Source organism: Arachis stenosperma, chromosome 5, assembly GCF_014773155.1.
Source record: "Arachis stenosperma cultivar V10309 chromosome 5, arast.V10309.gnm1.PFL2, whole genome shotgun sequence".
NCBI classification, from domain to species: domain Eukaryota; kingdom Viridiplantae; phylum Streptophyta; class Magnoliopsida; order Fabales; family Fabaceae; genus Arachis; species Arachis stenosperma.
Genome location: NC_080381.1, coordinates 138,034,224 through 138,167,554, shown reverse-complemented (window position 1 = coordinate 138,167,554; position 133,331 = coordinate 138,034,224). Strand labels below are relative to the sequence as shown.

The 133,331-nt window shown below is 33.6% G+C and overlaps 12 protein-coding genes and 2 pseudogenes across 18 annotated transcripts; 5 read left to right on the top strand and 9 right to left on the bottom strand.

Annotated features, from left to right (window-relative positions):
• Window positions 1-6,650: 6,650 nt before the first annotated feature.
• On the bottom strand, window positions 6,651-13,418 carry LOC130979746 (F-box/kelch-repeat protein At3g23880-like). 3 transcript variants are annotated; one of them, XM_057903276.1, is made up of 5 exons: window positions 13,198-13,418; window positions 12,933-13,017; window positions 12,628-12,728; window positions 10,349-11,708; window positions 8,661-9,094 (listed from the first exon to the last, which is right to left on the bottom strand). In XM_057903276.1, the coding sequence occupies exon 4, from the start codon at window positions 11,666-11,668 to the stop codon at window positions 10,517-10,519; it is 1,152 nt and encodes a 383-aa protein (XP_057759259.1). In that variant the 5' UTR covers window positions 11,669-11,708; window positions 12,628-12,728; window positions 12,933-13,017; window positions 13,198-13,418; the 3' UTR covers window positions 8,661-9,094; window positions 10,349-10,516. The 3 variants fall into 3 exon arrangements, with proteins under 3 accessions (XP_057759261.1, XP_057759260.1, XP_057759259.1); XM_057903278.1 differs by lacking the exons at window positions 12,628-12,728; window positions 12,933-13,017; window positions 13,198-13,418 and adding an exon at window positions 6,651-6,812 and having other exon boundaries at window positions 9,008-9,094; window positions 10,349-11,935; XM_057903277.1 differs by lacking the exons at window positions 12,628-12,728; window positions 12,933-13,017; window positions 13,198-13,418 and adding an exon at window positions 7,820-7,960 and having other exon boundaries at window positions 9,008-9,094; window positions 10,349-11,935.
• Window positions 13,419-18,223: 4,805 nt separating this feature from the next.
• LOC130981512 (uncharacterized) lies at window positions 18,224-19,589 on the top strand. Its single transcript, XM_057905103.1, has 3 exons — window positions 18,224-18,353; window positions 18,610-18,774; window positions 19,375-19,589. Exons 1-3 carry the CDS (start codon window positions 18,224-18,226, stop codon window positions 19,587-19,589), a joined length of 510 nt encoding a protein of 169 aa, XP_057761086.1.
• A 1,850-nt stretch (window positions 19,590-21,439) lies between these two features.
• LOC130981511 (probable apyrase 7) lies at window positions 21,440-24,843 on the top strand. Its single transcript, XM_057905102.1, has 5 exons — window positions 21,440-21,514; window positions 22,209-22,522; window positions 22,723-23,225; window positions 23,723-24,066; window positions 24,215-24,843. The coding sequence occupies exons 1-4, from the start codon at window positions 21,440-21,442 to the stop codon at window positions 24,031-24,033; spliced, it is 1,203 nt and encodes a 400-aa protein (XP_057761085.1). The 3' UTR covers window positions 24,034-24,066; window positions 24,215-24,843.
• Window positions 24,844-25,823: 980 nt separating this feature from the next.
• Window positions 25,824-32,436, bottom strand: LOC130981510 (methylthioribose kinase-like; annotated as a pseudogene).
• A 9,801-nt stretch (window positions 32,437-42,237) lies between these two features.
• LOC130979575 (50S ribosomal protein L6, chloroplastic) lies at window positions 42,238-44,159 on the bottom strand. Its single transcript, XM_057903036.1, has 3 exons — window positions 44,063-44,159; window positions 43,027-43,335; window positions 42,238-42,744 (listed from the first exon to the last, which is right to left on the bottom strand). The coding sequence occupies exons 1-3, from the start codon at window positions 44,095-44,097 to the stop codon at window positions 42,408-42,410; spliced, it is 681 nt and encodes a 226-aa protein (XP_057759019.1). The 5' UTR covers window positions 44,098-44,159; the 3' UTR covers window positions 42,238-42,407.
• Window positions 44,160-47,478: 3,319 nt separating this feature from the next.
• On the top strand, window positions 47,479-49,420 carry LOC130983227 (heavy metal-associated isoprenylated plant protein 31). 2 transcript variants are annotated; one of them, XM_057907425.1, is made up of 4 exons: window positions 47,479-47,527; window positions 47,676-47,864; window positions 47,958-48,039; window positions 49,045-49,420. In XM_057907425.1, the coding sequence occupies exons 2-4, from the start codon at window positions 47,859-47,861 to the stop codon at window positions 49,377-49,379; spliced, it is 423 nt and encodes a 140-aa protein (XP_057763408.1). In that variant the 5' UTR covers window positions 47,479-47,527; window positions 47,676-47,858; the 3' UTR covers window positions 49,380-49,420. The 2 variants fall into 2 exon arrangements, with proteins under 2 accessions (XP_057763408.1, XP_057763409.1); XM_057907426.1 differs by lacking the exon at window positions 47,479-47,527 and having other exon boundaries at window positions 47,656-47,864.
• Window positions 49,421-55,837: 6,417 nt separating this feature from the next.
• On the bottom strand, window positions 55,838-59,347 carry LOC130983148 (pentatricopeptide repeat-containing protein At3g60050-like). 2 transcript variants are annotated; one of them, XM_057907332.1, is made up of 3 exons: window positions 57,135-59,347; window positions 56,975-57,042; window positions 55,838-56,880 (listed from the first exon to the last, which is right to left on the bottom strand). In XM_057907332.1, the coding sequence occupies exon 1, from the start codon at window positions 58,688-58,690 to the stop codon at window positions 57,227-57,229; it is 1,464 nt and encodes a 487-aa protein (XP_057763315.1). In that variant the 5' UTR covers window positions 58,691-59,347; the 3' UTR covers window positions 55,838-56,880; window positions 56,975-57,042; window positions 57,135-57,226. The 2 variants fall into 2 exon arrangements, with proteins under 2 accessions (XP_057763315.1, XP_057763316.1); XM_057907333.1 differs by having other exon boundaries at window positions 56,988-57,042.
• A 4,058-nt stretch (window positions 59,348-63,405) lies between these two features.
• LOC130982125 (pentatricopeptide repeat-containing protein At1g55630-like) lies at window positions 63,406-66,642 on the bottom strand. Of its 3 annotated transcripts, none has more exons than XR_009087086.1 (2): window positions 66,203-66,642; window positions 63,406-65,132 (listed from the first exon to the last, which is right to left on the bottom strand). XR_009087086.1 is itself a non-coding variant. In XM_057905995.1 (2 exons), the coding sequence occupies exon 1, from the start codon at window positions 66,006-66,008 to the stop codon at window positions 65,178-65,180; it is 831 nt and encodes a 276-aa protein (XP_057761978.1). In that variant the 5' UTR covers window positions 66,009-66,642; the 3' UTR covers window positions 63,406-63,697; window positions 63,766-65,177. The 3 variants fall into 3 exon arrangements, 2 of the variants coding, with proteins under 2 accessions (XP_057761978.1, XP_057761979.1); XM_057905995.1 differs by having other exon boundaries at window positions 63,406-63,697; window positions 63,766-66,642; XM_057905996.1 differs by having other exon boundaries at window positions 63,406-65,940.
• A 28,427-nt stretch (window positions 66,643-95,069) lies between these two features.
• LOC130981509 (low-temperature-induced 65 kDa protein-like) lies at window positions 95,070-96,628 on the bottom strand. Its single transcript, XM_057905100.1, has 3 exons — window positions 96,467-96,628; window positions 95,319-96,048; window positions 95,070-95,247 (listed from the first exon to the last, which is right to left on the bottom strand). Exons 1-3 carry the CDS (start codon window positions 96,626-96,628, stop codon window positions 95,162-95,164), a joined length of 978 nt encoding a protein of 325 aa, XP_057761083.1. The 3' UTR covers window positions 95,070-95,161.
• Window positions 96,047-98,547, bottom strand: LOC130982126 (pentatricopeptide repeat-containing protein At3g60050-like; annotated as a pseudogene).
• A 10,366-nt stretch (window positions 98,548-108,913) lies between these two features.
• On the bottom strand, window positions 108,914-111,879 carry LOC130981508 (low-temperature-induced 65 kDa protein-like). The gene is made up of 5 exons (XM_057905099.1): window positions 111,792-111,879; window positions 111,451-111,675; window positions 110,877-111,215; window positions 109,318-110,664; window positions 108,914-109,121 (listed from the first exon to the last, which is right to left on the bottom strand). The coding sequence occupies exons 1-5, from the start codon at window positions 111,877-111,879 to the stop codon at window positions 109,024-109,026; spliced, it is 2,097 nt and encodes a 698-aa protein (XP_057761082.1). The 3' UTR covers window positions 108,914-109,023.
• A 1,350-nt stretch (window positions 111,880-113,229) lies between these two features.
• On the top strand, window positions 113,230-118,835 carry LOC130981507 (protein SHORTAGE IN CHIASMATA 1). The gene is made up of 7 exons (XM_057905098.1): window positions 113,230-113,556; window positions 113,731-113,814; window positions 113,899-113,985; window positions 114,080-114,151; window positions 114,461-116,110; window positions 116,590-118,218; window positions 118,643-118,835. The coding sequence occupies exons 1-7, from the start codon at window positions 113,230-113,232 to the stop codon at window positions 118,727-118,729; spliced, it is 3,936 nt and encodes a 1,311-aa protein (XP_057761081.1). The 3' UTR covers window positions 118,730-118,835.
• Window positions 118,836-119,067: 232 nt separating this feature from the next.
• On the bottom strand, window positions 119,068-123,893 carry LOC130982444 (uncharacterized). Its single transcript, XM_057906453.1, has 8 exons — window positions 123,501-123,893; window positions 123,072-123,272; window positions 122,862-122,984; window positions 122,635-122,672; window positions 122,443-122,530; window positions 120,313-122,190; window positions 120,088-120,179; window positions 119,068-119,894 (listed from the first exon to the last, which is right to left on the bottom strand). Exons 1-8 carry the CDS (start codon window positions 123,567-123,569, stop codon window positions 119,642-119,644), a joined length of 2,742 nt encoding a protein of 913 aa, XP_057762436.1. The 5' UTR covers window positions 123,570-123,893; the 3' UTR covers window positions 119,068-119,641.
• Window positions 123,894-128,797: 4,904 nt separating this feature from the next.
• On the top strand, window positions 128,798-132,474 carry LOC130982327 (transmembrane ascorbate ferrireductase 1-like). Its single transcript, XM_057906294.1, has 6 exons — window positions 128,798-129,042; window positions 129,926-129,974; window positions 130,113-130,312; window positions 130,624-130,924; window positions 131,943-132,011; window positions 132,162-132,474. Exons 1-4 carry the CDS (start codon window positions 128,899-128,901, stop codon window positions 130,918-130,920), a joined length of 690 nt encoding a protein of 229 aa, XP_057762277.1. The 5' UTR covers window positions 128,798-128,898; the 3' UTR covers window positions 130,921-130,924; window positions 131,943-132,011; window positions 132,162-132,474.
• Window positions 132,475-133,331: the final 857 nt, after the last annotated feature.

Below are 133,331 nucleotides of genomic sequence, written 5' to 3'. Positions count from 1 at the left end.
TAAATTGTACAATTACGATTTAATTTATTATGTGTTAAATAATTTATTATTATTATTTAATTAAAAATTTAATATAATAAATTTTTTTATGATATTTAAAGATTTATCATTATGACAAAAATTATAATATTGAGAAATAAATAATTTTTTATAATTTAATTTAAATTATTTTTTATTATAAAATTATTAAAAAAATTAATAATTCAAATAGATTAATATATATAATGATTTTTATTGGATGAAAATTAATAAATTTTATTTAATAAATTATATATATTATATATAAAGATATGATAATTGAATTACATATTTTAAAAATTTTTAATTGTTATATACTGCATATTTGTCAATAGAATATTTTTAAAATAAATTTTGTAATAGAATTTTTTTTATCTGTGAATATCATGATAATTAACAATGTATTTATAATAATTTGATTCGGAATAACTAATACTCTAGATGTTAGTTGAATGGATATTGTGTATGATTCAAATATTTTTTAAATTAATTACTAGTCAATAAAAAATTCGTTAACTTTTCGTAATGAATTGAGTTTGTGATTATAGTGACTAAAATAAGTAAAGTATTGACCAAGGAGATGGAAGAATGAAGAAATGAGTTTCTTATATCATTTATGGTTTATTATAATAATAATAGTAACAAGTTAATTTTTTTTTTTGTGACTGGTAACAAGTTAAAATTTGATAATTAAACTATACTCTAAGGGTTAACTAAGAGTGAAAAAGATAAAATGAATCATATATACTTTGTTCTTCTTGGATTCTTAAAAAAAAATATATTACTTCATATTATCGGATCGTTAAAAAGTGTTAATTGATGCCAACCTTAATTAATAAATTTAGTATGACTAATTTACTATATATTTAATATTATACCAATAGGTCACACAGCAACAAATATTGTAATCTTTACTAAAAAATTATTTAATTATTATTTTAATTTGATCAAGTAAATAATTATATTAATTCAAATAGAATATTATTAAAATTTTTTGATAATACCAAAATATAATTAATAATAATATGATAATTAATAATATTAAATTAGAATTGAAAACAATTAGTTATTTCATTTCTAAATGTGAATTATAAATTTGTCTGAGATTCTAATTGATTTTGTTTCAAATTGAATTGTGATGTAATTCATAAGCTTTAAATGATTTAAGTTTAAAATAATAAGATATAATCTCATAATTTTTTTTTCCTTACATACATATATATATGTATAATTCTTGAAAAAAAAATTTAGTGATATGCAAAGAGTTACAAAAATATTTTTTTAATTTAAATAAAAAATTTATTAATAAAAAAGTTGACAGCAAAAATTAATCTTAATAATATAAATAGGCATAAAATCATCATAAAACCAATTTTTTTTATTCAAACACATCAAAATCTTTGTATTTAATATATATTATTTAAATAAAATTTTAAATACAAAATAGATATTAAAATTATTTTATTATTGCTACTCGTGTTACAAACACATTATAATCTTTCACATTATTTATAAGAACTATCGGCCAGTGAATAATAAGAATATAAAATGTAAGTATTTGTACGTACAACAAAAAAATAACATGTAAGTATTTATTGTTAAAAAAATGAGACGAATTAATGGTTAGATAGTTTATCAAAATTTTAAGATATTTTTATCAACATATTTTAAAATTTATGGTTTATTTATTCCGAATTTTTTTTAATTTTTTTGTATATATTTATTATTCTTACAATCACATGATACGACACGGGCAATACTTATTTAGTTCAAATACTCAGATACTATTTGCCTTTAACATGTCTTCAAATTTGAAGACTAGCAATAATTTTAATGTTCATATTCATATATCAGCTCGCATTTCATTCTTAGGGCAAGTTTGATACACATCCTAATAAAAAAAATATACATTAAAATTAGTTATTAAAATTAATTATTAATATAAAATATATATATATATATATATATATATTGTGACTAATTATAATATGTAAATAATATTTTTGTTAGAAAAAATAAATTTTGGAGATAAGTTTTTTGCACAAATCTCATAAATAAATTAAAGAATAAATATCTTTTCAAATTCTGAATATTTGTCCGAAAAATGAAGTATCTTCCATAATTAAAAATTTTTTAATCAATATTTAATTATTTAAGTAAATAGTTTAAACAATATTTATTATTGGTCTAAACATCTCTTGACACATTAGTAACTTACTATTTATATAGACTGCTTAAATTAGTTACCTGGATAATTAGGGACCTATTATAAATTTTCATATTGTCAACAAATAATTTATCTTTTAAACAAGAAAAGATATTATTTACTGTGAATTAAAAAAACCTTGTCCGTTTGTTTATCTATCGCTAGCCTTAACTTCAATACTAATACACAAAGAAAATCGTGTCTAAATACTATATTTTATGATGCTCTTTGTATGGATTATAGACTAGTCAAGAGTGACATATAGCGTTAGGGTGAAGTGAAGAAACAATGAATTCAAATATCCCCAAGTTGGATTTAAAATAAATGTCGAGTAAAAAATACTTAACAACCCAACTCTAGCCAGTTCACTTTGGATTTGACTTTGTTGGATCATAGTAGTGTGATTCTAAAAAGTTATCCTAGCTTGGGCTCTAATAAATCCTAGATAAAATTATTACAATTTGATAATATTGTAGAAAAGTCAAAGTTTGGTATTTTAAATTATTGCTAATATTTTATTCCGGTGGTTTTTAACTTACTCTAAGAATAACATACAAGAGTTTTAACTTAATGAGATTGATTATTTTGTATCCTAATATCATCTTTTATTTATACAGCAGTGTGACAGGTTCAATAATATTATTATTTTAAATTAATATTTAATTAACAATAATTTATACTAATAGTTATAAATATTTATACACAAAATATATAATTTATATTTATTAAATTTTATACACATAAATTAATATAATTTATATTTATATTTATCAAAATTTACTCACATAAATTATTATTTAAAATAATTCAACATATATTGACCAAATTTAATAAAAAATACCGAACTCCTAAAATTTTCTGTAATTTATATAGCAGTATTAATATGGGAACAAAATCCCTTTCAACGTATATGATCAAAATGAGAATATAGATTTATTCATATAATTTCGACATTGAGAAATGTAATAACAAAAAAAATTAACATAATTAAGAATCTCAATCAACATATTTATTTAAATTCAAAATGTATGTGCAAAAGTTTCTTCCCTAGACCTAACTCTTAAGCAAGCGATTTACCAAACTTATAATTAGTGTTGCAGTTTTTGGTAACTAAACAAATCTTATATTTTTATTATGTATTATATTTCATATTAATAGTTTAAATTTAAGATTAATAATTTAAAATTTAAATTTTAAAATTTTTATATTTTATTTCTTTTATTATTTTTAATAATAAATTAATTTTCAAAGAATATTACACTTTTTATTTTTTCTGAAATGCATTAATATTTGCCAATATAATGTGCATTTGTGCAATAATAACTCTTGCACGAAATATATTACAGCATTTTCCTAACAAAGAAAAAAAAAAATCTTACTGAAAAAATTGTCTAACGAAATTTGTCAAGAAGTCATAGAAGTCTGCACTCTTCATCTAGTTTTATGTGAACGTTGGATGTCAACTCTCCTTTGATAAAACTCTGTTGATTGAAATATTACAAAAAATGCAGGTTTAATGTTTTTAAAAAATAAAATTTACTAAAAGTTATGTAATTTTTTTATATGGAAAATTTTATAACTTTTCTGTTCTAATTATCTTATTTAGAGAATTAATATAATTATTACAGGTTATTTGACCAAAGTATATATTTTCTAAAACAAAATATATGGTACCCTTAAATAAATGTAATCAACCCACACATGACACACCATCTTTATTTTTATCTTTTGAAATATTTTTTTCAATTTTTTTGTTGGTATAATTTTTTTTGTAATATAGATGGAAGACCGAACCAACTCAGTTTTCCTTAATTAAAAATAATATGAGCAGATCAGTATTACACTTTGCATTCAATAACTTTGTACTTTAAAATAAAGTTCACGGAAAAGAAAATTCTATTAGCATAAAGAATTATATAGTAGCATTATTTTTAAAGTACTTTAATATAAAGTCCATCAATTGATAATTATAGATAAAGTATCTTTGTGGTTGGAGCTTCAATTATTAATCATGGGGTTCACCACTTATTGAAAAGGCTAGAGTCTTTTCAGATCTAAAGAAAAATATTGTAATTGTAATAATAATAAGAACCTTATTTTTTCATGCATGTGATTCACAAGTCACAACTTTCATGTATATTATTTTTATATTCATTTTAAAAATATAAATCAATAAAATTAAATGTGTGATGTTATTTAAATACTTTTAAATATGTTTTAAAAAATATTTTTTATTTTTTATTAAAATATAATTAAATACAAAAAATATATATGTCAGATGAATATCAAATAAATATTTATTTAAAATATGTTTGACGTTTAGACAAACAACTCAATAAAGTATTCATATTTTCATATGATAAAATATGAAAACTTTTGGTGAAAAATAAAACCAAATAAAAGAAATTATAATTAATTTTTAGGGTGCATATATTTCATATGATGTCTTATTTTTTATTGTAAAAATAATAGTATTTATTTTTTATTAAAAAATAGTATTCACCGAATATTAAAATTTTTTTTTTTGTATACCAAAATATTATACCTAAATCGCTATCTTAGGAAGAGGACCGTGGTGGCCCTGCAATATAGGTCCTTTTTTTCTGACAAAAAATAATTAAAAGATTGGTTTGATAGAACACAAGTTGTAGTACCCTGGCCCATAGAAAGAAAGAAAAAACAAAAATAGAAGTAAAGTACAGGTTGAGATCAAAGAAAGCTGAGATCAATTTGTCGGTGCGAGTTAAATTTCTAAAGCTCCATTTAGAAGGATACTAAGATTGAAATATTAAAATTGAGTGATAGAAATTAAAATACAAAGACTAAATTAAGTTTAAAATTAAAATATAAATTTAAAATTTACAAAACTAAATAAGAGTATTTAAAAAATTATTAAAATTTTAATTTCTATTCTTAAAATTTTTAATCTCATGTCTTTATTTTTTAAAAATACTAAAGAGACTAAAATTTTATATTTTGTAACTAAAATCTTAATTCTAATTTTAAATTACCAAATACAATATTCATTTTTATTTCTAGAAAATAAATAAAGTCTAATAGTTGAACTTTTTTTTTATCATAGTAGTACTCTACTTTTATTTTATTTATTTATTTTTGGTTTTGTAGTTTGTACTCTGCTTGTATTTAATTAATAATTACACACTTTAATAGTTAATAGATACCTTATGCTCTGTGAAAGAGTTATATTAGTACTTCCATTGATACTATGATAAATTGTCTTAATCACTGTAAGAAATAAATTGTGTTGGCATGGTATTAGAAAGTAGAAACCATCATATCAAATTATCAACATAGAAATTAATGTGTTGGCATGGTATTAGAAAGTAGAACCCATTTTTTATTAATATGAAATTCATGAATAACTAATACAAGAAGTAATAAATAAATAACGTGCTCTATAATTTGAGTTATAGTATTTATAATCATACAGAATTATGAAAGTACTACATGTTAACATTTTTCAAGCACCAATTTTTAATTAGGTATGACTTATACAATAAGGAACTTGATGAGGAGTAAATCAGACGAATGATCATGTCTAATGTATAACATAAAGATGCTAATGTGTTTAGGAGAATAATTTCCTCAAAAAACCTTTACGTCATAAATTGGACAATAAGTTTGATTTAAAATATTATAATTTGAGCTTAAATTATAAAAAGAATAAACAAATATGTCATGTATATACTAAAAATTAACTATTAAATCAATTATTTATATAGAATATATATTAAAAAATATAAAACAATATATATAAATATACACCAATACATAATGAAAGATTTGGTAGTTGGCTTTTACTTGCATATAACATTTTTTAAGAACAAAATACATATGAATGGGAATATGTAAAACTATACTCATGTCCTATTAGATCACTTTTCTAAAAGAATTGATAAGAGGCAAACCTTCTAGCCTAAGTTATTCACAAAGTTTGATCTTTTACTCATATTGTCATAATTTGAATTCAATATACAAGTTTTCTGGTAGTGTAGATGATTTATAAATACTTCTATAAATTTCTTATGAGCTCAAAGGTATACCTTAAGAACAATTTGAAGCAATTCATCCCATGAAAATAAACTTGGCAATTTGGCTTGTTAATACTAAAATTTAATCTCTTTTTTTTTTCTTCTTAACTACAACACTCAAACCCATTACCTTTCACCAGAAGAACTTGTATAGTAGTTTCCTTTTTCCTAATCACACTATTGACATTGACATTATAATAATGTTGGCTATGATTAAAAGATCATAGGGAGAGATGTGATTCTAGCTTAATAATCGATATCAATTTTTTGGCTTGGAACTTTAGTATTTTCCATTACTAACAAACAAGAAAATCAACGGGAGATAAATGAAAAAAAATGAAAAGTGAAGCCAAAGTTACTTCTTCTTTCCTGCTTTTCCTTCTTTTCTCCTTATAATTTCATCAGCATATTTGATACCCTTACCTTTGTATGGTTCCGGGGTCTCCATCTACGAATTGAAGCAGTAAACTGGCCAATATCAGATTCATTCATTCATTCATTCATTTCATTCATTCATTCTGGGGTCTGTAAGCGTCCTGATCATATTCATTCATTTATTTGTGAAACATGTAAGAGTTAATATATGTGTATGTATATGCATCTGGAAATGTATGTAGTTAAATAGTATAGATTAGAAGCAATTCAAAGATACAAGCATTGATCTAAATCAAAGCTTTTAGGATGCTACTACATCTGAAGCTCCATGACAAAAACAACAAATTCCTGAAACTACCAATGGGAAGTTAAATTCACCTACGAAAAAGCATATCCTAAATTCCTAATTACTAGGTTGTCTAGTCAACACCTAATTACAAAGCATACTCTTAAGTCTTAACAATGTTTTCCTGTCAAAGTTCATAAGAATTTAACATCTACATATGAGTAAAATTTTATAAATTTAACACCATAAGGCGCAAGCATAGTAAAAAAAAACATTTGTTTACTAATTACTGCTAATAGATCAAATCTTGTGGCAAGAGGTCTTGAGTCCCAAATAAAAGAGGGATCAGTAGAATGAAGTACCTAAAACATTAAAACAAAAAACTCTTATCTATTATTATTCAATTGAATCATCAAGTACTAGTTAAATGCAATAAACATAAATTAAAAGTGTCGTAATAATAATTATTATAAAAAATTTTAGTTACAAATATTCAAATTCTACAACTTATACATACAACTTATACATATTAATTTATCGCGCGGGTCTCATTCTAGTTCTGATTAAATTCTACTTCTAAGGTAAGAATTCAGCTCTCTCTCTCTCTCTCTTTCTCTCTTCCAAAATTAGAAGGAGAGACAGGAATAACATCTGCTGATAGAATCAATAAACCAAATTTTGGTCCTCATGGCTCTCTATTTTATCCTATTCTTTTGTTCTAACTTGTTACTAATTACTTAAGAATAATCATCATTAACCGATTAAAGTATAATTGTTAATCCATCAAATACTAAGAAACTTGTTTGTGAAAAATTTGTGTGCTATTAATCCTTACTTACACACTACTTCTCTTGTAAACTAATACTGTAATTTACTGGTAACTGTAGGGTCTTATTTAAACCAAAGAAAATATGGCTGCTGCTATTGTGGGAGGGGCATTACTCTCTGCTTCTGTTCAGGTGTTGTTGGATAAGATCATTTCCACTAGTGTATATAAAAAGTTTTACCCATAATTAAAGTGATCTGCGTGCAAATTAATAAATAAGATTACTTCAAACATTACAGAACAAAATGAGGAAACACCCAAAATTGAAGTAATCTGTGATCCAACAATAATAAGGAAACACCCAAAATAATCACAATGACCTGAACTTTTTCCTACGCCTACATGACATGGCAAGCATTTAAAATAACTTAAAGAACAAAAAACTGCAGAAGCATAACTCTGAAGAGGAATTGAATTTTAACAGGGTTGAAATTTTAAAAAGTTAAATCATACTCTACTATCTACCACAATAATGCAATAAACCCTAAACAGATAAACATATTGGGTGTTAATATTGCAATTCACATCAAAAACAGATTCAGTGTCAATATCCTAACTTACAACTAACTTCATTATATTATAATTTGCAAATACTAGCTCACTTTTTCATGACATTATCTTGAATAAATTCAAAATAAATTCACCAAATAACATATTTAGAACCAAAATTAGCATGATGAATAAACAGGAACAACAGTTAGTCAAACTAAGGGAACACCAAAAGTATTTAGGGCACCCTGATCTTCTGTATGCATAAATGAAATGCAGGGGTTTAAAACCACTTGCATGATTTCAGAAGAATTCATAGAAGTCAACCGTTGACAAGCAACTTAATTGCAAGCCAGAACCAAGGATTGACCATAATCTTTTGCACACACGACACTGGATATCTCGTCATACAGAAACATCATTACTAAGATTGAAAATATTGCTCTTGGTCTTCAATATAACAAGATATTGTCATAAAATGTCTAGTTGACCATAAGATGTGACAGCACCCATGGAAATCATGAAAACAAGTAAATATTTTAAAGGAACTAATAACATTGGCAAAGGAATTACCACACATATATATCACCTAATAACTGCTTCTAGTTCTATAAAATTTTGGTTCTTAATCTTCACTGCTTACATTCCTATGCTTGCAATAACATGCTACAAATGTTGTATCATCTAAAGTTCTCAACATTACGGTTGCAACATGCTAAGATCTAATCACTATAACTACTACTAGTAGGAATTACCATTCTTGTACCCAAGCCATATGATTCAAGCTCTATTGCACTCTTCTGGTCTATCTTTGTAATCATTGGTGTCATATTTTCCAGACCCTGCAGATAGAAATTGTTGTTTATATTTCCATTGACAACTAAGTCCGTAATTTAGTAACTTGCATATACGCGCTTATTTTTCCATTCACTTATTCCACAATGAAAGTTTTGCAAGCTATTAATAAATAAATATTGATCCAAATTTGTTGGAATAAAGTTTAAACAAAGAGAGAGAAAGAAGGATTTTAAAAAAAGACATAATGTCAATTGACTTTTAGCATTGAAACTTATTGTGACATAATGCATCAAACTTATCATTTTACAGTTCAATGTCAATTGTGACTTTTAGCAGTATATTTTCTAGTGCATTGAAACAAATTTTCAGCTGCTAATGTGATATGTAATTCTTGGACTTGATAATTTTGTTGACAAAACAGCAATAGAACACTAAAAGCAGCTCCCTCATTAAGTTTTTGTTATGATACCCCTCCCCTCCCAACAATCCCTCTACAACATCATTTTAAGATCTTAAGTACATCTAACTTTTCTAGTGGCAAAAAATTCTCTCATTAGTCAATACTTCATCATCTTTTCTTCGTATTAACTATCTCACAGCAACAAAATTCAGAATACACATAGTTACCATCCTATTAGACATGTATGTAACAATCTAAGAAAGCAATCTTATTTTAGTTGCTATCCTATTAGACATGTATCTAAAGATCCAAAAAATCATATGCTGCATGACAAATTTACTCCGAAGAAAAAAAGAACTAGAAACAATACTCTGCAGGTAAGTTTTTTGGTTCCAACACTATTGGAAATGGAGATACACAGGATCAAAACCACCTTCACATAGCCACATAATTTCCACGGAAAAAAAACTAATGAAGGTATATACATCATAAATAGAGCATCTACATCATAGATAGGGCATACTTAGGGTACTTTTGGCAGGGTAATAGGATGTCATAATTTATTTCCATCTTTATATTATTCATTCCTATTAGTACAATCCAATCCCATGACTACTATAAATAAGATTTCAGCTTGCCATCAAGCTAGTTCACCATACAAAACATATGTCATGAAAAGATAAAGTAACCACTAACTAAATAAAGTGAAAATTTCATTACTTTTACGATGGGATGGTCGCGAAAATCATTCTTCACTCCAGAAAATCATGTTCTAGATTCTTACTAATGAAAAAATCAACGCAACTTCATTTGTCTTTAAACTTCATCTAACAATTAGCAAAAATTAATAAACTTATGCAACAAGTAGTCATGATAAGGATGTTAGAATTTTATGCACCTGTATATATAAAGTTTGCAGCCAAAATAAAAGTGATCCGTCTACAAATTTGGATCCAACAACAAGAAGTAGCCAAAGTAAGGAATCACCCAAAATAATCACAATGACCTGAACTTTGCTGACAGAACAAAATGCTGCAGAAGCAAAACTTTGAATAGGAACCAAATTTTAACAAAGCTGAACCAGGCTCTCAACATAATCAAATGCAACGATGTAACGAGGGTTGTACGAGAATTTAACGCGTTTAACACTATTATCTCTTCGGTCATAAAAAACTTCCTCAGAACTATGGCAGCCGCTCAACATGAAGACATTTCCATTCTCAAATACAAATCGTGGAGATAGCCATTCAACACCGAGATGGTGAAAACTAATCTTTAGCAATTGAGTCCAAGAATTTTCATCTCCAAACTCCTTCATTTGCCATGCAATAAAATGAGTGTTCTGGTAATCATGAAGAAGATACAGGCTATTTCCCCAAACTCCCAGAGTTGGCTCTTCACTGGGGATCTCATCGATACCCTTTGGAAGCGGAATCTCTTTACTTGTATCCGATTTCAGGTCAAAAGAAACAAGCGTTAACATATCAAGTGTAACAGCATCCCAATCATAATCACTTCCATGCGGGGTACGGAGAGCTATCCAATTAAGAGTGCCACCGATGAAGTAGCCATTAACTTCAGAAGAAAACGGAAAAGCAGGAAAACTTTTGATCCTCTTCCATGAACTGCCACCAAAGCTATAAACTTGCGTAATCAATGTTCCAGAAGAATCCCAAATGATAGCCAGTACCTTGTAACTATCACTTGACTCATCATACCCAAATCCAAGAACATTGTGCATATCGACACGTAAGCACGGCGAGTTCTCTGAAATACCCCCTGTGAGAGGGTTCAATAAACGCACCCAGATATCACTAATATCGGTCTTGGGGTGGTCAAGAGCATGGGCCACACAAACCAACCCGTTGCATGAAGCCACAACCCAGTCTTCTACGTATAGGGAGTAGCGATTCTCTTGAGCAACAAGAGTGGATGATGGATTCTGGATGAAGGATTCAACGCTACTAAACACTAAGTCCCATTTTTTTCCTTCGCCGAGGGTGAGCGGTTTTGTTCGCGTAAGGAGGAGGATGCCATTTTTGGGTGAACGGTGGAGGTGAAGTTTGACGAAGTGAGGGTTGGAGATGATGGAGTTCCATGACTTGGACACAAGCTTCAGGCGCGTCAGAGGCTTTGCAGGAAGCCAAGAGAGGATCTCCATCACCACCACTTCACACAAGAGGACCGCCGCTGTTGGGTCTTCAGGCTCCATCTGCATTCCCGTGTGTCTGGTAATCTGGAGATTATTAACGCCGTTTCTGAAAACCAAAAATTTGTGATCGCGCACAAATTTGAAACTTGATCAAAATAGTGTCTTACAGTAGAGAAACTGAGAAAGTATTCTTTCAATTTACTTAGTACTTAGTAGTGGAATTTTAAGAAAAACCTATCCGATCCAATTTTATATTAGTAGTTCGGTTTGGTTCGGTCTTTTTACTGAGACCATCCGAACCAAACTAAACCAATTAAAATCGACTTGGTTTGATTCGGTTTATTCAGTTTTCAACTCAAAAAATGAATTCAGTCTCAGTTATTTCCCATGCACTAAAACTGTCCTATATTATTTTCAACAAAAACATATGCAACAAAATAACAAGTTTAATTTCACAAAATCATAAATACAGTCGTACAACATAATAACTAACAAAAATCTTGATACAAGAAGTTCAACAACAAAAGAAATTATAATACAATAATCCAAAAACATGAAAAGTTCAACACAATAAAAAGAAAAAAAAGTTGCTTCCGTTAATTTGTACAGCAAAGCAGCCATATTTTGATGTTTCCTAGCAAGATCTCAAAAAATTGTTCAGCAAACAAAGAACCTGAAATCAGAAATTGAGTTATAACAAATAATACCAAATAGGGTTGTATATTCAGGAAAAAATGAATGTTAAACAGTAGTATGAATGCTTAACTAAACTAAAAATGTGCCTCTAAAAGGTATTCTCGATTCTCAATCTTCAAATTAGGGGAACAGGGCCAAAATTAGAATCATAACAAGTTTTAGCAAATAAACACAGTTTACAAACAAAATCATTGAATACAACCAAACTGATTCCAAACAAGTAATCAACATGACTCAAATCATTAACAAAGTAGTAAAAACATAACAAAATTAAAATCATCAACAATTTTGTAAAAATAAGGGAAGCAGAAGATGGAACAATAATCAACCTCACTCAGAAAAATCAAGAAGCAAAAAAAAAAAGGCAAGAGACTGAAATTTTCATGTTGTGCACTAATTCCACATTCTTCCTCTTTCACCTTCTCCTTTCCTGCATTAGCATTGAATAAACAAGAAAATCAGAATCAACCCTAAATCACATAGAACAAAAAAATTCAGAATTAAAAAATAAAATCAGAATCAACAACTCAGCCATAGAATCAAGAACAAGCCAACCAAGTGTTCATCCCAAATTAGAATCAATAAGAATACTAAACCAGATTTAAAAAAATAGAATCAGAACAAAAAAATAAACCTGAGGCTTAGGCTCCATTACAGAGGACGACAGAGATGCTGCGACAGAGGGAGATGCTGCGACGGAGGCGACGAGGCTAGAAGAACTGGAAAACAAATTAAAATGAAGAATAAATTAAAAAAAATTAATAATAGCAGTGAACCAAGAAAACAAAATTAAAATAAAAAACACCAATCAATAATCAAGAAGAAAATTATAACAAAAATAGAAAAGGAAAAAATGGCAGATAGAGAATGAAAACTCAGAAAGAAAGTCAAGAATAAACCTGTGTGACGGAAGACACGGCGGCTGGACTGCGCTGCGCTGTGCTTCACGGAGGGCGATGGTGCGTGCTGCACTACTACTGCTGTTTCACTGCGTGGGAGACGATGGAGAGAGAGCGGGTACGAGAAAGGGAGAGGGAGAAGGAGGGGAGAAGGGGGAGAGAGGCTCCTTCGCGGCTGCTTCAGTCTGGACTCCGGAGGATGGCAGAGGAGAGTGGAAGACGAGGGTTGAGAGTGCAGAGTAGGGCAATAAATGTTTTATTTATATACCGGTTCGGTTTGGTTTGGTTCAGGTTTTCTTAACCAAAATTGAAAACCGAACCGAACCAAACAAAAAACTGCAAAAACATAATTTTTCGGTTATTTCGGTTTCAGATATTTTGATTTTCGGTTTTCTTGATTCGGTTAATCAATTTTGTTTGGTTTAGATTGATTTTGAACACCCCTAAAATAAAGTATTCTTTCAATTTACTTAGTAGTGGAATTTTATTTTTTATTTACCTTTTTTCTGTACAGGGGTACTAATTTTTTTATTTAAATATTAGGTTATCAAACAAAAAATAATATTTAAAATTTAATTTGAAAGATAATCAATTTATAGGGCAATTTACGTTATTAAATTGTTTCATCCTCAATATTACACAAATGCATTGTTTCAAAATCCAATACGCAAATACGTTGTTTTACAATTCTATATAAACCGCTACTACCAGTAGCGGTTTATAGGTGTGCATAAACCGCTATAACCAGCCGCGGATTATGTGTGTGCGTGTGAGAGGGTAAACCGCTGCTGGCAGCAGCGGTTTACGTGTATGCGTGTGTGAGTGTAAACCGCTATAGGCTATAGCGGTTTACGTGTAATGTGCTGCCTATATAGTCAAATTATACAAAATTAAATAAAAATTAACTAAGTTCCATACAAAACTAAATTCCATACAAAAGAATATGTATTAATAGAAATAATTAAAAATTTTATATGAATAATGAGTATTAAAAATTCCGTTATAAAAATATAACAATATGTATTAGAGAATATAAAAAAAAATCTAAAAAAACATATTACTATCAACAAACAAAATAAATGAAAAAATGATTAAAAAAATCAAAACTTATAAAAGAATACTAAAAATAATAGTACAAAAAATTATTTATTTATAAAACATGGCTATTAAAAAAATACAAAAATTCTGATAATTATTCTTGATTTTTTTATGACAAATAAAATCGAATAGCAAAATTAGCAAAACAATAATATTTTTTTAAATTATTTTTCAATTTAATAATTGAACAGAACGTAAAAACTACACTTAGTTATTTCCAGTGAACAAGAGTTAAAATATAGAAGTCATATTTGTTTTTAAGGAAAAAAACAGACAAACAAAAAATTCTGATATTTAACAAGAAAAGTCTAATTAAGATGTTACAGCGAGTACATAAAATCGACCATGATACATACGTCTATATAATTTATTTTAATATATAAATAATATTTTTAATCAAACATATACAAAATAAAAAGATACGTGAGTACATAAAAATAGGGAGATATATAGGTGTATTATACACATAATATATTAAAACAGTATTTTTTGTTCTTGTTTTTGGTGTAATTTATTCTCTAACTGAATTATACATGACCTCCATTAATTCTTAAAAGATAGTACAATTTACATTATTTTTTGAAAAATATATACATGTGACTTTTGTTTATTTAATTTTCAATAAAATTATTTGGTATAACATTTATATTTTAATTACAATATAAGGAGACGAAACTATATATATGTATTGACTATATAGGCACACTACACGTAAACCGCCTATAGCGGTTTACACTCACACATGCACACACGTAAACCGCTGCTGCCAGCAGCGGTTTACCCTCACACACGCACACACATAATCCGCGGCTGGTTATAGCGGTTTATGCACATCTGTAAACCGCTACTACCAGTAGCGGTTTATATAGAATGGTAAAATAACGTATTTGCGTATTGGATTTTGAAACAATGCATTTGCGTAATATTGAGGGTGTAACAATTTAATAACGTAAATTGCCCCAATTTATAATATATAAAAGTTGATACCAACTCTCTCCACAATGAATTTAAGCCATCTTTTCTTTGCTAACGATGTTACATCAGCAGTTCTAATGACTTGGCAAAAGATGAAAATCAACCAATCACTATTTAGTAAAATATTTTAAAAAAATTAAAACAAAAAAACACTTATCTATTATTATTCAATTGAAACATCAAGTACTAATTAAATATAACAAACATACATTAAAAGTGTCATAATAATAATAATTATAAAAAATTTCAGTTACAAATATTCAAATTCTACAACTTATACATATTAAGACTTTTACTACTCTTCATTTATTAATCTCTCATACTAATTGTAAAAAATTTCTTAAATTTAATTAACATTTTTATATGTGTTGAGTTAAGAAATTAACTAAATTAATTAGTGATGACAAATATTATTTTTTGCAAAATAAATAATTAGAGTTGTTTAATTAATAAGTATATATTGTTAATTATTTATGTTATGTTGCAGGCCAAAATTCAATTTAAGCAGCCCAAATGGTATGAAAATAATATGGCAAGGCTGGTGGGCTGGTAAATCAAGCAAAGCCCAAAAAGAAGCAAGCTATGAAATCAAAATGGGCCAAGCAAACCATATCAATACTCAAGCCCGATTTGCACTCAGCAAGCAATTCCCTCTCACTTGCTTTCCTCAACTTAACGTACACTTTCTCCATTTGGTCAGAGAAACACAGAGGAAGAGAGAGAGCTTCCTCCACACGCTACTCACCGAAGAAGAAAGAAAGAGAGAGATTAAGCTTGAAAGGCAAGAGTCTAATCAGAAAATCCAAACCAAATCCAGCTTAGGTTAAAGGTAACCCATTTTCTCTTACATGCATCAGATCTTCATCCCTTCTTTCCAACTCTCTGCTCTATCCGAAAATGGCATTCAAGGGAAAAGTTGATCTCTGTTCTTCACTGCTACAAATTTACGGTCACAAGAGATTCTTGGGGACCAAGTTGCATCTCTATGGTTCAGATTTGGTTGACCATTGGAAAACAATTTCGGTCACTCCTTCATGGCTTTTGGTCAAGTTGGAAAAGTCAGAAGCAAATGTTCTACTTTGATGTTTGAGAAGGAAAAGTGAGCTTGTGGGTTGGTGAAACTCAAGGCTCAAGGTGTTGACCTTGGAAGAAGAACCAAGGAACATGCAAGGAGATAAAAAGAAGCTGGCTGTTCACTCAGAAGCAAGGAGAGAAAACCAGAGTGTGAGAACAGTGTTCTGTGAAGAAGTTCCTCTACTTGGATAATGCTTACTTTCAAAGAAGTATTTGGCCAATACTGAAGAACTGTATCTGAGGTTTGCGAATCTGGTTTTGCACATAGCAAAGAGGCTGCTGATAAAGTCAATCTCCTTCATGTTTTACTGAATGTAATGAACTTTTCTAAGCTTATCTTTCTGTAATTTCTTGAGAGAAAAGGCATTGTGAGAAAGCTTGAGAAAAAGCCAAGAGTTGAAAAAGGCTGAGAGATACACTTGAGAACAAAGCCTAGAGTTGTTTACTGATTTCTTTAGGTTGGTTAAGTGTCTTGTATCTTGTACTTGTAAGGTATCCCTTTCTTAGTTGGGTTAGCACTAAGAGGTATAGTTAGGTATTAGCATAACCAATGTCAAGTTAGGTTAGAACTTGAGTGTGAAAGGATTGGGTCAATCCTGTGTTATTGGTGTATGTAATACTGTTAACTATAGTGAAATTCTTCCATAGTTGTGGAGGAGACTGGATGTAGGTTGCATAGCACAAGGCAACCGAACCAGGATACTTGCTAGTGTTAGCTTTTCTCTTCTCTGCTGCGTTCTGTTTTTTGATATTCATGAGACAAAAATAAATTGTCTCATAAATTTCTGCTGCTGAGTTCAAACAGAATCAAATCTGCAAAGTTATTTAAAAAGGGTAATAACAGCAACTTAAAAATAAGGCATAGATTTAACCCCTCCTTCTCTAAGCCTACCACAACCTTCAATATGTTTTTCATTCTCATTTATTTATTTTTTTAATTATTTACAAACAAAAAAACCACAAGAAAAGACAAAGTGTAGCCATTAATACAAATCAAAAAATGAAAAAAAAAATGCAGTTTTGTATAATTCTAATATAAATAACCTATGTCTTTTTAAAAAATAAATAAATTTAAAATCTATTTATAATATGTTCTCTAAAATATTTTTAATATAACATTTATTAAAATATACTATATAGTATAAATAATCTATCTCTCCGCGCATTGCGCGGGTCTCATTCTAGTTTTACTCAATTTTCGAAACTTGATATTCAATTTGAGAATTTCATATTGAATGTGTTATAATGATCAATTTTTAAATTTAAATGGATTAATATTCTTTTTTAGAAATCAACTTGAAAAAATATTATTGATCCATCGATGTTTCTTCTTTCGAAGCTAGTTTTAGTTTTTCTATGACAACTGCATTAATTGAAAGAATTTTTTGAACTATGAATATCATCAAGACCTAATTGTATGGGATATAAATTTTTAAATGATCATTTAGTGATATATGTAGATAAAAAGATATTTCAATTGTATTGTTAAGAAAAAGATTATTCAATTTTTTTAAAATATAAAACTTAAAAAAAATAGAATTTTAAATTATATGTTATTATTTAAATTAGTGTTTTAGTATTTTAATTTGATAAATAAATATTTTAAAGATTGATCATATTCTATAATAATAATAATAATAATAACAATAATAATAGTTATAGTTATGCTACACGTGTATAAAAAATAATCATTCGTAAGAATATATATTTAAATACAAAATATATATTAAAAATGAGTTAAAAAACACATACATTTATACATAAGTAATTTGGTAGCTAATTTTTTATGTACATATAATATTTTTTATAAAAATTATTATCGTATTATATATATTTTGTCCTACTATCAAAATTTTCTGGATCCCTCACTAAATTCACCATGGTTGACATGTATGTTGAAATTGAAACTTCAGCTTATATTTCTGAGATTCTAGGCAAAGATAAGCTACAGAGGAACTCGGTGATGGTCATCCGTTTTGATATAGTATTAAGAAAAGTAGTATTACACAGTACTTTGTTATATTTCCTTAAACCAAGTTTCATATGGGGTGAGGTAAGATTGATGAAATGCGCTCCACTCTTACTCAATGTGAATGGTCATTTTCTTTCTATTTGTACTTGATGAAACGTAACTTACTGGTGTGGTTTTGAGAACCAAATAACTGGTGCATTTTCATAAATTTATCGTTTAATTTTTTTATTATTATTTTTATACAAACTGTACTTATAATTTAACTGTTTCTGTATCTTGGACTCTTGGTGCAGGAGGCGGAGTGGTGCTTCTTTATGCTTCTAAATATGACGATGTTAAATTAGTTGTCAACATCTCTGGACGCTGTGATCTGAAGATAGGAGTTGAAGAAAGACTTGGAAAAGGTTATATGAAAAGAATTAAGAAGGACGGTTTCATTGATGTGAAGAATAGGTCAGGTAACTTGTCAATTGATCATGCTGTTTCAATTCCTCTAAGATTGGATGAGGTAGTGAGAGATATTTAACAAAAAAATTCAGTGTCCATAAATTTCTCATTATCCTACGTAGGTACATGATTATGTTTTATCTTTATGATTATATGAATATGAGGGAATTTGCTATTGCAGTAAGTTTTAATCACCCTTCTGCCACTTGTTGCACATTCTTTGGTTCATAAATTTGTGTGTTGAATTTACATGGTCTCTGTTTAAAAAATAAAAAAATTATAAAGCAGAGGCAATGAAATGTAGGATAATGACTAAAAATCAGAGAGGCAGCTTGCAAGGTTAAATATCTTATGTGACAAATAAAAAATTGTTTCATTTTGATTCCCCCTAATCAAGTGGTGAATTCATTGCAGAATGTAACAAAAACATAATCTACCGTGCAAAGAACATAGAGGAGTTATTTCGAGTAGACAAATTATGAATGAGTGTGATATATATAATTCCGTACGTGAAAGATGATTTTGCTTGGAAGGTTATACTGCAAATAAAAATTAGTAGTAATGGTATGAAATTAACCCTAACACATAGATGTAGCTAATCTGAAATCACATAATGTATGATAGGGTCCTTACAGTTCATGGTTCTTCAGACACTGTTATTCCTGTTCAAGATGCATTGGAGTTTGCCAAGATTATACCAAACCACAAGTTACATATCATAGAAGGTGCTAATCATTTATACACTAATCATCAAGATGAGTTGACCTCAGTTGTCGTGAACTTCATAAAGGAAAACTTGCACCAAGATAGTGGTGCTGATAGCTAGGTATGCTCGCCCCAAGGTATGGATCTTTTCATAGATCTGTATAAGGTACTTAACACGCTTCCTTCTCTCTTACATTTACATCTATCTTTCTGTAATCTTGGAAAGGTATCATCACTTGTTTCTGATCCTATTGTTCCTCTCACAAATCTCACACGTCTCAAACTCCTCAGTCTTGTATGGAATGATCTTAATCAACATTCATCAGTCCTACATGCTTTTCAGAACACCACTTCCATCCAAGTCCTTAACATCTCAGGCAACCATCTAAATTTTGTGCTGCCAATCGTTAGCCAAGTTTCACAATTTTTTAAGCCGAGTTTGTTTTAGAGTAATATTACAGTACTTGATCCTTTGAGAAACCTGACGTCCATTAAAGACCTCTATCTTTTTTATAATCCCAATTTAACTTGGTTGTCATAATGGTTTGCTCATTTTGATGAAGGTTATAAAAAAGATGGAGGTCTTTAATGGAGGTCAGGTTTCTCAAAAGATCAAGGACTGTAATATTACCCTCTGAAACAAACTCAGCTTAAAAAGATTGTAAAACTAAACTAACTATTGACAGCACAGAGTTTAGATGGTTGCCTGAGATGTCAAAGACTTTGATGAAAGTAGTGCTCTGAAAAGCATGTAGGACTGATGAATGTTGATTTAAGCTCATTCCATGCAAGACTGAGGGGTTGGAGACGAGCGAGATTTGTGAGAGGAACAATAGGATTAGACAGTGATGACACATTTCCAAGATTACAGAAAAGTAGATGTAAATGTAAGAGAAAAGGAAGCGTGTTAAGTACCTTCTACAGATCTATGGAAAGATTCATACCTTGGGGCGAGCCAGTAACGTTGGTGGAAGTAAGATCTGCGACGCAACGCAAGTTGGTGAGGTTGCTAATACTGCGGCTAGGAATAGCCGTTGCATAGGCAGTCCCGTTTTATTCGTTATGTTTGCACAAGACCTGAAGAAAATAAATGAGATATGTTCTTAATCACAATTCACAAAGTTCTAAAACTGAAGAAAATAAAGAAGCATTTAGTTAGTGATCTTCCAAATACAATTAAAGATTGTAAGTCAGCACTTCTACATTACTGAAACAACCTTTTAAAACCAATACTTTGAACTTGGAAAGACCAAAAGAGCAACACATATGTGACATTCAACCAATATTTCACCAAAACACAAATGTATAAACATGAGTGCATTCTATCACTCACTAGACCAGATCCATCGTTATTTGGAAGCTTAAATGTGACATTTCATTTGTAAGAAGAAGAAGGTCAGTATTCTAACTTGTAAGAAGCAAATTACCTCTGCAACACCGCCAATGGCAGGATCTCAGATCTCTGCGTTCTTTTCACCGGTATCGTCAACTTGCCGCCACAGCAGCAGCACAACTCACAACTCACCTCCGCCGCTGCATCAACAACCATTATCACCTTTCGCATATTGTTCTTCATCTCTGCTGCTCGATGGAAGCAGATCCGGAGCCTCTGCCACCATCTTCTGTTTTTTTGCTAGACGCTCTCCCAACTGGAACACCGACCACCGCCATTCTTTATCTTCTCTACGGATTACTGCTTCCAACACCAATGAGCTCCTTTTACTTCTGCCTCAATCACAGAAGGAGAGAATATAAAGAAGAGAGAGAGAGATAAAAGAAATCAAGTCAACTCAAATCTGCTACGTTATTTCATAGAAAGCAACATAGCATGTGCGAGGAAATTTCACGGAAATTTCTTGCATGATAACAATAGACTTTCACGGAAATTGTAAATAATATTCTCTAATTGCTCCTTCTCCCTATGGTTTGGTCTTATCTTTCTTCATTTGGTGGCGGCATCCTTTCATTATTATGCAGGATTGGCTTCTCCATTTCCGGTGGAAGAATCATTACTTGTTGGCATCTTATTCTTTTTTCCCGCGTGAGGTACTAGCTAGCGGAAGTAAAATAAAATTAAGTAAAATAAAATTAATTCTTTATACTTTCTAGTAAGTACTTCTTTTCATTACAAGATGAAATTCATACAATTTTCCGGAGAAATTTTTGGGTGATTGCTACGGTACGACGATAAATTAATACGTATCGATACGTTTAAGATATGGACAAATAACAATAAAACATATGGAATTTATTTTCTACGTCAACATTTAATTTTTTCTTTTTTAAATATATAGTATATCACCACTTTTACTAAAACACCCTTTTAATTAAATAAAAATAAAAGTCATTTATTTATTTAATTTTATAAAAAAACTTAAATATTTTTTTTTATTTGATTAAATAAAAATATCCTTTTAAATTAATCAAATTTTAAAATTCAATTAATCTTAATTTTATAATTTTAAATAATTAAAACAATAAAATAAAGATATATTAAAAAAACAAAAATCAAAATTGTTCTTCTATATTAAAAAACAAAAAACCAAAATTGTTCTTCATTTGGGTTAAAAAACCTTTATGCCTCTCAAAGTTTCGGTCTTCTTGGTCTTCTTCTCTCCTCTTCCTATCCTCTCTCTCTATCTCTCTCTGTTCCTCGATCTCTCTCATCTGTCTCTGCGTACGCAAGACGCCATTGTTTTGCTGGGATGCCCTAGCCAATTACCCAACCCAGCAACCTTAGCTCCACACAACGGCTAAACGAGAACCCATCCCTTCCATCACCCTCGAGCTCCTCCTTCCTCTCTCCGTCATCTATCTCACTCCCTCACCTCCGTCCATCTCCCGCCGCCGTCGCCGAAACGAGCTTCGAAGCCACCGTCGGTATCGTGCAGCTCTGTTCCATCATCGTGCAGCTACTGTTTCAGCTTTGAAAGCACCGTCGCGCAGCTCGGTTCCATCGTCGCCGGGCTCGCCACCTTTTTCTGTCGAGCAGCTCTGTTCCATCGTCGCCGGCGCTATATCTGTTCCACCTGTCATCCCTTCTGTCGTGCCCTTGTTCTCCTCTTGCTCAGGATCTGCTATGCTCTGTTCTAGGGCTTATAGCTTCTAGGTAATTTTTTTATAACAATTATTGAATAATTGTTGTTAGTTAATTTGTGAACTTGTTATGGGTTGAATAATTGTTGAATAAGTGTTAATTAATCTGTGAATCTTACTGGATTTTATGTGATTTCTGGATTTTATGTGGTGTATAGATTTTTCAACTTGAGTTCTGAGGCCACACTTGATGATGTAGTTGAAAAAGGCAGGACTTTTTGCGGGAAGAAATGGGATGTTGCAAAGAAAAGTGTTGCCCCTCAACCCTTTATCGAGCAATACTGCTTTAGAGCGCCATACATTGCATCACTGCTGAGAGAAGGTTTGCGCATTACTGATGACCAAATACCTATTGGCTCTGGAAGTATCACTTGGACTCTTGGTGTTGCCTTGTTGGAAGCAGGGAAAGCATATTCCACCGGATTCGGGTTTCGTGGTTTGGAATTGCTTCCAATGAAGATAAATCCCCTTATTCTTTTTCTCATTTTGTTGCTTTCCTTGATTATCCTACTCTGTGCTTTATCATGTGTTGGCAATTCGATACCAAGGTTCTTCCGGAGGAAATATCTTCCCATTTTCAGACATAGCAATGTCTTCAGTGCTTCTGTTTTGAATATCCCATCTCCTTTTCAGTTCCAGCGATGGAGTCCAATCAACTCTAGTAAGCTATTTAAATACGTGTTGATTTTGATTAACAAATAACTTTAGCTGATGAACTATTTCTTCAACACCTGTTTGAGATGCATATCGAGTTGTCAATTGTTATCTTTTAGATTTAGTTTTGACTTTTACTACTAGATATGGTATAAGTGGTAGACTCTTAATATTATATTACAAGAACAACAACAACAAAGTCTTATCCAACTAGATAGGATCAGCTACATAGATCAAACAATACTATTGATCATGTTTGCACTAAATTTTTACTATTATAACTTAGTCACTATGTAGTGTCTGCTCATTATGCATCCCAGCTGCAGTTGTTGCAACTGTTGATCATTAACTCTTTTTTCAACTGTTTTAGGCATGATTTTAGCTCTGTAGAGTCATTTATAACCAAAACTGCTATCATGGGCTGATTTGTGCACCCTATTTGCATTGTTCACGATGTCCTTGTATAATTGAGCTTTAGAGTTGTTTATGCCTATGAGTCTTCAGGGGATGGAAGAATAAAGATGCCACTCAGCCCAACTGTCGCATGCTCACAAGGTAGCCCTTTTGGCGTTGGTCATGGTCTTGGTGATGAAGGTGGTGGCATCCAGCTTATGGAATCTTCCTTGTACCCCTCAGCCAGTAGCTTTTCACATAGTTTTTCATCGACAAGTTTAGGGCAGATGCAGTTTGACAGCAATACTATGGGCGCATTCTGGTCTCCCCATAGAACTCAGATGCGGCTGCAGAGTAGGAAGTCACAATCTCGCGAAGACCTGGATTCCTCGGTGGCTGAAGCACATCTCGTGAAGGTTTAGGGAATCATTTTCTGTAGACATTAACATTGATTGGTATGAATAATTACATTAACATATTTCTCTATACTTACTTATAGTGGAACATAAGTTAGTCAAGCAAGCAAACAATCTTTTCTGGTGATTTTTCTATGGGTAAAAGAATTTATATTTGTCTCATATTTTATAGATTTTTGGCTTGCAGAAAAGTGGAGCTAAAGATGCAGCAGCAGCCAGAAGAACTGATTCCAAATGAAAAATTGAGTTGATCATGCCAAGTAAGCAATTGCGGAAATTTACACTACATGGTCAATTCGGATTTTCCAGATTATAAAGGATCCATTTCCATTAAGCACTCGAACCGGGAACGATTTATAGCTGTTTGATATCTCCATTTCTGCCTCAGCATTGTAGCTTTTGTGGTGCTACTCAAGCATCAATGGCTAACATAGTTTACTAGATCCATATTAATTCATGGCTGTTTTCTGTAGTTAATACCATTCTTTAGACTAATTAGGTGCCATTACTATAGAGATTAGAGAATCTCCCCTTGTTTCATAGATGAGTATTGACTTAGAAAGATGAACCACAGAGAGGAGTTATAAGTACACAAACATGTTATACATCAAACAAGCCATTGGATATGATTTCTATTACACCATACAACATTAGTGCTGTGTATAAGTACAGTGTTTTTGGTCTAAATGGAGCCAATTATTGGTGAATGAACATGGCGTGGAAGAGTGGATTTGCTTCTGGTTTTGGCAATTATAGATCAAGACAACAAAATAATAAAACGTAAAGACAACAAAACGGGTCATTATTGAACGATAAGGATGAAGTCACCAAAATTTGATTAAGAAAGAACTACATCTTTGTCTCTACCATCAACAGCAATGTGTTGCACTCTTTTTTTTTTTTTTTTTTTTTTTACCTTTACCGATTGTTCTTTTAGTATATAATTGAGCAGAAAATATTGCTTATAGAAATTCTCAATCAAATGTTGCCTTCATTTAAGCATTTTACGCAACCAGCTAATAATCCAACTGTTGCTATACAACAAATAAAACAGGTAATACAATAAAAATTTTATTTATTTAAAACATTATTTATATTTTTCATTGATTATAGGATCAAATTTTACAAACACTAATATCATCAAACCTAGATGACATAATAATCAAGAGATTAAAGAAAAAGAAAAATAAACGAATCTAAGACACATTTTCAAATGAAGAAGATATACACAAAGATGCACTCCCTAAATATTTTATAAAAACATGAATAGTATGTAGACAGAAGGTGAAATTAGTTCAATTGGTTAACATTATATTCTTCTAGCAACAATGACTTGTGTTCAACACTTCAACTTTCATATTTACCATTCATTCAACATATTTTTATTTTAAACTTAATATGTATGTTAGACTAATAATGGGCAATTGCTAGAATGGGCTTAATAACTTAACAAATTTATATTTAAAAAAGAAAACATTTCTATTCACCAAAACATTAATGATAACAAAAGATAAAAGTAAACCGAGATAACAGATAACTTGGGACTAAGCAACAAACTCAGCTGCTATACTTAATATATGGCACATCAATTGTCAAATAAGTAAAATAAAAACTACTTTTATTTTCCTTACACCAAACAGAAATCAAAGGTAGAGAAAAATCTACAAAGTTTGCTGATTCTATGTCTTGGAGTCAAAATCACAAACCGATTTTTGCTTGCTTCTTAAGTTAGCCAACACCCTTCCTGTGTATTAATGATCAATTGATCATAATGGAAGTGTTAGCCATGCCTCCTAAGAATTTTTCATGTTGCTCAAATCATAAATACAAGCCATTGCTTCAGAATCATACTGTTCAAGTTCAACAAATATATATCTTACTGAATATAAAATCAGAACATGGCATGCACAATGGAGATAGTTCTAGGGCTGGGATGACCTCAACTAAACATCATTGTAAATGATTATATACACATTAGAAAGTAGAGAGCAATTCCAACATTGTCACTGAATTTTATACCTAATATGTTACCTCACACGAGCACTTTAGACTAGAGTCATGCAAAAGACACATTCTAATATTACCATTCCATATTTTTTATAGGAAGAATGCAAACTACAATCAAAATTGTCGCCATTTTGTTCAAAAAGTGTCTGAACCTCAGGATTGTTATATATAGCTGGAAGATATGCCTCACCCGCACCATGTCTGTGCTCATCCCAAAGAGCAGTGAATTTGTGATGGAAAAGATTCCAGGTATCTTCAATTGTCTTAAGAATCCACTCCTTGTACGCCTGCATAATGTAAATATCAGTATATATCAGACAGGAAACAACACACTTTAGCCCCAGCAATCAACGGTCTTCACAATTATTACTAAATGCACAACTATAACAAATCCCAGCTTGTCATTGATGCTGCAGTCCTAAGCAATAACATTACCAGAGCCACAAGTCCAGCAAAATGAAGAGAAAAAATACAGCAAAAGAAAATGGTAGTTATAATTGGCATCCTACCAAGTCTTGTTTTATAACTACAGCTCATATTTCTGTAAACTATCTCTACGACTTCTTGGATTTCACATGCTATAAATTTGATAGCTCACCAATGTGCACATGCACACCAGGAAATTCTTCTCTTCATTAGTATAATAAGGCAAAGTCACTAGCACTACACAAACAAGACAAGGCAGGACAAAACAACAGAATAGTCCAAGGTATTTCAAAACTGTAAAAATGCACAGATTTGGCCTCCGAAAAGAACCAAAGAGAATCAAAAGTGTTTAAATCAGATTATGCAGAATAGGGGTGTGTGTGCCTGTGTGTTTTTCTGTTTCATTCCTTCTTCTTTTTTTTCCGATAAAAAACTTTGGACTATGCTAAGTGCAGAAGCCACAAAGAGCGACAAGAGTACACAACCAATATACATAAAGAAGGAAACCTACTTTTCGAACATTTGCTTGATCTGCATGTCCATCTTGAGAAAAGTAAGCCAGAATCAAATTTTCCAGGAATGCTCCAATATCAAAACCCATTGGTCCATAAAATGCAAATTCTGGATCAATAACTTGTGTTGACTCACGAGTAACCATAACAGAACCAGTGTGCAGATCTCCATGTATTAGAGCCTGGGCCCTCTCACAGAACCTACAAAAATGTACATTCTTATAAAGTATAAAAATCCTAACATCACAATTGCTACACATAATGCAGTAAAAGAAGTGTGCTGGTCATAATACTTGGATTTCAGCTCAGCAACTTCAAGCTTCAGCAGATTGTCTTCCCGAACAGCCTCAGCATCACGATCGAGATAAGGGGAAGTCCAACGATTATATTGAGAAACTTTATAAGGGTCAGAGAACACGACCTGCTTGGTCAGTCTGCATAACTCCACATTACCACAATATTCGGCAACTGCATGGAGCCAGCATGAATTCAGCTTAAGGCAACATCAATATGCAACAACGTTCCTCATACTCACAAGTAGAATATCAGTTTATCACTTATCACTCATTTTCAAATGGAGAATAAACTACATAGGTAAACTTCCACAAGCACAAATAACTGAATAAGCAAAGCACAAGCAACCAAACAAGGGAAGGGAAACATTTTTTCTAATGCAAAACTTAAATAAAATAACCAGTTTCAGCTCAATCAACTTTGAAGCAGAGTAATAGATTGATAAAGGTGATACTATCAATCAGTGAAGACAAATAAACAATCTTCTTAGTTCTCCAATTAACAAATATATCGAATTGTCCAAAAAATGAGTTTGAGGAGTGTGAATCAATCAACAACAATTGCTAAAGAAAAGAGTAACAACGGGAAAGCTCACACATACCGTCCTTTTTGTGCTCGGAAGTTGTACGGAAAAGGAGAGAAGTGAAAAAGAGTGTCTTGGCCATGAAATCAGCCATGTGCTCTGCAAGCAAAGGGTACTCAATTCCAGCTATCGACCCTTTTCTTAATATTATATGTGGCGGTTCCAAGTAACGCATGCCGATCAATAACATTGTACGGTCAAAGTGGTAAACTTCAGGAACATGCTCAGGGCTCAAGCGACCCTCTTCTTTCAGCCCCAAGTATTCAAAATATGCTCTCTCCTTCATCATCGGCCATGACTCCCCAATGCAGCGAATATAAGGCAAAGCCTTAAAATAAAAAAAATCGAACTTTGAATCGAAAGCTACCAAATAAACTAAATTTGCGAGTTCCCACGATTTTTGGATCAGTGGGGAGAAGTTTTTTTCTCCATCTATATATATATATATAAAAATGTTACCTGCTTGATGACAAAGAACCTATGGAATTGAGAACGATGAAGACGAAGCTAAGGTTGCCATCTCCAACTTCTTTGACGGACAAGGTGTCGAAGTCGTTGCCGATCTTAGAGGATAGGGCCGGCACTGATTTTATGTATTCATTGGGGGTGAACGAGAACGAGAAGGTTTCTGAATTAGATGTTGAAAAATTTTGGTTTTTTGTCTTTTTAATATGTTTAACACAGATGAAACAATTTTGATTTTTTATTTTTTTAATATGTTTTTGTTTTGTTATTTTAATTATTTAAAATTGTAAAATTAGAATTAATTGAATTTTAAAATTTGATTAATTTAAAAGGGTATTTTTGTCTAATCAAATAAAAGAAGGATATTTAAGTATTTTTATAAAATTAAATAAATAAATATTTTTTATTTTTATTTAGTTAAAAGGGTGTTTTAGTAAAAGTAGTGATATACTATATATTTTAAAAAAAAAATTAAATGCTGACGTAAAAAATAAATTTCACATGTCTTATTATTATTTGTCCATATCTTAAACGTATCGATACGTATTAATTTATCATCGTACCGTAGCAATCACCAAATTTTTGACATGAGCGTATGTTTTGCCAATGAATTGCTTTTCAAAAGAAACGAGACGATAAAAATGTATTGGTTATTAATATATATTACATGCTATATTATACCTTCAATAATGTATTTTATTATGTAACTAAATATATTAATTTTGCTTTAATTTCTTCCTTTAGAAGAAAAACAACTTTAACCAATTTGGGTTGTATCGATTCAGTAATTAGTTAAGTCATGTTTAAATAAATGTTAAAAATTTGAATTTTATATTATACATACAATAATTTATTAGAGAAAGACAATTTCTTAAATAATTTTTAAATTAGTAACGAATAAATCTAAATCTAAATATTTAATTAGTATAATATTTATAAAATGATAATTTAATTAGTATAATATTTTAATTATTTTATAAATTATATATAATATAAATATAATTAATCATTTTATATTATATAATTATCTGTTATTTTATATTTAAAAAAATTAAATTTTAACTCTTATGTCATTTTAAAAGATTATATTTTATTATAATTTTTTTAAGTGAATTTTACTCTACTCTTTTTAAAATAAAGGGTAAATTATCCCTTGTGATATATATAGTGATTATTCATAAATTATTCTTCTACCAAAGCTTCAAGATTTACGTTATCTTCTCTTTTCTTTTCAATTGACGCGATGTTTTTCTTGAAACTTGATAGCAGTGTCATTTTCATAATCCCCACCAAATGCACCTAGTCTTATCCAATATTAAAACCATAATTCCTCTCAAATTCAATCGCCATTTCCAATCAATTAGGTTAGGATTTTAAACTATTCATATGCTTTCAATCTCCAATTTCAATGAGCACATCTATTAATTTTTCAACTCTCTCCTTTCTAATATTTTTTTCCTAATATTTTTCTTAAAGTTCAGTCGGATCAACAATGATACTCCTCTTCAGATAACTAACCCTCATAGTTTTGTATAACTATATAACAAACACAAATCAAAATATTAGTTAGTCATAAAAACAATGAGTCATAATTACCATTTTAAGATTTTTATTATCTGAATAATGATTGAAAAATAATTTAAGAGCAATTAAAGAGAAAAAATAAAAAATAAAATACCTTGGTGTCTTCTTTCACGCACTAATTACCATCATTTTTAACTAATATATCACAAATTTCTATAAATTTTTTAGCGATCGTATTAGAGATAGCAATTAATTTTGACGATCTTATTCAAACTTTAGAACTCTGGTTGAAAGATAATTTATCAATAATCAATGTATATGCCACAAGGGGTAATTTACCATTTATTTTAGAGAGGACATGGTAGAGTTCACCTTATTTAAAGTTCCAGTAATGATTCTTTAGATGTTAATGAGTCAAAGGATGATTTTTAACAAATTTAAAAATTATTTATTATTCTGTTTTGAATTTATAAATTTGTAAAAATGTAGATTTTCTAAAATTTGAACTAAAACACAAAATTTGAATTTCTGTTCTTATTCGTTTTAATTTTTTTATATTTTATTTGAATCTAAATAGAAGATATTTTTTTATTGACATTTATGTTTTAAAATTAAACCCTAAACTCTATATTCTATACCTTAAACAAGAATAAATAAACAATTAACTTAAAAGTAAAAAATGTCAATAAACTGTATAAGTAATAAATCGAATCAAGCTGGTTTAATTTACTATATGTATATTATTACTCTATAATAGTAAATCAATTTGATTTTATTTACTACTCAACATGATGTATCCGATTCATTTAATTTAATTTACATGTAAATATCGTAAATTCAATCAAATTGATTCGATTTACATCATAGTGTTTGAAACAGAAGTGTAATAGAAATTGGTTTAGGCGCAATTTTAAACCTTAAACTACTTTTTCACGTAAATTATCCTAAAATTTTCATCCAAAATTTATTAAGAGCCTGGTTTCAATAACCAATGAATATTTTTCAATAAAATCAAGACTACGTCATATACAATTTCAATGAAAAGAGACAAAAGAAAAAAGGAAAAAAGGTGTACATCTTGCAAAACTTTTGTTCTTCAACCAAATGCACATTTCCGTGACATGATTCGCAATGGATCAAACTCTGGTAATCAAATTTTAATAATAATAATTGCACTAATAAGCATTTATACATAAGAAAAAATCTTGCAAAATTGTGAATTTGTTTATCACATGTGTGTGGTGTATGTGATGGTGTCAGCAAGATCAAGCAAGAAGAATTAATAAACAAGTCTTGCTTAGCTTGGTGTCCAACATTTCAAATCTAAAGAAAAATAAAAAATAAAAAATAAAAATCGAAGTGTATGTTTAGCTGGAATAAATGCATCACAGTTTACTACATTATAAGGCTGAACATCATAATTACTCAAAAATTTTCAAACTAGGGTTGGTGATGGTATGAATCAAACTGTCAATTTAATTGTTTCGATTCATTCTTTTTTTCTAATATAGGAGGAGTAGTTATTGTGTAATGGTACACAATTAATAAAGATCTGATGAAAAAATTCATCATCAATGCATGGCCCTAGTCTCTCTCATAATTCTCTATCTTCCCATTAATGCACTGGCATGATTTTATGTTGAACTTTAGTTAAGTATGGCTAAACCGATTGAGTCATCACAATTTTTTATTTTTAACAAATAGAGAATAATTACCCAAATGGAGCTCGCAAACAATTTCTTTAGATACTTGAACCCTTCCTATTCAAATGAATGTCATTTACTTTGTAAGATATACATAGTAATAATTAATTAGTTATTATTTTATTATTGTACCCAGAGCCCCTTAAATAAAGTGAGTTGGTTTTATTGGTAGGAAAACTTAGTAGAGATTTCGAGAATATATGGTCCCCTCAATTTTATTTTATTTTGTTTAAAAAAATAACTTCCATATGTATAAAAAAATAAACTAACAAAATATTTATAAGATTTTCAGTCCATTTATAATACGCACATAAATATTTTAGTGGATATCTTATTCTCTTGTATGCGTTGGGTATCATACATAAAATAAATGACCATTTGTATTCATGAGAGATGAAAACGCTGACATTTGTATCTATGAAAGCTCGAAACTAATCTTGTACCCATGATAGATGCTGTCCGTGTGACAAAAGTGCCCTGACTTGGATCTGAGCTTGGTTTGTGGGTTTCCGAACCTACGTGACACTCCCAACCTCCCCCCCCCAAATCTGAGCCAACCATTCATCTTCATCTTCATCTTCTTCACCATCACCATCACCATCACCATAACCTCCATCACCATCACCTCAGCACCGCCACAGCCACCTCCCTTCACCACAACCTCCGGTGACAAAAACACATGACATACACACTAACAGAAGAAATAAGAGAGCAAGGAGGAAGAGAGCAGAGAAACGAGAGATTCAGAGAGTGAGGAGAGAGCACGAGAAGAGATCCGAGAGAGGGGGGTATCGCGCCGTCACCAGCCACCGTCGCGAGCCAGAGACGCCGCAAGGGGGAAGAGGAGCCGTCGTGCTCCGCCACTGTCCAGCCACCATCGAGCTAGGGCCGCCATCGCGCCTCACTATGCGTCACTGTCGAGCTTCGAAAAGGGAGAGAAAGTGCGCGAAGATGAGAGAGAGAGGGAAAGCCGATCCTGTCACCACCGCCACACCCAGTCGCCGTCATCATCACGGGAGCTCGTTGCCGTCACTAGCGGGAGTCGCCGCCGCTGTCGCCGAAACCACTGTCTCCGTTTGTTGCTCAGCCTTGTCTCTATTTCTGATTCCTCTCTTGTGTGCTGAAATCGCTGCTGCTGTGGTGGTGGCCGTGGGGTTGTTTGTGTTTAAACGAAGCTAATACTACTACCGCTCCATTCCTCTGTTCTTTTCAAGTTTTAGTAAGTTATCCTTGTTCCAAAACCCTCATTGTTACCGTTCTATTTTCATGGTTGATTGAGAATTTTGAGACATTATTGCATTAGGGTTATGTCAATACCTTTGCAAGTTGTTCGATGGCATTGTTGTTGCGGGAAGCTGTTGGTGCGGCTAATGCCGCTACTGCTGCTGGTTCGATTTAAAGTCGTTGTCGCCGGAGGTTGTGGTGAAGGGAGGTGGCTGTGGCGGTGCTGAGGTGATGGTGATGGAGGTTATGGAGGTTATGGTGATGGTGATGGTGAAGAAGATGAAGATGAAGATGATGATAGTGAATGGTTGGCTCAGATTGGGGGAGGGGGGAGGTTGGGAGTGCCACGTAGGTTCGGAAACCCACGAACCAAGCTCAGATCCAAGCCAGGGCACTTTTGTCACACGGACAGCATCTATCATGAGTATAAGATTAGTTTCTAGCTTTCATGGATACAAATGTCAGCGTTTTCATCTCTTATGGGTACAAATGGTCATTTATTCATTATACATATTATTAGTAGATAGTATCTCATTGGTGCTGTCACCATCATCTATATTTATTGGCTCTCGAGTCTTTTGATTTGAAGCATTTTTAGAGATAAATGCTTATTTCATACTTAGACATAGTTGACAGTCTTGTTCACACGTATATATACGTACACAATTGAACATATTATTAAAAAAAAGGCGATCAATTTTTTGTTTGAAACAAAAAAAAATTCAATACACTAAAGTAAAGCAACAAAATAAACAGATACAATAAAAAAACGGGTCCATCTACTATAAAGATGCATTTTTGTACAGATTTACAGATTTTTGTGTGTTGATTTAAAAGCGTATCACTAAAAGTATTGTTTAAAAAGAAAGTGTTACCTTTAATCGATAACTTGGCTCTGATACCAATTTTTTAAGCCGACTTTTCTTTTAATTTCTTTTTCGAAATTTCTATTAACTCTTCATATTTTACTTTGAATAAGTTTATAATTTGTATAAATTCAATTGGTGGTGCTTTATTTAAAGGATTTTGATAAAAATAATTTGCAAATTCATAATCTAAAGTATTGACTATTTCTACTATTTCTCTTGTATTTGTTATATGATCATTTATTACTAGTCCTTGATGTATATTTATAATTTTGATTTATAGTTTTTCAATCTTGTTTTAGTTTATAATATTCTTTTTTACATGAATTATTGTATATAAAATCTTTTATCTGTTTGTCTTTTTCTTTAATATAATTTCTTAAATCCTCAATAACTTCTTTTATTTCTACATTTTCTCTTGTTTCTAAATATCTTTTTAATTTTTCAACTTCATTCTCCATTTTTTCTTTCAACAGCTTTAATTCTTTTAAGTCATAATATGGTTTTCCAGGCATTTATAAATTTTTTAAGTTTAATTCCAACTTGTTTATATTTATTCTTATTTCTATCCTTTTTATTATAAGATCATTAATTTCAATCTGAAGATTATTTAATTCCCTTTTATACTCCTTTATTTTACTTTTTAATTTTCTCGTCCTTTTTTTTTATTTTATTTTCTGGTTTTTCAATCTTTTTATGCTTCATTATTTATTTTAAAATTTCTGCAAACTCTATCATTGATTCATCACTATTTTCTAAGGATTCTATTAATTTTTCTAACTCTTCAACTTCTCTTTTCAACTTGTCATAGATTATTTTTAGAGCTTCAAATGCTCTTTGATTTATTTCAGAGAACTGTAAATAATTCAAACGATTTTCTCTTTCAAAGAGCTCTTGTTTCTTGTCTTGATAAGTTACATATATTTCTTCTTTATTTATTGTCATAATTTAGTGTTTAGGGTTTCATTTAATTTTTCGACCTTTTTTGTTAGTTCTTTTATTTCAGAATTTTCTTCTTTAATTTTTAACTTAGATAAACTTAAAGGGCTATTAATTTTAGATTCTCTTATTTGAAAATTCGATGAAACTAATTTTTCTGATGGTTCTTTTAATAATAGAACTGGGTTTTCAATAGCTTTATATTTTGGTATTTTTGTTTTTACAATTTTCTGAAATAATTCATCAACATAAATTCTTTCTCTGTTTTTAAATATTATACTATGATGGCTATTTGCTAAAGCATAATTTATTGCATATGTAATTGAAAATGGTTAATCATCTTGTTCCATTAGATTATTTCTGTGAAATTTATAAGCCAAACTTATAGATCTTCCAAGATTTTCAGTTGATAAAGGTATAGCGTATCCAAGATGGGCATTGAATTTAACATTTACGTTTGCCAAGTTTCCATGAACAATTCCAATTATTTGATCTATTGGGTCATCAGTAATTCTTTTGTCACAGATTGCTAAGCTTATTGGTAAATTAATTCCTTTCATATATGTAGATTTGATTAAGACTTGTATAGTACTAATATGAATCCATCCAATTTTAGATCTTTTTTGTTGATCTTTAATTTTTTCAATCTGTTTACTTAATTCTTCATCATTTATCAAAGCTATTTCAAGTTCTCCATTAGCAGATTTTATTTTTACAAGGCTTCAAGTTGAATTTTTCCATAGTATATTATATTTTTTCTATTAAAAACTTCTTTTAAAATACTATGTTTATTAAAATTTTCATTTGATTTGAAATTTAGTTATGTTTTTAGAACAGCCTGTTTTTCATTATCTAATAAAGCAGTTAATCTATAATAATCAGATTCTTCCGTTAATTCTAAACTTTCTAAATAATTCATAACTAAGAGATTAGGACAAAGACGTACCTTTCTGGAGAAAAACTTTCTTTATTTAGTATATTTTACATAAGGTGTTTTTATCTCCAAAGGGGAGATTGTACATATTAACTCCAGAAGGGAGTTTAAAACTATTTTTTCCTAAGGGAATTCTTTTGTCAGACTACAGAATCGCCTCGGCAGCTTCCTCCTTGCTCTCCTAGCATATGAGTACTCTTAGCCTCCTGCTTTCTATTTTCTAATCCCCTCTACAATTGCCTATGCAATCTATTTATAATGGTTGGGTCTGATGGACAATTCCCATCCTTACCCTTCTTATGACGTCATTGCTTACGTCATTGTTCATTATCTTGCACCAGCTACATTGTTGGTGCTCTAAGACCTAAGCGCTTACGTCATTATGCAATAATGTTGAGGGATGCTTCAGATGCGCTGTCCTCTTCTTTTATCATGTGGGTGGATGCGCTGTCTTCTTCTTTTATCATGTGGGTGGATCCCATTTCATTATTGCTTTCTTCAGATATTTCTGAGACACACAGCTGGCATTTGTGGTCTTCTTTATCTTTTATCAAATAGCAGAAATTCCTTTTTATCCCTTCAGGGAGTTTCTTTAAGAGTCCGGATAGATTGTAGAATGCAGATTCAAATTCTACCAAGAGTCTCATATCTCTTTCTTCAATTTCATTTCTTTTGCTGGACACAAGCAGAGTATTTCTGCTTTTATAATTAATTCTTGTGTGAGATTCCCTTGTTATCTTTTGAGTTCTTTCAAAAACCCTTGCTAATGTGCTGGCTAGTCTTCCTTCATGACTGTAGATTGTTAAATCTTGAACTTGATCAATTGGTTGAAAATTTTCTGGGAAGACGGACATAAATATTACTTGGTGTGTTGGAACCAAGCATTCTTCTTCTTCATTAAAAATAGGTTGACTGTTTGTAAATTTTAGAGATATATCCCTTGGATTTACATGTCAATCATATTTTTAAATCTCTTTACTGCATCAACGAATCCTGCAGGAAACTCACTAATAATTTTTAGATCATTAAAAATTAAAATTGTATCAATTAATCCATATTGAAAAAACTGATAGGTGTCAGATGGGGAAGCATCTGGAAATATAACCAGCTTTGTTAGCTGTTCTTTGGCAATAGGATAATATCCCAAAATTTTCCTTTTTTCTTTAGTCCAATTCAGGACTATGTTAAGGGTTTCTCTGATATTTGATCTACAGACCCTTTTCTTTTCCTTAATTTCAGCCCTTGTAGGAATGTTTCTTATTATCCCTGTTCTCTGGGTTTGAATTGGAGATTTATCTGCTCTTTTTAGGGTTTGCTCTGGATGAAGAGCTTCATATTCCCTGAAGGATTCCTTTGCTTCTTCCAGTGTTAAAAATCCTCCTTTATGAATTATCCTTGATTGATGTGTAAATGGTACTGCTTTTTCCCAGGCATCATATACTCCTTTCATGGGGCCATTATAAATTACATAATATTTTTTATCTTGGGTGGATTTTTTAATAATTTCAGCAATTGTTTTATTTTCTGAAATTTTTTCTTCACCTAATTTGTCCACCATGCTTAGCTGGTTGAACTCTTATGGTTTTGGTTGTTGTGTTGATTTCATTGCGTCGATGGCTTTCTTGAGGAATTGGATCTGTGTCCTTATTTGCTGACAATGCTTGCATTTTTCGAGCTCTTGTTCATATTTTTGAATTTCTTGATCTAATGCGTTGTAGACGAACTCCATTCTCTTGTTAATGTATCTGCAATAACATTTTTGTCACCCTTAATATATTCAATTTTTATTGGATATTGTAACAAAAGTAATTGCCATCTTACCAATCATCCATGATTATAATCAACTTTTAAATTATATCGTATGAAACCTGTTAGGTAACTTGAATCTGTCCTTAATGTAAATTCTCTGGGTAGTAAATCAATTTTCCATTTCTTAAGAGATTTAATTGCTGCTAGAGTTTCCTTTTCATGAGTGGTATATCTCTGTTCTGTTGGAGTAAAAGTCCCTGAAATATACCTGCAAAGTAATTCCTTTGAGGAATATTTAGAATCTAGTGATTCTTTTTCTTGTTCCAAACTTTTTATAGCTTTCTTAGCTTTTAGACATCCTGACCAGGTTATGTCTGAAGCATCTGCTTCTACTATTAAGTAGTCGTTTTCTCCTGGAATATAAAGTTCTGGAAGTTTTTCACATAATTCTTTAACTCTTTGAATTTGCATACTATCTTTTTCATCCCATTTTCATTCTTTTTAATACTTATTTTTGGAAATAAGCTTTTAGTGTATTCTGTTATATTCTTTAAAAATCCTTGATCAGAAATATAATTTATATACCCTAAAAATCTTTGTAATTGTTTTCTATCTTCTATTTTATTAGAAAATAAATTTACCTTTTCTAAAACATTTGGTTGAAGTTTTAGCTTTCCTTGAGTTGATAGAATTAATCCAAAAAACTCTATTTCTTGTTTTGCTATTCTTGCTTTCTTTTTGCTAAGAACTAATCCTTTTTCTTTACATCTTTCTAAAACTATTAATAATTTTTGAAGATGATCTTCTTTATCCTGTTTTGTAAAAATTAGTATATCATCAATGTACACTAAAACAAATTCATTTAACTCTTTTAGATTTTCTTCCATAAATCTTTGATAAATACCTGGGGCTTGTTTTAATCCGAATGGTAATACATTCCATTCATAGAGCAACACACTTGTTGATTCTTTTGTTGGGCAAGTAAAAGCAGTTAATTTCTTTGTTTCTTCGTCTAAACGAAGTTGCCAATATCCTGATTTTGCATTAAGAGATGAAAACCAAGTTGCTCATTTGATTTTTTCTAAAATAGAATCTTTTCTTGGAAGTTTATGAGCATCACCAATAGTTGCTTCATTCATCTTCTTATAGTTAATAACCATTCTTCGTTTTCCCCTTTTAATTTCATTATTGTTTTCGACATAAAAGGCTGGAGGCGCATGAGGACTTCTACTTAATCTTATAATTCCTTTTTCCAAAAGATCTTTACATTCTAATGAGAACTCTTCTCTATCTCTTGCGGAATAAGGAATTTTATTTGGAATATTTATCTCTTTTATAGGATCTTTTAATTTAATGCTTACTAATTCGTTATTTGTATTTTTAATATCTAAAGGATTTTCAGCACAAATTTCATCCAAAAGTTCTTCTATCTTTATTTCAAGATTATTTTTTGGAATATTTATCTGAAAGTATAAATTTAAATAACATGTTTCTAATATAGAAAATATTTTGAATTTTAAGATCTTATCTATAGTAGTAGTTGGTATTTTTATACGTTTTAATTTTTGATTTACTGAAGAATCGTGTGGAGCTTTTAAAATTATATATGTTAATTCTTGAATGAAAGGATGATATAGCTTTAAAAAGTTATTTCCTATGATAAAATCCATTCCAGAATCTAACATATATATAGATGGAACAATGAACCTATAATTTTGAATAAAAATTTTAGTCATCTCTGCTTTTTGGTCAATTTTATGTATTGATTTGTCAGCTATTCTAACTCTTAATGGTTTTTTTAATTTTTTCCAATCAAGTTTTATATTTGTACTAGCAAAGCATTGTGTTGCTCCAGTATCTATGAAAGCATTTATAAACTTTTCTGTTATTTTTATAGTAATAAACGTGGCATTATTACTCAGTCTCTGAGTCTGTTTCTGAGACATATTCAAAAATATAGTATAAGTTATCATCAGATTCTTCTAATGGTTCCATGAAACAAGACTTAGCAATTTCTATTTGTTTGGTAAGATCCTTTTTATCCTTCTTTTTTGGACATTCATTTGCATAGTGTCATTCTTCTTGGCAATACCAACACTTACAATTTTCTTTTTTATTTGGGCAATAGTCATTTTTTTGTCTTTTGTTTTTATTGTTATTTCTTTTTCTAAAATACCTCTTTTTTCTCCAGTTTGGATAGTATTTTCTTTTTCTAAATTGATATTTTCTTTTTCTTTGAAAATTTTTATTAAGACCATATTTTTGGGGTATCTCTTCATTATCCTGACAGCAAATTCTAATTATATTTGCAAATCTTTTTTGAGTCGCTTCTTGCATACAACGTTCTTTTATCTCCTCTCTTATTGCAGAGGTTGCTCCACCAAAATTATTTTCAATTGTCCCTCTATTTATTTCTCTTATAAATCTTCCCATTATAAATTCATTAGCAGGATATGGAAGTTTTGTTATATACATACTAAGATAATGATTTTTATCTTCTTCTTTTAATTTGTAATAATGTATTTTATATTCACATATATAAGATTCTACATTACATAAATCATATATCTGAATATTGGCTAAATGGTTTTGCTTCTTGATATTCTTTATTATAGACTTCTTGTCTATGATCTATAATATTTTTTCCAAAAAATTTTTTATATAGAGTCATCATTATATGTAATATCTTATCATAAGCTGTTGTTTTTGCTGCTAATTCTTCTATTATTTGGTTTTCTATTGATGTCATATAATCTCTTATAGTTCCTTTAGTATGAAACCCTATGTAATTCCAAATATCTCTTCCAGACAATTCACTAAGTTTTGGATTAGTAAAGGCTTCTAATAAGAAGGAGTTCAACCAATTTTCGAAAATTTTTTTTTCATTCTTTTTACAGTCTAAGTCGAGCATTCTTTCTCCTTCCATTTCCTGGATTTTAGGAACGTATTTTGATGGTATTTTTGTATATTTTGAATCTTTATTTATAAACCCTTTTTTAAAAGCATAATTCTCAAAACCTGTTTCCCATTTAAATTAAGATTGATTATCCTTAGATGTTCCAGCTTCATTTTTTACTTGTATTGGAATTGCTGGTTCTTCGTCACTTGAGTAATCTAGGATGTGTTCTTCATTTTCTATATTTTCAGAATTTACTAATTCTTCTTCTATTTGAAATCCCTGTTCCATAATATTATTTTCTTGAGCCATTTTTAATTATTTAAAAAGCATTGTAACTTCTTCTAATTTTTCTTCAATATTCATAATTTTAGTAGTGGTTTTACTTTTAAATCTGTTATGTTGATTATGTTTTGAAAATTTTCTTCTTTGAAATTTTCTTTTTCCTTATTTCTTTGAAATTTTATGGATACTAATATTTCTTCAAGCATATCTACTATAGAATTTAATTGTGGGTTAAAAGTATGATAAAGATGTGGAGAATCATTTCCATGGTAACATTTTTTAGAAATTCTGTGTGAAAAATAAGTTTTTTTAGGTTTTTGAAGTCCTTCAATAAAACTTATAGTAAAATAAAGATTTTGAAAAAAATCATTTTGTATTGATTTTAAGAATTCGGTGTCATTACAGTTAACATTAGTTAAAATCATTAATTTTTGATCTATTAATTTTGATAACTTAATTATTTCTTCTCTTAAATCTTCTAATTTACTTTTTTTTTCCATTAGGTGACGCTTTTCTTTGTGAAAAGTTATAGTTTTTAGTGAAAAGTGTGACTTTAGAATGTGTGGTTTAGATTTTGCCATGTAAACATATCTTTAAATCTGTATAGCTTTTTACTCTGTACACTATATTTCACCTAAAAAAACAAAACAAAACATAAAAATTATCAATTTACTGTTATTTTTGACAATGCTATCAACAATAAAAAAAGATTACCATTTTATTTTTGTAATTCAAAAACGTCTTTTTTTTATATGATCTCAACATCTATTTTTTTATTATTAAAAAATCTGTCATTGTATTCTAACCGAATATATAAATCACTGCAAAAAAATCCAATCCCATATCTTCCTGCTCATCTTTTTTATTAGATATATTAGTCCAACTCTCAATAAATTCTTCCATGATTCTCAAGATAGTCCAAACTCCATTAAAACACTTCAACCAAACGTACCACACTTACTATATAAACTCACATAAGAAATAAATAATAATAAGTTCTATCTTCTTTTTACACGAGACATATATTGTCACGCTGATAAAAAACGCTTAATTTACTCAACCTCTCTTTAATTTTCACCCTGCTCACTAAATCTCCTGTTTTCTATGTTTTTGTTGGCCTAGTACACAGCCCACATCATAAGGTTCAATTTTTGGTGCTCAAATTTCTATTTTGCCCTAACGAGTTACGGCATCTTTATCATTCTCACTACTAATTAATTAAGCAAGTTTCCTTTCATAATCTTTTGGCCAAGTATCACACATCTATTGGTGAGTCAACAATTAGCCACCACTTCTTGTGCCACCATAGACCTGGCCATATAAATATACACCAATGCATAATGAAATATTTGGTAGTTGGCTTTTACTGTGCATATAACATTTTTTAAGAACAAAATACATACGAATGGGCAAGACGTAAACCTATGCTCATGTCCTTTTAGATCACTTTTCCAAAAGAATTGATAAAAGGCAAACCTTCTAGCCTAAGTTATTCACAATGTTTGATCTTTTACTCATATTGTCATAATTTGAATTCAATTTACAAGTTTTCTGGTAGTGTAGATGATTTATAAATACTTCTATAAATTTCTTATGAGCTCAAAGGTATACCTTAATAACAATTTGAAGCAATTCATCCCATTAAAATAAACCTTTAAGATACCCAACTAAAAGGCAATTCGGCTTGGCAATCCAAAATTTAATCTCTTTTTTTTTTTTTTTTAACAACACTACTCAAACCCATTACCTTTCACCAGAAGAACTTGTATCGTAGTTTTCTTTTTCCTAACCACACTATTGACATTGACGTTATAATAATGTTGGCTATGATTAAAAGACCATAGGGAGAGATGTGATTCTAGCTTATGATAATCGATATGAATTTCTTGGCTTGGAACTTTAGTATTTTCCATTACTAACAAACAAGAAAATCAACGGGAGATAAATGAAAAAATGAAAAAGTGAAGCCAAAGTTACTTCTTCTTTCCTGCTTTTCCTTCTTTTCTCCTTATAATTTCATCAGCATATTTGATACCCTTACCTTTGTATGGTTCCGGGGGTCTCCATCTACGAATTGAAGCAGCAAACTGGCCAATATCAGATTTGTCATATCCGCTGATCGTGATTCTGGTGTTGTCTTCTACCTTCACTTTTAGGCCATCAGGAATTGTCATCTTAACAGGATGAGAGAATCCAAGATTCAGCACTATCTCTTTTCCTTCTACCGTGGCACGATACCCAACACCGACCAGTTGAAGTTTCTTTTCGAAGCCTTTAGAAACTCCAACAACCAGGTTGTCTGTTAGCGTCCTGATCACATTCATTCATTTAGTTAAATTCTCCTAAGAAAAGCATATCCTAATTACTAGGTCGTCTAGTCAACACTTAATTACAAAGCATACCCTACCAATGTTTTCTTGTCATAGTTCATAAGAATTTAACATGTACATATGAGTAAAAAATTTTATAAATTTACCACCATAAGGCGCAAGCATAGAAAACAAAACATTTGTTTACTACTAATAGATTAAATCTTGTAGCAAGGGGTGTTCCTAAGTCCCAAATACAAGAGGGATCAGTAAAATGAAGTACCTAAAAAGTCCATGCATTTGATTGGCCCTTCTAGTTTCGACTGCCTTCCTAACCCTTAGAGCGCCTGATTCCTGCTTCTCAACGATCACTTCGCGAGGATAAGTTAATCCAAGTTCTCCCAGGGGACCTTTTACCCGTATATCCTTCCCTTCTAATTTGATTGTAACATTGGATGGCACTTCGATTGGTTGCTTCCCAATTCGTGACTCCTTACATTCTGTAGTCATTTTACGGAAGCCAACATTTCTCGCAGTAAGAGTTGAAACTCTGAGCTTATTTTGCTCACCAAAAACGGTAGTCTTCAAATTGCTGAAATAGGATAGCACATGACCAGTGAGGTTTTTCGAGATGTGCAAATTTCAAACAGAAGTAAAGTGCAATGTCCTACTAGAAGACAACACAAGCTTCACATAATAACAATAACAGGAAGAATCTATTAACCATGTAAAACTTTTTGGAGGATTTCATGTTGAACTCCTCTTCAAGCTTTCACATGTAGCTCTAACAATACAAAAAACATATTCAGATATGTACCGACATTCCTCAAATGCTACCCTTCTCCTCACAAGCATTTCACCGAATACCAAGAATGCATCTTTCTTTCATTGACATCCAACAACATGAATTATCACAGTATTGTCTACAATTATGGTCATCTTGATAACCAAACTCAGTTAACTCAAAACCCATTAATTTCCCCAAGTATGAACATAATTCGTTGACCCAAGCTTGTACAAGAAGTAAAAGCAAAACTATATCTACATGTTGAAGCAATGAGAGAGAGTTCAGAAAAATTGGGCAGAGTCAAAGTTTGAGACTGTGTGCTCCTATGATAAGAGAAGCTGAATTTCCAGAATGGATGAGTTTTGAATTCATTGTAATTCAACATTTCAAACCATATAATCAGCATCATTGAACAACAGTAGAAATGCAAAATTGCAGCACAGCAAATTATTATTTGCTTGAAGAGGAACTGAATTCGCAAAGAGGAAACAAGAAATAGTAATAGTAAGAGATAAAGGTAATTTTTTTTTACATGATTTGAAGAGAAGAGGTAACCGAGGACGCCATTGTTAGGACTCAGAAGCTTGTGCTTCTTCTTCCAGCAAGTGAAAAGCCTTATCCAAATAGCTAGCGACTGTTATTTGCTATGACGGATGGGTAATTTAGTAATTACACCTTCCGTACCAGAATTGAAATGGGTTCCATTAAACAGGCCACAAAAGAAGCCCAACTTCAATGAATTTTTTGGTCCTAGGCCCAAAATAATCTGAGTTTTTTAAATTTTTTAAAATTGAATTAGATTTATTTTTATTTTTTAAAACTTATTGCTATTGGTTTCTAATTAACTTAGTGTTGTTATTATTATTTTTTCTTCTCCGTTTACAACCATTGAATTTGAGACTTGAGTCAAGGAAAAGTTTGGCAATGAATCATGTGTGTAAGCTTTATCTATTTTAGTTAAGAGAGCATGGAAAAATGAAAATATTTTCCTAGCGAGATATTTTAGGATAAAAATTAAAAAATATGGAATATCTTAGTAAACTAACTTAGTGTCAGAGATCCGTAAAAAGAGAAAGGAAACATGGCATCACCAAACCAAAGGATGTGGATACATCAAGCAGTCTTAAAAAAATAATAATTACATAGAAATAGAAAATTAGTGGGGTTTTTTTATTTAAATAAATATTAAAAAATATTTTTAAAAAACATATGAATTTAAAATTGTGTCAAAATATGTGTCAAAATATGTTGGATTTATTTTATATGAATCGCCTGTGAAATAAATTTTAACATCCAAAAAATAAAAATTGAAATGCATTTTACAGACGGTCTATACGAAATAGACTTAGTAAATTTTGTTATTGCTTTAAATTTATGTGTATTTTAAAAAATTAATTTTTGAGAAAAGAACAAATAGATATTTGACTTTTTGATCCGCAGACATTTAAGTTCTCGAGGATTTGAAAATATATTTAAGTTTTTTATCTTTTCAAAACCTAGACATATTGATCCCTCATGTTCACTTGAGTCTGTCAGACTCAACCGAAAAAATCAAACGTGACTCCCATTGTATTGACCTACTTGATACGGATGTACACATGGGAGAGTTTTTAAAACTGAACAAATTAGACTCAGGAATTGATATGTCAAGATTTTGAAGAGGTCAGAGACTTAAATGTATTTTTAAATCTTCAAAAACTTAAATGTACGCAGACCAAAAAATCGAGATCGATTTGTCATTTTTTCTTAATTTTTTTATATTTATTTAAATAAAAAAGCTAAACTAGTGGTTTACCATTAAATAAATAAAGTTTGAAGAAGCTCTTCCACCACATTGACCACTCATAAGTTGAGGCAAGTTTTTGTAGCTCAAATGGCAAACACTCTTTCTTTTGCATATGGAGTCTTGTCAAACTGTTCTGCTTTTTCTACCAAGTCACTTTCCTTTGTTGTTGTTGTAGTTATTATATTTGCTAACTTTCTGAGGTTATTCTATTTTATTAGAGATTATTTCCTCAGTTAAATCAACTAATTATAGAAATTATTTCAGTTAGAACACTCTAGTGATTCATTGATAATTCACTTAAATACCAATGTTCTATTAGACTTGCATTGTCCACATCATTCTTGTATATATGAACTTATATAAATATACTAAATTAATATATTAGTACATGCATGTTCATATTCTTTAATCTAATTAACAAAGTCTATAATGTGTTAACTAACTAGAGAGATCCTATTAATATAGATGCACTTAGATACATGCCATAGCCTTATAGGTTTCTCATGATAAAATCTTATGATATAAAGGGTTATATAAAATTGGGTAAGTTATGATAACTTTCCCTAATGGTAGATGATTAGATTTTCAATGCTATATGAGGTCCATGTTTCAAGAGTATCAAAGTGTGTATTATATATATGGAAGATTTTCAAGTGTACCTTAACACCAGTGTATCAGTGATAAATTAAGATCAACGATTAAAAATGACTGAAACACCGATACAACGGTAGACTTGAAAATTTAATTTTCCTATATATATATATATGGCTCTGGAAACAGCAACCTTTATGCTATAAAGCATGTCAAGTCCTTCTATCTTCACATTTTTTTCTGATTTTCTTTCTTTGACTTCTCTCCATCTGCTGATAAATTGGTGTCAAAGTGATGATGATGATGATGTGTGTACTTTGCTCTTTTTCATCACATGCATGCCAGAATATATTGTTGCTGCTGCACACTGATGAATGAGGATATTATGAAGAATATATATATAGTTTGAGTTGTTCACCATTTTCTATACACAATCCTTCTTCATTATTGTGTCACATATTTTTGTTAAAAGTTTTAATTTATTTAGTTTGCAAGAATTGCCTTTTCTTTCTGGAAAGATGCTTTGTTGAGAGAGATATTATCTGCTTTAATTCTTTTGTTTCTAAAGAACATATCATAGTTGGTCAAAGCTTTATTAGAAAAGAATATATATCTAGATTAGTTTAATTAGTCTTAGCTAGATCCATATTAAATTTATGTAGTTAAAAGATCAGGCTTCTTTTGGATTAACTTTTTGATAAGGACTGCAGCAACAAGCATAAACCAAACTTTAAGGGGCAATAATGAAAAGGATTTTGAATTTTTGGTGCATTTGCCAATATAAAATTATGCTGATGACTATCCTTAAAATTGTGCAGTGATGTTGATAGCAGCAGAAATTATGCAATGTATGTCATAAGCACAAACATCCGCTCTTAAACATAATCATAATACCTTTTTCTAATTCAAGAAAGATCATGTTTTTCTTTTTGTTTTTCAAATATAAGTATACCCTTTGACACATTAAAAGAACTAAAATTTTAACAAGAATTTTATTGTCAAAATAACCTGGCAATAATATTATCATTTAGATTAACTATCTCCTCTTTTCGTTTCAAAATCATTATCATTTTAACTTTTTTGACATGCTAAAACACTAATGTATCTAAATCTATTTAACATTTAGTAGCATTGACTTTTAAATGCATAAAAAAGTTAAAGCTACAATTATTTATATAAAATTTAATTTGAATGTATTATTAGTGTAAAGTAAAAATAACTACTTTTCACATTAACCGTGTGAATGATCATCTAAAAGAACGACGACTGTCAGTGCATCAAAATTAAATTTTTATTTTAAAATAGATGAAATATATGGTTTAACCACCACTGTATTTTGGACAAAAATTCTAGTTAAAATTTTCTAATTTTGTATGATTGGTCTGCATTAGAAACTCTACATAGAATGCTTGGAAGTACATGATTGCAGATTTTAAATTGAAGATGATATCTATAAATTAAGTGGAGACACCCACCCCATGCAGCATCCTTAGAGAATGTCCTACACAACAACATATGCAGGTAGTTATCATTTTGTGTTGTGTCACAAACAAAAGAGAGAAAGCTGAAAAGCAAAATACATGGTGGTCCAGTTTCAATGAAGAGAGAAGCAGACACAAAGTGAGGGACTGTGCCTCAAAATTGGGATCCACTTCCCACGCCTCAAATATTATTATTAACTATTTTATTATTGTTACTTCTGCATGCTATCTTTTTTTTTTTAATTCCAAGACCTTAATAACACTTTTCTTTTTATTTTTTTTTTCAGCCTATAACTGTTTAAAAGAGACCCTTCATACATCAACTTTGATGCTATATTCCATTCACTTCTTTATCATTCTCTCTCACAAACCGGTTTGAATTTGGTGCTACTTCAAACTCCAAACTTCAAAAAACAAAGGGATTGAATTGCTTGTTCATATTTTTTGTCTAAGACTTAAAAATACTAACAATGTCTGTAAGTAACTATTCTCTATTGTTTCTCTTTTGTGACACATATAAACACAGAATGGTTAGCATTTGTGACTGAGATTGTTGCATGGATCTGCAGAATATGGTAGAGGTGAGAGTTCCAAATCTTGATTGTGAGGGATGTGCTTCAAAATTGAAGAGAGCTCTCTACAAGCTCAAAGGTACATTATATTTTTTTTCTCAACCTACTTTTTTGTTTATATCTTTTATTTTTATATATATGTAGACATATATATATGTGCCAGAGGAACAGTTTTTATGTTAAGTTATTCTAAAAAAAATCCCATGTGGAATGTTTGTGTTACAAGTTGGCAAGTGCACAAGTACAAGCAAGTATTAGAAAGCCAAGATTTTAGGCTTCTGCATATGCACTGAACTATTATCATCTGACACATACAATTTCCCCATTCTTTTTTGTCCATGCCATAAAGATTTAATAAACTTTTTAACAAATTCATTTTATGTTGGTTGTAATATGCTGAAAAATTTAAATATGGTAATGTTATTAGTGTATATACTAAAAAAACGAGTCTGATGGTGTAAAACACCTGAATATAAAACACCTGAATATTGAAGAAAGTGATCTACCAACAAACATATTTCTATATAAATATTTTTTGATCTAAAGATTTATCTGTTTATAACTGCATATTTCACCAGTGAAATTCATCTAGATTTTGTTTTTGATATTGGAATAGTAACTGTGTTTTTTTAAAATGTGGGTTGATAGGGTGTTATTCTCAAATGTGAAACCGTTTAATTAGATAAACAAAAATCAGACCGTCCAATTTGTAAGAATTACAGAAATTGGATCGTCCAATCTGTGAGGATACAGAGATCGGATCGAGGGATTTGTGAGAAAACAGCAATCGGATCGAGAGATTTGTGAAATCGGACCAAAAGATTTGTGAGAGAACAGAAATCGGAGGGATTTCTGTTAAAAAAAATAAAAAAATTTGAAGTATAGAAATCGGACCATCTGATTTGTGTATTTTCCACACTTTTGAAAAACACCAAAAATTACAATGTTAAAGTATATCACTACTTCATCACTCTGTGAAACATCATTTTTGCCTCCATATAGAAAATAAAAAGTGATGTAATGCTTTAGTACATTTGTTTTTAGAATGCTGAATTTTGAAATGTGGTACATTTGCACATAATAGGAGTAGATGAGGTAGAGGTGGAAATGGAGGCACAAAAGATAACAGTTAAAGGGTATGGCTTAGAAGAGAAGAAGGTTTTGAAGGCAATAAAACGTGCAGGGAAGGTAGCAGAACCATGGCCATTCCTAGCAGGGCATTCTCATTTTGCATCATTCTATAAGTACCCTACTTACATTGTTAACCATTACTACAATGATGCATACAAGAGTGAAGCTACAAATGGAGTTCACACTTTCTTCCATACACCTTCTCTTTATTCTGTTGCTGTGGCCTCTGATGAGGCCTTTGCTTCACTCTTCAGTGATGATAATCCCCATGCATGCTCCATTATGTAAGACATGTTCATATATCATATGATATGAGTCATGTTTTTCCACAATCATCAAGGTTTTTTTTTGTCTGTTTTTAATTATTATTTGCTTCATGTTTTTCCACAATTCGAATTTATATTTTTTTTTTAAAGTATCTTTTTAATATTTTTTTTACAAACGCAATGATGTGTCATAATATATCAAACACATTTTAGATGATTAACATAATTAATTGAGTTTTTATATTTTAAATGACGACTACTCGTATTAGAACAATAATAAATAGTTGTGTTAGAGTAATAATAAGTCGTTGAGAGTTAGTAGTTGGTAGCTAAATATTTATGAGGTTAGCTTAAAAAATTTTTATAAATAGCATGATTCTTTATCATGTAAACAACAATTTTAATACATATCCTTTATTTTCTTATCTCTATTTTTCTGGTTAAATCGAAGAAAAATATCTTTATATAAAAATGATAATTAAGATGTGCAAAGTACTACATTAGATATGTCAAATTATAGGTTTATATTAAAGGATACTTGCTTACAAAAATGGTATATAAGGGTTAATAAACAATTGATACCTCATTTAGTAAATTCAAATTTTCCCACCTAGTTATGTACTTATGTTCAATACTGATTACTGATACATCATATATTTTAATATTTCATAGATTACATTATTTTTCTTGAATCCCTGTCATACTGCCACTGACACAAAGCAAAATTGACACATCATTATGTCAATTGAAATTCCATTATTGACCATGGCATTGGCAAATTGATAATAAAAAATCTTGGTATCTGACTCAGTTACTGGGGGCCTGTACATTTTTTAACTGTTTTTTTTTTTTTTTCACATTTGGAAACATAGGAAATGTTAAAGTTACAGGATGATTTATGAGAATTTAGAAATGTCCAACATAACTTTGGTTTCCTATTTCTTGCTGAGACAAATTCCACCTACTTTGTTTGAGTGATGACTGCTATTCAAAGTTGAACATCACATGTGGGGAAAGCCACATGAATTTGAAGCAAAATAAGAAAGAACATCACATATGGGCCCTGCTTTCTTCTATGCAACTGTAGATTTGATCTTATTCTTATATCACCCTTGTTGACCACCATTATAGTCAGATATCCATCATGCTCATACAGAAAATATCATTTCATTTTTCTCAATAAATTTGTTAAACCACTAAACTCTTTGACAAACTAATCTTTATATATTTAAAAATCAATATAATATATTTTTTGAAATATATAAATAAAAAGTCTTCAATTACAAAAATATTGATGTTAGATTTCAGTGGAATTTAAAGTAAATAATTCTTATTATATGTTATTATGATTTAATGGTTTGGTCAATAAAATATACTATATATCTTATACATATAATTTGTATCTATATTTACTAGAATTTATACACATGAATTAATATAGTTTATATTTATATTTTTTGAGTTTACACACATAAATTAATAAAATTTATTTATTAAAAATAATTTAATATTTATACTAATAAAATAAAAAAAAGGTGACTGTTATGGTGCCTATCACTTTCTACCTAAGTTACTATAAAAGGTAAATAAATAATATTTAATACATTTTATATGATTTATTTTTTATTTTAAATATTTTACTTTTTACTTTTAAACAATTTAGACACCATAACAAAAGCACCATAGAACTCACCTAAAAAAAATACTGAAAATGATTGGTCTCCATGAATTTCTGAAAACATTTTTCTTGCATTTGATTATGAAATTTATTATTACCACCAATTGGATTGGTAGTTACTGTTGTACTTTAGATGTAGGGTAGTAGAAGTGTCTTTTACATAAATAATTCCATTTCGACTTTTTGAGTAAAGAGAATATTGATTTAGAAAAGGAGCAGCAGAAAAATTAAATAATGGTACCTTCCAATTGTTGCCCTAAATAACTTGACCCACCAATACACTGTAATTTCAACTTCGAACCATTGAATTTGAATGAACCATTAATTTATTCAACCACTTTTCTCTACACAAACAATATATATGAACCACTTTTCTTATTTTTATTATATTACTATCATTTAATTAAATATTTTCGTTTCTTCATGTTGTAAAAGTTGTAATTTGAACAAGTAAATAAAAGTTCAACAGACATATAACTCATAAGATTTATAATTCCATAACAAATTTATATATGAATATTCATTGATTATATATAGATAGTGAAGTTACAAAAAGATATTATCTCAAATTCCTTTTTCATATTAGAAAGATAAGAGAAAGCCATAAAAAAAATGTTTGTGTATATTTAAGTTGTATAGAATGATATAATATAAAAAAGTTTGTGCTAAGAGAATCGAAATAATAAAGATATAATATCTTATAATAAATATTTAGATATTGTTTTACTCGATTTTTGGTACTGTTCGATAGGGTGTCGAATTGACCTTATATCAAGACCTTAATTTGAGGAGCAAATACGACTATTCTAAAAAAGAATGAACTTAATCCAAAAATTATTTGTCGAAGTGACTTGCGTTAAAATTACTAGTGACAAATTTATAATGAACAAGGCAAAATAAATAAATAAATAAGCAGAGAAAAAGCTTTAAATCAATAAATATAAAATTGAATTGGAAAGGAAATAGAATAATAATAAAATATAAAGAGATGAAAGAAAAATAAATCAAACATAAACAAACTAAAATAAAGTAAACTTTTAACACTCACATGTATTTATATTTTATGTTTTTCTATTGCTTCACTAAAACTGAGAAGCGTTTATAAATTTGAGTGATAATTTAGTATTGTTGATTGGAGCCCTTTTTTCTTTTAAATTCCTTCTATTTATAAATTTTCAAGGTGAATCTGCTCTTAAAAAATCTTGATTATTATCTTAGTTTTTCTTTTTTCTCAGACCATGATTTTACTTTAATTCTGAAAAATTTTCATATGGTATTCTTACGTTTTCTTTCTTTATTCTTCAAGTTTTACATTCTTTGTACCGTGTCTGTTTTTGACCATGTAGTGTTGATACAACTTTTTGACTTATTCTGAGCTATTAGCCTTTCGACTTTGATCTCAAATGCCCTTTGTTTTCTTAGTCGAAAGAGGTTTTTTTTATAACCAAGGAACGCTTATCATCATTTTGATTTTTCTGTGTCGATTATTTATAGGTCAAAATTTATATCACTAAATATACTAAATGATTCTAATAAAAACTAGTTGATGTTAATATATTCTAACCTTTCAAAGTTTAATTTTGCGGTGCCATTATTAAGATATAGTTTTGTGCAACATTGAGAAAATATTCTGATGAAAGCATATAGCATATATTAGAACAGACAACAATCTAAAACCAACATTATAAATGTAAGCCGTGCCCATGTCTGCTGTTAAGTCACAATGCTTTTCTTCATATTATTTTATATTGAATGATTCTTTGTCTTGATAGAGAAATTTGGGTTGGTGCCTCATTGGCACTGTAAAGAAAGCATAAATTTTGAAATGACTTATCATGGGTTTTTAATATTATTAATTAACTAATAATTAATATTTATCTGCCACCAAGTTGAGTATTGCATTTTGTTTTTATTTTGAAACACCATAGACTTCTGAGCTTGATCTTGTTACATAATTATTAAAAATTCAATAGATATTTTCAAACTTTCCTGCTACAAAAGAAAAAAATAAGAAACATTCCCTAGAAATTAAATTACCTTCTCCAATATACTAGCTTTTTTTTCTTTATTGAAAAAATTCATTTTAGAGAACATTCATTTATTTATATAAAGTAAAAAAAAATGATCATGATGCCCAAATTTTCTTAAACTTTTGAATTTCTTTTGATGAAACAAACAAATGTCTAACCAAAATCCATATAGCAATTTTGCTATTTTATATTTATTTTGATCCTTTTCAATTCTCTTACGTATGAATATTATCATCATTATTATAATAAGTACAAGTGTACAACCCTGGCGTGACCAATTTTTTTTCCCACAAGGGATGATAACAATAACGGATGAAATGAAAATTATTTAATTGGAAGTGAACTGATTCATATAGATAGATGACTACTCTTAGTAAAGTTAAAATTCTAAGTTCTTATAAATTGCATTATTAATATAAAAATATTATATATGCACAAAAAATAAACTGTTGAATTAATTATTATTAACTTATTTTCAATATATATTTTATATTTTTAATATATTTTCTATATACATAATTTAGTGATTAATTTTAATATATATGTAATATAATTGAATATTTCTCTTTTTAATCTTTTTAAAGAATTTTGTATTAATTAAAGACCTTAAAATAAAAAAATTTGTTATCCAATAAAATTAAAATAAAATTAAAATTTTAATTTTTAATATATAAAATTTATCAAAAACCTAAAATAAAATAAAATTATATACATTAAAAAAAAAAGATTGAAGATGGCATCACCATGTCAAAGATTTGTCGCATGTGGGATAGAATTGCACCATGCGGCAAGAAATTTGCATTTAAAGGGCTCCATCTGTTTGATATGACTCTCTCACAGTCACACCCCATAACCATTCACCTAACATATAGTATTAGTAACATAAATATATATATATATATAAGTATAAATAATTAACTTACCCTCTTAGTCTTAGTACATATTTAAGGCCTCAACACTCTACTCCCAAGTTTGTTTCACACCATTATTCTAGCCTAGCTAGATCCTCTTCAAATGGCTCAGGTACATTCACTTCTCTCTCTTTCTTCCTCTTGGATCCAATACCATATCTATGATTAATTAATTTAAAATTATATGTCTTTACTAATTTTCTTAACACCCTTTTGTGTATTCTTTCTATGGATCCATATAGCAGAAGGTTGTGTTAAAGGTTTTGACTATGACTGATGATAAAACAAAGCTATTGAAAGCAAACCTTGCACTTAATAAGGTTGTGATCTGATTAATTTTGATGAACACATATATATATAGGAGTTGATTCAATAGCAGCAGATATAAAGGAGCAGAAGCTAACAGTGATTGGACAAATGGACACAGTGGCAATTGTGAAGAAGCTCAAGAAAGTTGGCAAGGTTGATATCATATCTGTTGGACCTGCAAGGAAGAAAAGAAATGAAAAAAAAAAATCCCCAATACTTATCTCATTGGTCTTATCACAATTCTTCACCCTTTTATTTTTATTTTTTATTTTTAATTGGTTTGCATATTTTTCTTATATTCAGAAGCCATTATAAGATGCATAGTTGTCTATAGTTTTTTTTTCCCCTTCTTCTTCTCAAATCTGCTGTTTCCTGCATAAATCAATTGCCAAGATGCAAATGAGTTTTTTAATAGAGTATTCCCAAAATTTGACTAACAGAGAATAAATATTAGACAATGTTTTTCAATTCTCTCCATTTATTTTTTCTATTTTCCTTTTAGCATTTTTCCAATATAAGAGAAGCTTTGGTAATTGACAAGCTGCAAATTTCAGATAGCTATAGTTTTCTACTTATTAATTGTTGCATGATATTTTATTTTAGTTTTATTATGCAAATGGCTATTAGGGTATTGTTATTCTGACTATGACAACATCTATATCTTTTTTATTCATAATTTCATATCATACGGTTATGAATTGTGGTAAAGTTTGGTTATGTAATAAGGCCAAGAAGTTATTTGGCCATCACGAAGTTCCTTTCCTATTCGCTTGTGGGTCATTTTCTCTTAACTCAATGGCACCAAAGTCCAAAGATGCTAGCAAAATCCAGCCTTTCTAATAAAACAATTGATAAAGACAAAAGTGATTTTCAAATTTTTCATAATTTCTTTATGAGACGGCTCGTGCACAATATTGCTTGCTGAGCAAAGCATTTTGATTTAATCATTTTCTAAAAGTAATTAGTTAGGTATGGCTTATAAGCATGGTAATTTTAGTATTGAGGCTCAGTATTTTGTTCTAAGAATGCCTAATCAATTTGGATTTATGGCATCGTTTCAACAGTTCCAATAAATATGACTGATATTAGTATTGTGCATCTTTAAGCATATAAGTGCCACCTTTATGAATTATAGTTATTGACCTTATATTTAACATATGTATTAATGATGGATCTATATATTATCAACATTATCTGTGGCGACTAGTGTCCACACTCCACAGAAGAATTTTGGGGACTGGCAATTATCATGACATAGCCAGTGACTGATGATGTTACATTGTTACTAAATATAGGCCAAGATTGATCTATTTCATCGGATGAAAGAAATTGTCTCATTTTCCTTAACAATCATATTCAATAGGATGCATGGAAGGCCAAAGATGTAAAGGCAAAGAAAGTAAATCAATATATAAGGTTCTCTCTCTTCAATCTCATTATTATATTTATATGTAAAGTAGGGCAAAGGAGTGAAAGGACTTGCAAATTTAAGGGTTTTTTATATTTATTTTTTATTTTCTGAGTAGTTACTGAAAGATACGTGCAAGAGTGCAACACTATATCACCAATCAGTCAAACCTATTCATGATGCTTGCATCAACAAATTAATCTAGACATCAATGAAGCCTTGAAAAAAAGAAACAAGAAAATAATTGGAAATTGGAAATTTCAAATTTCCAAGATTAGATTTTTCACTTAGCGGTATTCAACTAGACAACTACTAAGGGTTCATGCCTTGATTGCATGGATAATGGATTGACATGTCACCCTGCTAACAAATATAATTGACCAATTTAATCAACAAGAACATAATACTCCTCCCTTCCAAAATATATCAACTGGTAAATTTGGTACGCTTACAATTATATGTATGTGAATACAATTTAAGTTACAATATATTTAGTAAATCTTGGAGACATAAAAAATAGTAAGATAAACTGGAAAGACATCGGCATATATAAATGAAATGAATAATATTTTTTCTACCTTGTAAATTTTGAATTGAAAGAGAAAGTAATGGAAGTTGGTATACAACAAAAATCAACTTCAATGAATTGTAGATTTAGATATGCAGATTATAGAAGGGAGTTCTTTTCACTTTTTTTAGAGGCAAAACATTAGATTATATCTACAGGAGCGGACTTCAATATGCCCAACACCAAAGGCATCTACAATAGCTTGTTGTGAGCCTATTTGCACATGCACAGCAGTAATAAATGCCTAAGAAGGTGAATAATATGCATTGCACCAGCAAATACCATTCATAAGAGCCAAGGATGGCAGGTTAAGAATCAGCATGTACCGCCCACAGTGAGATAACAAGGTGCAAGATACCTAGCCGAGCCGATGAAACAATAACACAAGTGAATGTGCTGCTCAAGCTTTATGTTGGAAGTGGTTGTCCTTGAAGCCCCAGCAACAAAGACGTGTGATTGGATACCAGTAAAGTGAAATAATGCTCGTGAAGCTCTTCAGAAACAGCTTGCAATTCTAATATGATACAAGCTTGCTTCATTTGAGAAATTTGATCAGTGACTGAGATGACCAACAACTCGTTGCTCAGTTGCTCTCATTGTTTCCAATCATAAGGTCAAGCTGTAGGAAAATAATGTAGAAGTGAGTATATGCAGCACGTTTTGTCATTTATTTTCTTATCATTATCATTTTAATGCTATACAATCATCTGTACCTCTCCAAAATACCTGCATTATTGCTTGCTGCCAGTTTCACCACCAGCTATAGGATTGAATCAACTAACTGAAAAGTAATATTATGAAGGATAAACACAAATAACAAGTTTGGCATTGATCACATATTAAAATAAAATGATAAGATTCAGGGTTACATACTTTGGTTCTCCGGCTTAATAACTAGCTGCATGACCATCAGAGTTACTTGAACCCCCAATGGTTAAAATCCCCTATGAGACAATCTATATCTGCTATTTCTTGCGCCTTTTCACTTTGATGCTTGAAATAAGGTGGGTATACTTCCCCTTCTCCATCATCTGCCTTATCACTTGATGTGCTAAAGCAAGCTTTCCAGCATTCCGTAAATTACTCACTAATGTAGTATAGACAACAAAATTTGGACTACAACCTTTGGCCTCCATTTCCTTTAGCATTGAGCATGCTTCATCAAACTTTCTGGCCATACATAATCCACGAATCATGGAATTGTATGTAAATACATTTGGGATTTGTCCTCTAGAAATCATCTCATTGAACATTTCCTGAGCTCTTTCAAGATCACCAGCCACCACATATCCTGTGATCATTACAGTGTATGCCACCACATCTGGCATACACCCATTTTTTATCATTTCGTCAAAATAATATTTGCAAGCCTCGAGATTTCCAGCTCTGCTTAGTCCATCAATTAATGTGGTGAAATGAAGAACAGTTGGCTCTATACCAGTTTCTTTCATGCTATTTAGAAGATTAAGAGCTGCAAGAGGTTTATCTCCTTTACCAAGAACATGAAGAAGAATGTTGTAAGTATGAAAATCAGGAGAAAGACCATTTCTACCCATCTCATAAAGCAACCTGTTAAAGTGATTGAATTTTCCAAGTCTATACTTTGCTAACATAACAATGTTGTAAGTCAAAACATCAGAGGAAAAACCATCAAGCAACATCTGCCTATAAACCCACTCAATCAAACGGTACTGGTTTAAAACAAGAAGACAGTGGAGAATTGCATTGTAGGAGTGCCTAAAGGGCCGGTAGTTAAATGATTTTGACTTAATGAACTTCATCACCAACTTCCTAGCAAACCCTGCCTCACCACAAGTGCAGATCAAAATGTGGAAAGTGCGAGCAGTAGCTGGAAATCCTTTCTCAATCATCTCATCAACAAGCCTCCACATCGCTTGAAACTCATCACACTTGGCAAATATCTGCAGAACCAAGTGATAGGAATTTGCAGTGTGCCAGTAACCCTCCTGCTGACCACACCACAGAAAAAATTTGTACGCCAGTTTAGCACATCTCCCCTTGTTTTCGCAGTTTATGCCTTTCAACATCCCATATAGAACCTCCCTCACGAGAAAAGCTGATGGCCTAACATGCAATCCATCCAAAGCCCGTCTAAAATCTAACTCGGGACTATCCTGTCCAAGAACCTCAAGAATTTTCTCAGCATCCATCCTCACATTTTCTATGGACCCATTCCTATGCAAAAATTGCTTCCTGTCGAAGCTAGCTTTATCCCCATTCAAATCAAAATCAACAATGTCACAAGAGGTAGCACACATTTTCTTCAAAGGCTCCTCAACCAATTCAAAACCACTCCGATCCTCATCATCATCGCAATGAAAAGGTTGATTGCATAATTTCCTACAAATGTTCACACAATGTGAAATCTTGTGAACCATCCTATGACCTAAAAGGACTAACGAATTCATTGCTCGAACCCATTATCATGTATGAAGCTCTGAAACACTTAAAAACACAATCGATTTTCTTCTTTGCAATGGTAGGTTCGATACGCCCATTGAGCTAGAGATTTGACACGAATCCATTGAATTGAAAACCTGAGAGCTCAGAATAGATTGGGCCTAGGATCTCAACGATAAAATCAAGTGATAAACAAGCGTACCGTTTTGGAGCGATAATTTAGAGTGTAGGACGAGATATTGAAATTCGAGACGGGAAATGGTGCCATTGCTGGATACGGTGCATGGTCGCTGGTGACGATGGTGGTTGGGAAGAAAAATAGGGGTCAATTTTGACTCTGTAAAACCCGAAAAGGGAAAGAAGAAGATGCACACTGCTCCATCGAGCTTCAAAGTCAACCTCCGTCTACCAGCGGCATTCGTGTGGAGGGAACCGATTTGAAGAGGATCTCCCGCCAATCTTTCCTCGTCGGGGTTCGAATTCAGGCGGCGATAACTCAGTCCGAGCAACGTCTCTTCCGCGAAGGAAAGTGAAGTGGTGACTACGGTGAAGGCTAGAAGGAGTGGAGGCAGGCTTGCAGAGGTGAGCACGCTGGCGTTGAAACCAGAGAGGGAAGAGCAGTGGTTCGTGCGGCGCGACACGATCCTGGAGTTTCAGAGAGGAGGAGAATGGAGATGGCATGGCACATCTCTTCAGCTGGGTTGGAAGGCGGTGTCGGGGCGGGTGGGGAGTATGGGTGGGTTGTCTATTGGGCCATAAGCCCATGACAAAAAATCTCTGGGTCTATATTTCACAAATTTCATTTTGTAAGACAGTTTATTTAGGCCTGTAACCGATTCAAAACAATTGGGTCTGAAGTCGGAAGCAATTATGACAAAAACTCATCAGAGGCCTGACCAAAAATACGATGTAAGATTATGCACTGTTTACAGACCAAAATGAATATCCAGAATTTCATGACCCAAATATATATACACATACAGAATTTTGTGGAAGTTATCAATTAACTTTCGGCTAGGCAACTGTTATTTTTTGCTTATTTGACACACGTAAATCGCACTAGAGATAAGATTTTCTTAGAAAACTATGAGGAGCCAATAGAATATTTGTATAATGTGTATAATGAAGATTTATGGAATATTAGAGATATAACTATTAATTCTACCTTTTTTTACCAATTAAAATTTTTGGGATGAGTGGTATCATGACATAGTATTAGAGCACTAGATCACGATAAAATATAAGTATATTTCCTCAAAAATAATTCTTCTTGGCTGATTCTTCTCTTCACCAAGAACCAAAACCCTCCTTATTTTCTTTTTAAAATATACTTTTAAATCTTAATCTGTTTTTGAGTTTTACGGTTACCGATTTTTCACAACTTTTAATTTAATTCTTCGGCCATTAAACCTCACCCATTTTATTCAAAAACTAACACAATAACATCCCCAAATCAGTCTCATTATCACAGTTTGGGCAACACAAACATGACCAAATCACAAGCTTAATCACATATAACAATATATCAACAAAATTCAATATAAAGTCAATCAAACTCCGTTAATAATCAATCACAACAACCATTCACTTATCCAACACAAATTTAATTAGTGAGAATTTATCGAAATTTACTTCTGTACGAAATCAAAATACTCGAGGCTACGGAAAAATTTTCTGACCGAGCTGTCGAAGAAGAAAATGTCAGAAATCGTCTGTGCCTCCTAAAACTCCAGTTGGCCGAATTCAAAGGGTAGAGGAGTTACGTCACTATCAACTTCTACTGATCAAAAGTGGTGCCAATGTGTAGAGAAGGAGGATACGACACCTTTATCAGATTAGATTCTTGATTGGAGTTACGAATTTCAAGAAATCGAACGTCGAAGGTCGAAAGTTCCATGGTTTCTCATTTTCAATCTCACACGGCCATTCTTTCATTTTTTTTCTCAATGAAACATGGACGGCTGATTTGAAAATGAGAATGATGATTATTAATGTTAATAATAATGATTTAGTTAGTTTTGTGACACACGGAGGGCCGGGTGTCATGCATGAGCCACGTGTCGAGTTATAAAATCATTGAGTCAGCGGTTCAAGTTATAAATATCTTAAACGAATAACTATAAAAATTGGATATATTAAAACACAAGTAATAATATATATGAGTTACTAATATAAATTACGTTAGTAACATAACGATAAAAGATATACGGTGAAGTATTAATAAAGCTAAGCTCACCAAAAAATACTAATATTTACTCAAATCGGTGGATTTGGAACTTAATAATAATAATATTAACTAAACTCTATTTTTAAATTAAAAATATCAATTACTTAAATTAAAATATACATATAATTTTTATTATTTATAAATTACTAGAATTATAATTTTAATTATATAAAATATTTCATCATATATAAAAGAATATGAATTTGATTAAATTTAAATAGTTATAAAATTAATTTAATTACTTATAATAAAATAATTTCTAAAAATAAGAAATTTTTTTTTATAAAATAAATTATAACTTATTTATATTTATATTTTTAAAATTGAGGGTCATTACAAATTTCGCTTGTCGAGGTAGTGGGCCAGTGTAGGGGTCGTGGCAGTCTTCCGGCTATGTTCAGTTGTGAGGGCTGTGGCAGTCTCTCGCTCACATGAGCTTCTTTACCGCAAGAGTAAACTTGGACACTATAACCCGAAAGAAGTGAGTCGGGCATTATATCCCTGGGTGCATAGAGTGAGCAGGGCATTATATCCCTGGACGTGGCAAAAAGGCTACATCCGAAAGGATGTGTCAGGTTAGTAGTTGAACCGACAAGTAATATCACAAGCCAATAGGACATGCATTCATTATATGCATCTTCTATATGCTTGTTTACTTTGTTTAACTTATGTTATGCCTAAATAAATCACATGCCTACTTGCTATTTGTTTTACTTGTTGTATATGTATATCATTTGTGCTTTACTTGTGTTTTTTGTTTGGATTGAGGAGGTTCGGTAGGCAGTGACGATAGGATCACATAGAGTATAGTTGGTGAAGGATGTTGGATAGCAGTGACTAGTATTAGTTAGAAATCCCTTAAGTTAAAAAATCCTGTTTATGGTTTAAATTATATATTTTGTTAAGATTGAATAACTGTATCGATGTGAAGTTTTAGGATTGCCTTTAGCTTTCTGGAACCTTATATCTTATCTATTTTGTATTGTTACCATACTGAGAACCTCTAGTTCTCATACCATATGTTGTTATTTTTTCAGATGCAGTTCGCAACCCACCTCGGTGAGTTTGTGGATAGTGACAGACCAGAGGATGATTCAGCTTTGTTTTATACTTTATTTTGTTATTAGTTTTCTCACTTTTGGATTATTGTATTTGTGGCCTTAGAGGCTTAAACTTTGAGAGATAGTATATCAGTTGTTTTCAACTTTAAACTCTGTTGTATTTATGTTTTGACTAGTCGGCCTAAACTCCGCAGTCTGTGATTAGTCCTCTTTCATATATTATGTATATATACCTTGTTTATCTATCTAGCTACTACCTTGTATCTTGTATCTTGTATCTTGGAGCTTTATGCAAGGTTGTATATATTATGTTCTTCTCTTGTCGTGCTTATGCGTTTTAGTTGTCGTTTGTGAACGCTTCGTGCTATGTAATTTCGCTTTATGTGACTTTGAGCTTTTATTCCTTCATTGGGCTTCTAGTTATATTAATTATTGGATATATACTATATTTTTTAGTTTTAGAACTATCGTGACGCTTTATCACCCTTTGCTTTATAGCATGAGGTAAGGCTTAGTGTGATAGGGTGTTACATAAACCCTAAAAAACTATTCGAAAATTCCAAATTCTCTCTCTCTATCTCTAAATCTTCTTCCAACTCTCCGGTGAGTGTCCCACCGACGATCCCTTCCCTTTCTTCTTCCTTCTTTTTCTCTACCCTTTCATTTGATTCCTTCTTCCTTCAGATCTTGTCAAGCTTCTCACCACCTGCTTAATTACCATGTACGTCGTGCATGCGTCTCACCCTTCGAATCACGCTCAGTGTTGCATAATTTTTTCAACAAGACGGACATATTCCTTTACAACGTGCTTCTCAGCGATACGCACTCTACCGTAATGTCATTTTGCTTTTCATTGAATTGGTCTCCGTGGCCGGACTTCTCCTTGCTGTTAAGGCCTGCGTTGGACTCACGGAGGTAGAGCTCGGGGAAGCGCTTTACGCCCTTGCTTTAAAGCTGTGACTATGCTCTGATTCTTTTGTGAGGAATGCGCTTATTGCTGTGTATGGTAAATGTGGGTTTGTAGAGATTGCTTTTAAGGTGTTTGAAAAAATGCCTTAAAAAAACTTGGTTTCATGGAACTCGATTATGCTTGTGTGCTCAGAGAATGGGCTTTTTGGTAAGATTTGTGATTTGTTTAAGGAAATTTTGTTGAATGATGGTGGTGATGAAGGTTTGGTTGTTGATGTTGCTACTATGGTCATAATAATTCCTGTGGTGGCTGTAACGGGTGAAGTGAATTTGGAAATGCTATTTCATGGTTTGGCTTTGAAATTAAGTTTTTAAAATTGGGCACTCATCGAAAAGTTGAAAGAAGATTCAGATATATATATATATAGAGAGAGAGAGTATAGTGGTAGCAGTGGTGGAGAGAATGACAATTTAGAGTTTTTGAATAGTTTTTTAGGGTTTGAACATTTCTGTCACACGAAATATATCTTTTATGAATACAATGGTCGTTTTCTTGTTTAATAGGTACATTTGTCAGAGTTTGTATCTTTTATGAGTACATATAGTAATTTATTCCAAAAAGAACAAATCATCCGAACGGAAAGAACAAATCATCCCATAATGCAAAATCTCAAACATGTACACACACTGAAACCCACGCAGAGGCACTAAATCTAATTCCTCAATTATATGACTCATGGAGTGCTCTTGCATTCGCAGCCTGGTTCACCCCCTGATCCACGTCAACAGACCAGAGTTCTTAGAAAACTGTTCCCCACCTGAAATCGATACACATTAATCTTCACATGTCTAAATAAACATGAATTAAAAAAATGACAACTATAACCTTTTGAGGGTTGATCTTCATCCGGTTTTGTGAACCAAGAACCAAAAACCACATCCTTAACCTTATCAACTACACTCTTCCCAGGACTATTCACAAAACACTCTTCATACCTCTCTGTTTCTTCATTCCCACTCCCCAACCTTCTCTTCACTTCTTCAGACTCTGTCACCTTCCCCATTGGTATCTTCTTCCTTCTCTCATGCTCATCCTCCTCCTCTTCTCTCTTGTGTGAACGACATAAAAAACCACCCTCTTCACATGGTTCTCTGCTTCCCCATGAACCACATTTTCCTCCTCTTGGTTCCTCTTATGATGCAGAGTCTCTGATATAACCTCAGATAAAGCCCTGTCTTCATCTCGAGGCCTCAACTTCTCTGCAAAATAGTCCTTCACTGACATCGCGTTCACTCCCACTTGAGGTTCCAGGAACTTTTGATTTCACTGCACTTCCTATACCAGCAACCTTTCCATAAACCGGTGCAAGTTTATCTGTTAAGGATTGAGCTATTCTCTTCCCATATTCTGCTGTTCAAGTAGAAGCAGCATTCCCTCCTTGTGTCTCTTCATGGCTGTCATCTTTGTTGCCGTAACCGAGCTTTGAAGCTATGGTGTTCTTAGATGACACAGCTTTATCGGCTATTGCTGAAGTTGCATACGAGATTTTCTCGGTGTAACTGCTCTAGTTTGATCGATGGTGTATCACTGCTTATGTTTTCTTCATGATACTTTGTTTTATCATCTTTTTCACCATATCCAAGCTTAGAGGCCACAGCATTTTAGCAGTGATGGTTTATCAGCTATAGCTGAAGTAGCTGAAAAGATTTTGTCAGTATAACTGCTTTGACTTGATGGATTCTCCATTGCTTCATAAGGTGGTTGGGTTTGTTCTTCAAATCTTGCCTTGGTGGTGTCGGAAGCTGAGGATTTTGTTCATATATATTAGAGCTTCTAGGAATTGTTTCTGCTGAAAACTGATTATGGCCTTCAGTAGAAGGATACTGAACTATTGAGTGTTGACTCTTGTGTCAAGTTTTGGTCATGGATATTAATTGGAGGGTAGAGTGTGTTAGAAAATTCCGGCACGAATTGATCATGGCTTCCAGTAGAAGGGTATTGAGTTTTGATTTCACTTGACAAGTGTGACAAGTGCTGATCATGGCTTTTATCAGCTGTTGGGAATGGAGTTTTGGTTGTTGTTAAAATCTTAGGTGAAAATTGGTGGTTGTGGCGGCCACCAAGATGAGAAGGATATTGAGTTTCTGAAATAGTTGGAAGAACCTTGGATTCTTAGTTAGGTCTTGGCTCATTTTGGATATTCATTCTTTCCAATGATCACTCAATTGGGGTGATATCAATTTCTCCACCACCTATAAGCCAAAATCACACCAAAACAGTAACCCAATAGTTTGATTCTAACATGTCACATAAACAATGTTGTAAGTCAAAACATCAAAGGATAAACCATCAAGCAACATTTGCCTATAAACCCACTCAATCAAACGGTACTCGTTTAAAACAAGAAGACAATGGAGAATTGCATTGTAGGAGTGCCTAAAGGGCCGGTAGTTAAATGATTTTGACTTAATGAACTTCATCACCAACTTCCTAGCAAACCCTGCCTCACCACAAGTGCAAATCAAAATGTGGAAAGTGCGAGCAGTAGCTGGAAATCCTTTCTCAATCATCTCATCAACAAGCCTCCACATCGCTTGAAACTCATCACACGCGGCAAATATCTGCAGAACTAAGTGATAGGAATTTGCAGTGTGCCAGTAACCCTCCTGCTGCCCACACCACAGAAAAAATTTGTACGCCAGTTTAGCGCATCTCCCCTTGTTTTCGCAGTTTATGCCTTTCAACATCCAATACAGAACCTCCCTCACGAGAAAAGCTGATGGCCTAACACGCAATCCATCCAAAGCCAGTCTAAAATCTAACTCGGGACTATCCTGTCCAAGAACCTCAAGAATTTTCTCAGCATCCATCCTCACATTTTCTATGGACCCATTCCTATGCAAAAATTGCTTCCTCTCGAAGCTAGCGTTATCCCCATTCGAATCAAAATCAACAATGTCACAAGAGGTAGCACACATTTTCTTCAAAGGCTCCTCAACGAATTCAAAACCACTCCAAACCTCATCATCATCGCAATGAAAAGGTTGATTGCATAATTTCCTACAAATGTTCACACAATGTGGAAACTTGTGAACCATCCTATTACCTAAAAGGGCTAACGAATTCATTGCTCGAACCCATTATCATGTATGAAGCTCTGAAACACTTAAAAACACAATCGATTTTCTTCTTTGCAATGATAGGTTCGATACGCCCATTGAGCTAGAGATTTGACACGAATCCATTGAATTGAAAACCTGAGAGCTCAGAATAGATTGGGACTAGGATCTCAACGATAAAATCAAGTGATAAAAAAGCGTACCGTTTTGGAGCGATAATTTAGAGTGTAGGACGAGAAATTGAAATTCGTGACGGGAAATGGTGCCATTGCGGGATACGGTGCATGGTCGCTGGTGACGACGGTGGTTGGGAAGAAAAAATGGGGTCAAATTTGACTCTGTAAAACCCTAAAGGGGAAGGAAGAAGATGCACACGGCTCCATCGAGCTCGCAAAGTCAACCGCCGTCGATCAGCGCCATTCGTGTGGGGGGGAACGTAGTTGAAGAGGATCTCCCGCCAATCTTTCCTCGTCGGGGTTCGAGTTCAGGCGGCGATAACTCAGTCCGAGCAACGTGTCTTCCGCGAAGGAAAGTGAAGTGGTGACGACGGTGAAGGCTAGAAGGAGTGGAGGCAGGCTTGCAGAGATGAGTACGCTGGCGTTGAAACCAGAGAGGGGAGAGCAGTGGTTCGTACGGCGGGACACGATCCTGGAGTTTCAGAGAGGAGAATGGAGATGGCACATCTCTTCAGCTGGGTTGGAAGGCGGGTCGGGTCGGGTGGGGGAGTATGGGTGGTTTTGTTTATTGGGCCAGAAGCCCATGACCAAAAATCTCTGGGTCTATATTTCACAAATCCCATTTTGTAAAACAGTTTATTTAGGCCTATATATATATGTCCAAAATTTCGCGGAAGTTACCAATTAACTTTCGGCCAGGCAACCGTTATTTTTTGCTTATACGCACGGAAATCGTACTAGAGATATAAGATTTTCTTATTTAAGAATAAGGGGTTCTAGTTGTAAAACAATTCAGCACCTAATTCTGAGGAGGGGTGGGACGGGGAAAAAGAGAAGAAAAGAAACAAACAACATGTTACATGTGTGCTATTGAGCATAATCATCCAATTACTAATGCAACTAAGGGCTTGAGAGTTGAGAGTTGAAACTCAACAATGGGCCGGATATTAAAAATGGTGACAAATAACAAATTCTTAAATTGATCTTTTTTTTTTCCTTTGCATTATATATGATTCTAAAACAGAAATAAAAGGAAGAGTTATATTATGCTATCATTTGTGAAAAATTAACTGCCTCAAACTCGACGAGAAACAAAAAGTACATCTGAGCAAATATAGTGCCCTGAACTGAAAACAGAACATATAATCCATACAAAAGTACAAAACACAGTCAACTTGCATTGGTCTTTTTAATCTTCAATTACGATAATTTTCTTTTTCTTGGAAAAGTTTGCATTGCCCTCACTCACCTTAAACCTTTTGCCCCCACTTTGATAGGCCTGATGAACTGCCTTTCTTTTTGTAGTAACAGCTGTTGCAATGGAAAAGTCTAGGTACAGCAATTTTATTAAAATCTGCCCAACATTTAATCAGCAAAAAAAACTCATTCGAATCAAATACTAATTTTACTTGCCGTGCGATTTTGATTGGATGATTTTCTTAAAAAAATTCGATCCGATCTAATATAATTTCAAGCGGTTTACATTGTATTGGATTTGCAGTTTGTAAATTAAAAAAATTAAACATATATAACAAGTTTCAACATCAAATTTTAAATAACTATCAATGGCATAACAAGTCTCAATAATATCTTAAAAACCAACGATAACATAACAATAGAAATAAAATTATAGATTAGCTAAAATAAATAAATAAATCACATTTTTTGAACATAAAATATTTACTAAATAATAATAATACATAAATAATATAAAAATATATAACAAATTGAACATGTTATAAGTATAATTGTAAACATATTAATAAAATAATAACATTATAGTATATTATACGGTTTGGATTTGATTGGATCTGGTCCGATCCAACGGTTTACAAAAAATAGAATCCAATTGTTACGTTGGGTAATCGGAGATTAGTGGGTTGGACTCGTAAGGTTGGCCCAATCGTTTGAGGAAGAAGGCGTTCTAACGTGGTTCCGAGCTAGGAGCCTTAGTCCGACTTGTGAATGAATGGAGGAGAGGGGGTGGTACCTGCAAAAATACTCTGATGCCTAAGTAAGCAAGGGTCTAAGCAAGTTTAGAGAGTATGGGAACTTAGTGATACCTAAGGGGTGTCAGTGTATATATAGTAGTGAACCCATAACCACCGTTGGAGTAGTTCCACCTTTTAAGGAGGATAACCGTCCCTTTATCTTAGGGAAGTTGAGATTTGACTACTTAGAAGTGGGTTGAGAAATTTTAGGGTCAGTTACCTATTCACGTAGGCTTTATTTGCCAGCTAATCCACGTTCCCGACTTCTTGGCGTCGAGCCCGACCTCCTGCAGGGAGGTCGGTTACGAAGGGATGCCAATCTCATGGATTGGGCTCCCTTTTGTTTATTTGGACCTGGGCCTTAGCGTTAGATTAGGGTATGAACAGTGTCCCTACTCAAGTCCAATCTTTCTTAGTTTTGAGTTGGGCGCGAGTATATAGCTCGAGACTGTAACCGACGTGGTGAGGAACCGACGTGATTTAAATTCCTTGACCGTCGCGTCTAATCAAATGTCGTGTCTCTTCAAGGATTTTAGCATTTAAACGTGGGGGGCAATTACATTGGTAACGGCGCATCTCTTAAATGATCACGTCGTTTTACCATTATGCCCCTAACGTATTTATAAATAATTTCCCTCTCTTTTCCTTGTTTCGTTTCTGAAAAAATTTCTTACTTGCACCCTTTGCCGTTCGAAAGAAGGAAACTCCTATCGTTTCAAGTGCTGTCGCTTCTGCTTTCTACTCGAGAAAAAGGTCAGTTTCATTTCTTGCTCCTCCTTTACAGAGCGCTTTTTCTTGCGTGCCTTTGTTTGAAGGAGTGTTAGTCCTAGTGATTCTGCTCGTTTGTCTTAGAACTTTAGAGACCCCATTTTGATTCTTTTTCTTTTTTCTTTGTAGGATTCGTCACTCCTTTTAGAAAAAAGATGTCTTCCCTAGAGTCTCTTTCGTTGTGGGTTGATGACACCGTTCTTGGGAAAAGTCCCTTGGTAGATACTGACTATCTGACCGACTTGCGCACTCGTCACAGAATTTACGCTCTGGATGAGGATGAGCCGAAATATGAATTGGTCGTCCTGGGTCCCGAAGACCAGGTTTGCTTTGGGAGGGTTTCTGATGAGGACCCTCATTTTTTCTTTATGTATGAAAGTTTTTTCACCCATTTGGGTGTTTTTCTTCCTTTCTCCGACTTTGAGATAGCCGTTTTATCTCATTGTCGCGTTGTCCCTACCCAACTTCACCCCAATTCTTGGGGCTTTTTGAAAATTTATCAATTTATTAGCCATGCACTAGATTTTTCGACCTCTTTAAAGATCTTCTTTTTTCTTTTCCACATGACCAAGCCTTTAGTGGGCAAAATAACAAACAGCAGTGGGTGTCTTTCCGTGCCATACAAGGTCGGAGAGTTTTTACTCTTTTCGATGAATTCTTCCATGATTTTAAAAACTTCTTTTTTAAAGTTCAAGCTATTGAGGGTCACCACCCTTTTTTCCTGGACCACAATTCTGCTTCTCATTTTCTCCTCTATTGGTGTACTTCTCGGCTCTTTTCTGCACATCATTTAAGGAGGTCAGGTGCCTCTTTGATATGGACTGGGAGAAAGAGCCTTCCCTGAATCCATTCACTAGGCCCATGATTACTGCCTCTGTGGGTAGATCTTGAATCTCCAAGCACGCTTTGTTGAACCTTTCCATGTAATCTCTTAAAAGTTTCCCGATCTCCTGTTGCACACCCAAGAGGCTCGGTGCGTGTTTTACCTTATCTTTTTGAATGGAGAACCGCATCAGGAATTTTCACAAGAGGTCATCAAAGCTCGTGACCGATCTTGGAGGGAGGCTGTCGAACCACTTCATCGCTACTTTCGTCAAGGTGGTCGGAAAAGCCTTGCAGCGGGTAGCATCAGAAGCGTCGGCCAAGTACATCTGACTTTTAAAGTTGCTCAGATGATGCTTTGGATCCGTGGTCCCGTCATAGAGGTCCATATCGGGACTTTTGAAGTTCCTTGGAACTTTTGCCCTCATAATGTCCTTACTAAACAGGTCTTCTCCTCCCTAGGGTGAATCTTCTCGGTCGTTGCGAGAGTTCCGATTTTTAAGGAAAGATTCTAATTTCAAGAGTTTTTCCTCTAACTCTTTTCATCGGTCTATCTCCTACCTTAAGTTCCTCTCCGCCTCTTGCTGTCATTCTAATTCCTGTTCCAGCTGCTTCAAGCGTCCTTGATGGCTGTGGACCAATTCCATTAGCTCGGCTGTGTGGGGTGGTCCTTCTTTTCCTGATTCGCATCCCTCCGAGGAGTTTATCTTTGGATTTTTTAACCCAGAGGTGCCTTCTCTGTGCTGGTCGTTCTCTTCTTGGTGGAGGGTCATGTCCGCGTCATTATTTCCGGTGTTCAGATCTTCTTGTTCTGAATCGGTCGTGGCGTGGTCGTCTTCAGGTAAATTGTCCGCCATTGAAGGTCGATCTCACGGGTCCCCGGCAATGGCGCCAATGTTACGTTGGGTAACCGGAGATTAGTGGGTTGGACTCGTAAGGTTGGCCCAATCGTTTGAGGAAGAAGGCCTTCTAACGTGGTTCCGAGCTAGGAGCCTTCGTCCGACTTGTGAGTGAATGGAGTAGAGGGGAGTGGTACCTACAAAGACACTCTGATGCCTAAGTAAGCAAGGGTCTAAGCAAGTTTAGAGAGTATGGGAACTTAGTGATACCTAAGGGGTGTCAGTGTATATATAGTGGTGAACCCATAACCACCGTTGGAGTAGTTCCACCTTTTAAGGAGGATAACCATCCCTTTAACTTAGAAAAGTTGAGATTTGACTACTTAGAAGTGGGTTGAGAGATTTTAGGGTCAGTTACCTATTCACGTAGGTTTTATCTGCCAGCTAATCCACGTTCCCGACTTCTTGGCATCGAGTCCGACCTCCTGCGGGAAGGTCGGTTACGAAGGGATGCCAATCTCATGGATTGGGTCCCTTTTGTTTATTTGGACCTGAGCCTTAACGTTGGGGCAAGATATGAAAAGTATTTAAAATATAATTTAATTCAATTATAAAATTATGTTATTTATATATACCCTATTTTTTAAATTTTTGTGTGAGTAGTCCCGTGCGATTCAAGTACGATCTCCGTGCATCGCACGGGTCATTCACTGGTGTTCACATTATAGTAGACATTGTATTATTTTACACTATAAAAAAATCAAACATAGAATAAATAAATATTTCTTTGATCAAGAGTCAATTTTCGAATCGAATTATCTACTTGTAAAACCCATATCCCCAAAAAAGAGCTCAAACACCGCCAAATAACTTTAGTTTTGTTACATAATTTAAAATTTTATTTACCAAAAAAAAAACGAGAGGATTTTAAAAAATTTGAAATAAAACAAAATTTGATAAAAAAATGGAAATTTTCAACTAATTTAGTTTTTAACACAAAAAGTTTTGAACTTCTAAAAACAAAACTTTTTTTTGTTACAAAAAATTTACTTTTTCTTATAATTAATTATTTTATTTATTATTTTAAAATTTAGTTTATTATTTGAATAATTTATGATAAATATTTGTTAATTCGCATTTTGAACATAAAATATTTACTAAATAATAATAATAATAATATATGAATAATATAAAAATATATAACAAATATAACATGTTATAAATATAATTGTAAATATAATAATAAAATAATAACATTATAGTATATTGTGCAGTTTGGATTGGTAAAATAACATTCCGTTGAAGATGATGTAAAATATAATAATAAAATAATAACATTATATCAAATTACGAATGTAATAAAGTTCTCTTCCTTTGATAACTTGCTTCACATCCTCATAATACCATTCCGCTGAAAATGATGGATTATATGCCGATGGATTATATGCAGAAGTCATTCCTATAACATTGGTAATGCAATGAGGAATTGGGCCTACTAATTTATTTTTAGTAAGGTCCAAAATTTGCAATGCATCAAATTGACAGAGACTTGAAGGTATGCCACCATATAACCGATTTTTTCTCATCCTAAGAATTTGAAAGCATGAAAATTCACTGCCATTCTAAAAAGGTATAAAATCTGATAGTTAATTTTCTCCAAACATCTAATAATGTCAAGCTTTTCATGTTTGACAAGGACGAAGGAAGTTTTCTTTGAAACTTGTTATTATTCAAATGCAGCAACAACAATAATAAAAGATTTCAAATTGTGTTTGGAATTTCGCCAGATAACTTATTATTGGAAACATCAAAACTTTTCCAGAATTCAAGTTTGCCCAATGAACTTGGCAACGAACCATTTATGAAGTTATCATTAAAAACCAAGGACTTCAATGTGAGCAATTTATTTTAAAGGCTTTCAGGAATCGATCCACTTATTTGATTATGCGAGAGATCCAAGTACACGAGACTCGGAGATGGTGCAAGAGCGGTTATGCCGCCGTCGTTACTCTCTCCGTCGTCCTTAGCAAAGATGAAGCGTCTTGGGACAACAGACTGGAAGTCTTCGACTTCATTGTAACTCTTGGTAATCGGCGTTGAGCTTTCAAGGAAACTATTGCCGGAGAAGTTGAAGTGTCTGAGGTTCCGAAATGAGCGAATAGAAACCGGGACATGACCAACATAGAGGTTGTCGGCAATGTTTAGCTTTTCCAAGTTCGGAAAATACTTAAGGAAGTGAGGTTGCTGGAGAGTTTGTTGGAGGAGACATTGAGGACTCGGAGCCTTGCAAGCGAACAAAGGTGAGGCGGGACTTCGCCGGAGAAGCCATTGCCACGAAGGTCAAGGATTTCGAGCTTCTTGAGGTTGACTATGGAGTTTGGGATGCGGTAAACGAGGTGGTTATTAGATAAAGAGAGTTTTTTAAGCTCAGTGGGGTGTCCAATGACGGAAGAGATGGTTCCATTGAGATTCTTGGAGATGAAAACAAAGCACGTGATGCAGAGGAGGTAGGTGGCTGTGGCGGTGTCATAGAACACACCATCGATGGTGCATGGGTGGAAGCCTTAACCGTTGACTAAAGGTGCATTGAGACCAAGGTCTCTTTGGAGAGTTCTAAAGGCGTTGAAGTCTGAAGGCTAGAGATCAAGCTTGGCTTTGATGATTGAAGAGAAGAAGAACAACAAGAGAAAGATAAAGAGAAAGAAGCGATAGGATTTTATGAAGCTACTGAAGAAGAAAAAGAAGAAAATGAAAAATCCCCTTAAAAATTATTTGTTGAGTTATTACACCTTATATACTATGTACTCTTTATGTATTTTCACTAAAAAATAATTACAATGGTAAGCCTATTATTGATAAAAAAAAATAATCTAAGTAACACAAGTAGTTAGAAGAAAGCAAAAGCTATTCCAGATTTTCAAGTTGGCCAAGGCTTTGAGGAATAATACCACAAAAAATAATTAGAAGAAAGATTCAGACGCTGTAGATCCATAAGTTTTGCAAGACTGTGGGTTATTGATCCATTGAAAATGTTACCTCCAAGACTTAACTCTTCTAATTTTGTCAAATTCTCAATAGAAAAAAGAATGGGACCAGAGAATGAATTTGACATCAAATTGAGAGACTTTAGATTTTTAAATTGTCTTAACCAACTCGGCAAAAGACCACCAAATTCAGGTACTCTACTATAGTGTGAACACTGGTGAATGAATCGTGCAATGCACGGAGATCGTACTGAGAACGCACAGAGAATGCTCAGTTAGTATTCTTCCGAGAGCTATTGCCTGCTGTAGTAGTAGTCATTAAAGGCTGAGCCAAGTCTGTATTCTAAATTTTTTTTATCATCATCTTTAATTTGTTTAATTTATACACTATTAGTCTATTACTATATATGTTGCTTTTTGTTTCTCTCGCTCTCCTTCCCCTTCTTGATCTTTTTCTTTTTCTTTGGCCTTTTTTTGTTTTTCTTGAAATGAAGAGTTATGATTCTCTTTTATTGTTGGAGCAAATAAATCATTGATTGCTTGCTTGCTTTTTCAAGATCTTTACAACATATTTTGTACATAGTATTTTTTCTGAGATATTTCAAGTTTTCACCTTTTTTTTCTTTTTTATACTATCTCTAGAGGAGTATAAATGGCACATGCACATAGAGTCGAAACAACCTAGTGTCTCCCCAACGTCACTTCAAAATATAGTGCCAGCAAACATGTCTGGATAATTACGACTACAACTACTGTGATCCAAACAATTTACTTAGATCGAGGTTCTGTCCAAGAAACTCCCCAACCACATGTTGTTGTAACTTTTCTAAATGCAAATACTCTAAATCCAGCACTCAAAAAATGCTGCTTATTCGAGGTGGTCTACCTCGACTCAGATTCTGAAAAAGAAGAAGGAGAGGAATCCAATAGTTCTAGCGAGGAAGAAGAGGATCCAATGGAGGAGGACCCGGAAGAAGACGCGGAAGAGGTTCTGAAGAAGAAACCCCGTAAAAAAGTGTTGGAAGAAGATGACTGATATCCCATATGTTAAAAAATTGAATAAAATAGAGTATTCTAATTTTGTAACTTTGTTATGTTTTTTAGTAAAATATTTAATGTAATTTTGTACCTCCGTTCTCAGGCTTTGTTTCCTAACATATATATATATATATATATATATATATATATATATATTAATTTTCTAGATATATATAATGTGTTCTTGGTAACTCTGTGCTAAGTGTTTATCAATAAACTTCAAAGAAATAGCCATACCAATAATTTTATTTATCCGATTGTTTTAACTTTATTCGTTTAGGCTTTTTGAATTTGTAGAATAAGATGGAAGAGAAGGAGAGAAAATAAATGTATTTTAGACTTGAATTGGCGGGCTTCTGAAGTGGCCATTGAACTACTATTGTGTGAACACTAGTGAATGAATCGTGCACGGGGATCGTACTGAGATCGCACGGAGAATGCTCACACGAAATTTAAAAAAAAATACGTTATATATCAGCTGTAAAATTAAAAAACTTTTCTTACAACTTTTCGTTTAAAATAAAATTATTATAATTGGATTCGTTAGTAAATTAAGATTATTAGCTGCAATTTTTATTTTTATTTTTATTTTTTAGTAATAGCAGTAACTAGAGAATGTTTATTCTATGAGTTGGGGCTAAATTAACTTGTACTAACCTTATCTATTACCATTCACTTTCTCTTGATTCTTGTTATATTTATATATGTAGTGTATTTCTTAGTTAAGTTAAAATCCTCCTCATGCTACCAATCATAATAGATTGTTGTTATTTTTCAAATTTACCACACTTTCATATTTTTCATTTGTTATATGGGCCGACTTCTTTAAATACTTTAGCACCAAAAATATATAAAAGCTACTTGCAATTTTAACATAAATGCGAGTGGTAATTGATACAAAAACAGAAGAAATATTTAAACATATTTCAATGAAAACACAACTCTAATGATCTAGAAGCACAACAATCTTATTTTACATTAAGAACGGCTACATGAATGAGGGTGTGAAAATCAATATTCAAATTTACAAACATAACTACTTCCTCTGCATCATTTTCTTCAATTTGATAACTTTCAAGACAACTGCAACATAGATCCTGTCAGCAAGCTTCTCCACATATCCAAAGCAAAATTACCTCTGATTCTTTTTGAAATACAAAATCCTAATAATTCTCCAGAAACAAGTTGCAAAGCCAAGGGATGTGATTGAGTAAAACAACGCTTTGTCTAACTTGTCATTTTCCCTATCTTCATCTTCATAGCCTTCAAAAGTAGGAACATAACGAGGACTATCACTGGGACAATATTTTGGGAGTGGAGCTACATAGAGATATTGGTTACCAGTGTAACTGAGATCATTAAAGGTTTGAAATTGGTTTCCATCTGGAATTGGTCCTGAAAGATTGTTGTATGATAATTTCAAGCGACTTAGAAAAGTCAAGCCAATCATGCTCCTCAGAATAGCACCACAAAAATAGTTATGAGACAAGTCAATAGATTCCAATGGCCTCATGTCTCCAATCATGTCAAGAATCTTGCCAGGAAAATTATTGTAGGAGAAATTGAGTCCAATAAATCTTGAAAGGAAAGATATTCTTGTAGGAATTAATCTAGACAATAAGTTATTTGACAAGTCCTAGTTGACTTCATATATTAAATTACAAATGTAATCAAGTTCTCTTACTTTGATGACTTGCTTCACATCCTCATAATACCATTCCGCTGAAGAAGATGGATTATATGCGGATTATACGCTAAAGTCATTCCTGTAATATTGGCAATGCAATGAGGAATTGGGCCTACTAATTTATTTTCAGCAGGGTCCAAGATTTGCAATGCATCAAATTGACAAAGGCTTGAAGGTATGCCACCATATAAGTGATTTCTTCTCATCTTAAGAATTTGAAAGTATGGAAATTCACTCCCGTTCCAAGAAGGTATGAACCTTGATAGTTGATTCTCCCCAAACATCTAATAATATAAAGTTTTTCATGTTTGACAACGACAAAGGAAGTTTTCCTTGAAACTTGTTATTATTCAAATGTAGCCACATTAATGATGAAAGATTTCAAATTGTGTTTGGCATTTCACCAGATAACTTATTATTGGAAACATCAAAACTTTTCAAGAATTCAAGTTTGCCCAATGAACTTGGCAACGAACCATTTATGAAGTTATCATTAAGAAACAAGGACTTCAATGTGGGCATTTTATTTTGAAGGCTTTCAGGAATTGATCCACTTATTTTATTATGCGAGAGATCCAAGTACACGAGACTCATGAGCTGGGCCACGAATTTGTTAATCCGTTTATTGTGCCTTGCAAGTAGTTAGAAGAAAGTAAAAGCCATTCCATATTTTCAAGTTAGCCAAGGCTTTGAATAATACCACCAAAATGATTAGAAGAAAGATTCAGATGCCGTAGATCCATAAGTTTTGCAAGATTGTGGGATATTGATCCATTGAAAATGTTACCTCCAAGATTTAACTCTTTCAATTTTGTCAAATTTTCAATAGAAAAAAGAATAGGACCTGAGAATGAATTTGACATCAAATTGAAAGACTCTAGATTTTTAAATTGTCCCAACCAACTCGGCAAAAGACCACCAAATTCAGGTACTCTACTATAGTGTGAACACTAGTGAATGAATCGTGCGTATACGGGGATCGTACTGAGATCGCACGGAGAATGCTCACACAAAATTTGAAAAAATACGTTATATATCATCTATAAAATAAAAAAAAATTCTCACGAATTTTCGTTTAAAATGAAATTATTACGATTGGATTCATTAGCAAATTAAGATTATTAGTTGTAATTTTTTTATTTATTAATAATAGCAGTAACTAGAGAATGTTTATCCTATGAGTTGGGGCTAAATTAACTTGTACTAACCTTATCTATTGCCATTCACTTTCTCTTGATTCTTGTTATATTTATATATATAGTGCATTTACTGGTTAAGTTAAAATCCTCCTCATGCTACCAATCATAGTAGATTGTTGTTATTTTTCAAATTTACCACACTTTCATATTTTTCTTTTGTAATATGGGCCAACTTCTTTAAATATTTTAGCACCAGAAATATATAAATGCTACTTGCAATTTTAACATAAATACGAGTGGTAATTGATACAAAAATAGAAGAATATTTAAACATATTTGATATTTCAATGAAAACACATCTCTAATGATCTAGAAGCACAACAATATTATTTTACATTAAGAACGGCTACATGAATGAGGGTGTGAAAATCAATATTCAAACTTACAAACATGACTACTTCCTCTGCATCATTTTCTTCAATTTGACTACTTTCAAGACAACTGCAACATAGATCCTATCAGTAACCTTCTCCACATATCCAAAGCAAAAATACCTCCAATTCTTTTTGAAATACAAAAATCCAATAATTCTCTAGAAACCAGTTGCAAAGCCAAGGGATGTGATTGAGTAAAACAATGCTTTGTCTAGCTTGTCATTTTTCTCTCTTCATCTTCATAGCCTTCAAAGGTAGGAACATAACGAGGACCATCACTGGGACAATATTTTGGGAGTGGAGCTACATAGAGATGTTGGTTACCAGTGTAACTGGGATCATTAAAGGTTTGAAATTGGTTTCCATCTCGAATTGGTCCTGAAAGTTTGTTGTATGATAAATTCAAGCTACTTAGAAATGTTAAGCCAATCATACTCCTTAGAATAACACCACAAAGATGGTTATAAGACAAATTAATAAATTACAATTACCTTATATCTCCAATCATTTCAGAAAACTTGACAGACAAATTATTGTAGGAAAAATTGAGTCCAATAAATATTGAAAAAAAAAGTTATTCTTGTAAGAATTAATCCAGACAATAAGTTATTTGACAAGTCCAAATTGTCTACGTATATTAAATTACAAATGTAATCAAATTCTCTTCCTTCGATGACTTCTTCACATTCTCATAATAGCATTCCGCTTAAGATGATGGATTATATGCTGAAGTCATTCCTGTAATATTGGCAATGCAATGAGGAATCAGGCCTAATAATTTATTTTTAGCAAGGTCCAAGATTGGCAATGCATCAAATTGATAGATGATTGAAGGTATGCCATCATATAACTGATTTCTTTTCATCCTAAGAATTTGAAAGTCTGGAAATTCACTGCCGTTCCAAGAAGGTATGAAACCTGATAGTTGATTCTCTCCAAACATCTAATAATGTCAAGTTTTTCATGTTTAACAAGGATGAAGGAAGTTTTCCTTGAAACTGGTTATTATTAAAATTCAGCCACATCAATGATGAAAGATTTCAAGTTTGCCCAACGAACTTAGCAATGAACAATTTATGAAGTTATCATTAAGAAGCAAGGACTTCAATGTGGGCATTTTGTTTTGAAGGCTTTTAGGAATTGATCCACTTATTTGATTATGCAAGAGATCCAAGTATACGAGACTCATGAGCTGTGGCCACGAAAAAGTCATTCAAGATTTTTGAGTTGGCCAAGGCTTTGACGAATAATACCACCAAAATGGTTAGAAGAAAGATTCAGATGCCGTAGATCCACAAGTTTTGCAAGACTGTGGAATATTAATCCATTGAATATGTTACCTCCAAGATTTAACTCTGTCAATTTTGTCAAATTCTCAATAGAAAAAAGAATGGGACCGGAGAATGAATTTGACATCAAATTGAGAGACTCTAGATTTTTAAATTGTCCCAACCAACTCAACAAAAGACCACCAAATTCAGGTACTCTACTATAGTGTGAATACTAGAGAATGACCCGTGCGATGCACGGTATTGTACTGGGATCGCACGGAGAATGTTCACACGAAAACTTAAAAAATACATTATATATCAGCAGCAATATTAAAAAAAAAATTCTCATAACTTTTCATTTAAAATTAAATTATTACGATTGGATTCTATAGCAAATTAAGATTATTAGCTGCAATTTTTTTTATTTTAGTAATAGCAGTAACTACATAATGTTTATCCTATGAGTTGGGGCTAAATTAATTTGTACTAACCTTATCTATTGCCATTCACTTTCTCTTTATTCTTGTTTTATATATATAGTGTATTTTCTGATGAATGGCTTGGGGATGCACCCTGTGGTTGTTGATGGTAATGCCGAAGATGACTCGGGTTTACTAGGTTCTTTAAGGTCTCTGTCGTGTTTGTTGTACCTGGTTTAATTGCTTTCCAATGCTCCACCTTGCGGTGTTGAGCTCCTTACATTTCAAAAAAAAAATCCTCCTCATGCTACCAACCATAGTAGATTGTTGTTATTTTTCAAAGTTACCTCACTTTCATATTATACATTTGTAATATGGATCAACTTCTTTAAATATTTTAGCACCAGAAACATATCAAAGCTACTTGCAATTTTAACATAAATGCGAGTGGTAATTGATACAAAAATAGAATAAATATTTAAAATATCTCAATGAAAACACAACTCTAATGATCTAGAAGCACAACAATCTTATTTAACATTAAGAACAGCTACATGGATGAGGGTGTGGAAACCAATCTTCAAACTTACAAACATGACTACTTCATCTTCATCATTTTCTTCAATTTGATTACTTTCAAGACAACTGCAACATAGATCTTATCAGCAACCTTCTCTGCATATCCAAAGCAAACACACCTCCAATTCTTTTTGAAATACAAAAACCTAATAATTCTTCAGAAACCAGTTACAAAGCTAAGGATGTGATTGAGTAAAACAACGCTTTGTCTAACTTGTCATTTTCCTTATCTTCATCTTCATAGCTTTCAAAGGTAAGAACATGATTAGGACCATCACCGGGACAATATTTTGGGAGTCGAGCTCCACAGAGATATTGGTTACCAGTTTAACTAAGATCATTAAATGTTTGAAATTGGTTTTCATTTAAATTCAAGTGACTTAGAAAAGTAAGTCAATCATGCTCTTTGGAATAGCACCACAAAGATAATTATGAGACAAGTCAATAAATTTCAATGACTTCATGTCTCCACTCATGTAAAAAATCTTGCCAGACAAATTATTATAAGAGAAATTGAGTTCAATCAATCTTGAAAGAGAAAATATTCCAGTAGAAATTAATCCAGACAATAAGATATTTGACAAGTTCAAATTGACTAGATATATCAAATTACAAATGTAACCAAGTTCTCTTTCTTTAATGACTTGATTGTTTATTCACATCCACATAATACCATTCCGCTGAAGATGATGGATTATATGCTTATGGATTATATGCTGAAGTCATTCTTGTAATATTGGCAATGCAATAAGGAATTGGTCCTACTAATTTATTTTGATCAAGGTGCAAGATTTGCAATCCATCAAATTGACAGAATCTGAAAGTATGAAAATTCACCGCCATTCCAAGAAGGTATGAAACCTGATAGTTGATTCTTCCCAACATTTAATAATGTCAAGTTTTTCATGTTTGACAAGGACGAAGGAAGTTTTCCTTGAAACTTGTTATTATTCAAATACAGCCACATCAATAATGAAACATTTCAAATTGTGCTGGGACTTTTGCCAGATAACTTATTATTGGAAACATTAAATTTTTTCAAAAATTCAAGTTTGCCCAATGAACTTGGCAATGAACAATTTATGAAGTTATCATTAAGAAGAAAGGATTTCAATGCGGGCATTTTGTTTTGAAGTCTTTCAGGAATTGATCCAATTATTTGATTATGCGAGAGATTCAAGTACACGAGGCTCATGAGCTGGCGACCACGAATTTGTTAATCCGTATTTGTGCCTTGCAAGTAGTTAGAAGAAAGAAAAAGTCATTCCAGATTTTTGAGTTGACCAAGGCTTTGAGGAATAACATCACCAAAATGATTAGAAAAAAAGATTCAGATGCCAAAAATCCACAAATTTGGTAAGACTATGGGATATTAATCCATTGAAAAGGTTACCTCCAAGATTTAACTGCGTCAATTTTGTCAAATTCTCAATAGAAAAAAAAGAATGGGACCACAGAATGAATTTGACATCAAATTAAAAGACTCTAGATTTTTAAATTGTCCCAACCAACTCAGCAAAAGACCACCAAATTCATTTCCTTTCAAATTCAGGTACTTTACTATAGTGTGAACGCTAATGAATGACCTGTGCTGGTGCACAGAGATCGTACTGGGATCGCACGGAGAATACTCACACGAAAATAAAAAAAATATGTTATATATAAATAACATAATTTCATAATCGAATTAAATTATTTTTTAAATACTATAATAAGTGATTCCAGAATCACCCTTAAAAAATTTTATTTAGAATAACTGAATTAGCTAAAAAGATGTACGTATGTATAGGGGTATTCAAATCTAAACCGGTCCAAATTAAACTGCTCATTCAATCCAATCTAAACCGAAAATCGATTAAAAGCTCACTAATTTGGATTTAATTGAATTTTATTTTTTCAAACTACTGGATCGGAACGGATTTCGGATCTACTTTTCATAACGGATCCATCCAATCCAAATGCACAATGTGCTATAATGTTATTATTTTATTATTATTATATTTACAATTATACTTATAACATGTTCAATTTGTTATATATTTTTATATTATTCATGTATTATTATTATTTAGTAAATATTTTATGTTTAAAATGTGAATTAACAAATATTTATCATAAATTATTCAAGTAATAAACTAAATTTTAAAATAATAAATAAAATAATTAATTATAATAAATAGTAATTCTTTTCTAACAAAAAAAAAACATTCTGCTTTTAGAAGTTCAAAACTTTTTTGTATCAAAAACAAAATTAGTTGGAATTTTTTTTTATCAAATTTTGTTTTATTTCAAATTTTTTAAAATCCTCTCGATTTTTTTTTTGAAAAATAAAATTTTAAATTCTGTGATAAAGCTAAAGTTATTTGCCAATGTTTGAACTTTTTTTTTTGGGGGATATGGGTTTTGACCCTAGATAATTCGATCTGAAAATTGACTCTTAATCAAAGAAATATTTATTTATCCTATGTTTGATCTTTTTATAGTGTGAAATAATACAATGTCTACTATAGTATAAACTCTAGTGAATAATTCATGCGATGTACGGAAAGGATTGCACGGAAAATGCTCACACAAAAATTAAAAAAATACGTTATATATAAATAACATAATTTCATAATCGAATTAAATTATATTTAAATACTATAATAAGTGATTCCAGAATCACCCTTCAAAAAAATTTATTTAGAATAACTGAGTTGGCCAAAAAGATGTAATGTATGTATATGGGTGTTTAAATTAAGCCGCTCATTAAATCCAATCCAAATCGAAAATCAATTAAAATCGCACTAATTTGGAGTTGATTGAATTCTATTTTTTTGCAAACTGCTAAATCGGATCAGATTTCGAATCTATTTTCATAATCGATCAAATCCAATCCAGACCGCACAATGTGCTATAATGTTATTATTTTATTATTATATTTACAATTATACTTATATCATGTTCAATTTGTTATATATTTTTTTGTCATTCATGTATTATTATTTAGTAAATATTTTATGTTCAAAATTTGATTTATTTATTTATTTTAACTAATCTATAATTTTATTTCTATTGTTATGTTATCATTAACTTTTAAGATCTTGTTGAGACTTGTTATGTCATTGATGGTTATTTAGACTTTGATGCTGGGACTTGTTATATATATTAAGGTGTCCGCGGATCGGATCGAATCGGATATGGCCAAAATTTCGATCCGATCCGCATTAAAATTATTGGATCGGATCGGATCCAATATCCGCAGTTTTTTAAGGTTGGATCCGATCCGATCCGATCCGATCCGCACTTTTAAAAATATTTTTGTGTTTTGCGGATATATCCGATATCCGATCCGATCCGATCCGCAAATGCGGATCGGATATCGGATATATCCGCAAAACACAAAAATATTTTTAAAAGTTTATTTTTAAAAAATATCAATAAAATTTATTTTTTCTATTCTTTTAAATATGTTTACTTTTAAAATAATATTAAACATACTGTTCATACCCTGGCCCAATGATAAAGGCCCAGGTCCAAATAAAAGGCCTAGTCCAAAGGACTGAGCCTTGCTAAGCACCGACCTTCATACTAAGAAGTCGGTGTTAACTACGACTTACTCTAAAGAAGTCGGGCATGAGATTAGCTGGCAGATAAACACTCATTCAAATGAGTAACCGCCCCTAAAATCTCTCTAACCGCTTCATCAAGCCATATCTTAACCTCCCTAAGATAGAGGGACGGTTAACACCCAAAAGATATGGCACTACTCCAACGGTGGTTATTGGCTCACCACTATAAATACACTGACACCCCTCAGGTATCTCTAAGCCCAATACTCTCTAGACCTGCTAACACCCTTGCTAACTTAGGCATCGGAGTGTCTTTGCAGGTACCACCCTCTATTTACTCACGTACACAAGTCGGAAGGAGGCTCCAGCGAACGAACCTACTCGAAAGCCATCCTCTGCAGATAATTGGGCCAACCAATGTCATCCATTCCATTAATCTCCGGTTATCCACCGTAACATTGGCGCCGTTGCCGGGGACCCGAGAGATCATCCATCGATGGTGGACAGATCCCACGAAGAAGGCCATGTGGAGACAGATTCCGAACAAGAGAATCTGGACACAGGCAATAACGATGTGGACTTCACCCTCCACCAGGAAATCGATAATCAACACAGGGAAGGCATCTCCGGAGTAAAAAACCCGAAGGTAAACTCCTCAGAAGGGTGCGAGTCAGAAAAAGAAGGACCACCCCATGTAACTGAACTCATGGGATTAGTCCACAGCCGCCTGGAGCAGTTAGAGCAGGAGCGAGAGCGGCAAAAGGAAACTGAAAAGAGCCTAAAAGAGGAGATGGAACGATGAAAAGAGTTAGAAAGAAAACTCTTAAAGTTGGAATCCTCCCTCAAAAGTTGCAACTCCCGTGACGAACAAGAAGAGCCACTCTTAGGTGGGGAGGATCCCTTCAGCGAGGACATAATGAGGGCTAATGTTCCGAGGAACTTCAAAAGCCCTGATATGGACCTCTATGACGGAACCACGGATCCAAAGCATCACCTGAGCAACTTCAAAAGTCGGATGTACCTAGCTGATGCTTCCGACGCTACGCGATGCAAAGCCTTCCCGACCACTCTATCGAAAGCAGCGATGAAGTGGTTCGATAGCCTCCCCCCGAGGTCGGTTACCAGTTTTGAAGACCTCTCAAGGAAGTTTTTGATGAGGTTCTCAATCCAGAAAGACAAGGTGAAACATGCACCGAGCCTCCTGGGAATAAAACAGGAGGTCGGAGAGTCTTTACGAGCCTATATGGAAAGGTTCAACAAAGCATGTTTGGAAATTCAATACCTGCCCACTGAGGCAGTAATAATGGGGTTAGTCAATGGGCTTAGAGAAGGTCCCTTCTCGCAGTCCATATCCAAAAGACACCCCATCTCCTTGAGTGATGTACAAGAAAGAGCTGAAAAGTACATCAACATGGAAGAAAACGCCAAATTAAGAGACCTGAGTTGGCGACCTGGGCCCCCTCCCTCAACAAAAGAGAGGGAGAGGGAAACCAAGAAAAAGAAAGAACTCGGTCTCGAAAGGCCAAGAAAATATCACTCTTATACTCCTCTGAAAGTTTCTATAGTGGACGTATACAGAGAGATTTGTAACACCGAGAGATTGCCACCCCCTAGACCCATTAAAAATAAAAAAGGGGGGAGCCGCAGCGATTACTGCGAGTACCATAAAATATATGGTCACTCCACAAACGACTGCTACGACCTTAAAAATGTGATAGAAAAGCTGGCTAGAGAAGGTCGGCTTGATAGATATCTCATAGAAAGGTCGGACAGTCATGGAAAGAGAAAGCGAGATGATATGGATAGAAGAGACCCACCACCGCAGACTCCAGAGAGACATATCCATATGATCTCAGGAGGATTCGCGGGAGGGGGACTTACCAAATCCTCTCGCAAAAGACATCTCAAAAGAGTCTACCAGGTCGGGGAGGAATCACCCGACCTCCCTACCATTTCATTTACAAAAGAAGATGGGTAAGGAATAATCCCTGGACACGATGATCCAGTAGTGATAACTATGATCCTGGCAAATGTCCATCTCCACAGAACCCTAGTAGACCAAGGAAGCTCGGCGGACATTCTTTTTTAGCCCGCTTTTGACAAACTAGGGCTGGATGAGAAAGAATTAAGAGCCTACCCCGACACCTTGTATGGATTAGGTGACACGCCAATAAAACCACTGGGATTTTTACCCCTCCACACCACTTTTGGAAAAGGGGAAAAATCAAAGACTCTGAGTATAGACTTCATAGTCATAGATGTAGGGTCAGCATACAATGCTTTAATCGGCAGAGCTACCCTTAATCGACTCGGAGCAGTGGTATCCACTCCCCACCTCTGCATGAAATTCCCGACCTCAGCGGGAATAGCAACGGTAAGGGGAGATCAAAAGTTGGCAAGGAAATGCTATAATGAAAGCCTAAATCTGAGAGGAAAGGGCAGAGAAGTTCACACAATAGAGCTCGGCGGCGCAAGGGCCAGAGAAGAGCTGCGACCACAACCGGGAGGAAAAACCGAGGAGATACAGGTCGGTAAAGAGGAAGGGAAAAACACTTATATAGGAGCCAACCTAGGGGAAACTCTAAAACAAGGGTTGGCTAAACTCCTAAGAGATAATTCCGACCTCTTCGCCTGGAAGGCCTCTGACATGCCTGGGATTGACCCCGAGCTCATGTCCCACAAGCTCTCGGTTTATCCAGGGTCCCGACCTGTACAACAAAGAAGACGCAAGCTCGGCCCAGAACGAGCCTTAATAGTAGAAGAACAAGTACAGGCGCTTCTGGAAGCTGGCTTCATCAGAGAAGTCAAGTACCCAACATGGCTAGCCAATGTAGTGCTGGTCAAAAAACAAAATGGCAAATGGAGAATGTGTGTCGACTATACCGACTTAAATAAGGCATGTCCTAAGGACCCTTATCCACTACCAAGTATTGACACCCTGGTGGACTCCAGCTCGGGGTATCAGTACTTATCATTTATGGACGCCTACTCGGGATATAATCAAATCCCAATGTATGAGCCAGACCAAGAGAAAACATCATTCATCACACCCAGAGCTAATTTCTGCTACGTGGTCATGCCATTCGGATTAAAGAATGCAGGAGCCACATATCAAAGGTTGATGAATAAAGTGTTTTTCCCTCATCTGGGGAGTCTAATGGAAGTATACGTCGACGATATGCTGGTAAAGACCAAGAAGGAAGTCGACCTCTTGTCAGACCTCTCTCAAGTCTTTGACACCATAAGGCTGCACGGGATGAGGCTAAATCCCGCAAAGTGCGCCTTCGCGGTGGAGGCAGGGAAATTTCTAGGATTTATGCTAACACAAAGAGGGATTGAAGCCAATCCTGACAAGTGTAGAGCCATCCTAGAAATGAAAAGTCCGACTTGTTTGAGAGAAGTCCAGCAGCTAAACGGCCGACTTGCAGCCCTCTCCAGATTTTTGGCAGGATCGGCACTGAAATCCCTTCCACTATTTTCCTTATTAAGAAAGGGATGCCAGTTCGAATGGACTCCTGAATGCGAGGAGGCGTTCCAGGAGTTCAAAAAGTTTTTAAGCCAACCTCCTATTCTAACCCGACCAGTACCTGGGAAAGACCTCGTCCTGTACTTATCCGTAGCGAACAAGGCTGTCTCATCAGCCCTGATAAAAGAAGACGAGGTCGGACAACATCCAGTCTACTTCATCAGTAAAGTTCTACAAGGCCCTGAACTAAGGTACCACAAACTAGAAACGTTTGCCTACTCCTTAGTAGTAGCCTCACGAAGGCTACGGCCATACTTTCAAGCTCACACAATAAGAGTCTGTACGAACCAACCCATGAAGCAAATCCTCCAAAAGACGGATGTTGCAGGGAGAATGGTTCAATGGGCAATAGAGCTCTCCGAGTTCGACTTAAGATATGAAACTCGGACGGCGATCAAAGCTCAATGCCTCGCCGACTTCGTTGCAGAATACTCAGGGGATCAGGAGGAAAAACCAACTACGTAGGAACTCTATGTAGATGGATCCTCCAACAAAACAGGAAGCGGCGCAGGCATAATATTGGTAGATGAAAGAGGAACCCAGATAGAGGTTTCCTTAAAATTTGAATTTCCGGCTTCAAATAATCAGGCAGAATATGAAGCCTTGATTGCTGGACTAAAACTAGCAGAAGAAGTCGGTGCTACAAAGGTGATAATATACAGCGACTCACAAGTGGTGACCTCCCAGATAAGTGGAGAGTATCAGGCAAAGGACCCAAATATGAAGATGTACTTGGAAAAAACTTTGGAGTACCTTGGGCGTTTTGAAGAAACCGAGGTCAAACACATAACTCAGGATCTAAATAGCAGAGCAGACGCCCTATCCAAGTTAGCAAGTACCAAACCAGGAGGGAACAACAGAAGCCTGATCCAAGAAACCCTTCAGGAACCCTCAGTAATAAAAGACAAACAAGAAGTACTTGAGGTAGTCGGTTTAAACCTCGGATGGATGAACCCCTTAATCGAATACATGAAATTCGACATCCTCCCTAAAGAGGAAAAAGAAGCTAAAAAGATCCGAAGGGAAGCACAACACTACACCTTGGTGAGAAATATCCTCTACAGAAGGGGGATATCGACACCATTGTTGAAATGCGTACCGACCTCAAGAACTGCCGAGGTATTGGAAGAAGTACATAGTGGGATCTGCGGGAACCATCTCGGAGCGAGGTCATTAGCCAAGAAAATAATCCGAGCCGGATTCTACTGGCCGACCTTGCAGAAAGATGCCACAGAATTTGTGAAAAAGTGTCAACCATGTCAAATGCATGCAAATTTTCACGTAGCTCCACCAGAAGAGCTCATCAGTATCACTTCTCCATGGCCCTTTGCAAAATGGGGAATGGATTTGTTAGGTCCTTTTCCCCAAGCGCCAGGACAAGTCAAATACCTGATCGTGAGAATAGATTACTTCACAAAGTGGATAGAAGCAGAATCATTGGCCACCATCACCGCCCAAAGAAGTCGGAGGTTCCTTTACAAAAATATCATCACAAGATATGGGATACCTTATTCCATTACTACAGATAATGGAACCCAATTCACCGACGCTACCTTCAGAAGCTTAGTAGCCAGTATGAAAATCAAACATCAGTTCACCTCGGTGGAGCACCCACAAGCCAATGGGCAAGCCGAGGCAGCCAACAAGGTCATACTGGCAGGGCTAAAGAAAAGATTGCAAGAAGCAAAAGGAGCTTGGGCTGAAGAGCTCCCTCAAGTGCTATGGGCTTACAGGACAACGCCTCAATCCGCCACTGGAGAAACACCATTTCGACTAGTCTATGGTGTAGAGGCAATGATACCAATAGAAATCAATGAGCAAAGCCCAAGGGTAATTCTCCATGACGAGATCGGAAACATACAGGGGCACAAAGAGGAGCTCGACTTGCTCTCCGAAGTCCGAGAAGACGCCCAGATAAGAGAAGCAGCGTTGAAGCAAAGGATGACTACAAGGTACAACAGAAAAGTCATTCGAAGAACATTTGCCCCGGATGACTTGGTCTTAATCAGAAACGACATTGGAGTCAACAAATCAGGAGAAGGAAAGCTCGCCGCAAATTGGAAGGGACCATACAAAGTCAATGAAGTTTTAGGAAAAGGTTATTATAAAGTAACTGACCTGAACGGCACTGAGTTCCCAAGGTCGTGGCATGCTTGTAATATGAAAAGGTACTACAGTTAAAAGCAAACTCTACTCCCTGATGTACTCTTTTCCCAACTTCATGATTTTTTCCCAAAAATTAAAGGGTTTTTTCTGGAGAAGGGTTTTTAACGAGGCATCATAGTAGAGGCTAAGGGAAAATAGGCTATTAAAACCCTTAGTAGCAAGAAGGTACCTCCCCCATTAATAAAGATCTTTTTCATCTACGATATCTCTTATAAAATCCTTTTTATTTTCTAAGTCTTTCTACGAAACGCGCCGACTTAAGCTCGACAAAACGTGAAAATCCCATGAACCGACCTAGATGGTCGTCAGGATAAAACGACGAGGTACAAGTCGGTGTAAAGAGGTTATATGAGTTGATCGTAGAAAACTCGGGAACAATCCGACTCATAAGTCGAAATGAGAATCCGAGTAGAAAAACTCGGAAGTACTTCAACCCGTAAATCGGAGTGAAGGACCGAGTAGAAGAAAAACGCATCGCAAAAATAACCTAAGTTACAAGAACTCACTAAAACAAAGTTGAGTATAAGGGATAATAAAAAGAGATTGAAAAACCTAGGGAAAAATTTAAGGGCTGCCCTAAAAGTCCTTAAACAAAAGGCTCAGAGAAACAAACAAGCCTAAGCGAAAGGTTTTCAGGAAAAGATCAAGGGAACTTCGAAAAATCAAAAAAGCATACACGCATAAGGTAATCTAAACCCTTATCCAAAAAAGGGCATTTATTTTAACTTAAAAACCCTTATTAAAAAGGGTATTTTTTAAATATTTTGTTTACAGCCTTAAAAGGCCAAAGGAAATTGTTCAAACCACACAACCAACTAAAAATAAATAAAAGAGTTTAAAAATGGGGAGCCCACAGGCCGGCCCCCCAAATAGCCACGAATCATTTTTTAGGAAGAAGAGCAGACGGATCACCACCACCGGAGTCAGGAGGAGCGCCACCAGAGGCATCCATGGGAGATGAAGAGATAGGAGGATCTGCTGAAGAACTCGGAGCGTCTTTAGAATGAGGAGGGGACTCAATAATCCTCTGCCCCCGAGTCTTCAATTCTGACTCGGAAACGATTACGGGGGCAGGAGGATCTACAATGGCACCATCAATAACAACTTTGTCAGGATGTAAAGGAGAAAGATCCAAGTTGGGAGCAATAACTCTGACCTGCTCCAGGAAGATCCTCCAAGACTCCTCGGCGCCATCAGCAATAGAGTCCTCCAACTCATCATATGCCTTCCGAGAATTCAGTAGATCATTCTTCACAGACACAAGATCATTGAATAAACTTTGATAACTGGCCTGCGCTGTTTTCCTCAGATCCATCTCCATGTTGCATTGGGCCTGCAAAACCTTCCCTTTCTCCCGGAGGGTATCTCTCTCCTCCATCAGCTTGGCGATTTCCTTCTTCAACTCTCCCTCATGCTCTTGGTATGAACGAAGCCTTCTTTCCAGCTCCTCGACCCTCGAGGTCATCCCTAAAGAGCTGAGAGGGGCCTTCTAAAAAATATCTAAGAGCTTGCCACAGACCCCCGCCGCTTTGAGACTCTCCTCGATCATAGTGGTAAGGTAGCTCCGAACAGACATATCATCCATGCTTATACGAACATGGGGATAGATATTCTTTCAGACGAACGCAAGAGCATCCGCCTTAACCTCACCAGAAGAACCAGACTCTAAGGTCTTGCACTTCTTTGGATCAGGGGAAGGTCGGACGACGGGGGGCGGCTGAGAGGAAGCTGAAGAAGAAATCACAATGGGTTTGGAAAGAGTCCCAACGTTCCGAGGAGGAGGAGGAGGAGAGATAACCCTGGCACCACCAGTCCGGGCGCGAGACTTGGCTTTGGCCTCCTGGACTCTCTGGTAAGATTCCTGAGCATTTGTCTTTGCCATTTCTGAAAAAGAAAACAATAGCTAAGGAATCAAACAAGTCGGAATGATCAGTTAACAAGTCGGGAATCTAATAAACAAGAGAAAGCTACCTAGCTGTGCTTGGATAAAGGTCGGAGACCCTTGGAGAAACTTTTTAGTATCCAAGTATGGGGCCCTCCCCCACACTTTTCGGAGGAATCCCACAATGGCAGCCTCTACTTCATCCAGGTCATCCAGACCATATTTCTCACAAGGGGAGGCCTCCAGCCAGTATAAGGGAAAGCAGGGAGAAGAGTTATCATCCAGAAAAAAGGGGTGATGACCCTCTACAGCTTGCACTTTGAAAAAGTAATTTTTAAAGTCATGGAAGGACTCGTCAAAAAGGGTAAAAATTCTCCGACCTTGTATGGCTCGGAAGGAAACCCATTGTTGTTTATTGTTTAGCCCACTAAAGGGCTTGGTCATATGAAAAAGATGGAAAAAGATTTTCAGAGAGGTCGGGAAATCCGGAGCATGGCTAATAAATTGATAAATTTTCAAGAAACCCCAAGAGTTGGGGTGAAGCTGGGTAGGGGCAACCCGACAATGCTGCAAAACAGACATCTCAAAATCTGAAAAGGGTAGAAAGATGCCCAGACGGGTGATCATGCACTCATACATAAAGAAGAAATGAGGAGCCGTTTCGTTGGCTCTCCCATGGCAAACTCGGTCCTCTGAACCTGGGATAAGCAATTCATACTTAGGCTCATCCTCATCCGAAGTACAGAGCCGGTGGTGAGTGCGAAGATGAGTAATAAACTCCGCATCAACCAACGGCTCCTCCCCTAGAACAGTAACATCGACCCAATCTACGGAGGCCATTTTCTTTTTCTAAGGAAAAATGAGGAAACCTACAAAGGGAAAAAGAAAAGGAAAAATAAAAAACAAAGGTCTCTAGAGAGGAGAAAAAGAAACCAAGCAAAAGTCTACAAACCTACTTATCTACAAAGTAAAGGCATACGAAAGGTACGAAAGAGAAAAAGAAACTAACCTCTTTCTGAAAATGAAGGTTGGAAGAAGCAGAAGTCTCTGAAACACAAGAATGCAGCACGAATGAATAAAGAACAAAGAAAGAAGAAATTTGAAAAATTGCAGAAACGAAAAAACGAAAGAGAGGGAAAGTATTTATAAATATGCTAAGGGGCATAATGGTAAAAGCGGGGCATTCATTAATGAGAATGCACCGTTACCAAAGTCTACGCACATCCCTAACGGACACGACGCTTGACTAGACGTAACTGTCAGAACCAAAAAGACGCGGAAAAGTCACGTCGGTTTCAGAAAATCACGTCGGTCCTTCAACAAGTCGACTACGACCCCAAGTAAAATACTCGAACCCAAGTCTTATAGAGATGTTGGGCTCAAGTAGGGGCACTGTTCATACCCTGGCCCAATGATAAAGACCCAGGTCCAAATAAAAGGCCTAGTCCAAAGGACTGAGCCTTGCTAAGCACCGACCTTCATACTAAGAAGTCGGTGTTAACTACGACTTACTCTAAAGAAGTCGGGCATGAGATTAGCTGGCAGATAAACACTCATTCAAATGAGTAACCGCCCCTAAAATCTCTCTAACCGCTTCATCAAGCCATATCTTAACCTCCATAAGATAGAGGGACGGTTAACACCCAAAAGATATGGCACTACTCCAACGGTGGTTATTGGCTCACCACTATAAATACACTGACACCCCTCAGGTATCTCTAAGCCCAATACTCTCTAGACCTGCTAACACCCTTGCTAACTTAGGCATCGGAGTGTCTTCGCAGGTACCACCCCCCATTTACTCACGTACACAAGTCGGAAGGAGGCTCCAGCGAACGAACCTACTCGAAAGCCATCCTCTGCAGATAATTGGGCCAACCAACGTCATCCATTCCATTAATCTCCGGTTACCCACCGTAACATATACTTTTCTTAATAATAAATTAAAATAATATAACATATATGATAATTATTAGTTGAAATAAAACATAAAAAGAATATTTACTTATTTATTTTTTTATTTTTACGGATACCAACACAAAATCCGCAATCCAATCTGATTAGTGTGTGATCCGATCCAAAAGTCTTACGGATCGGATCCATATCCGCAATTTTCGAATCGAATTTGGATAAATATCGCGGATATGCAGATCGGATCCGATCCATGGACACCTCTAAATTATATATTTAATTTTTTTAATTTACAAAACCGTAAATCTAATCAAATTCAAACTGCTTGAAATTGGATCGAATCAGAATTTTTTAAGAAAATTATTCAATCCAAACCACACCTCAAGTAAAATTAATGTTCGAATCGAATGAATTTTTGAGTCAAATCCGATCAAAACCGCACTGCAAATACCTTGCACGTAGTAACAAGACCAAGCTCATCTCTTACAAAGAAAACAAAACCTTAAATGTGTAGAATCAAGTTAAATAATAAAATTTAAAATATTATTATTTTAAATAATACTACCTGATAATGATTATATTAATTAATTTAATTGAATTTGATTCATAAAAATTTTTAAAATGTATCGTTATTTTAATTTATACTCTAAAATTATTAATTAATTTTTTTTATAAAAAATATACAAAAAATTAGTAAAATTATTAATTTATTATTTATAAAATTAATTTTTTACTATTCTAAAATTAGTTTTCTAACTTGCATTTTTTAATAAAATTTAAAACATAAAATAAAATTCCATAAGAACACACATTCCATTTATTTTTGTTAACGAAACAATTTAACCTAATTTTTTACTGTAGACATTTTTTTTAACACCACGACACCTTATTACCTTACCTAGGGAGGGTGCACATGGCCTAGCCCAATTCAAAGATTTGGTTCAATTTCGAACAATTTAAGAATTAATTTGATATAATTTTACTGGATTTGGAATTGGGTTGGATAAAAATTTTAAAAATAAACCTGGTCATTATTTCATGCCGGGTTCAGTCAAAGCGAATCCGACTTCACCCGACCTATGTGCATCCTAAGAAATATATATATATATATATATATTAAATTAATTTTAATATTATGCTATATTAATTATAAACTTATTGGTTTATTTTTAATTACACTTATCAAATTAGAAAATAGACAAAAAAAGCATCAAATTAGAATTTATAGACAAATTCAAATTCAAATTTAGATATTAATTTTTTGATAACAAATTTCTTCTTAATAAATTATTGTTAAAACTTTAAAGACCTCATTTTCACCCGATATAATTGTGACCCAAAAATATTTAGATTTCTTCGAGTTTAGAACCGAATCAAAGTTTAAAAATTAAATCTAGTATATATTTAGGGTCGAATTAAATCAGAACAAACCCAATTTCATCAAACCATAAATCCACCTAACCTTGCCATACTTTGCATAGGTATCTAAATTCCCATTTCTTGCCATACTATACATAGGTATCTGAATTCCCATTTCATTATACTTAGCTAGTATACGAACTATAATATTAAAAAACCAAAATTTATTTTATTTAAAATTCATTAGTTATTACAACCATTAAAATTCTAACCTTTTTTATTAATTTTTTTTATCAAAATATTTTCCGCGTACAAAAAGAACAAATCATATGAACAAAAAGAACAAATCATCCGATAATGCAAAATCTCAAACATGTACACAGTGATACGCACGCAAAAATCACACGACGACACTAATCTTAACTAATTCTAAGGGACATTTTATTATACAAATTGAAATTAGATAGAAAGAGAATATAATTTTTTTTATAGTTATTTTTATTATTTTATTAATATTCAAAATGTGAATCTTAATATTTTCAATCTTTCTTTCATCACATAAAAAAAAGTCTGTAAACTTGCCTCTTTAACATATAATTAACCGTTCCTCACTTATACGACTAATGGAGTCCTCTTACATCCGTAGCCTGGTTCACCCCCTGATCCATGGCAACAGCACCAGAGTTCTTGGAAAACTGGTCCCCACCTGAAATTAATACACATTAATCTTCACATGTCGTCTTAATAAACATAAATTAGTAAAATGAGAACTCTAACCTTCTGACGGTTGATCTTCATCCGGTTTCGTGAACCAAGAACCAAAAACCACATCCTTAACCTTATCAACCACACTCTTCCCAGGACTATTCACATAACACTCTTCATACCTCTCTGTCTCTTCATTCCCACTCCCCAACCTTCTCTTCACTTCTTCAGACTCTCTCACCTTCCCCATTGATATCTTCTTCCTTCTCTCATGCTCCTCCTCCCCCTCCTCTTCTCCTCTCATGTGAACTGCATCAGAAACCACCCTCTTCACATGGTTCTCTGCTTCCCCATGAACCACATTTTCCTCCTCTTGGTTCCTCTTATGATGCAGAGTCTCTGATATAACCTTAGATAGAGTCCTGTCTTCATCTTGAGGCCTCAACCTCTCTGCAAAATAGTCCTTCACTGACCATCCTTTGTCGTTTTCACTCCCAGTTGAGGTTCCAGGAACCTTTGATTTCACTGCACTTCCTACACCAGCAACCTTTCCATAAACCGGTGCAAGTTTATCTGTTAAGGATTGAGCTATTCTCTTCCCATATTCTGTTGTGGAAGTAGAAGCAGCATTCTCTCTTTGTGTCTCTTCATTGCTGTCACCTTTGTGGCGGTAACCGAGCTTTGAAGCTACGGTGTTCTTACCTGACACAGCTTTATCGGCTATTGCTAAAGTTGCGGACGAGATTTTCTCGGTGTAACTGCTCTGGTTCGATGGTGTATCACTGCTTATGTTTTCTTCATGCTACTTTGTTTTAGGGTAAGTATACATTTTGTCAAGTTTGTGAAAAGTTTCAAAAATATTCCTAAGTTTTATTTTGTTTTAATTTTGTGTCAGAAGTTTTCGATTTGCATCAACGGATGCATTTTCAAAAAATTTTCAGACCAATCTAACAATAATGCACGAAAATTATGTTTGATTTGCTTATGTTGAGGGTTGTTCTTATGTTATTGTCGTTGAATTGATCTTAATTTTTTGAAAAATTAGCCCTCAGGATATCGATATATTTGATGCAAATCGAAAACTTTTGGGACAAAATTAAAACCAAATAAAACTTAGGGGTATTTTTGAAACTTTTGTCAAACTCTAGGGACAAAAAGTATATTTTACCCCCTTTTGTTTTATCATCTTTTTCACCATATCCAAGCTTGGAGGCCACAACATTTTTAGCAGTTATGGCTTTATCAGCTATAGCTGAAGTAGCTGAAAAGATTTTGTCAGTATAACTGCTTTGACTTAATGGATTCTCCGTTGCTTCATAAGGTGGTTGGGTTTGTTCTTCAAATCTTACCTTGGTGGTGTCGGAAGCTGAGAATTTTGACATTTTGTTCATATATATTAGAGATTCTAGGAATTGTTTCTGCTGAAAACTTATGGCCTTAAGTAGAGGGATACTCAACTGTTGAGTGTGACTCTTCTGTCAAGTTTTGGTCATGGATTTTAATTGGAGGGTAGAGTGTGCTAGAAAATTCTGACACGAATTGATCATGGCTTCCAGCAGAAGGGTATTGAGTTTTGATTTCACTTGACAAGTGTGGCAAGTGCTGATCATGGCTTTTATCAGCTGTTAGGAATGGAGTTTTGGCTGCTGTTGAAAGCTCATGTGAAAATTGGTGGTTGTGATAGCCACCAAGATGTGAAGGATATTGAGTTTCTGAAATAGTTGGAAGAACCTTGGATTCTTGCTTAGGTCTTAGCTCATTTTGGATATTCAATCTTTCCAATGATCTCTCAATTGGGGTGATATCAATTTCTCCACCACCTATAAGCCAAAATCACACCAAAAAAATAACTCAATAGTTTGATACTAACATGTTACATAAACAATGCTGTAAGTCAAAACATCAGAGGAAAAACTATCAAGCAACATCTGCCTATAAACCCACTCAATCAAACGGTACTGGTTTAAAACAAGAAGACAATGGAGAATTGCATTGTAGGAGTGCCTAAAGGGCCAGTAGTTAAATGATTTTGACTTAATGAACTTCATCATCAACTTCCTAGCAAACCCTGCCACACCACAAGTGCAAATCAAAATGTGGAAAGTGCGAGAAGTAGCTGGAAATCCTTTCTCATCTCATCAACAAGCCTCCACATCACTTGAAACTCATCACACGCGGCAAATATCTGCAGAATTAAGTGATAGGAATTTGCATTGTGCCAGTAACCCTCCTGCTAACCAAACCACAGAAAAAATTTGTACGCCAGTTTAGCGCATCTCCCCTTGTTTTCGCAGTTTATGCCTTTCAACATCCCATACAGAACCTCCCTCACGAGAAAAGCTGATGGATTACCACGCAATCCATCCAAAGCCAGTCTGAAATCTAACTCGGGACTATCCTGTCCAAGAACCTCAAGAATTTTCTCAGCATCCATCCTCACATTTTCTATGGACCCATTCCTATGCAAAAATTGCTTCCTGTCGAAGCTAGCGATATCCCCATTTAAATCAAAATCAACAATGTCACAAGAGGTAGCACACATTTTCTTCAAAGGTTCCTCAACGAATTCAAAACCACTCCGAACTTCATCATCATCGCAATGAAAAGGTTGATTGCATAATTTCCTACAAATGTTCACACAATGTGAAAACTTGTGAACCATCCTATTACCTAAAAGGGCTAACGAATTCATTGCTCGAACCCATTATCATGTATGAAGCTCTGAAACACTTAAAAACACAATCGATTTTCTTCTTTGCAACGGTAGGCTCGATACGCCCATTGAGCTAGAGATTTGACACGAATCCATTGAATTGAAAACCTGAGAGCTCACAATAGATTGAGCCTAGGATCTCAACGATAAAATCAAGTGATAAAAAAGCGTACCGTGTTGGCGCGATAATTTAGAGTGTAGGACGAGAAATTGAAATTCGTGACGGGAAATGGTGCCATTGCGGGATTCGGTGCATGGTCGCTGGTGACAACGGTGGTTGGGAAGAAACAATGTGGTCAAATTTGACTCTGTAAAACCTTAAAGGGGAAGGAAGAAGATGCACACTGCTCCATCGAGCTCGCAAAGTCAACCTCCATCTACGAGCTCCATTCGTGTGGAGGGAACCGATTTGAAGAGGATCTCCGGCCAATCTTTCCTCGTCGGAGTTCGAGTTCAGGCGGCTCAGTCCGAGAAACGTCTCTTCGGCGAAGGAAAGTGAAGTGGTGACGACGGTGAAGGCTAGAAGAAGCGGAGGCAGGCTGGTAGAGATGAGTACGCTGGCGTTGAAACCAGAGAGGGGAGAGCAGTGGTTCGTGCGGCGCGACACGATCATGGAGATGGCACATCTCTTCAGCTGGGCTGGAAGGCGGGTCGGGCGGGTGGGGAGTATGGGTGGGTAAGTTCGTTGTGTATTGGGCCAGAAGCCCATGATCAAATAACTATGGGTCTATATTCCACAAATCCCATTTTGTCAGACAGTATTTAGGCCTGTTACCGATCCAAACTATTGGTCCTGTAAAATTATAAGTCGCAAACTATTATGAAAATAAATCATCAGAGGCCTGACCAACAATGCGATACATATTATACACTGTTACAGAGCAAAATAAATATCCATAGTTTAGAAAGAAAAAAAAAATATCCATAATTTCGTGGAAGTTATGAATTAAATTTGGACCAGACAACCGTTATTTTTTGCTTATTTTACACACGTGAATCGCACTAGAGATATAAGATTTTCTTATTTAAGAATAAGGAGTTGTAACATCTTAGATGTTCTAGAAGTAAACGAATTTATTACTCAAAAGGGAAAAAAAAAAAAAGAAAAAAGAGAACACATTACATGTGTGATACAAATTGAGCATAATCATCCAATTACTAATGCAATTAAGGGTTTCAGACTCAAAAGGGGGTGGATGTTAAAAATAACCCAAAACGTCAAAAACAAAAACAGGCGAATGAGTTTATATGCAAGATTTTATTTTATTTTTCTTTGCATTAATATATATATATATATATACTAAGACAGAAATAAAAGGCACAATTGCAATATGCCATCGTCGTGAAATATTCACTGTCTTACACTCGACGAGAAAGAAGAAGTACATTTGAGGAATCATAAGAGTGACCCGAACTGAAAACAGAGAACATCTGAAAAGAAATGCACACAAAACATAATCAAAATATTGAATTACGATGATGCCCTTTCCCTTGGAAAAGTTTGCAGGATCTCATTCACCCTTAAACCTTTTGTCCTCATTCTGATAAGCCTGGTGAACTACCTTTCTTTTAGTAGTAACAGCTGCAATAGTGGGTTGGACTTTAACAGTACTCTTAGCATCATCAGGGTTCTGAATTTCATTTTCAGATTAGAAAAAAAAAAACTCAACCGATCAGGATCATATCTCTACTTCAGTTACTAATAAGGTAGTTGGTTAGAATTTAAAAGCATGATGCCATTATTGGTTAACATACATAACACGTACCTGCATGGAGAGCATATGAGATGGGCCAGATTCATCCTCGTGTGGTACGAGGTGATTGAGATCAGGAATTTGAGGCTTGTTGAATGGAGCCATTGCCATTTTCTGTTCAAGAGCATAGAAGCTTGCATACACATACTTCCAAAACAAGATAGGTTGGAAGGCTTGAAAGTCGTCAGTAGTGGTTGTGGAAGTTACTCTGCTAAGCAACTTGTCGAGTGCCTCGCTGGGCATTCCCACTTCCTTCAAAAAAGAATGGCACAGCTTCACGAATATGGCCACCATCTTCTTTTCTGCATCCATCAATCAAGAAGAAGAAAGGGTGTGGATGTATAGAGTATACAGAGTGCAGAGAGTGAGAAATATATAAGGTACTATATATAAGAGTAGTAACAACACCAACCAGCAATTTTTATTAAAGGGAATAGTAAAGGATCCACAATATTGTCACTCACATCATAGTATCCACATTATTATCCACAATATTACCTAAAGAAAAGCAAAATGAGGAAAAGCAAAATGAAGAAAAGCAAAAGATAGCCGCACCTCGGATGTAACAGAAAAAGAAAACGACACTCCTTAATCCTTATATAAAAATGACAAAAACTTTTCCTGAAGTTATTTATTTAGCCATAGTTATAAAAGTAGATTAATAATAAAAATAAATTATAAATGAAATTAAAGATTTAAAAAAAATAATAAGTTCTAAGATTTTAACTTATATTAATTTAAATAATACTAAATTTCTAAAATTAATATAAAATATTTTTTTACACTCTCAATTTCATAATTCATTTTATTTTAAAAAATTTAAAATAAATAAAATTTATAAAAATTAAAGCAAAAAATTAGTAATTAAAATTAATAAATAAAAATATGAATCTTTAAAAATAAAAATATTAAAAAATTGTAAATAAAATTCAATTCGTAAAATTATAAAATTCAAAAAATAAAAAATAATATTATAAAATATATAAAAATAACAAAAAATAAAACAATCATCTAATAAATTTTTTATTAAAAATTTAAATTTTAACAAATTTTAAAAAATTTGTATCAAAGTTAAAGTAACAATTTTAAAAATATAATAACACTTTTAATAAAGATAATACTTAATCTATAAATATAATAACGCTTTTTAATTTATTCATCTATTTTTATTATATAAAAATTGATATCAACTCTTTGTATATTGAATTTAAGTCGTGTTTTCTCTTTTAATAATGTCACAGTCATTAATTTTTATTACTTGAAAAAACTTAAAAATTAACCAATTATTTTTTAGTAAAATATTTTTAAAAAATAAAAATTAAAACTATAACTCCCATAATTAATTAATTTATTACGTATTATTATTCAATAAAAATATAAAACATTAATTAAATATAATAAATATCTACATTAAAAGTGTCATAATAATATTATCATAACAAATCTTAAGTTACAAAATATTCAAATTTCATACTATTGAACTTACTATATATTATACATAAGACTTTTACTATTATTATTTCATTTTAAAATCCGTGGTTCGCCTATAAAAAATATTTACACTAATAAATGAAGAAGAATCTCTTTACTTAAAATTTAGAAATGATTCTATTATATGATTAAGTAAAAAAATATATTTATTACAACTTTAAAATAAATTTATGAGAAAAAAATACTCTCATTACTATTTATACTTTTTTCATTATTTTATAATCTTTTGTATATAATTATATTTTAAAGTTTTTATAATTATACTTCTATGTTATTTAAATTGAAGAATCAATTTTAATAATTTTTTATCATTATTTTAAATTTGTATTACTTGAACCATTGCATGACATAGTGAACTAAAAAAATATTCACATATAAAAATTTTATGCTATTTAAGTTATTATTATTAAAAGTAACCTGTTTAATATATCTATATATACAGAGGCAATAAACATTATTTCATTGAAGTCCTGTATGTCCTAGGAAAAAAAAAAGAACAAATATGCTAAAAAAAATTCACAAAAATACGGGAAACAAAATTTGTGCGATAGTATAAAAAATTATTACAAATTTAAAATTAAATTAAAAATTTTAAATTAAAGTGCTATACTAATTTTTGTACTATTTGATAAAAAAGCAAAAAAATTATAAAGCACAATTACCTTAAATCTAATTACACTCCAAAACAGTAATGACATTGAAAACATTATTCTAATTAAAAAATTTATACAACCTTACATTTAATATTTAAAATCAAAGTAAATGATTATATCGTCAAAACAAATTTTAACAATACATTTACTAAGATATTTGTTCCAACAAAAAATACTAAAATTCAATTTTATTACAACAAATAAAAATTTTATTTATTCAAAGCATCATTTATTTAAATAAATAAAATGGAGATTAATTTTACTTAATTACACATTTTTTAAAACGAAGACACGAATGCATTTTTTTATTAATCTGTAGAAACTGCTACTGCCTGTAGCAATTTATGCCCAAACAACATTCTATAGAAATCGCTGCTGCCTATAACAGTCTCTATTCACCTCCCAATGCACGTAAACCGCAGTTGCTAGTAGCGGTTTATGTTCTCCCCTGATCCGCTACTGTCAGAAGCGGTTCATTCATGAAAAAATACATTTGTCTCTTCGTTTTTAAAAATGTGTAATCAGATAAAATTGATGTCATTTAATTTATTTAAGATAATTGCCCTTATTTATATTTTTCATTGACTATAGAAATCAACTTCTCTAACAATAATATCATCAAACCTAAATAACATACCAATTAAGAGATTAAAAAAAAACAAAACAAATCAAAGACACATCTTTAAATGAAAGAATAAAGTATCGTTTTTATCCTCAACATTTGAGATAAGTCCCAAAGTTGTTCCTAACATTTTAATCGTTCTATTTAAATTTTTAATGTTATCCTGCCGTTAGGGATCCGTTAACAGAATTAACGGCGGAACAAAATTAAGACAATTTTAAAATATTAAGAACTTAAATAGGACAAAAACGTTAAGGACAAAAATGATACGTAAAAATAATTTTTTTTTTTCAAAGACAATCAATAACTTTTATTCACCAATAAAAAAAAGAAAGACATTGTCCAAAGTAGAACGGTAATAGCAAAAAGAAGGGAGTTCTCCCAAAGGCTTCACACGCAGGTGAGTAAAGCAAAATTGAATTTTCAAATTGAAAAGGAAAAGTGAGGGGAAAAGACTGAGCTATTCTTGAGGGCGCACGGGACGGACAAGAAGTTCTCGGTGAGCCCTAGTGACATTAGCAGCAATCTTCTTCGGAGGGGTAGCATCAACACCTTACTCAAACACTTTTCGATTTCTGTCGTTCCATATATGCCACAATACAATTGTTGCAAGAAGGATCTTACTACTTCCATTTGGTTGCTTATCCAGGAGGCTCATCGTTGAGCTCCACCAGTCGAAGAAGATGGTAGAGCTAGAGAAAGGTACACATGCTTTCATTTCTGCCTTTCTCCATGTTAATTTTGCATTACGACATAGAAATAGGCAGTGAGTTATTGTTTCATTTTCTTCTTGACACAGTGGATATGTTGGTGGCGTATTGAGGAATATTTGATGGATGAGTTGCATGACTAAGAGACATTTCCAAAAAAAAAATTGTAATTTTTTGGAGTGTGAACAGTTTCCATAGTTGGGACCAAATTCCTCTTTATTGCATATATGTCTGACATAGCTCAATTGGTTCATGATAAAACAGATAAGAAATTCAGTACCCAGATGCAATGTCATAGCATTTAGAGTTATTAAGTAGCCCTTGAACCTTGTTTTAATTTTATACTTCAATAATATTAATTTTTTACTGTACATAGTATTTAATTATTTTTTAATTACATCTAAGTAAATTACACTTAATCATATTACTTTCATTATAAATAAATTAATTTATTTTTCTAATTTTACTCTTAAAGATTTTTAGTTATTATAAAATGTTTGTAGAATGACTAATATATAAACTTACGAAAAAAAAATAATATATATACAATAAAATATCAATTATAGTTTTTATCTCTAATGTATCAAAATTCTTTAAAATTATAAAAAATAAATTTATTTAAAATGAAAATAATTTGATTTAGTGTTATTTATTTAGATGTAATTAAAAAATACTTAAATACTATGTATAGTAAAAAATTGATATTATTAATCAAAGTTAAAATTTATTTTTATTTATCGTTTTTGTCCCCAACGTTTTTGTCTTATTTAAGTCTCTAACGTTTTAAAATTGCCTGAATTTTGCCCTGCTATTATCTGTTAACGGATCTCTGAGGAGAACAACATTGAGTCAATTTTGAAACGCTAGGGACTTAAATAAAATGATTAAAATGTTAGAAGACAACTTTAAAACTTACCTCAAATATTGGAGACAAAAACCATACTTTACTCTAAATGAAAAATATATATACAAAAATGAAACAAAAAAATAATAATAAATACCACAAATTAACAATTCAGATTCCAAAAAGAACATATCTTTAAAAGAACATATAACAGAAAAAAAAAAACACCAACAACCCAAAAAAAAAAAAAAAAGCACCACTCAAAAAGATTAAATCCGTCAAATATAATTTAAATAAAAAACACAGTTAAAATTATTCAATATCAGAAATTTTTATATTACAAAATAATTTAAATAAAAAACACATAAAATTTAATATTAGTTTATATACATTTTAATTAATTTCTAAAAAATATATTTATTAAAATATATTACATACTAGTTTACCGTATGTGCGGGTCTCACTCCGATAAAAATAATACTTAATCTATATCACGCCTTAAAAATCTAATACATGATATCCAATGTTTGGAAGGAAATCTGTCACGTTTGGCGGCAATTTAAAAGGAACCTTATTTGGAGGTTAGGTGCTGGAAATACAACTCGATTCTGGATTGATCATTGGTTGCCTGGTGTTCATCGGCTTGCTGATTTTGTTCAGACCGGTCTATCAGATGATATGATGGAGGATAAAGTTTCTGCCTATGCAAGAGGTTCAAATTGGGATCAAGGTCGCATTATGGAGTTGCTTGGCGATGACTGAACTCCCATCTTTGTTGCAATGAAACCTCCAGAAGCCAGTCTTGGTGATGATAAAGTAGCTTGGCTGCACTCTCCCAATGAGTCCTTTCCCAATGTATGCCAGTTTAGCGCATCTCCCCTTGTTTTCACAGTTTATGCCTTTCAACATCCCATACAGAATCTCCCTCACGAGAAAAGCTGATGGCCTAACACGCAATCCATCCAAAGCCCGTCTAAAATCTAACTCGGGACTATCCTGTCCAAGAACCTCAAGAATTTTCTAAGCATCCATCCTCACATTTTCTATGGACCCATTCCTATGAAAAAATTGCTTCTGTTGAAGCTAACGTTATCCCCATTCAAATCAAAATCAATAATGTCACAAGAGGTAGCACACATTTTCTTCAAAGGCTCCTCGACCAATTCAAACCACTCCGAACCTCATCATCATCGCAATGAAAGGTTGATTGCATAATTTCCTACAAATGTTAACGCAATGTGAAAACTTGTGAACGATACCTATGACCTAAAAGTACTAACGAATTCATTGCTCGAACCCATTATCATATATGAAGCTCTGAAACACTTAAAAACACAATCGAATTTCTTCTTTGCAATGGTAGGTTCGATACGCCCATTGAGCTAGAGATTTGACACGAATCCATTGAATTGAAAACCTGAGAGCTCACAATAGAGTGGGCCTAGGATCTCAACGATAAAATCAAGTGATAAAAAAGCGTACCGTGTTGGCGCGATAATTTAGAGTGTAGGACGAGAAATTAAAATTCGTGACGGGAAATGGTGCCATTGCGGGATACGGTACATGGTCGCTGGTGACGACGGTGGTTGGGAAGAAAAAAATGGGGTCAATTTTGACTCTGTAAAACTCTAAAGGGGAAGGAAGAAGATGCACACTGCTGCATCGAGCTCGAAAAGTCAACCGCCGTCGACCAGCGCTATTCGTGTGGAGGGAACCTAGTTCAAGAGGATCTCCCACCAATCTTTCCTCGTGGGGGTTCGAGTTCAGGCGGCGATAACTCAGTCCGAGCAACGTCTCTTCCGCGAAGGAAAGAAAGTGAAGTGGTGACGACGGTGAGGGCTAGAAGGAGTGGAGGAAGGCTTGTAGAGATGAGTACGCTGGCGTTGAAACCAGAGAGGGGAGAGCAGTAGTGGTTCGTGCGGCGCGACACCATCCTGGAGTTTCAGAGAGGAAGAGAATGGAGATGGCACAGCTCTTCAGCTGGGTTGGAATCCGGGTCGGGGCGGGTGAGGACTATGGGTTGTATTGGGTAAAAAGCCCATCACGAGAAAACCTGTAAATCCCATTTTGTATGACAGTTTATTTAGGCCTGTAACCGATCCAAAACATTCGGCCTATAAAATTAGAAGTCGGAAACTATTTTGACCAAAAACTACAAGAGACCAGACCAAAAATAAGAGAAACACTATGCATTGTTTACAGACCGGAATAATTATCTACCAATTCTCGAGACATTTACAAAAAAAAAAACATTTCTCGTGACCAAAAAAAAAACATCAGTCATTTAAAAATCTAGCATTTCGTGGAAGTTATCAATTAAATTTCGACCGGACAACCGTTATTTTTTGCTTATGTAAATCGCACTAGTGATATAAGATTATCTTATTTGAGAATAAGGGGTTGTAACATCTTAGATGTTCTAGAAGTAAACGAATTTATTACTCAGATACTAGTTTGGAAATAACACAATTCAACACCTAATTCCGAAAAAAAAAAAACCAGAGAAGAAAAAATAAAAAAGACAACACGCTACATGTGTGCTACTACTTGAGCAAAATGATCCAACTAGTTCAATTAACGGCTTCGGACTCGAGAAGGGGTTGGGTGTTAAAAGTAGCTCAAAATGTCAAAAAAAAAAATTAGGCGAATGAGTTTATATGCAATATTTAATTTAATTTTATTTTTCTTTGCATTAATATATATCATACTAAGATAGAAATAAAAGGGACAATTTGAATATGCCATCGTTGTGAAATATTCACTACCTTACACTCGACGAGAAAGAAGTAGTACATCTGAGGAATTATAAGAGTGACCCGAACTGAAAACAGAGAACATCTAGAAAGAAATGCACACAAAACATAGTCAACCACTCAACTTCGTCTTTTAAATTGGAAAAGTTCGCAGGACCTCATTCACCCTTAGACCTTTTGCCCTCACTCCGATAGGCCTGATGAACTGCCTTTCTTTTAGTAGTAACAGCTGCATTAGTGGCTTGGACTTCAACAGTACTCTTAGCATCAGGGTCCTTAATTTCATTTTCAGATTAGAAAAAAAAGAACCCAACCGATCAGGATTCAGGATCATATCTCTACTTCAGTTACTGATAAAGTAGTTGGTTAGAATTTAAAAATATGACGCCATTATTGGTTAACATACATAACATGTACCTGCATGGGGAGCATATGAGAAGGGCCAACTTCATCCTCGTGTGGTACGAGGTGATTGAGATAAGGGATTTGAGGCTTGTTGAATGGGGCCATTGCCATTTTCTGTTCAAGGGCATAGAAGCTTGCATAGACATATTTCCAAAACAAGAGCGGTTGGAAGGCTTGAAGGTCGCCGGTAGTGGTTGTGGAAGTTACCCTGCTAAGCAACTTGTCGAGTGCCTCACTGGGCATTCCCACTTCCTTCAAAAAAGAATGACACAATTTGACGAATATGGCCACCATCTTCTTTTCTGCATCCATCGATCAAGGAGGAGAAACAATATGAGTATACAGAGCGCAGAGCCGCAGAGACCGGGACATATATATAATACTATATATAAGGGTAGTACCTGTGGGAACAATGAAAAAAATAAAATAAATAAACAATAAAAATATTAAACAATATATGAATAGATCAAATATTTAATATTTAATTTACTAAGTGTACAAATAATTAATTTAATATTAAAATTTAAATAAATAATTTAAAAAATAATATATTTTACTTAAATTAGACATTATTCGTATTATTCAAAAAAATTATTATTTTAATATTAAAATTTAAATAAATAATTTAAAAGATAATATATTTTATTTAAATTGGATTAATTTTAGAACCGTTATTTAGTCCCTGTATTATTCAGTCCCGATATTCATGATTCAAAAAAATCATTATATATCTTTTATTAGTAAAATGCAACATTATATACCTTTTAATTGTGACTGACCGCTTTCGATAATCCACCCTAAAAGCAATAGAGGATCACTGCACCAATCCCATAAAAGCAATACAACATCACTATTTGCTTCATTTTTTTATGGAAAAGTCTAAGAGACCAACAATTCTATTGAATTTTGATCAACATATAACCAGCAAAAAAAAGTAAATTATTAGATGAAATCTCACATCATCAAATTATCATTGAAAAGTAAATTATTAGATAAAATCTCACATCATCAAATTATCATTGATGACTAATTAATAGCTAACAATTATAAAAGTTACTCTTCTATTTGTACAAAATGATAAAGGGCCCCGAGCAATCTTGGTGAGGTTTCGGCAAAAAGAGGGTAGTTGATGACGAAAATCTTAGTTGTTGGTGGGACTTCGGCAGAAATAAGTTTTGGAATTTATTAAGCCCCGAGCAATCTTAGTTGTTGGTGGGACTTCGGCAGAAATAAGTTTTGGAATTTATTAAGCCCCGAGCAATCTTAGTTGTTGGTGGGGCTTCGGCAAAAAGAAAAGAGGGTTGTTGACCACGAAATGGGTTTTGGAATTTATTAACTTTCTCCTTTATTAACTTTCTCCAAAAAAGGGTAGGTTTTGGAATTTTGGAATTTATTAACTTTCTCCAAAAAAGGGGAGGTTTTGGAATTTATTAAAATTCTCCAAAAAGGGTACTGTTAAGATGCTAGCTGGTCTGTCCTCAGGGAGGGCTTGAAAAAAAATATTTCTTATTTTTCAAATCGATTTTTTTTTCATTTCTTTAGTATTTATTCAAATTTTTAATATAAAAAAGAAATTGTTTCGTAAAGCAATGAAAAAAACCTATTGAATTAACTCAACAGGCGGGGACAAAAGAATTCAGTCGAAAAGTTGCTTGTCTCCTAACATTGTTTTTTTTTTATAAGAACAATAGTACAATAACACCCTTTAAAAAAGAGCAAATCGTCCGACAATGATGCAAAATCACATCATTCACATGTACACAAACTGATAGACAGACACACACATTCACACACGTACAAACTACAACTACAAATCACAGGAATCTAATTTCTCAATTACATGACTCATGGAGTCGTCTTGCATCCGCGGCTTGGTTCACCGCCTGATCCACGTCCACAGCACCAGAGTTCTTGGGGAATTGTTCCCCACCTGAAACCAATACACACATTAGATTATTGCTACGGTATCTATAAAACGGTGCTTAAAATATAAAAATTAATATTTAATTTAAAATTTACCATAAAAATAGATTAGCCAAAATTTAGACACCTACGGCTACATGTTAATCTTCATATTTATTCTTTAAAGTTTAAAGAACATAAATTAGAAAAACGACCACTCTAACCTTCTGACGGTTGATTTTCATCCGGTTTAGTAAACCAAGAACCAAAAACCACATCCTTAACCTTATCAACCACACTCTTCCCAGGACTATTTACATAGCTCTCTTCATACCTCTCTGTCTCTTCATTTCCACTCCCCAACCTTCTCTTCACTTCTTCAGACTCTGTCACCTTCCCCATTGGTATCTTCTTCCTTCTCTCATGCTCCTCCTCCTCCTCCTCCTCCTCTTCTCCTCTCTTGTGAACTACATTTTCCTCTTCTTTGTTCCTCTTATGATGCAGAGTCTCTGATATAACCTCAGATAGAGCTCTGTCTGCATCCCCAGGCCTCAACTTCTCTGCAAAATAGTCCTTCACTGACACTCCTCTATCGCTTTCACTCCCAGTTGAGGTTCCAGGAACCTTTGATTTCACTGCACTTCCTACACCAGCAACCTTTCCATAAACCGGTGCAAGTCTATCTGTCAAGGACTGTGCTATTCTCTTCCCATATTCTGTTGTGGAAGTAGCAGCAGCAGCATTCTCTCCTCGTGTCTCTTCGTGGCTGTCACCTTTATCGCCATAACCTAGTTTCAAAGCTACGGTGTTCTTAGCTGACACAGCTTTATCGGCTATTGCTGAAGTTGCGTACGAGATTTTCTCAGTGTAACTGCTCTGGTTCGATGGTTTATCACTGCTTGTGTTTTCTTCATGGCACTTTGTTTTATCATCTTTCTCACCATATCCAAGCTTGGAGGCCACAACATTTTTAGCAGTAATGGCTTTATCAGCTATGGCTGAAGTAGCTGAAGAGATTTTGTCAGTGTAACTACTTTGACTTGATGGTTTCTCCATTGCTTCATAAGGTGGTTGGGTTTGTTCTTCAAATCTAGCCTTGGTGGTGTCGGAAGCTGGTTCTTGCTGAGGATTTTCTTCATATATATTAGAGCTTCTAGGAATTGTTTCTGCTGAAAACTGATTATGGCTTTCAGTAGAAGGATACTGAACTGTTGACTCTTGTGGCAAGTTTTGGTCATGGCTTTTAATTGGAGGGTAGTGCGTGTTAGAAAATTCCGGCACGAATTGATCATGGCTTCCAGCAAAAGGGTATTGAGTTTTGATTTCACTTGACAAGTGTGGCAAGTGCTGATCATGGCTTTTATCAGCTGTTGGGAATGGAGTTTTGGTTGCTGTTGAAAGCTCAGGTGAAAATCGGTGGTTGTGGTGGCCAAGCCCACCAAGATGAGAAGGATATTGAGTCTCTGAAATAGTTGGAAGAACCTTGGATTCTTGGTCAGCTCTTGCCTCATTTTGGATATTCATTCTTTCCAATGATCTCTCAACTGGGGTGATATCAATTTCTCCACCACCTATAATGCAAAATCACACCAAGACAATAACTCGATAGTTTGGTACTAACATGTTACATAAACTTGTTCCTTGAATGCTATGTGACAATCAATTTAGTTCCTAAAGTTTGTCTCACCTATTCAACTTTTGAAAATGTTGTATCAAACAAATACATAAATATCACAGGCACCATTCCATTATACTGTGACTATATTAATTTTTTTCTACTTACCTGCTCCAGTAGGATCAGTGACTTTGGTTTGGTAATTGGCAGGAGCATGTGAAAGAGGACTACTACGTGGCGCATGAGGATCTTCCTCCAATCCCATTGGTCTCTCCAAATTAACCTTATGATGCATTGCCTTGTCTTCTCCAATGCCAACAAATGTTTTACTTGGATCAGTGACTCTGCTTTGATCAGGTTCAGCAGTTGAAGAAACAACTACAACTCTTGGCTGGTGATGATGGGGTTCCACTCCCATAACTGATGTACCTCCTAAATTAACATTAGGACTTGCCAAGTATTGTGTTTGCCCTGGTACAGCACTTCTAAAAGCAGTACTATCATAAACTGCAGAACAATAAAGCATATAAATGATGTGATAATCTAAGTCAACTTAAAACAAATATAGAGACAAGAAAAAACATTTTTGTTATAGAAGGTAGTCAGTTATAAACAGGGCTATGTTCTTCTATCATGCTGGAAATTTTCTTGAGAATTTCAGTTTCTGTTTCATTGGATAAATAAATTAATTAAAGGGCCCAAGACACACAAATGAATTAAATGTACTAGTACAACAACATACTTGGTGCACCATGGACTTCAGGGTCGTCAATCATTTCTTCATCTTCATCATCTTCCTCATCCAAATCATGATCATCAGGGATATGTTGACCTTCATAGTGATACTGATCATGATCATGTTCATTGTCATGATGACCATGCTTGGTGACTTTGTCCTTGATTTTCTTAGCCTTTGCCTTCACTTTCTTAACAACAGACTTCTTCTCATGGTCATGTTGGTGCTCATCTGAACCATGAAGAACTAAAATCAAGAACAGAACAACAAATATAAAGCATTCACATATCTATTAAAAGAAACATTATAAATGAATCAAAAGTAAATGAGATTTCTACGTACTATACCTTGATGTATGCCAATGCCAACATCATGGCCATGTGGATGATTGTGATGTTCATCATAGTCATGACTTTGGACTTGTCTAGAATCCATGATTAAAACTTCAGAGGGAAAAAAAATTTGTGATAACCGAAGAAGGAAGTTACTTCTTACTTCAATTGACAAAACATGGTTCTCAAAACAGTATATAGAGAAAGACATGTTACCCTGTTCTGCCACGTTTGCATGGACGTGGCACTTGGCATGTGAAATTTGAGGACACGTGTGACACAACCACGCGTCCATTTGCATGTACACGTGTTGGATAGTTAGTGCACGTGGCTTGTAGGAATAACACTGTTGCTTTCGTATTGGACATGCAATAATCATTTGTTAATGTATTTTTGTGATAAAGAAGAGAGAACAATGGATAACGTTACCTGCTAAAGTTGGCCTCGTGCTATATTTAGAAGGCTAACGAACCATCAAATCTAAGCACACGTAAATTGTTCCAAAAATCTCGTTTCTTAAAGCTTTCGATAGCAATTGGGAGTCACTGAATGGAATTGTCAACTGTTTTAAATTTTAAAGCCCTCTCTTGTACGTTGAATATTAGTGTATTAATTTTAGCAATTATCATATCCGTGTATACAATCAAAATTATTTAAAAATAATAGATATATTTATACATAAATTAATTTACATATAATAATTTAATATTTTTATAATTTTAGTAATAGTTATACAGTTCTAATATCAAATTATAATTGTGGTTAACCTACTAAAAATCTCTCGAAAAAATTGTTATGTTGATAAATTATATTTAAAAGATTAAAATAATAATATTTTTAAAACATTTAAAAATATAATAAAAATTAAAAAATTATTATTCCTTTTATAAGCATCAAATATTTGTATTTCTAAACTATTTCTTATATATGTTTGATTTTTTTGAGAATATTTAATTAATTATCGAAGAAAGACATAAAAAATTCTAATAAAATATAATCAATAAACCTCTTTTGTAATTTTATGAGACAATTTTCTACCATTTACAAAAAGAATCCCCAAATTTTTTTTTTTGGTCGCAGAGTAATGGATTATTCTATACATGAGATTCCAACTCGCATTTGCTTAAGCAGAAAAGTAGTGAATTAATTATTAGACCAATTAAAATTAGATAAAAAAATTTTTCATTTGATATTAATATATTACACACATTTTCTTTTTTGGTCATGAAATATTACACATGTTTATTGACAAAAACAACTCACTTTTTGTGTCTATTAGACATAGAATAGAACCAACGAACTTCAGATTCAATTTGGGCCAGAGGAGCGAATACTGACATTCGTACCCGAATTGGTTAGATGCTCCAAGGTCCGAATGCTATGTGCTATAAATACCAAATTTAAAGCGCGAAATTCAATTCGATTTCAAAATTCGTTCTTCTTGGCCGGAATAATGCGAACTCGCTTTCTGAACAACGACTACTTTGCTCTCCCTCCGTCGCAACGGTTCCTACACCTCCCCGTCCCTCGCTTCCACGCGCCGCCTACATCCGCCGTGCACGACATCCTGCGATTTGACTCCACGCTCCCTGTCTCCCACCACATTGAACCACTGCCGATCGCCGCCGCTCTCTCCACCTTCCTCTCCTCCGTGCTACCTCACAAAATCCATCTCGAACTTCTCGATCTCAAAGATCCAGCTGCTGTTCCGTCTCCACCTCGAGATCGGGATTGCTCCTTGTCATTCAGCCGCGGAAGCTATGAAGATCAGAATCCCCAGGTGAGTTGAGCCTCTGAAGCTTAGAAGCTTGTTTACATCTGCATGATGAGCAATAGTGAATCATCTTGCGCCTTGTGTGGATTATATCATCAGTACCATAATTTTTGCTCTGAAACTGTATTTATGTGCATTTCTAAGTGATTGTGCTTTTTGAATGATTTGATTGCTCTTCAGCAAGAAGCTGAGACGTCATTTGAAGAGGATGGACGCCAGAGCTGTAGAAATGTTTGCTCCAAAGCTGATACTGAATTTCCGAAGGTAGCTACGTGATTCTTGTTCTCTTCGTTTCTTTTTCCTTTTATTTTTGGTTTATGGCTAAAGTCTTAGTGTTATTGTTCATAGGAGACTAAAAGAATTGATTGCAGTGATAAGAGCACGAACGCGTACAAAGTGATTCAATTCGAAACACCTGAGCTAGATGCACTATTGGTGAGAGATGCTTATTTTTTATATTTATTGTTGTAACTTGTTATGTATTTCGGATTACATTCCTATTTGTTTATTTTCTCTTTGGATTTTAAAGGACAATGGTTGCTTCATTGAGAGGGAGTGGGTGCAAATGCTGGATCAAACGCCGGAGGTTGAAAATTGCATGGTAACAACACTATACGTGCAACACGCTTACATAATCACTTTGTATTTTGAACTGTTCATCTTCATGAAATTAGTCTATAAGTTCACTGTACATACTCAGTCAAATTAAATAATATCCGATTCGTTTGGGTAAAATTATTGCCTCATTTGGTATGATTTTTATAGCACAACAGAAGCTTATAGTCCAACCTTCACCGTTTTACAGGCCATAGACATTTAGGGAAAAGGACATTTATTAACGAAGATTTTAATTGTTCATATGCGCATCTTTGAAATTCACAGAGAATTACTTGTTTTGTTTTCTGAACAGGAAATGTTCAAGCCTGAGCCATCAATGCAGTTTCCTTACGAGGCTCTGGAAGCAATACCTCGTGCTGAAAATGCTATTTCAGAGTACCTAAAAGTGGAGGATGCATATTCTTTTGAAGAAAGCATTTCTGTTCGTCACCCTTTGCACTCAGGCCAAAACATATTTCTGAATTTTGAAGTGGATGAAGAAAGTTTGGGAATTCCCTCGTGCTTATCTGTGATAGAAATTCTTGGCACGTACTTTGATTTTACCAAATCTCTTAATTTTGATGAAGAGTGCCAATCCATCACGGATGACAAGTCTATGAGTTATAATATGGTGAAACTTTTCTCTGATGAGTGCACATCAAAGCAAAGCCTGGTGTTATCACCCATGTCACCAGAAAGTGATCTTATAAATATGTTGGAAACTGAACATTTTGGTGCCCTGGAGGGTACATCTCAGGCCGATTTTAATTTGTTCATGAATCTAGTAACGTTTCAGGAATTTGTGTTCCTTGATGAGGATTTCACTCAAAGCATTGAAGCCTTCTATCACAAATCATCATCAGATATTCTAGAATCAAGTAACTGGATGTTTGAGAAAGAGTTTAACTTAAAGAATTTTGATGAATTGATTGTCAGCAATGAGATGGCACTAATGGATGACAAATTCAAATCATTGCCTGTACCTGTTATCTCTGATTACAAAAAGCTTATAGCTCTGCATGATATCATTCAAGAACTTTTTTCCAACTTGAAGACCCGTCCCCTATCTGCATCTGATGGAATATACTTAAACTGGGATCTACTAGAGGAAGATGAATGCAATTACAAAATTTCTAGTTGGCATCAGAACATATGGGCCAAGATAGATCTGAAGAACCAAGGCTTCATAGGAAAACTTTGTGAGGATGGAAAATCAGTATTTGATCTTGTTTTATCTGAGGATACTACAGATGATCATGACAATAATCAAAGTGAAGAGTTGCAGAAGTTGCTTTCTGATAATATGTCTCTGCTTGACATTAGTCCTACAGAATTTGCTCCAATCAAACAACTGGAACGTGGATCTTCTACAAAAGAGAGTCAAGAGCCATTACCTGAAAAAGGTGCTGAGAGGGCTTCTAGGTTATTTAAGTCTGTGTCAGAGATCAGCAGTCTTGATTACTTCTTAAACCCTCAAAAAGCAACTGTTAGCCGGGAATGTAATTTTGCAGTAGAGTCTACAGATACTAATGCTCGGGTTCCAGAATTTACACCTGCCAACATAGAATCTTCACGTGTTGCAGCTGAAGCAGATGATTTTGTGCCACTAATAGCTGCATTGAAAACTGACCATGGTCATCAAGGCATGGAGCTTTTTACCGGATCAGTTATTATTGTGAATACTCAAAACGTAGATAAGGAAATGATATTCTCTAGAAGAAGCTCTTACCAAGTAATTCTTGCGATGGAGAAAGGAGGAATTCAAGTTGTTGAACGTGATTTGGATTTACCTGTAGATATCATACTAAGTTCTGCAATTTGCTTGGCATGGTACGATAGTACAAATCTTGCGAAGAAAGCAACACCAGTCACTGAAGCATCTTCAAGCTTGCATTTATATATTGAGAATATTGCAGCAGATGTTCTGACAATGCTGAGTTTTTACTTCCGCGGATGCTTTTTGGTAATTTCACTTTTATAAGTTGTACTATACTTATATACGTGCGTATTAATATTTATTTCTGTCTCAACTTCACAAAATACTGCAGTATCGAGTAAGTTCGAAAGTGATAAATTTCTTGTCGATGACTTGTTAGTCAGATGCTTTCTTTAGGGGTTGCTTGTGAAACCTTTTGGGCGAAATTTTAATTTCCTACCTCAGCCTCAGCTTTCCCATTTTAGGACCTTCCTGTAGACAATTTGGAAGAACAACATCTCAATGAGCAGACAATCTAATATAGACCTCGTGTAGAAGGGGAAACTTTATGCTTGGAAGACAGTAAGCAGTTAACACGAGGGAACAGGCAAAATTAAATTGCCGAATCTGCATTTTATATGATGTAAACATGATCCTTAAAATAGGAGAGTTGTTGTTGTGGTGCTTGTTAGTTGAGCTTCATACTTTATCTACTAGTGTTTCCATATGTTTTCTTATCTTTTCAGGTCTTCGAGGGAGAATATAACTTCCTTTCAACTGTAATGGAATTCTCAGATGCACTTTATGCTGCAGCATCAAGCTTGGGAATTGATTTACAGATCTTCTTCTCTTACTCACCAGAATTGACAACTGAAGTTATAATAAGCTGCATTAAGAGTGTCACCAAATCGAAAATGGGTCTGTATCCTAAAATGACCGAGTCAGTAACTCTTGCAGAGTCATTTCTTACGCAATTTCCTGGAGTAAATCCTTTAACGGCACACTGTATACTATCTTCAGGGGTCACGCTCAATGAGTTTCTTAGTTGGTCACATGAACAAAGGATGCATGTTTTAGAGAAGTACAACGTTCCAGAAGAAAGTATTTCTCTGTTCAGTGTTTTCTGTAAATATGGAGAGCGGGAGGATTCAAAATCCATAATGACAGACTGCTCCTCTTCGGTGTCATCAGAACCAGACTCAGATAAGTGTTATCTATCTCGTCAAGTTGACAATCAAAGAAAAAGGAAAACTAATGCAAGTAGTCACCAGATGGATGAACTACGTCTTGAGGAGTTGTTGCAATTCAACACATTAAATCCAGTAGTTGAAGCTGTTCCGGATTTCTCTGCTATGCCAAAATTCTGTGATCTTGGTATGCCAAAAGATGCTGGGAGATCCAGTGAGTTGGCAGAGGCTAGTTTACCCATGGGGGAATTTTTCAAGCCAAAGCAAAGATCCAGCATGACTACAATGAGAAACCCTGCCAGCTTTCCCCAGTCGTCGTGTGATCTATGGAACTTCAAAGATGAAGAACTGCAGGTGGAACAGCCCCATTCATCTTTAAAAAATAGAGAGTTTGCTCAAAATGATATGCTGGACACTGCAACGATGAGCACAGAACTGAATTGGCATAAACCAAGTGATTCTAAGAAGATGCATGAGGACATTAGAGGTGAGGTGGTTAACTTCACTGATTTTCCCTTATTAGATAAAGACTTCTCTGTTTCTGATTTCATGAATTTCCCAAGTTTGACGATTGAAACCGAGAAAGATCACATAAGAAAGAGCAAAATTGCAAGGAGATTGTCATTTGATGATAGCTTTCACCCTGAAGGCAACCCATCAATGGCATGTAGATCTTCAAAAAATACACCACAGGAGGTTGATAACTATGCTGAACCAGATTTTGGGAAAGATGTACTACCTCTTGGTTTCAAGCACGGTCAAAACATTCTCGAAGAGGGTTTAGCTCAGACATCTATGGGAAACCTACAAAGATTACCCTTCCAGGAGGAAATGTCACATTTGGGGAGAACTCCACTTTCACGCGCACGCTGGTCAACTAATCCAGTGAATTCACCTTGGACAACAGAATTTATGAACAGGTTTAAAGAGAAGAGCAAATTGCGTCAAAAATCGTTATCAAGTGGGAAATCTGCTCCTTGTTTTGGGTACCCAGGTAACACGTCCAACGTTTCTAAGAGAAGAAGTCCTTCAATAATTGAGTTGTTCAAGTACCAATCTGGTGAGACTCTCGGAAACATTCAACAGAAAAGGCAGAAGCAATCTGGGCAATCTTCAGAACCAGTCAAGAGAGGAAAATATTCCGCTTCGCTACCCTCACATACTCCAAATGATAAGATATCAACCAAGGTAACTCTAACAGGATAGTGTCTCTCTCTTTCTCCTAAGAGTTTTCTGTTATGTGGAGTAGACTAGTAAACTGACAATACTCGAATTGTATATAATATATTTAACTGCTATATGGAAAAAAGTGGCGGGAAAAGTAGAGTTCTAAATACGATTTTGTTTATGGGTTTTACCTTACACCAAGCATGTTAATGAATGGATAAATAATGTAACACTGTGCGTGTGATGTTTTCACAGGGGATAGTCTTCGTCCAGAACGGTAGATATTTATAACTTTATGTCGCCATCTTCATTTCAGCAATAATGCTAATTGCTTAAAAATTAAGATGCCGGCAAGTTACAATTGTGTCCTGTATAAGTTTAGCTTAGTATTTGATATCCATACTACGCTTCTGTTCTATTATTCATCGACATTTGGTCACTGCAGACACTTACTTTTGGGAGGAAAGGAAGTGGAAGCCAAACTAAGCTGGTCTGGAGTGATAGAGATCAGTCACGGTATCGGGCACAATAATCTATCATTGAAGTAACGAATGGAGATTTACTATTATACATTTGATGGGTATAACCTTTGAAAGGTTTTTTTCTTTGAAACGTTAATTACAATGAAATTCTTGCACAATAGAAAGTTTCATACACTAAGGTTGTTTTCCTTAAAAAAAAAAGATGCTTTCAGGACTAGGTATACATCGTCTTTATTTTGCTGCTGTACCACTTCACAGATTCTCATAGTCAATGACTATGGCAGTTTCTGATTTATATGAATGTTAATTGAAGTATGCAGGTCTCAAGTGATGGAAATAAATTCATCAATTCAATGTCAGTGCGTTCATAAATTTAATGGTAGTTGCATCTTAAAATGGGAAAGCTGCATAATTCATAGGAGCATAACCTGTGAAAAATACCACCCTTTCCCCCCTGAAAAAAAAAAATTGCGTTTTAAAGCTAGCTTTTGCCATGATACAAGATATTGTTTTAATTACATCAAAAATACAAATAGGAACTCCCAAAATTTGCTTATTACAATAACTTCTGAAAAGCACCAGTACCAGCTAAGATGATGGTTTTCTGGATTCAATAGGCAATAGCTTTTGAGTTGTTTTTTCTCTTTTATTCAACCAAAAGTTTTCCTCTGAACATCATTTTTCATTTATCTGTGTATTGTTCTCATATTTATATGCCAAAATGATCAAACTGATGACATACATTTGCTACATAGGCATATGAAGCAACATCCCAAACCACATTGTCCATGTATCGTTTGAGGAGAAATACTGGAAAGGATATTTCTGATCAAGTGACAGTTTTGGTTGACATACATTATAAAGGTCTCAAACCTCTAGGAGAACCCATTGTGATTAAGATATCCTGTTGCCTCCTTCATGGCCCTTGTATGCTTTATAATGTGATTATGTAACAACACCTGTTAAGAATTCAAGTTCTTACCATTCTTGATACTACGTAGAGCCATAACAAGTTGTTGTCTTTCTCCCTCTACCTCTGCAAATTTTAGACTAATATCCGAATACCTTTCTTCTAATTCTTTCAGCTCATTTTCCATATATTTATTCCTTTCCTTTAGGAGTGCCACTTCATTCAACAATTCATTTGTGTGGCACCGACCACTATGATCATGATTGAAGAGAATCACCTCATTTGCCAAGCAAGTTTTCGTATCACTGTCAGAGTAAAATGGAGGGAAAAGAAAGCAACAATTAGTTCCTGGATGATGTGCAACATAAATAGAAATTTGATTTCTTAATCCCAAGCTGCAGTTTTTTTGTTTTTCAATTTTAATGAATATATTGAAGTTCATGGATGTGTTCAAGAGAACCTGGAGTTTAGATGGACAGAAATGACTTCGATTTTTACCTTCTGTGCTGTGCTTGACAAACTTTTTTCTCAGCCAAATTGCCTATTCCTTTTTCTTCCAACCCATCAGCTGTATTTCCAGCATCCATGCCCTTGTGTTCATATATAACAATACAGTAAATATTTAGCATCAAGTCTAACAGTGTGTGTATCGAAGCATGCATGCCCTAATATGTGATAGAAACTTATGTTCTTTATGATTTCAAGAATTGAAGCTGGACATACCTTGTGCCATTCTGAATTTGATGTCTTCAGCTGTTCCTCATTGGAAGGAGATGCACCACAACGCTCGGTGTCTCTTGGAGTCATATTCATGTTTGCTGCTGCTGGTTGTCTTTTGTTATTCGTCTGCTTCTTTTCCATAATGCTTAATTCTTCTTCTTTCTTCTTAAGCTCTCCTTCTAGTTGAGATATTGTTTTGCACATATTTTCTTTCTCAGCATGTTCTTTCTGCAGGATATTTGTCAATTCATTGTGATGGTTCTTCAAGATTTCCACTTCTGTCATCAGGGTACCAAGTATCTTATCCACATCTTGGTTCCCTTGCAATACCACCTCGGTCATTTGCTCTGTTGGCTTTGCTTTAGAAAATGCGTGCTTTTCTACCATCAGCTTCTTAATTTCAATCCTAAGAACCTGAATTTGCTTTGATAATGCGTGATCCCTTTCATCCTTTTGCCTTTGCACATTTTCAAGTTGTTTAGATTTAACCTCAAGTTCTTGTGTCAACATCTCTACTGTTTTTTCTTTTGAGTTTATTTGGTTCAAGAGCTCTTGCAGTTTCAAATCGTTCTGGTTTGTAATTAGCCTGAGCTCTTGATTGCATTTCTGGAGTGTTTCTTCCATAAGTTTGTTCTGCTTCTGCAATTCATCAGCTTCTGCATTGGCTTTAACGATCATCTTTTCATTTTCTTCTACTTTCGATGCCATTTCAACTGAAAGCCTTCGAAGTTCATCCTGAAAACGCTCAGATACGAGAGCATTATTGCGTGTCATCATTCTCAAGGCCTCCTCAGCTTTCATGGCCTGTTCTTCTTGCTCAATCTTCGCACATTTCAAAGAATGGAGATCTTCTTCAAACTTGTCTGCCTGTGTTTGCAGTTCTCTCTCCAAATTATTGACTTGATTTTCAAGCTCATTGATGTAGACCAAAGACTCTGAAAATTCCTCTTCCCGATTCTTTATCTTTTCTTCTAATATCTCTACCTGTGATTCAAGTTGTTCTATGGCAGTCAACGAAGCTGAATGTTTATTTTGTAACATCTTATGTTGTGCTTCTACTTTCTTTAATCTCAAACAGATATCCAGGTTTTCCCTCTTCAATAGCTCGGAGTCCGAAGTGAGCACTTCTATATGCTCGTTTAACTCATCAAGTTGCTGACTATAAGTGTCGATTTCACGATTCTGATCTGCAATTTTCTGCCTCAAGAGGTTTATTTCTGTCCAATCACTGTGCTTGTCAATCTGGTCCAAGATTTCCTTATTCTTTAGTTCCAGCACTGCTTCAAGCTCCCTCACTGCCGAAAGCAGTTCAGAGTTTGAATCTTGTGTCTTCTGGAGCTGTGAGCGAAGACTGGCACTAAAAGATTTTTCATGTACAAGCTCTTCCTTTAATGCTTCTAACTGAAGCCTAGTATCTTCAATCTCAGACGGCAAGGATTTTGAGGCTTTGGTCTCATTATCAAGGTTCTGCTGGGAATTGAGCTGCTCATATTTTGCTTTGAGCATATTTCTCTCCTCTCTGAGGAGGATTATCTGTCTTGCCATATTTTGTCCCCGAATGCTTTCTTTCTCTAACTGCTTCTGAAGTGATTGATGCTCTTGTTCTGATACTTCTACTTGTCTCTTTAGAGAAGCAATTTCTGTCTTGAGGTTTTCAGTGTTACTATCAGGAGGCCCTATTAGCAACCTTTCTCTGGGATGATTATCTTCCAGGCTGTCAGTCCAGTCACCCAAATTCCCATCTGACACTGAACCAGTTGACACCTCTGTGTTTGACCTCCTATGCCTATGAGTTTCTGAAGCAGGGACTTCAACTCTTCCATTTGATGGCATTGAAGTCGTTCTGATGGGCGGTGGTAATAGTAATAGCCTAGAAGAATCCTGCCATGAAGTTAGCACAAGAGTGATGCCATTGGATTATTCAAAGGTGACATTTTGCTGAGTTCCCATAATGCAAAATGCTAATAATACTTTTATTACTTTAAACATATACATTATTTATTTTCTTAACTAATCCTCCTAAATAGTTTTTGTTTAGAAAATTTTCAACTTTGTTGAATAGAAACTGCTGGCTATAAAATGATGAATATATATATATATATATATTCATCTCATATGAGAAAGAGGTCATACTTCAGCATTATAGGAACTGTCATCTGTACTGCGATTGCTCTGCTGGTGTTTCAAGCTTCCACCTCCACTGTCTACTCCATTTCTGAAACTGAGGTGAAAAGTGAGCAAGCACATCAGATATAAAATCAAGAAAGCAAACTAAATAAACTTAAAATAGATTATTTTCACTGGAATTATTGATTGATTTTTCACCTTTGATCTGTATATCCTTCAATATTCTGAATCGTCACCTGTCTCAACAATTATGTGAGGTATTATGTTTTGCAATATGATGGTAATAGGCTGTTAATGACTTAATGTTAAAATCTCCCCCGAAGATTAGATTCTTGAATAGATAGATGCCAACATTAAGAGAATGAATAGTGTGTGCATGTTGAGAGAGAATAAACGAGTAAGGGAGCGAGACAGAAGGTACTAACATGTAGAATCGCTCCTGAATTGGCAAACTTCAAGGGTAGAGACATAGTCAGTGGCTCAGTTTCCGCAGCAAAATCAGCGAAGTCAACTGAGGCTTCTCCAAGAAATCCAGATTTTGAAGATCCCTGCAGGGGAGGTTAAAGGTTAGACCCTCCATTCGACGTCCTAGTCCGGTAGACTATATAGTATGCAATTAGAAGTCTACAGCTTACAGTTGAAACGACGAAATGATAGATTTTTTCATGTAGTTTTCCTGATTTTGTGTCTCTAACGAATTTAACTGTTTCAAAAATTGGTTTATCCCATAAACAGGATCCACCCTGGATAGCAACTTTCTCTAGTTTAACTGTTGGCTTCCCAGCACCATCTGGAACCAAAGCTATCATCAGTGCCGGCTTTTTCATCTTTGGCACCTGATAGAAAGGAGAAGAGAACAAGGTAAGATACTGTATACAGAATCTGTTCATAGGCATGACATGCCCAGTATATGTTAGCTTTCATACTCCTTAACCATCTACAGGATCCACTGTATCTTTCAAACTTCCTGGTAAATATGTTTTGAGTAAAAGCTGGGACAAACCCCATTTTTAGATTTAGCATAAGATGGCATAAAAACTTTGTTATGCCTCAGTGAGTGTTACCTGAGTTGCCTGAAATTGCAGTTTGAATACAGCTTTTATTTTGTTCTTCTTGCTCCATGACCTGAACATGATTTTCTGAATAATTGATAAAATATTGCACTTTGGTTTTATGGAAGACTGACAGTGTTTAATTCCTAGGAGTCCCAGTGACACGTCATTGGTGAGTTGGCCAGTTGTTGTGTTGATTTGAAACCTGAAAGTACGTTTCTGACAGATTCAGTTACCAACTGGAATGAAATGTCGGTATGCTCTTCTCAAATCCCTTCCTGCTGATTTATTGGCTTAGTTACTAGTACTAGATGCTATACTGAACTTGTATCGTTAGCAAACTTAATAGAAGTTAATTTGATACTAAAAGCCTCTTCGGAAGACTAAAGGGACTGAGGAAATAAATAAAGGAATGTTTCTGAATTGTATGGTTCACTTTTTTGGTTTTAGCTTTTGTTTTTTACTTTAAAAGAAAATGGAAGGGGTCATCTGAGGGAGCGAGACAAAATAAAACCACAAGACTGACCCATACAACTTTATTTTCTTAGGCGTATCTTTTCAAATGCAAAAACATAATGAACTGTATCTCTGTTAATGTAAGTTAATCATTTTTCCATTGAAATAGATAGACCCAAATATTTAATAGTGAGTAAATACTTAAATAAGAAACATATATAGAAATAGAATATTTAATATTCTTAACAAACTTGCAGAACAAAATGTCAAAACTAAAAGGGAAATATATCTATTTTATATCTTAGTAGGGGAAAAATAATAAATTTGCACTAATCTATATCTTATAGTTAATATATTAAGAGAAAATTGGTCTAAATATATAAGAAAAATATTAGTAATCATAGTAAGGCAAAAAAGTTTGAACAAGGAAAAAAATTACTCAAATATTACCCACGTGTAAAATTAAATTCGGTGGGTATAGCCGTGTAGGCGTATAGTTGGAACTTGGAATGAAGGCTTCTTTTATTAAGGTCAGTTAGTTACATTGAATTCCGTAAAATGTGAAGTCCGCAGTGACTTCTTATATGAGAATTATGAGTACTACAATGAATAGAACAATTTCTACTCTTACATAGGTTGACAATAATGTCATAATGTGCCATATTTCTCAATTTGAGGGACAACATGGTATTCCGTAGCGTAAGTAACTGAATGTGTTGTGTGATCTGTGCTAATAAGTGTCCCCTGGGGCCTTTTTTTCCGGTCACAATCAGCTCAAAGTGAACCACATGCATGCAATGATGCAAATAGGTAGTACAATTTAATGACTAAAGAGAAAACATCTGTACACCGTAGCTTCCACCAAATTCCTTGGCCAGCATAGAGTATTATAGGGATCCGAAGTTCCGAACCCATCAATCATTAATGATAGCCTTTCAGCTTCCGTGCTGCTCCAGTGCAGTCAGCTTCTATGCTTTCCTTACCAATTCAATCCCCACTCCATTCATGAAAACATCATTGTCAACTAAACTGGTCTATTGGTCATTTCAATATATCAATAAAAAAACCCACCTTACTTCCACTTCTTCATTCTGTATTCGCAAGTACTTAGTAAAAGTCCTTATTTTAGTATCCTTTACACCTAAAAGAAGTTAATAATTCATTCTCCATCAGCATGAGTTTGTCTTTAATTCTTAGCAACCATATATGAGGGCTACAACACCAGCAATTTCCTGTCTCACCTCTATAGTTAAATCAGCGGGTTAAATATGATTTTGGTCCCTAATGTAGGGGCCAAAAATCGATTTCGTCCCTCGGCTTTTTTTCGCTTTAAAATGGTCCCCAAAGTTTCAGTTTGTTTTAAAATCGTCCTTTTTATCAATTATATTTTTTTTATTACCAAATTATCCTTTATTAAAAAATTATAAAATAAAATAAATATAAAATAAATAAATAAAAAAAGAAAAAAAGAAAGAAAAGAGAGGGGGGATACAGAAGCGGGGTGGGTGGGAGAAAAGGGGGGGGGGGAGAGAAAAGGGAGGGGAGGGGGAGGGTCCATGCCGCCGCATCGCCGCCGCACCGCCGCGCCCGCCCGCCGCTTCTTCTTCTTCCCGTCGCCGCACCGCCGTCCGCCACTTCTTCTTCTTCTTCTCCTCCCGCACCGCACCGCGCCGCCACCACCACCACCACCTTCTTCTTCTTCTTCTTCTTCTTCTTCTTCTTCTTCTTCTTCTTCTTCTTCCACCGCACCATCGCCCCTGCCGCACCACCACCATCCGCCTCACCACCGCACCACCAATTCTTCTTCTTCTTCTTTCTTCTTCTTCTTCTTCTTCTGTAAACTTGATTTGTTTGTGAAATTTTTGGATTTTTTTTAAAATTTGTTGTGGAATATTGTTGTTGTTGAAATTTGTTGTGGAATATTGTTGTGGATTTCTGATGATGATGATGATGATGATGATGATGATGATGATGATGATGATGATGATGATGATGATAATGTGGTGGTTGTGGGTTCTGGTGTTAGTGGTGGTTTTATTCTGGTGGTTTAGGTGCTGTTCTTCTTCTTCTGATGATGATGATGATGATGATGATGATGATGATGATGATGATGATGATGATGTGGTGGTGGTGGTGGGTTCTGATGGTGGTGGTGGGAGAAAACACAGCGCTGCCGAGACGGGGGGAGGGGGTGTTGTTTCGGGAAGAGGGGAAAGGGGGAAGAGGGAAGGTCGCCGTCGCAACAGCTCCACGCCGCCGCCGCTCCACGCAGCCGCCGCTCCACGCCGCTGCTCCTCCTCTGCCTGCATTTGGGATTCTGCTTCTGTTTCTGGTTGAGGAAGAAGAGGGGAGAGAGAGGGGGGTATTTTTGTCCGAAGGACCATTTTACAATAAACCGGAACCTCAGGGACCTTTTTGAAGCGAAAAAAAGTCGAGGGACAAAATCGATTTTTGGCCCTACGTTAGGGACCAAAATCATACTTAACCCTTAAATCAGCTTTTCATTCACCATCATTTATTCATTCACAAAAGGGAATTAGAAGAGCCCATGTAAAGCTCTAATTAAATTAGTAAGCACTAATACTACTAAGCAGGCACTCCACCGCATTTTAATGCAAAACTTGTACATTAACTCATTTAAGTACTCCTATTTATTATCGTATAAACATTCGATTAGCTTTTCATGTTCACAGAAACATCTTCACTTTCTGTGATATGGAGAGGCCGACACGATAACGTATCCAACACTTTAATTATTGTCGACTGTAATTTGTTATGACCAAAGGGAAATTTTGTGCGCATGGGCCATGAATTTTATACTCTATCTTATAATAGGACAATGTCTATAGTGCCCAAGTTAAAACAAACATATCAGAAGATATAATCTAAGTAGTTACTTGCATATCAGTTATGGAACTGTGAGGATTTATTTTCTAAATTTAAAAGAAAAAAAAAATTATCACTACATCTAAGATAGGAAAATCAGAGTTGTGTAAATCAGGCTCTCCAGTAATATCCTGAAGTTTATAATAATTCTATTATATGTTTTAAAACAAATTACCCAAAAGATTACCAAATTGGAAAATAACACCTAAAAGTGTGAAGTGTCTCCTTCTGTGTGTGTAACTTCACGTCAGTTAGTTTAAGTTTGTTGTTGTGTTGTACAGCTGAACTTCTAAAGTTGTCATGGCCTATGGCAATTCAACTTTCCATGGCACTGCTTGGTTTGTGTTGCTTTGCATGGTACTTATCATGCAATGACATCATATCAATCAAAGCTTCAGAGATTGACAAGTGTAATCGCTTGTCAAGTGCTTATCCATTTTTCCTCTAGGATGATAGGTATCGTAAATGGATAGATGCATTATTGCAAAGTTCCTGAATTGTCTAGATAAGGAATTATTGGTTAATAACTTTCCTTTGTCAAAATTAAAATACCTAGCCAAAAGCCAAAATCGCTTGAGGAATTATGAATAAGCTCGATGGTAGATCATTAAACGAAATTTATTTATGTTTCACATTAAAAAAGTACTTTAAATTAAAGAAAATGTTTTTTTTTATTTTAAAAGGACTTTATCTTTTAAATTAAGTGATATATAAAAAGGAAAAACACATTTTAAAGTAATAAAATTCTTAACATAACCAGAAGTATACTAAAACCAAACTTGAAAAGAATTCATTTTTCCTAATTATTTTCTCGACCCACAATTCATTTCTTTCTCCTTTGATTAGTTATTTATTTTATTTTCTGGTCGTGTCTATTTCTGTTTTATTGGGTCAATATGGATTGAAGGTATGGATCTTAAATAACTCAACATTAATCTTCTTTTTTTTTGTCAGATAAATGAGACAACTCCCAATCTTAGACCACACTCACCCACAGTACACTTAATACACTCAACATTTATCTTTTGCTCATTTTGCCTAACATAGTCCAAGCTGCTATGGCCCATATACAATTGGGTCAAATCTATTTGGATTGGATCAACCTAATACTCCTAACATATGTTGGACCTTGTATTTAAAAATATTTATCATAGGAAGATTCTTGTTTGTAACAAAAAAAAAGGAAGATTCTTGTAGCTTGAAGAAGAAAATATTAAAAAATTATTGAGGCCTACTGTGTATAGGCGCATTGTTTGGAGTGGACCATTTTCGTACTATTGCCCTTTTTTGGGTAAAAAACAAGTCCAATTACAAAAACAGAAAAAGAACATGGATACTTCATATGAAAGAATGCTTCTAGTCATCAAAGTAGAGTAGCCTGTGAAATTAGAGAATATCGTAACCAACAAAAAAAATATATATATATGTATTGAGAATTAAATTAAATTAAATTAATCGAGTGGTCAGTTTATTCGTCAACTTAAATAAGTATTAGAGATTGGCTAGCAACAATCTTAAATATAGTTTAGATTTGTGATAAATTAGTTTTTAACGTGTCAAGTTAAAAATTATGTAGATAACTAAAAAAAAAAAAATTTATGCATTGAGAGTTGGAGACCTTAAAAAAAAAGAGTAAAGCATGTATTTTGTGTTTTAAAATTATTTTCAATACCTAATTTTAGACACCTTCATGTAAAAAAATGTGTCAAGTGTGTGCATATCCAAATCTTAAGATTGAGAGATCGTATTCGTGCTTCAGAGTAATTTTTCTTTTCCTCCAATGTTTCGTTCTTATAACTTGTGCTTTCAAAAAATACACACCACTCAAATAATGCAATAAATTAAATAAAAATTGTAGCGCACACAGAAGAGACACGAGGCCAAAACAAAATTGCTTCAAATTTCCAATGAAAACAAGCTACGTGGCGAGCATCTAGAAGTCATTAAGTATAGAAACTTCAGTTATAGTATAGGTGCTTCCCATCTCCAGCTCAAGCTTATCAGTTATTACTTCACTTGAGTTCTTACTTCTCAGATTGGGAGACAAAAGGAGAAAACATTGAAGAAGATGGGGTTGGCGGTTCCTGCTCTTCCATTTACCTTTGTGGCTCACCTTCTAGCAGTGGCTGCTATTGTCATGGTCTTGCTTTGGAACATACACTTCAGGGGTGGCTTAGCTTGGGAAGCTACCAACAAAAATCTCATATTCAATGTATGTTTCTTGTTTCATTTTGCTCTTTACTCTCTATTTACTATTATTTTTGGTACTATGATGTATTGATATATGGCTCTTCTTCATTCTTACTCTGTTTCGTTTGGTCCTCTGTTGAATGAACCTTAACTGAAATTGACATTTGCCTTGTATATTTGAACCTTACAAGCAAGACACACTAGTAATATATCTTGTCTTTAGTTTGAGTTCCATGGTTTCAGTGATTGATTACCTTAAAGTTATTAGAGACTAATATTGTATATTTTGTGGATAGTTTACACTTTACACTTTACATATCTACCACCATATTGGTTTCTCAGGTTCTGCTTAGTATTTCATACTAGTATTTACTTCAATCTTGTAAAGTTTTACATATTTTTTTGTTTACTTTAACAATATTTTAAAAAGGCTCTTTAAGTTTTTATTTTCCATCTTTTCTATTTATTATCGGGCCCCAACCCTCATAAAAAAGGGTCCCAACAATTCATTGCTTGCAGGCTCCACATGCTTATCCTTCGATTTCTTCGGTGTGAATTCCATATACTAATACATTCATGTGGTTTCAAATCAAATAATAAATGGGCAAAGGGTACTCCTTAGTCTTTAAAGGCTTAAACTACTTTATTTAGATGCTTTTGTTATTTTTTTCTCCTACCATTACATTGATGAATTAGTAACTAAACTGATTTAGGACTGGGTTTAGTTTTTAATACAATCATTTATATATAACACAAGATAATCATATAATAATATTACACAAGTTGAAGTTACTAATCTATATTAAGCCCTTATATATCTTATATTAGTGACTTATGATATATAAATGTCAATATATAGTTAGTGAGGTACCCCTGAGCTTACGTATTCCTTTTTCTTGATACAGATCCATCCTGTTCTTATGCTAATTGGATTAATAATCATGGGAGGTGAAGGTAACCAAAATACTTTCACAAGATACCGTTTTATGAACTAATGTGTAACTATTTCTACAATTCTCTATTTTGTCTTCAACTTGCATAATTATTATAGGTCTCATATTTTTTCCCTTTATATTTTTCGGTTACTTGTAGCTATCATAACTTACAAAGCTCTACCCCTGAAGAAGGAAATTAAGAAGTTGATACATCTTATTCTCCATGCAATTGCACTAGTACTTGGAATAGTTGGAATTTGTGCTGCCTTCAAGAATCATAATGAAAGTGGCATCGCCAATATGTACAGCTTGCATTCATGGCTTGGCATTGGAGTTATTTCCCTTTATGGGATTCAGGTAAAACCATTGAAATCTTAGATTAATTAAACCTTAAACAGTTAAATCTACATGCATACAAGAGTTTGACATGCATTAAGAAAAATACAGACATGATATCAATCTTAAGCTGTGACAAATTAAATAAATAATTCATCATATAGTTTAGTTCAATCTGATGGTCACAATGATTTTGAAGTATAATCTCTATTATAACAAAGTAACTCCTCAAGATTTCCCGTTAGATAATGGTGGAGGACAAGTTTGTTTTAGACCAATTTTGTCCTTGATAAGAACGAGATTTATTCTTTAATTAATACACCTGCATGCAGTGGATATTTGGGTTTGTGATGTTTTTCTACCCTGGAGGGAGTGAAACACTAAGAAGCCAATCAATCCCATGGCACGTGTTGTTTGGGCTGATAGTGTATGTGTTGGCACTTGGGACAGCTTCTCTTGGGTTCTTAGAGAAGCTCACATTCCTGGAGAGTTCAGCAGGTGTGGCTAAATATGGTTCGGAGGCACTCCTTGTTAACTTCACTGCCATTGTCACAATCTTGTTTGGTACCTTTGTTGTCTTGTCTTCTATTTCTTCTGCTCCCGGTGAAGATGACTATTCACCCATATAATATGGTATTATACTCTCAATTCCTTTTCATTTTCATATACATCGCTTTTTGTACATCAATGTTCAATCCTATGTGTATTTACTAGTGGGAAGTAAGTATTGTAATTTGTAACTCAACGAAAATAAAATGGCATAATTAGAAATAATGTTTATTATTATTATTATTATTATTATTATTATTATGTCTGACATATGAGTCTTTAGTGTACTGTGAATCTATCAGAAATAAAAAATGTTATATGCATGCAAAAAATCAGCTAGCAAATTAATTATTATCTATTTATATTTTAATATGCATTTTATTCAGATAGTTAATTTGATATTTGATTTTTTATATACATTTAAATAATTTTATTTTGATGCACTGTCAAAATAGTTTTATACGTGCATCCAATTATATAACATCATAACAAAAATAATTATCTTTTATATTGGCTTTTATATTGCCAATGTAAATGATCGTCCCAAAAAACGGATAGAATTGCATGATAGCGTCAAAATTAGACTTTATATACGTTCTTTTTTTTTCTTTTGGGCCCTGAAATTTGTATCTGATAGAGGGAGAGTGGGACACATTGCAGTACTGTAGGTTTTGGGGTAGTGTTGTTTGTTATATATTTGGGCCTTTTAGAACAAAGAAAAAATGGGTCATGCTTCCAATCAAATTCTGGGGTGTCGCCGTATTGTCACTCTCATGGGCTAGCTCATATATGCTTGTAAGTTTCAGCTTACAAGTTACAAGAGACATGGACATTTAGGCTGCGTTTGGTTTGTGTATGTATTAAGACATAGACATTGAGACATAGACACTTGAGACATAGACATAAAATATTTGTATTTGTGTATGGTGTTTGGATATAAATAGACATGACATGACAATAACTTGACTGGAACTATACCTGACAGCATTGGGAATTGTACAATCTTTTAAAATATTGTATGTAAATTTTCTGGTGCTTTCAATGTCTGTATTTCTTTTCTTTAGTTTTGCAGTGTTACTATATGTTATCATTGAATTTTCAGGGACATCTCATATAATCAGATTTCTGGAGAGATTCCCTATAATATTGGATTTCTTCAAGTGGCTACATTGTGAGTATTCTGGCTAAGGAATTATTGTAGTTATTAGCATAGATATGATCAATTGATTTGTATTTTCTGTGTCTTAATGATTAACCCCGAAACTGAGGGGATTATTTTCATCATCATTATCGTGTTATGACTATCTTTCTCTCTGCATAGGTCACTTCAAGGAAATAGACTTTTTGAATGCATAAGGAGCATACAAAGAAAGAAAATCTCAAGGAATCAAGCTACAAGAGGAGAAGACAAAGCGCTAGTATCTTATGATGGCTGTTGGGATATTAATAGACTTTGAAAGTTGTATTTTTCTTTTGTGATATTTGGCTTTGTATTTTTACAATGGATCATGACAAACAATAGCATAAGAGTAATTTGTGTTTAGCTTTAGCAAATATACGATTGCTGGGTCCTTCTTTTGTAATGAAATTATATGAATTGAAAATTCAATGAAAAGTTGTTTCTTTGATGTTTACTTTGGTTTGTTTTGTTCCTTTTTTTTACCAACAGTGTTTGGAGTTATATCTTGAATGATTTGCACAAATATGTCAGTGCAGAAATTAAGAATTCAGGTTATAAACATCAACACAGGATTAAGAAAACACAAGTTGTAAGCAAGTTTTCATTCCAAATCTGTGGAAGTGCATAAATTTTTGAGACAATATTACACAATACAATAATATTCACCTGATAAATAGATTAAGTGCAGAAGATTAACATAGATAATGCAGAATTCAATAGAATTTTGCAGTTTTGCACAAATTTAAGTGCAAAGTTGCACACACTCACCTGATAAATAACTTAAGTGCAGAAACCTAATATACATAATGCAGAATTCAATAAGTCTTTTGGTAGGATTGCACAACATAAGACTGAAAAAGTCTAATAAGTTTTAGCAAAAGAGACCATAATATGCTAACAACTAAGACCACCAACGACACCCAACAATAGCTAAAAGTTTTCCATTATATCTCGTGCGAATGCTGCCTTTTCTTCGTCCAAACTCCAAAAGGTTGCCTTCAATTCTGGATTCTGCACAAATTTCTTTGCAATTTGCACGATCTCCATTGTGTTAAAACCAAGACTCTTTAGCGTTCGGCCAAGATTCACTTGCTCATTAACACCAGACATTGCATTGGCTAGAACCTGCACATGCTTTCCTTGATCCTCAACCGCAGCTTTAAAAGTTTCAGCTAAGTTTGATAGGACTGCAGCATCATTGTTTTTCTTAGTTGCAGTGTGACGTCCTTGATTTTTCTCACTTGAAGAGGCAAACGAGGTTGAAAAGGTATTGGGTAGTTCGCTCTCGGCAGCTGCTAAGTCCTCCATGTC

Excerpts from the sequence above, each read along its gene's own strand:
- LOC130979746 (XM_057903276.1), bottom strand. The coding sequence starts at position 11,668 with ATGCAGATGGAGCCTGAAGACCCAACAGCGGCGGTCCTCTTGTGTGAA.
- LOC130981512 (XM_057905103.1), top strand. The coding sequence starts at position 18,224 with ATGGTTGACATGTATGTTGAAATTGAAACTTCAGCTTATATTTCTGAG. Across the intron at positions 18,354-18,609 it reads AAGAAAAGTAGTATTACACA|GAGGCGGAGTGGTGCTTCTT; the intron begins GTACTTTGTTAT and ends CTCTTGGTGCAG. Across the intron at positions 18,775-19,374 it reads TGATGTGAAGAATAGGTCAG|TAATGTATGATAGGGTCCTT; the intron begins GTAACTTGTCAA and ends TCTGAAATCACA.
- LOC130981511 (XM_057905102.1), top strand. The coding sequence starts at position 21,440 with ATGCAGGATTGGCTTCTCCATTTCCGGTGGAAGAATCATTACTTGTTG. Across the intron at positions 21,515-22,208 it reads ATTCTTTTTTCCCGCGTGAG|CTCCACACAACGGCTAAACG; the intron begins GTACTAGCTAGC and ends CAGCAACCTTAG. Across the intron at positions 22,523-22,722 it reads ATCCCTTCTGTCGTGCCCTT|ATTTTTCAACTTGAGTTCTG; the intron begins GTTCTCCTCTTG and ends TGTGGTGTATAG.
- LOC130979575 (XM_057903036.1), bottom strand. The coding sequence starts at position 44,097 with ATGGCGTCCTCGGTTACCTCTTCTCTTCAAATCAT. Across the intron at positions 43,336-44,062 it reads ACCTCTTCTCTTCAAATCAT|CAATTTGAAGACTACCGTTT; the intron begins GTAAAAAAAAAT and ends ATCCTATTTCAG. Across the intron at positions 42,745-43,026 it reads CAAATGCATGGACTTTTTAG|GACGCTAACAGACAACCTGG; the intron begins GTACTTCATTTT and ends GAATGTGATCAG.
- LOC130983227 (XM_057907425.1), top strand. Across the intron at positions 48,040-49,044 it reads AGCTCTCTACAAGCTCAAAG|GAGTAGATGAGGTAGAGGTG; the intron begins GTACATTATATT and ends TGCACATAATAG.
- LOC130983148 (XM_057907332.1), bottom strand. The coding sequence starts at position 58,690 with ATGAATTCGTTAGTCCTTTTAGGTCATAGGATGGTTCACAAGATTTCA.
- LOC130982125 (XM_057905995.1), bottom strand. The coding sequence starts at position 66,008 with ATGAATTCGTTAGCCCTTTTAGGTAATAGGATGGTTCACAAGTTTCCA.
- LOC130981509 (XM_057905100.1), bottom strand. The coding sequence starts at position 96,628 with ATGTCAAAATTCTCAGCTTCCGACACCACCAAGGTAAGATTTGAAGAA. Across the intron at positions 96,049-96,466 it reads AAGCCATAACTGCTAAAAAT|CATGAAGAAAACATAAGCAG; the intron begins GTTGTGGCCTCC and ends AAAACAAAGTAG. Across the intron at positions 95,248-95,318 it reads TGAAGATCAACCGTCAGAAG|GTGGGGACCAGTTTTCCAAG; the intron begins GTTAGAGTTCTC and ends TATTAATTTCAG.
- LOC130981508 (XM_057905099.1), bottom strand. The coding sequence starts at position 111,879 with ATGGATTCTAGACAAGTCCAAAGTCATGACTATGATGAACATCACAAT. Across the intron at positions 111,216-111,450 it reads TGAAGTCCATGGTGCACCAA|TTTATGATAGTACTGCTTTT; the intron begins GTATGTTGTTGT and ends ATTGTTCTGCAG. Across the intron at positions 110,665-110,876 it reads CACTGATCCTACTGGAGCAG|GTGGTGGAGAAATTGATATC; the intron begins GTAAGTAGAAAA and ends TTTGCATTATAG.
- LOC130981507 (XM_057905098.1), top strand. The coding sequence starts at position 113,230 with ATGCGAACTCGCTTTCTGAACAACGACTACTTTGCTCTCCCTCCGTCG. Across the intron at positions 113,986-114,079 it reads CTGAGCTAGATGCACTATTG|GACAATGGTTGCTTCATTGA; the intron begins GTGAGAGATGCT and ends TGGATTTTAAAG. Across the intron at positions 114,152-114,460 it reads CGGAGGTTGAAAATTGCATG|GAAATGTTCAAGCCTGAGCC; the intron begins GTAACAACACTA and ends TTTTCTGAACAG.
- LOC130982444 (XM_057906453.1), bottom strand. The coding sequence starts at position 123,569 with ATGTTCAGGTCATGGAGCAAGAAGAACAAAATAAAAGCTGTATTCAAA. Across the intron at positions 122,985-123,071 it reads ATCATTTCGTCGTTTCAACT|GGATCTTCAAAATCTGGATT; the intron begins GTAAGCTGTAGA and ends CCTCCCCTGCAG. Across the intron at positions 122,191-122,442 it reads ACAGTTCCTATAATGCTGAA|GATTCTTCTAGGCTATTACT; the intron begins GTATGACCTCTT and ends ACTTCATGGCAG.
- LOC130982327 (XM_057906294.1), top strand. The coding sequence starts at position 128,899 with ATGGGGTTGGCGGTTCCTGCTCTTCCATTTACCTTTGTGGCTCACCTT. Across the intron at positions 129,043-129,925 it reads ACAAAAATCTCATATTCAAT|ATCCATCCTGTTCTTATGCT; the intron begins GTATGTTTCTTG and ends TTCTTGATACAG. Across the intron at positions 129,975-130,112 it reads AATAATCATGGGAGGTGAAG|CTATCATAACTTACAAAGCT; the intron begins GTAACCAAAATA and ends GGTTACTTGTAG.